Source organism: Sabethes cyaneus, chromosome 2 (assembly GCF_943734655.1).
Source record: "Sabethes cyaneus chromosome 2, idSabCyanKW18_F2, whole genome shotgun sequence".
Classification (NCBI taxonomy): domain Eukaryota; kingdom Metazoa; phylum Arthropoda; class Insecta; order Diptera; family Culicidae; genus Sabethes; species Sabethes cyaneus.
In genome coordinates, this window is record NC_071354.1 from 13,910,373 (window position 1) to 14,020,396 (window position 110,024).

The following is a 110,024-nucleotide window of genomic DNA, read 5'->3' on the forward strand; positions in this document are numbered from 1 at the left end:
TCCCTCTGAGAGGGGGGACTCCCATACAAATCGAACACGAATTTCCTCATAACGCAAGACTGAAGACATAACTAATCAAGCAAATGGAACCACAGTTGGCATGTGGGGTTTTTAGAGGCAGGATGTTTTTCTATGGTAGTTCGAGACCCATTCCTCCTATGAGAGGGGGGGGGGCTCCCATACAAAGAAAACACAAATTTCCTTATAACTCTACAAGTAATCAAGCAAATGGAATCATAGTTAGCATCTGGAGGTTTTTGGAGGCTGGATTTTTATCTATGGTGATTAGAGACTCCTCTTTGGGAGGGGGGCCTCATACAAATAAAACAGAAATTTTATGCATAACTCAAAAACTAATCGAACTCGAGAAATTTCGAACTCTTCCATAAAACTTTAGTCAAAGAGCCAGGAAGTGCGGAGACTAGTTACAATTTGTTCTTGGACAAGAGGTTTCATTCGCACCTCGAGCAAGTACCACTCTTACAACTTGCCCCGGCAAGAGGCTTTCATTGTTAGTAAATGCAGAATGCAGTAGGAAGGATGTGGAGGGGCCTGAGATAAAGCCATGCTAAAGTCACTTAACATCGAATGGCCTGGTTCTACTAAGATTCGAACCCACGACCACTCGCTTGTCAAGGCAGACTAGGTAACCTTGCGGCTACAGGCCCCCCACACACAGTTCTCTACAGAATAAAAGACGCGAAAAAATGATTTTGGAACCACCTTAACTCAGAAACTACCATCCAAAGCGGCTGCGAATTTCCCGCAGCGAGCTAAGAATATTCGCTTGTTGCGTAAATCGAGCGATAAACGCGAAAAAAAGAACTGTAAAAACTATAATTCACACTCATTTTTATGGAAAGTGTTAACCCACTAGCGGATAAGGCCTGTACACGACCTTCGCTTTTAGAGTTGCCAAGGCACATGCAAAATTCGTTTTGCATGGACAGTGTGAAAAATGCGTTCAGAATAGTTTTGTTTTTGATATTTTGGAAACAATATTACAACATAATCAGGTTAATTGTGAAAAAAAATGTTTCACGAGTTTTAACTATTTTTAGTTTTGAAGATATTTAGAGCAAGCTCCAGATAATAATTTTTGCATGAATATCAAAACTTATACCTCTTTTGAGTGTAATTTCGTGAAAAAATAGTTATTGAATGCATCGTTTTAACGATGTTGCTCGTTAGAGGTTGAAGCGCCGTTAACAGCCAACCATGCGTTCCCTTTTTTTGCTGTCTAACCAAATAACGATGGAGAGAGCGACTGCTTGAGGCTGTAAGCCACGAACCTGTTTAACAAGTTTCGTTATTTTTCAACTTATTAACCCTCTCTGTCCCAGAGGTGTTTTGGTGGTTTACAGTTTTTAATCATGTGAAAAAGCTATTAATAAACAATTCGTCGTACACAACTATACAGCTTGTAAAACAGTGTTTTTAGCATTGATTTTTCATAGTGACGGCTTGCAAGGCGGCGAGCTCAAAAATCGGAAAAAGCTGTTTAATTTTCTCTTCTAATGACTGCCATGTTAAACCTTTGTAAGGCATATGAATAGTTCTATGGATTCTAGAAAATTGATGAATCGATTCAACAATTAATTTCGTTTGTACATATGTACTTACGATATGAGCGCTCATACATTTTATCTATTTCATAGTTAGTATTCCGACTTACATTGAACAAGAAAGAGAATATAACTGATTTTCAGCTCAAAAGACAAGAATTTTTTTTACAGCTTATATTCTATTATTTCACTTGATGTCTATTATAGATATCCCTCAACTATTAAGAAGTTAAATATTCTAGTGCAGTGAACCAGCATACCAACAAATTACTGCAAAGCTTCCAATCATCAATCTTGATGGAACCCGCAAATCCCGCTGATAATGTATCTATATCACAAGTCATCAACGGGATAACGATTAATAACGACGTGAAACTGCATCGTCTCTAAAGCTTTAGGACAAGTGCACTGAACGAGCGACAGAACCGCATGACGCCGATTATCCTTTGTGTGTATGTATGCGTCAGCATACAGCAGCTGGTTACAACGTATTCCACTTACAATTTGGACCCACCGTTGCTGCTGCTGCTGCTTTTGAAACTCAGACACAGCGACGGGTTCTGTCGAGACCAACGTCGTCTCGACCGGTGACTTTCGGCACACTCTTCCACGGGTGCTGTCGGTGCCCGTTTGCGGTGCGATGACAGTGCGCATGTTTAAACTGACGTCATGCTACAGGGGTTGAAAATATTGCGGAACGTGTCGTCCTGGAAACAACAACTGACCGACCGCACATACAATCGCGAACGTGCGTTCTGTGTTGACGATCCGTGCGGGTCCTTCCTGTGCCATCGACAGCCAGAAATAATGTTGCTGGGTAAGAGTTGGCTTTTCTCCTAATTCGGCCATTGCAATGGCTGCTGCAGTGGCACATTTCACACAGAATGGATTCCCTGAAGCAATGAGCAAAGAAACGACGTCTCGAGTGACCTGTCAGTGATTGTGAATGCGCTACACAGACAACCGGGCCTTTCTGTTTGTTTCCGTTTCAAGTGTTGCTTCGTGTGAGATGTGAGAGACAAAATCCTAATTATTTTCTCAATGGCAATAGTTGTTAGCTATATTTCAGTGTATTTGCTGTTCGACCTAGTCATTCATTCTTCGCTTTCACAAAGCTATCGTACTATTTTCAACGTTTTGATTCGAGGATACATTTACTGATGGTGGTTTTTTTTTCTTCTCATTCGCAGATTTTCCCACAGCGGAAAGATAGATGCGTCATTTTCAACATGGCGCCGTGTATATTACTGTGATCTGTGGAACGAGATTCATGAGCCTCATGTAAGTATACGGTGTTTGTTGGTGTAGTTTTGCATGACTGTCGGGAACATTATACACACGAGAATCAAAATTGTTTAAAATTGCTAACATGATAGGTACATTTTTGATTGATTTCGCATACAAACTTAACCACAAATGAAGCGAATATTTTATAAAACAATTTTATTCTTAAGTTTTTCTTGGAAATAATAACAAATAGCAATTGGAATAATCACACAAATGACACCGAAAACTGCCCGATTCAAGTAATTGCTGACAGTATGCAACATGTTTTCTAGCATAAAAGAGTAATTAACGTTAATAAATTATACCTACATGATTTTGCTGGAATAACCAACAGGTGATAGTCTAACATTAAACATACGGAGGGACGTAGGTTAAACTCACATCATGCCCACTCATGACGTGATAACACGTACATCGTATGATTAGAATATTCTAACATTAATTGTGTCGCATATTTACAACTGCCCGGCAATTTATGAACGATTTTTTTCTATTCTCTGGCTCTAATTTCAGACCAACGTTGATGTTGCCCACGCGATGAGGGGCTACCGTCGGGGGGCCGAATCTCGTTGAAAGTGCTGTTTTTCTTTCCCATTCCTTTGGGAAATCTCACTATAATCTGAATTTGAATTTTGAATTGATTTTCGTTTTGTTTGAAAAATAAGGTATGATGTTGTCATATAAAGCGATAGACTGACAACTTCCATGTGTGCGAGTGTGTTGTGTTGAGAAGTAAAAAAGTTGAAAACTATAGTGAACATAAATAGTTTGGTTATACGTAAAAATAGAGATAGCGCTAGAATCTAAGAGATTCGCGTGTGACAAAAGCTCATCCCAGCAGCATCCGTTCGATGTCCGATTGCTCGCGCTAGTGTCAGCGGGAAAAAAACGCGGTCGGTCATGAGAAATTTTCAATCAGAACGGATTGTGTTGAGCTTCAGCTGCGACAGTGTTGCCGCCGCGACCGAATTCGCTGCGTCTGTGAACTTTGTTTGTGTCACAGGTAATGGGAGCATAAAATGCATAACTTACACATGAGTGCAATTGACGAACCGATGGAATATATATGCTCTCTCGTTTCAACAGGACGGCCCACCGTCCAAACTAGTTCCTGGGGCCCGAGTAAACAACTGGCCGCACTAGGTGCGTGCCCGCACCGTGCCCCCTTAACGCGTCATTGTTAGCAGGTAATGAACATCATGTACTCGAATGTTGCATGTTTCTTCTCTTTAGTGTTTGTTCATGTAGTTAGCCGAAAACGTCACATTCCAACGAAACAACAAGCAAATCATTGGCGTAATTCGCTAACGTCAGCTGCTTTTTGTGCCACAGTTATTTGAATTCATTATAACATGATTCCAAGAACAGGTGTCACGCAAGAAGCTTATTGTGCTTTTTCAGTCCAGCCATTGAATCGGTGACTTGAACGAATTGAGACTACGAACCTCGATATACTCACTAATTAAGTATTAACTTCCGATGTTACATAACCTACGTTAGTTCTGTCACGAGAATTGAATTTTTTTATATTTCTATGAAGTTTTAATAAAAACTTTGAGGTTAGAATCCAGATGATTATAAATTACAAAACAAAATTCCTATCATACAACCACCATCAGAATCTTCTTTTCGAGGTCGTTTTTCACCCATTTTCACTAATGGTTTTGATGTCAAATGGGATCTCCGGATATTTTTTCCAGTATGTATATCATTTACGCCATTTTCAGAACCGGAATAAGGCTGTAAACATGTGTTTTAGTCATCACGCATCAACGATTAAAATTTAGACGGTTTAAAATTTAGTTTTCACGCAAAATGTTTTCCTTGAAAATGTAAAAAAGTTTGTTTCCAAATCGTGAGACACAGTTGAATCTTTGTGTAAAGCAGTTCGGTGGTTGATAGCCGTATCTTCTTATGTACGCAAAGGAATATTACCTTAACTGTTCCGAATTAACAAAATAGATATTAGATTTATCCTGATACTAGCTGAATGCCTTTATTTATCTATTCATGTATTCTCACTTAAATAACTTAAGCGTCAAATTTCATTCTAAAGCCTAGTTTCATAAATATTAAAGTTATGATTCACTTCGCTGAACAGTTTATAATACCATTGTTAAAACTTATTTTGATAGATAAACCGGGTCCATGGGAACGTTCGATTCCGAAGAATTGAACGGCGTGCATTGACATTAATTTCCAATTAACAAGTCGACATCCGTAAGTCAGCATCCACACTGGTGCTGCATATTCCCATGATAACGGACCAGTAGACCATTTTTAAAGCACAGACATTACTGAATTTCGAACCGTTTCTTCGAATGCAGTGAAGCACTAACGTGTTCATCGAACTTGCTGTCAAGTGTAACACCCAAATCTTTAACAGAGCTGCATCGTCTCTCTACACTTCACTTACACTGCATTTTGATACATTTTTCTCTATACCGTTTGTAAGGAACCAATGCACAGGGGTCCAAAAGGGCGAAAAGCGGAACTTTTTTTCTAGTGTCTTTTGCTTTCATTTGATCATTTATGGTCTTCAGCACTTTTGTTTGTATGAGTATCTCCCTTAATCTAAAGGTCCTAGAGGAAGGAAAGGTCCTAGAGATTTGTGACCTTCTGCAAAAACATGTATTTTGAGTCTTTAAATAATCGCCTAGAACCATATACTCTTGTAAAATGCAACCAACATACGCTAAATATGAAAAACTTATTTTTAAAAAGTTTCCAAGGAAAATGGTCTACAGCGCTGCACTCGATAGAGATAGAAATATCATTTTTTTAGCAAAATGGTTTATCTTTATATTTTCTATAACTTTGCCGAAGAAATCAAGTGTCTATCTACGAACACACAAAAAAATGGACGTGTATCGAGCCTTTCGCGAACGTGAAACACATAAAACGTATACTTGCCGTACTCTCATTTGGGTGGTTGGGGACAAGCGGAACCCATACAAGTTTATAGTACTCGACTTCAGCTTTAAGATGAAGTGCTGATTTCATAAATCCGCTTGCCCCATTTTACCCCATGGGCTCGTGAAGCTATGGAACTTGCGCTAACTCAGCAAGTAAGGGTCCAAGAGATTTGTGGTCTTCTGCAAAAAAGTGTATATTGGGAGCTTCGATAATTGCCTAAAACATTGTATTCTTGTAAAATGCAACTAACAAAAGCTAAGTATGAAAAACCAGTTTTTAAAGAATATGGCCTATGGTGCAGCACTCGATAAAGATAGAAATTTTATTTCCTCAGCAAAGTTGCTTGTTTTTATAATATTTACAACTTTGTCGAAGAAACTATGTCTATATTTCCTAACACAAAAAAGTTATTTTTTTTATTTTCATTATAGTGAGCGATGACTAACCTTTGACAGTTTTAGATTAAGGGGAATATTCATACCAACAAAAGTACTGAAGAGCATATAAATGATAAAATGAAAACAAGAGACACTAGGAAAAAAGTTGCACTTTTTGCCCTTTTGGACTACTGTGCAATGTAATATCACGTGGTAGAGCAATACAATAAAGAGAAGTTGTGATAATACGATAAATTTTGAGAAAATCTTTTCGGAACAGAGGCTATCACAGATATCAAAATACGAAAATTACTGGTCTCAGACTGCTACCTTGAGGTGCCTCACAAACTATAAAGAAAAGCACGATTTAGTTCCATTCAGAAAATAGCCAATTATTTATTCAGATAGGTCAGTGCACTTCAACTTCTTGATTGCCTGATCGGAAGTTGCGAAATCTTGTTAAACACTTTGAAAAAGTCATCTAAATTTTGGAATTTCTTAATGCGGTTTAAAATTCAAATTCCGTGTTACTCAGTGATTACAGCGATGTACGATTTTGTCGAAAATGCTTGGTATTGGTATGAAGAATCAAGATTCTTCTGTAGTTTTCAATGTTATTCATGCTTCAGCACTTATAAATTGGTGTAATTTAAACATCCCCAAGTAACAATTTCAAGTTTTATTACGTTTGTATAGTGGTTGTAAAACCACTAGTAAAACTATGAGCTCCACCAGAACTTTCTGATGACCACTATAGAACTGCATTCTGACCAAGTGGCTCACTCTTCAGAATGTTTTCATAACCGCTATAAGAATCAGGTTATAAGCTCAAGTAGTCGTATCACGCTCTGCTGAAAGCAGCAATAAAACCAGTTAAGCTTTCGCTGCTTGACAGCCATCGCCATAATTAAAAAAAAAGCTTTTCGCTTTTCTGGAAAAAGCTAACTAAGTTCGCTAGCTTTGTCAACTTGAAAATATATCCGTGAGCAGAAAAGTTTAAGATTTACGGACAGATCATTCTGAACGATTTGGTTTATAGCGACCAGAATAAAATATCCCATAGAATATTTAGTAAATTTTCAGCAATTTCGTTGGTTTGCAGCATGTGCGCATTTAATTTCATCATCATTTCATTGCATATTGATATAGCAGGTCGATAAAATCAGCGCGCCACTGAAATTTTGCAATTTTCGAAAGCTGGTTGTTTTAACAAATTGAAAATATTCAGTTAGTCAATCTCAATTTCTAGCAAAATCATTTTAGTTGCTTCCTCTGACAGGAACACCGATTGATAATAACTTTCTTTCTGCAAAACACTTTGCTTTGATGAATTGTTGTTTGCGAGCTAAACCAAAATACTAGAATATGGCAATATGGCTTCGCATAAAAAAATGATTTTGGTGTTGAACTTTGGTATTCTTCATAATAGCAGCAACTGTTTGGTCAGGGTCTTACCGTTTTAATAGCTCTATAAAACTAACAGATTTATTCCGGCTTGACAAGTAACCGCGATAAGATCAATTTTGATTGGTGCGCCATTTTATATTGCTACGCCAGACTTATGGTAACTTTATTAGAAACGTGGTGCATCCACCGAGTTTTAACGTGGTAATATAAGCAACCACAATAAATTTGCTTTATTAACAGTTTTAACCAGTTCGTCGGATAGATCAGAAAGATCTAATAGGGAGAATGAAAGTCTGGCCAATAAAATTTGCACACACCCAAGAGTAGAATGGGCAATTGATTCATTTGCCCCATTCAAATCTCCAGGAGTTGATGAAATTTTGCCAATATTTCTTCAAAAAAGTAAGACTGTATTAGTTCCTGCTTTAACAAAGCTATACAAAGTATGGCTTTTGCTGAAGTATATTCCTACAGTATGGCGACAGGCCAAAGTAGTGTTTATACCAAAAGCAAACAAAAAAGACAAATCTTCACCAAAATCATTTAGACCGATTAGCTTGTCATCCATATTCCTGAAAGTAATGGAAAAACTAATTGATGAATATATTAAAGGTGTCATACTCTGCAAAATCCTCTAAGTAAAAATCAATTCGCTTATCGAAGTGGCATGTCAACAGTTACTGCTCTCCATTCTATCGTAAATAAAATAGAAAAAACTGTTGAAGCCAAAGAAGTCTTACTAGCAGCATTTCTGGATATAGAAGGAGCATTTGATAATGCTAACTATATCTCAATGGAAAATGCAATGAAAAGACATGGTTTTGCAAACTGCTTGGTTGAGTGGATTGTTGAAATGCTGTCGAAACGAGAGATACTTTCCAATCTTGGAGAATCTTCATTAAAAGTTATAACTGTTAAAGGTTGTCCACAAGGGGGAGTTTTATCTCCACTGCTTTGGTCGTTGGTGGTAGATGACCTTTTGAAAAACCTGGAATTGCTAGGCTTTGAAGTGATTGGTTTTGCGGACGACGTCGTCATTATAGTTCGTGGCAAATTTGATACAACAGTCTCAGAACGAATGCAAACTGCATTAAGTGATTGGGCGTGGGCGGTCATCTTACTTGTTATATGAGAAATAAATCGATACATTTGCGAACCGTAATTCAACTGTTTGCTAAAGTTTGTGTTAGTCAATTCATATCACTTCTACTCAGTCATGTCTAAAAACTGAACCATACTGTGAGTTGCATTTGAAAACTCCCACAAAGTTTGTTTGAATCAGTATACTGCTGCCGTGATGAAATGCACTGCATTGCACACAGCGAGGCCGGTGTCGGTGTTGTATTTTAGGCACTACCTAGTTTTTAACACTTCGGTAACACTCAGTATCGCGTACGCTAGTTTCATAAAAGTACCTTGGAAATATGCTAAACGATTAGCGAAAACAAGTCTCTGGTAATTTTTCAAATAGACCTATGTGACAATGAGAGATTCTCTTCGCGTCTCCTCTCTTCCGCTTTTCACGGCTACATAAATGCATAGAAAAGAAAATTTTCAAAACATTTAGCTAACTAGTGACTCCGGCAACCGATTCATGCAAAGTTTACGTGTTAAAATGCAATCGTATCGCCGTAAAAACCGAAAGAGAGGAGACGCAAAGAGAATCTGTCATTGTCACATAGGTCTATTTGAAAAATTACCCGAGAAGTGTCTTTTTCCTAGCGTTAGTTTTTCGTATTCCTTTTTCTATTCCATTTACTCACACGACTAATTGAAATAAAAATGTGGCACCTCCAAGCGTGTTTTTGCAAACTTAGAAACACTCGTTTACAGCGGATGTCGGTGTCGGTTAATACTCGGATGCTTTCTATACTCCGTGTTAGTTACATGCACGGGCACGGGGGGTACAACTTGGGATTATAAGCTTATTATCCGAGAAAATCAGGCGGCACTTGACGCTCTAAGTGCATCCACACGTTGCTTCAAAATTGTTAGGAAATACATCCGATCATTTCGACAGCTTGCATGAATGAACCAGGTAAATCTGTACTGGATTCCAGAACATTACGGCGTAGAAGGAAACGAACAAGTTGACTTTTTAGCAAGAAAAGGTTCATCTACTAATACCAACGAGGTTTGAAAAACGAAAGTAAAGAAAAACTGGCATGCAGCAGGTTGTCTACGATAAAAAAAGAAAAGAAACAGTGGTAAGAAAAACCTGCAGCTGCTTAGCCTAAATAAAAAGAACTGAGTTCTGGCAACCGCGCGAATTATGTTATGTTAGAGGGGATATGTTAGGGATAAACAAACATGCACATAAAATAAGGATGGTGCATACCACCATATATCTAAGGAGTGCTGGTCGCAGTGGTTTCGTCTACTATAAATAAGAAAAAATGCCTGATTATATGCGATATGACAACTCCGTTTATCTATAATATTGAATATTTTGAAATAGCAGTGCTGCATACATTTAAAAAGGCTTCAATTTTAGGTTTACTTTGCTAAAGAAAGCGAAAAAAGGTTAAATCATGAAGAGAGGAGAAAAACCGTAAATATGCGAGGAGAAAATATGAGAGGAGAAAAACCGCGAGAAAATATGCGAGATTTTTATTCAAAATTAGTGCTATGCTCCACCATGTTATAAAATCTCGGTTTTTATCTCTCAAAATTTGAAAGCATTAATTGTCAAACATTTCTTTTCAAATTATTACTAAGAATTGACATTTGTAATGTAGTTGTAGTTTAAATATGACACACAAAATGGGACACTGCTGGTAAAAAGCAAACACACTCTCCATGATATTTTTTTACACTCTCTAGTATTACAGACTCTAAAGTTCGCAGTTTCATTTGTCGGTTTAGTTAACTATTACATGAGCCATTCACTCGCTCCTATACTAAATATTCCGTTTTTATTTTCTACTTCTCTTGCAGGCCTTGGAAATCTGAGGCTCTCATTGTTGGCCAAATAGACAATGACCGAAGACTCCGATTCGATATCTGAGGAAGAACGTAGCTTGTTCCGTCCTTTCACCCGTGAATCATTACAAGCCATTGAAGCACGCATCGCAGATGAAGAAGCCAAACAGCGCGAATTGGAAAAGAAGCGAGCCGAGGGGGAGGTAAGCGACCGTCGTTCCCGCCTGCCGTGCCGAGCTTTTCTCATTGCAATAGAGTAGGCCTGTATGACGTTATCGAATAGAAGAAAAGAGTTCTGCCGCTTGCTGCTTTTCTCTCCTGCTATTTCTTTACCTGCTCTACCCTTTTCTGCCGAGAAATTCCTTCTCCTCAAGCCTTGTTCAACGGCTTTTCGCTTGTGCTGCATAAATGGCTCCCGCTCTGCTTATATTCTTTCCCTGCCCTTTCGCAACCGAGCTTTAAAACTAGAGGAGAGAAAAAAATCATCCTTAGACCTCTCCGATAACAAAAAAACAAAACTTTCCCTTGTCTCATATCTTTCAATCTCGTCGAGCTCATTTTTGCATCGTTCACGTTTAATTACAAAAAAAAGAAACATTCCGAAGTACAAAATCGAAAAGAGCGTATCGAGGTAGCAATCCACGGATACGACCTTTTCAGTTTTATACTTGTCTCATATCTTTCAATCTCGTCGAGCTCATTTTTGCATCGTTCACGTTTAATTACAAAAAAAAAAAAGAAACATTCCGAAGTACAAAATCGAAAAGAGCGTATCGAGGTAGCAATCCACGGATACGACCTTTTCAATTTTATACTGAAACCTGTAAAAAAAATCATACTCATATATTTTGTCTGTACTTTTCCGTTTATACAGTAGCATAAAATCTCATTCGGTTTGATTTTGTCTGCTGTTAAAGACACTTTGAAACACATTTCGCTCCCCCCTTTTCTTTATTAGTTAGTTCAGAGACAAAGTACATTGTCTCGCAGTTCGACTGCCATCTTCTAATGGTAACGGATATCTTCCATCCATTGCCATGCCATCCCCCGTGATGTGTCTTCTTACTGTTCGGTTCTAATCAACGGTCCTTTCTCACTTGACTGTGTAAACGGTGTTAAGTTGATTGTAAAATTTTCACCTTTTCTGTGACCTGTACAAATTGAATTCTGTCCATTGTGCTTTTTGTTGTAAATATTGTGTTCGATTTTTCATTTCGTTATATCGTAAAGAATGTTTATTCAGTTTGTATAAATACGCTGTTTTAGTCAGATGTTGTAAATTAAATTAATAAATACGTTCAAATTGGGACATATTTTCCGTATCTTTCTATCTTTCAATTATCTTGTTTCTATTCTTCCTCTGATTGGCGTTGTGAATTGTTCTAACCGTATTGTACAAAATGTTTTCTACTATTATATTGGGATTATAATATTTGTTTCGGAATGAAGGATGCAAATCCAGATCTATTCAGTTCGATTGTGTGATATTGTTTTGCAAAAAGTTGCTCTCCGTATTATTTTTATTTATTTTTTGAGCGTGAAATGGGCCTAAATCTCGAGAAAGTATTGGTGATTGCTCAGAATCCTTTTTTGTTACGACATACGTTCTTTTCATGCCATCGTAGATTTGAGTTTTCGAGTTTTTTTTTCTAGTTGAATGCTTTATCCTGCTGAATATTATAAACGTTACAGGATGAAGCATCCTTTCCTTAATTCCAACCACTTTTTTGTTACTTCATTCAGTTTTACGTTTCGCTCAACTTCCTCAAGGTCGACTAGTTCGCCATTGCATCGATTAACAAAAACCCATCAGAAGCGAGGTCATTCGCCCATCAAAAAACTGATCAACGAAAAACTTTCCCTTACACCAAAAATAAAAACCATCTGGCCAGTAATAATACGCTATACCACAGCTCTGCCACACCAACACACCTATGAAAATCAACAATTCTATAGCTCTGCCGCTCAAAATGCGCCATTTTAGTGCTCTCTCTATCTTTACACAAACACCAGTATAGTCACATTTATTTTTTTCTCAGACTAAAATCAACCAAGCAATATTTGCAACCGATAGTTATATTAATTAGACGCTAAATCGCCTAGTGAATCATCACCACTTTGTTTCCTAACCAGATCAGGTTTAATGCTCGTGCAACATACGCCAAACCAAAATCGTAAATTAGATGCGCATTGCTCTTAGCTGCATTTGCTCAACTCTCTCATGATTGGTGGAAAACCGAATTGGAGACTATAAAGGTGGAAGTATTTTGCAAACAAACAAAAAATCCAACCACTAAGCAAAAGCTCAACCAAATTCTTAGAATAGGAATATGTTCACTGCAGCCACAACCACCAAATGCCAGCTAACTAGAAATGTTTTTCTTTTCTATTGTTTCTGTTTGTGCGTTTCCACTAGAAAATCATCTAACTAAAATCAGTGCAAACACAAACCTTTAATCGCAGAATAAAAAGTTAATTAGCTGATTCATTACTTCCTAGGCCATAGATAATCATTAGCAATTCAAACTTAATGCGCAATAATCCACTTAAAAGCAAAATACAGTGAACTAACTTCAAAATGCATATTTTCAGAATGGTTTTGGTCGGAAGAAAAAGAAAAAAGAAGTAAGATTTCTATCCAACTTATCAATCAATTGTTTTCCTTTTACAAACAAAAACTTTCCTCCAAACAGTTGCATTTTTTCTGTCTTTTATGTTCTGTTCAGTCGTGTCATATTTTGCCTTTCATATTATTGTACTACTCACGTTGCGTTTGTTCGAAGTCAGCATTTTTACCGAGTTGCATCTTTACCGAGAGCCACAAATCGTAAACCACACACATACCTACAGTCACAGAGGTCTGTTTAGATACCCCCCCAACAAACTCACGTCTCTCAGCGCAACGGAAAAAAGGGCATGATGCAAGGAAAACGCTTCTGACAACGACAACAACAACTAGTGCTTGTATGACAGTTTTTGTTTTCTCTTGTTTTATGAAAGGTTACTAAAGGAAACCTTCATTTTTTTGCTTAGTTTTTCAGCGTTGATGAGTGGTTGCTTGTGAAACCGAACCGCAAAAACCTATTAAAAAGAGAACCACGTTGTTTAATTTTTCCTCGGAGGAGTTTAATCTGAAAACTTGTTTGGACTGTTTGTTTTGCCATTCGAACGTCCATGGAAAAAATGACGAATTTCGATACTGGAATGGAATGGAATTTGATTGTGGAAGTTAAAACCAATACCGAATTTTTAAAACATTTTTTTGAGAAAACTGATTACCTTCTGTCAATTTAAATCTCGTCATAAGAAAACTTAGTTATAATCCACACGAATTCGATGCTTTTGAAAAGCTATATATAATGAGGATTCATGATAAAACATTTCATCGTTATGTGATCTGAACGAAAATGCTCTGTTAAATTAAGATGCTAGAAAATGACAGAAAATTTCTGGATATTACTAAAACAAATGTTACTACTTGCCTTGATGGGGCAAAGTTTAGTAAAGTTTAATAGTTTGATGCATTCTGCGCAAAATGTATAAAAACCAGCCAAAAATGCAGATGGGCCTGACCAATGTATAGCCGATATAGTGAAAAAAGCAAACAACACAAATAGCAATAATATTGTATTCTTCCTAAATAATCTAAATAATAATACTTTAACTTGCACGGGAATATTTCAAAGCTTTCGTACAGAATGGGCCAAAGTCTTCGAAAGGGTAATACCTGGAAACTGTTTTCCATCACCATGCTGTGATTCGAAAGCATTACAATAAAGTGTTGACCTAATTTGAAGGATTCATAATCATGGACGATGAGACACCATGTTAGGGGCGGTTCACGACAGTGTCTGATCCGCAGCGAACGATTGAATTAAAACACGAAATGTCTTGGCACTACAGCTAGGAATGCATGACGTGACTCGGTAGCGTGGCCCGGTAAGGCGACGAGAAAGAAGCGTTCTACGTAACGTATCTACGGCAGTTGTTCGCTATGGGACATCAGGATGGATAGACGTCGTTCATCGCAAGCTTATACATCAACACGAACAATAACGGCCAATGATGTATAAACTTCGCAGCTTCCCGAGGTCGGTTGATCCGAAACCTCTGTTTCTATCTTTATCGAATGCTGAACTATAGGGCATATTCTTTTAAACTTTTTCAAAAAATGGTTTTTCATACTTAGCTTTTGTTAGTTGCATTTTACCAGTATACAGCATTTTAGTCAAACGGGAAATTTTAAGCTTGAGTATGCGATAACTCAGCAAATTAAGGTCCAAGAGATTTGCGGTCGTCTGCAATAACGTGTATTTTGAGAGCTTCAATAATTACCTAGAACATTGTATTCTTGGAAATTGCAACTAACAAAGGCTAAGCATGAAAAACCAATTTTAAAGAAGTTTTGAAGAATATGCCCTATAGTTCAGCACTCGATAAAGATAGAAATTTTATTTCTTCAGTAAAGTTGCTTGTTTTTACAATATTTACAACTTTGTCGAAGAAACTAAGTCTATATTGCCTAACACAAAAAAGTTATTTTTTTAGTTTCGTTAGAGTAAACGATGACTAACTTTTGACAGTTTTAGATTAAGGGGGATAATAAGCCAGTCTTCGTATGTTCGATTCTCGTTCGAGGCTGGCAGAGTCAATAGGATCGTAGCAACTGGCCATGCAGTTGTCCTGTACTTTAACAGCTGGCTGCGAAGCCTGTCGTATAAAAACAGAAGGTCAAGTTTCGATAACGGAATGTAGCACCTAAGCTTTGCTTTTAGATTAAGGGGGATAGTCATACGAACAAAAGTGCTGAAGACCATAAATGATAAAATGAAAACAAGAGACACTAGGAAAAAAATTCCGCATTTCGCCCTTTTGGACTACTGTGCAACGTTGATCACGTTCCTATAGATGACCGGTTCTTCTTAAACATCACGAACATATGTTTCCTACGGGATATTGACTTTGAACATCTCTTAATAGCAGTATATGTGCGCTCAAAACTGTCAAACGTAAACCAGACACATCAAAGTCCTCCTCGGCTGGACATGAGGCCGTTAGATAACCCGCAATCTGCCGGGAACTATGCGCGAATACTGTATTGGACACTGCCTTTTTCCGAGAAGATAGGTGCGTCAACCCTGGAAGACGCGATAGTAGGTGACATTAGGGAGAACTTGACCAAATACCAACGGACAAGGAACCAGTTGACCACGATCCTGAAGAGTAAAATGCGCCAAAAGGAGGACAGAGGTCGTGAAGAATTGGAACAACTATTCCAAGCTAATGACTCGCGCAAGTTTTACGAGAAGGTGTAGGGACTAGGAAGGGAATCTGATCACAAACGAGCGCGAGGTGGTCGATAGGTGGAAGCAGTTTTTTGATGAACACATCAACGGCGAAATTGCAGAAGGAGGCGGAACGAAAATAACTAATGGAAGATAGTAGATAGTAATGGAAGATTGTTATGTCTCAGCATTTTAGTCAAACGAGAAATCGGGTTGCTGAAGATTAACAAAACTGCCGGTGAGGATCGCTTACTACCAGAGCTTTACAAACGCGGCCGAGAAACGCTGGCAATGGAGGAGAATCCATCAGAGGAATGGATGGAAGGAGTTGTTTGTCTCATCTACAAAAAAAAAACGATTGCCGCAACCATCGCGGCATAACGCTGGTAAACACCGCCTGCCAGGTACTCTCCCAGATCATGTTATGCCGGCTGTTACCAAGAGCAAAAAGATTCGTAGAGAATTATCAAGCGGGTTTCATAAGGGCGCGCGCCATTTCGGATCAAATTTTTACCATCCGACAGAACTTGCTGACATGTCGAGAGTACAACGTGCCTACGCGTCACATCGTTATTGATTTCAAAGCAGCATACAATACAATCAATCGTGAAGATTTCTTGACAAAATGACACAGCTTATCAGAGCTACATTAGAACGAGTGATTTGGTTCGTGCGCATCTCGGCGACATTCTTGCGTCCCTTCGGGATGCGAGCATCGAAACGAGAGACACGGTTTTCAGTAAACTTAGCCAACTCCTAAGCTACGCATATGACTTTGATATCCTAACCAGGAACTTTGTGACGGCGAAGAAAATCTGCACCAAGTTGAAAGCGAAGACTAGGAGGATTGGGGTAAATCTAAATGCGTCGAAGACCAAATCCATGTAAGGAAGAAGCTCAAAGGAGACAAACCTGTGCTTCCTACGGACGGTAACCATTGACGGCGAAGAACTAGAAGTGGTAGATGTATTCGTGTATTTGTGACCATGTCGATAGTTCTTTATGAACTTGAAGCCATGACGCTGCTCACGAAGGACAGAAGCGCGTTTGCCGTATTCGAGCGGAAGGCGCTGCGGACAATATTTGACGGAGTACAAACTGATAGTGGAGAGTGGCTGAGGCATGTGAATCACGAGCTATTGGCATGCTTGGTGCAATTCCTATCGTACATTTGTCGAAAGTCGGTGGGCTACGGGGGGCCGGACACATCGCAAGGATGCCAGACAACAGTGCGATAATTGGTTTTATAGTACGTAAATAAAGCCAAGCGGTTTTAGAATTTTCACTTGGGGAATACTCTTGCGCTCAGCGCACAGTGGTCCAAAAGGGCGAAAAGCGGAACTTTTTCCTATAGCTATAGGAATAGGAATAGGAAATTCTTTAAAAATTAAAAATTAAATTCTTTAAAAATGTTGGTTGCATTTTACAGGAATATATGGTTCTAGGCGATTACTGAAGGACTCAAAATACACGTTTCTGCAGAAGATTGCAAATCTCTATGACCTTTCCTTATAAAGTTATCGCTTTTGGCTCATGAAGTTCAGAAAAAATAAAGCTTAAATAAACGATAACTTTGTAAGGAAAGGTCCTAGAGATTTGCAACCTTCTGCAAAAACATGTATTTTGAGTCTTTCAATAATCACCTAGAACCATATACTCTTGTAAAATGCAACCAGCATACGCTAAATATGAAAAACTTATTTTTAAAGAATTACCAAAGAAAATGCTCTTCAGCTCTGCATTCGATAGAGATAGAAATGTAATTTCTTTAGCAAAATTGTTTATCTTTATATTTTCTATAACTTTGCCGAAGACACCATGTGTCTATCTACGAACACCAAAAAAATGGACGTGTATCGAGTCTTTCGCGAACGCGAAACACATAAAATGTATGCTTGCCGTACTCTCATTCGGGTGGTTGGGGACAAGCGGGACCCATACAAGTTTATAGTACTCGACTTAAGCTTTAAGATGAAGTGCTGATTTCATAAATCCGCTTGCCGCATTTTACCCCATGGGCTCGTGAAGCTATGGAAATTTAAAGCTTGAATATGTGATAAATCAGCAAGTAAAGGTCCAAGAGCTTTGCAGTCTTCCGCAAAAACGTGTATTTTGACAGCTTCGATAATTGCCTAGAACATTGTATTCATGTAAAATGCAACTAACAAAAGCTAAGTATGAAAAACCAATTTTTAAAGAAGTTTTGAAGAATATCGCCTGTAGTTCAGCACTCGATTAAGATAGAAATTTTATTTCTTCAGCAAAGTTACATGTTTTTACAATATTTACAACTTTGTCGAAAAAACTATGTCTATATTTCCTAACACAAAAAAGTTATTTTTTTATTTTCATAATAGGAAGCGATGACTAACTTTTAACAGTTTTAGATTAAGGGGAATATTCATACGAACAAAAGTGCTGCAGACCATAAATGATAAAATGAAAAGAAGATACATTAGGGAAAAAGTTCCACTTTTCGCTCTTTTGAACTACTGTGCAGCGGACTCAAAAGGCGTTCGCCTGATGTTGGGTCCACCGCTAGTTGTCGTACGTTGTTAGAACTGTCTAGAAGAAAACGGTTGTACGTAAATACTTATGCCTGCTCGGAGTAGCACGTTAGTGCCTCGAATTAACAAGTCTTTCTCCCTCAATCGCCAAAGTACGTAAATTCTAGGAGCGCTCTGTCTCATTACCCTTTCTTCGTGCTGAATTCTATATTACCCTGATAAGGCCTATTGACGGTACAAAAAGTCACTCTTATAGTTAAATACACTGGTCAGAGGAACGTGTGGGTAAAGTAGATCAAGCATTGTAGGAAGGGTAAACCCAATAAACATAAGCACGCATAAAACATGCATAAGCTCATCGCTCACTCAACTCAGTAATAATAGCAAAAAGATATGCAGTGCAGATTACAGCAAACTTCCGGTTGATATCACAATAGATGTACAGTCTTGGTCACAGTGATGAGTCCATACAGGAAAAAAAGTCAATCTTTGTCATTCAACCTCCGTCTCCCATCGTCGCCTAATGTTTCCGATATCCCGCTATTTTCTGTATCTGCGGAGCACTACATCGACTCCCCGAAACATTCTCCGTAGTCGAAGTAGATTTCTATTGCATTTATTATGCAAACGATGCGGTCTGACCGAACTTTTGTTACTCTCGGTTTTATATCCGTGATTTTACATCTTGTAACAATCACTGCGTGTATTCTGTTATTCACTTGTCAAGCATAAGTGACAAAAGCAATTAAAAAACCAGAACACCCCCAATTTTATAGATGTTTCCGTAAAGAATGGTACCTCTATTTTGTTTTAACATTTTCTCTTCAGTTATCAAAATGGCTTTCAAGCAACAGGTTCGCTAAAATTCAAACTACTAGTATTTTCAGCCAGCAAAATCATTGAAACTGGTCAATTCCACTGTCACCTGCATAATGAAAGTATACGGGGAACGTTTGTCGATAGCCTGAAAGCCTAGATCGCGGTGAATCAAAAGGCAGAAGCTGCAGCGATGACAAAAGTAGTGGCTAGCACTTTCAAACGGAACCTCAACCTTTTCGTCCGAGAGGTCGCAAACGTGCATCGAACTAAAAAACAAGACGAACTGCCGACGTATGAGGTTGTGAGGTAAAACGCCAAAATACAATCTCGGAAGCTGTACACGGCGATGGTGACGAAGTTCGAATACATACGTGAAAATGGACAACGAAACCAACGTTATGGTAGACTTCTAACAGCTTCTTGGGTTGGAGTTTAATGCGGCAACTGGAAGGGATGGAAGATGACAGACATTCTCAAGCATATGAGACTTTCGAACTGCGCTAAGAAATATCTGGTTTTGCAACCGGGACCATCAACCAGAAAATTTACGTAAACGAGACCACTGTCAACGAGAACGCCTACTGTCTGTCCCGAAGCAACGCTGCCGTTCCGTGCTGGTTTGACCAAGGATAAGAACTCTGCTCAGTCTCGAAATATTGGGCCATCGTCAACAAGAACCTGAAGAAGGTCTTAAAACCATTGGAAACGAAAAGCCAAACATTTTAACGCCAACGGCTTTCTGTGGCTAACAAAGTGGCTGCCATCTAACTCTGGAAGACAGGAGTAAAACGGTAGAAGCGGAAATTCAAATTCAATCAACCTAGAACATAGTTCCTGTATTTCATAATAAGTGAACCTTTTTTCTGTATTACAAGAGTCCACTAAAAGGTCTGTCGGGGCAGGGGCATCACTTGAAGCAAAGATCAGTTACAATTTAATGGTAGCCCACAGTTCTTATTAATATGATTTCCGTCGAAGAGGACGGCATCGCCAACAATGTTCGTAGCTCAAAACCTACACGGTTGACTATTAGCACACGATTTTCTTGAATTTCAGTTTTGCAGATTTCCTACTGTGCCGTTCCATCGCCGGTAGGTCACTCTCGTTTCCAGTAAGGAAATCACTGGAGAAAAACAGCGAAACTTTACCATCGACCATCGTTGCCAACGCGCGCCGGTGACGACGTCCTTCACTAAGTGACGGCCGCCCGGTAGCAGCACGATGTGGTTCTAATCCACACATATTGGATGCCATGCATGGCAGGAAATTAAAATCGACATATTTGTGTGCAATCGATGCGCGATACATCCTCCTTGTTGCGAGACCGACCTCGAAACAACCCGTCACCGTTCCGCGGATGGGCGGTTTATAATGTATTTGGTACCTGGAGGCGATATGATGTTGCTTTTTGGTGGTGCACTTTTGAAGATCTGTCAGTCTCTGGATGGGATGACTACGTGTAATATATGATAGCAATCAGCTTCTTATTTCTTAGGATTTAATTTCTCTTAGCATAAGGTACCAACTGTTCAACCAAAGTTTATGTTTCTTCGTGCTCCCCTTGCCTTCCAGCGACTTACGGTGACTGATAAAAATTCAGTAAATATTTAACTACATTAATTAGGCGACGGTTAAACAAAAATTTACTAATCTAGTCAAATCTATGTAATGAACCCACCCAAAGTGGTTTCAATTACGCTGAACGGCACCCTAAAACGGTGCGTCACTCGTCTTTCTATTTTCCTCATATCCGTTCCAAAAATGATTAAAAAACAACTCAACTGAGTGTAGAGGAGAAAAAAATCGGTGGTTCCTGCATCGGAACGGTTTTGCAATGAACAACGCCTCGTGCGAGCAACCACAGAAAACGGGTAGCAAACGTCTGTTTGGCAGGGGTAAAAATATACTAATGACAGCACAAACACAGAACTATTGTTTCGTATTCTGGCAAGGTGAACTGCTCTACATACGGTCCATGTAAAGCACCGGAAGAAGAGAAAAGAACGAAAATTAGGATGAATATGCAACGTACAACGCTTTTCCCATTAGCGTTGTTTTGTTTTGAGGTGAAGTACAGTGGAAATCAGTTCAAGCCCGTCAACTGCACACACACACATACACACACAGCAGTCCGTGCAACTGAAAGTGCGATCCTGAACTTGTGGGTGGGTTCCGTACTCAGCAGCGACGAGAGATCGATTTCCGGCGTTCTGTTCTGTTCTGGGTGGGATGAGGGGCCTTCTCTATGGAAACGTGCATTGAAGTTATGCAATAAATTCGCTTTAGTTTTTTCACTTTGTCCGAAATTATTTCACCTTTTGGAATTGTTTAATATGTTGAAATTCAATTAAATGATAGCGATCGGTTGAAATCATTGACTGAAATCAATTATTAACCGGAAATTTATGAGTTCTCTATTGATAAAAAGGCAGTATGAGAAACTACTTCACAGAGTGATTGGTTAGTTTGATTAGCGCACTTTACTATAGTTTTGGCAGCTTTGGCCAAGGTAGCTTGGTTGATAGCACATTCAAGATATTGACTGGCTCTAGCAATTTATCACTTCGGTAGAGAGTTTGACCCTCTTGAATATTCATCACATCGGCGCGTAGGAGAGGAATCCTCAATTGATTGTCAGCATTTCATCGAAATTGGTTCAGTTGGGATAGCCCCATCATCCCAGCGAGTACATTCAGTTCCCGGTCTTCCCAAAGCATACAAATATCACACCAATACAGAGCTAGACAGTAAACGTAAACCAGTTGCTTCGAGCGAGAATCCATTACTGATTGAATGAATGCTTTCTCAATTTTCTCCGGCTGGATGATATTTGATAGCTTATCGATCGAAACGAAATGAAACCCGAGCACGATTCGGCGTCTAATTGGAGATTTTATGTGTTTAGAAAATAAAAAGCTGTTGAAACGGAATATTTTAAAGGGTAAGGGTTTGTATTAGATTTCAGGTTTAATGCTTGAAATCCGACAATATGTGCTCTAAAGTACACGACAAACTCATGATTTTATGATAAGTACGAACAATAGATAATAGTTTTGATTGTTTAGGAAGAATCAGGGCTGTCCTGCACTCAGTGAACGCATTTTGCTTATCTAATTGTAACACCTTAACCAAGCAAAATTCGAAAATATTATGTATGGAGCATTCATAGAACCAGTTATTATCCATAAGATGCTAAACTAAGTGTTGCTCTATCTCAAGCATTTATGGCGCACTCCTAGTTCACACTGGGTTGTTCGCAGAGAGCGCTCTTGGTGCACCACCTAGTGTGAACTAGGAGTGCGCCGTAAATACATAGGATAGAGCAATACTTAGTTCAGCAATCTTATGGATAATAATGGACTCTACAAATGCCCTATACACAACATTTTAGAATTTTGCTTGGTTGAGGCGTAACAATTAAATAAGCAAAATAGGTGCACTGAGTGCACGACAGCCCTGGGAAGAATCACCACCCGATCAGACAAACATAACAAAATTATAACAAATCATGATATTCTGTTATGACGGTATTTCCAGCATGATTTGCTATAATTTTAGTCTCGTTAGTAGTTGAAATATCAAAAATTCTATCAGAACTTCTTAGCAGCAGTAGCAAAAATGTAACAAAATTTGTTATGTTTTGAACAAAATTATATCAAAATTGGTTATTATAGTTGTAACAGGTTTTGTTATAATTTTGTTAAAATATAACAAAAACTTCTTTGCTTTCATATGCTATATCAACATTATATTTCGGGTAAATTGCCAAAAATAGTACAACTATTTATCTGGAACATTCACAAATAGCACAGAAAAAAACTTACATACATTTTCAAAAATTGTTCCGGCCTCGACCGGGATTGAACTCACGACACATCGCACAGAATGCAACAGTCTTAACCTCTGTGCTCTTGAATGAAGGCGGATTAAATGCTTATATGATTTAGTCGATAGCTCATTTGGGGTTGTCAGTTTTTGCCTCGAGATACCTATAAATAGATAATAAGCGTTCAATCCAAAGTCGATATCAAGAAGACGAAGAAATCGAATCCGTTGTATCAGTGTTGCGCCAGTTTAAGAATGTTGCACGAATTGCCATCGCCAATTGCCATATGTTCGGTGTTAAATCAGACTGGACCAAGTCGCAAATTCAAAAACATGAGTTAATGACAGCTATCGATCAAAAATCAACGTGCCTAGGCTAGGGCATACTGGGGACGTGCCACACCTTCTCTGTGGGATTTAATGTGAGCCAAAAAAATGCGCAGTTTGTAATTTAATCGACAATTGGAATTAATTGGAATCCCTTATGGCAATTTCTCAGGTTTCTTCAAATAGATATACAGGGGTTAGACAAAATGATCGGGACAGGCAAAATTTTGATGAATATCCAACGGCCATAACTTTTACAAAATTGAACATTTTTAGATGAAATCAATTGCATTCTACGAGGAAATTTTCCTGATTTTCATAAAATATTTCAAAATTCGCAATAGTTAGCGGACACCGGAGATATTCCGGGTTGTCTGGGGGTATGTCGAAAACTGATTTTTTTAATCGCCTGTATCTTTTTCTGTCATGGAAATTGATTAATTTTCATATTTTATCCCAAAGCTAGAATCCATTTCCAGTCGATTGGTCGAAAAAGAACGGAAATCTGACGAGAAACAACCGAGATTTGGCCATTTTAGTGAAATCTGTTCTGGAAATGTTGCCAGTAATGTCTTACCTTTATGACCATTTTAAAACATGACCAAAACCATTCCAAATGGATGTCAAACTTCAAAAATTTACGAGGGTTGAAAATCCTGACGTTTGACACCCATATTGACATGATTTCGAATATTCCCTGAAACGACCACTTCCGCCGGGGTATCTAAAACCTGATACAGGGTTGCCATGGCACGCTGCGAACCTGGGAATGCTTCCAGTGTCAATGGCTCATAAAACCCTAATTTTTGATGCTCATATTGACATAGTTTGCGTCATCTCTTGAACTGGCCAGAGCAATATATGTTATTAGTACTGATTTTATGAAAATTGCCGTAATTTGGTTGTTTCTCGTCGGATTTCCGTTCTTTTTACACCAATCGACTGGAAATGGATTCTAGTTTTGGGATAAAATATGAATATGATTAAATTTCCATGACAGAAAAAGATACAAGCGATAAAAAAAATCAGTTTTCGACATACCCCCAGATAACCCGGAATATCTCCGGTGTCCGCTGACTATTGCGGATTTTGAAATATTTTAGAAAGATTTCCCCGTCGAATGCGATTGGTTTCATCTAAAAATGTCCAATTTTGTGGAAGTTATGGCCGATTGAATTTCATCAAAATTTTGCCTGTCCCGGTCATTTTGTCTAACCCCTGTAACTGATTTTTGGTAGGCGATAAGCCTTTGATAAGCCCCAACAATATGCCAAAAATCAGCTTTATTAAACATCTAAGAAATTACGGTCGGCGCACGCGCAGTACCCCCCGTTGAGTAATGGTTTGTATCATACAGGAGCGTACGGTCTGCTGGAAATTCAAACCACACATCAGCACAAAAAAATAGGCCTAAAAAACCGCAGCAACCGCATTTTTTTTCTCGCGACTATTACTCAAATTTAACAGTGTTTTATCAAACCCAAAATGCGCTCAGATATTCAGTAAATGTTATCCAAATAATCAGTATAAAAATCTTGTCTCGAATAAACAAAATTCATGAATAATGTTCAGGCTACCGCTTTATAGGCTAAAAATACCCACACAAACCCTATTTACCAAATCGAAAAATTTATATCTCATGAACAAAACAACATAGAAGGAAAACTTGACAAAAAAGGATAAACGTGAGAAAGAAAAAAACTAGCATGAAAAAAAAGAAAGAAAAAACGAAACAGAATGGGAGAGAAAACGAGCAAAAAAAGTGGAAAGAAGAACACCGAAGAGAAAAAGAGAGAAAACGATTAGATTGGAAAGAAAAAGACGAAGAATGAAAGAGAAAAGAAGAAACTGAGAAAAAATAAAAAACCCATAAAGATAAAAAAGAAAATGAGAAAGAAAATAAATATAGACCGGACAGAAACGGAGAGAAAGGAGACAAAAAATAGAGAGTAGAAAAGAACTTGATAAAAATTAAAACGAGAGACAAAAGAGATCAAACGGAAAAGAAATATAGGAAAAGCAGGACATAATAAAAGCAAAAACGGAACAAACGGAAGCGAAAAACGGGATTGGAAAAAAACGAGAAAGGACGAGCATGGAAATGAGGAAAACCGGCAGAAAAAAGACGAAAAACTAAGAAGAAGAACATCAGCACTCAGGAAAAGGGCGAAAAACGGGACAAAGAAATAGATAATAGCAGGCAGGAAAAAGCAATACGAGGGATAAAAAACAGGAAAATGAATCAAAAAAGGGACTCGAAACAGAAAACAAGAGAAACCAAAAGGAAAAAGACGAAATTGATAAAAAGAAACCGATAGAGAAAACGGGAAAAACAGAACAAAAAGGAGAACGTCCCAAATTAGGCGAATCAACCGAAAAATATATCTAATGTAACTGTATTATTTCTTCAGTGTAGCTAAAAATTTTTGGCATGTGTTGCGAAAATTCATCATACAAACGATAAGAGACAGAGAGACATATCACGAATTATTCAATATGAGACTTACTCGTACTGGGGCATGATATGAATATTCAGTCAATTTTTGGACGTAGACGCAACGTAGACTTGTTCCGTATTTAGGAAGGCTCGGTTGAAAATAACCGACAGATACTACAAAATTGTGCAACAAGCGGGAAAATGAGATAGAAAAAGAAGAAAATAAAAAAAATAAAAAGGTAAAATGGAAGAGAAATGACAAAAAACGGTAAGAACAAGAAATCCAGAGATAAAGCGGAAAGAATGGAGTGAAAACCGAATAAACGTGACATAAAAACCGGAAAACGAGATATTCGACAACTGAAGAGACATCAGAGTGAAAACGAGGTATCAAATAGAGGAAAAACGGAACAGGTGAGGATTAAAAACTTAAAACAAGACGGAAAAAAATGCAAAAGAGAAGAAAAAAAGAGGGAAAACGGAAAATAAAGTAACGAGTGAAAAATATGGGAAAAACAGTACTTGACATAATAAGAAATGAGACAGTAAACGAAGAAACAGGAAACTCGAGATAGAAAAAAAGAAAGCGTAAGAAAAACGGAAGGAAAGTGAACCAAGTAAAACTAATAAATTGGTACAGAAATGGAGAAAATATGTAAAAAAAAAGACAAACAAGGAGGGACGACAAGAGGATCAGAAAAGAAATAACACGAGTGATCGAGCAAGACGAAAAATGTTAATTCATGTAAAGTTTCGTGTTCATATCCGGTTTAAATTAAAACTTCAAGTTTAAATTAGTCCAAATTCAACTCTAATTTAATGTTCAATGTCAAGTGCAATTTCGTGTCATTTGAAGCCTAATTTAATTCCAATTTTAGGCTCAATTTTGAACTGCAATTTCAAGTTCAATTTCAAATTTAATTTAATAAAAACTTGGCTTTTTAAGTTTGTGCCAAAAAATGCGATTTCATGTAAAACTTCTACTCCAAATTACTCTAAATTAAATTCCAATTACTAAATCAATTTTAAATCCCATTCCCAGTTCAATATGAAGTAATGCGTCAAGCCCAAATTAAAATTCAAGATCCTATATCAAGACCGATTTCCAGTTGCATTCCAATTGCATCCAATTGCACTCGAAAGTCCGGAAATTTCAACTTAATCGGCCGGTATTTTTGTGATAAGCAATAAAATAGACTCGATTTTTTTTTCGATTAATCCGTTTTTTTCAGCTCAAACATTCTTCTAAAAGGTCGGGTGGCTTATCTCTTGTTTATGTCTGGGCACGCTAGTGGGAAGAATTCACTATTACTTTCATGCTATTTGTTCTTTTCAGGCTATATTGGCTCTACATGAGTTAAACCTACAATAAATAGTAGAATTTAAATGGGAAACTTCGACATTTATTTTTTAAGTATTAAAAATAACTATTCTCAATGGTTGGATTAGGTTTTGAAGCTCGATAGTTATGTGGAAAACCATGCGGTCAATGGGGAAGAAAATACCGACTTTTCTTTAGTTAGAAACGGTTAGACTACCCTATTCTATCGATTTAGTTGATTTAATTAACGTTACTCGGATAATATACTCATTGTGGATATTTTTATTCATTCTGCCAGTAAATAGTTTTATAATGTAAAAGGCGGATTAAAGCGTACTGATGATATATGGTTTCGAGCACTACAACACTAGATAATTGGGGTTTTCTAGGGATAATTTGACCTAGTAATGCCAGCGGTCGTATGTCTTCTTTCGTTCTTCTATTTCAGTTATTAATCAATCCGAAGATTTTACCCTACATATACTGAACTACGTCTATCGTATGTCTGCGTGTGATCGAGTGAAGAAAGCTTCATTTACATGTTTTGCTTAATTATTGTACTTTTTTTTTTGGTTTGGGAACTCATGCAAGGCATCCCAGCTTTTTCCTCTTTTCAGTTATACACGATGTCTTTCTGTTATGTACATAGATATAAATATATCTGTAAATTTTTATGATTATAAATTATATGATGTTATGTGGATACTCTCTCTCTGTACTTTTCGTAAGAATATTTATGCTTCTTCCCATGGTTTTTGGTTAGTTCTTTGGGTAATATTTCTAATTTTATTTGTTGAAATCCAGACACAACAGTCTTACTGTTTGTGAGTCCGATGTTGTGCTACTTTTTACTCCGTCACTATCTGTCTCTTCATAGGTGTAGGAGATTATTTTCCTTTTCCAGCACACAATCGTCTGGTTCATCTGTTATTACCAATGTATACTAATACAATACTCTTTTCTCTTTCCTTCCCCTTTCTATATCTTTAACTATTTACCCCTTATATTTCTACTTCGTAATATTGTTGTTACCCCTCCGTCCGTTGCTCATATGCGCATCCGAAAATGTGTCTCCGCTAAATGAAATACGAACAATCCTAATGAATCGATCGAAATTATATCAACCTATCAACCAAACCCTGATCTGCCGCAACAGATACGCTACGACGACGAAGACGAAGATGAAGGCCCCCAGCCGGACTCCACACTCGAGCAGGGAGTGCCACTTCCTGTTCGACTGCAAGGCGGCTTCCCTCCGGAATTGGCCTCCACGCCTCTCGAGGATATCGACACCTTTTACTCGAACCAGAGGGTAAGTATGCAAGTATGGGGCAGCAGCGCAGCAAAACTGTTGCTCCCGTGACCTCTTTCGGACTTCGGAGGACAGGACAAACGATTCCTATAGCCGTTGACCAAACAAAATCCTCTGACAATAGACCGACTAGTTTGAGACAATGATTTACAGGAAAAAGCTGAGAATAGTCCTAAAAGATGCTAAGTAAACAAGAATCGTTTGACAAAGTAAGCACAAAATAAAAAATACTTTTCGCTAATCGAAAAGCGTAACCTCTGAAAAACCGAAAAGATAAGAACAAATTGGTTTCTTTTTCGTGCTTTACAGCAAAGAGCAAAATTAATATAATTTTCGAGGCAGCGCAGAAGCTAGGATATTCTGGATATTATCATTCATCATGCCTTACTTTCTAATTCGATTATTGGCCAATTGAGGCCAATTAAAGCGATGTACGGTACTATCAGACTGTACCGTCACTTGAAATCAATCGCACTTGAACGATATACTCTACCGTCACAAAACCAATAAGTGGTATGATTAACCGGAAGTCTGCCCTGAGAATAGCAAATACAATCCGTTATAAATGCTAGCCTAATAGAGTACCTTTTATTCATAGCATTTTTAAACGGTATTCTGCGACGGAGCAGAATGCATGCTTAAAACAACTGCGCCCCCAATCCCACAATTACTCTAACTACGAGCACGATAAACGTCAACGACATAAACGTCGACCGTGCCCCCGTACCTTCCCGCCTCTATCACATTTATCGATTGTTTTGCAGCGTTTTCAATTTTTACCCGGTGAGGTTTTCGCTGTCACGCGGGCCTTCCGCCGACCGACCGCAAGGTTTGCCGTGCATCGTGTATTCGTGGTTCTTGGCAGCCAGTTTGCATTGAATTTTCCGGATATCCATTACTGAATGAGATGGCAGTTTAGATAGAATTAGTTTTTTCTCATTTATGGTATACTATTCAGTACATTGCTTTTGAAATTTTTCTGTATCATACTGGCTGAGTCCCACAAATGAACATTTTCGTTTCTCGCGTTAGGAATTGTAGCAATAATAAAAAGGCCAGTATAAATAAATAAAATCTGCAATTCGTTAAACTTTAAAATAGAAAACAAATGTTGAGACAATAAAACTTCTGATGCTCGTAAAACAAGACTGCAAACAAACAGCGACTTAACCTTTCTAGAACACGACCGACATAGAACCAAATAGCGTAAAGTACATTAACTTGGTTTTAAATTTTCTTTTTCTCTCTCTATCCCGTTCTCTCTTTACAGACATTCGTAGTAGTTAGCAAAGGAAAAGACATTTATCGTTTCTCCGCAACCAATGCATTATATGTACTCGATCCGTTCAATCCGTTACGCCGTGTAGCTATTTATATTTTAGTGCATCCACTGTTTTCACTTTTTATAATAACTACCATCCTTGTTAATTGTATATTGATGATCATGCCTGCTTCGCCAACAGTCGAATCTACCGAGTAAGTATCCTTTTTCCTACTGCGATTGCTAGCTGTCGAACAATATCGAATTGAAAGTACATCCCTTACTTAGCGCATTTTATAGGAAAGCCTCATTTTAACTTGCCATATAATCGACTTAGTGGTCTCTGTTTTCATAGTCTCAATCCCGTTTACACAAAACACACGCACATACTACTATATACATACTATATAATCGATGTCAGTTTGTTTCGTCTATTTAAAACTTTTTAAACAAAAAAAAACCGTTTTGTGCGTAGGCAAAACCAAAGCAGAACCAGATTTATGTTAGCTTAAGAACTTCTGTATGTAAATCTTTAGGAAAAAAAGGCAATTCAGTACGTAAACGATAGTGTTTATTTATAATCTACCGCTAAAATAATTAACAACAATTAACATATACTCAAACATGTTCTCTTGTTAGTGTTGTGAGATTGACTTAGAGACAGAAATTTCTTTGATTATATCTACTTATATTTATATATCTTTATTACGTCTTGCATTCGTTACTGAGCCAATATTATTGTTACTTAGCTAGGGTAAAGGATACAGGACTATCAGTTGAATGCCTTTTCGTTTAGTAGACAATAAATTTCGAAAACTATATAATCTGTAGATAAGTCTCTGAGCGGAAAGTGGCTCGGTTTGTCGCTTCATAGTTAATAGATAGTTCTTTGGTTAACAAAAAATATACATATTTTAACGGTTCTTTAATTGTTTTATAACTAGGGGTTCAATGTCAAATTCAAATAATTTTAGCACAATTTTCTTCGATTTGATGATAAAGCTCTACGCGGTGTGTTGAATAAGTCATAATCTCAACGTGGATGGTAGAAAAAATTACGAAATCGAATACAAAAATCAAGAAAAACAATGAAGTCAAAATAAAATTATAAGAATTTAACAGATTCGTGAAGTGCCTCCGAAACAAGCACGTCGTACATCGCTCGCTTTGATCAGCCGCGTTAATTTGTCCGGTAATCCGTTCTCGTGCATTATTTGCCATAGCTGTTCGCGCTCAACTGTATCGTATGCTGCCCTGAAATCCACGAAAATACACACTCAATTTTTTTTCCCGAACACCGTAACGTTTTCGGATCTTTAGTAACATTTGGCACTATCGAATTTTTTGCCGAACGTTCAGCAGTTCTAATTCCGTCAAAAAATTGGTTCGATGGTAAGCGTCGTGCAAGCCATTTTTGTAGAGTTCTGCCTTTCCGGCGGTTCTGTTGCTCTTCGGCTGACCGATTTCCGGCCGAATCTCTTTGAGATCGTTCGTAGGTACTCCTAGGATTCACTTCCGTTGCGTCTCCTTCTGTCATATCGCCGTTAAGATGGTCAGCGAAGGGCTGCTTCCATCGAAAGCGCCTTCGATGTAAAGAAAAGCACAAAGTGCCGTCTCGCCGTATTGAAGCGACTTTTCAATCACTGTCACTAGGTAATGAAGGACGGTTTTCGTAGATTTACCGTGTTGGCAAGCATGTTGATTGCAATGCAGAGAAGAGTTCTTTAAAAACTCATTACGGATGTGATTATCCGTGATTTTTTCCATCAACTTGAGAACGGTTGATGTCAGACTACTTGGTCTGAAAGCTTTTGGCATGGTTTTATCTTTTTTGCCTGCCGGACAGACAAGATAGAATGATGGATAGAACAAACCGGCGAATAAGACAAACTGACGGACGAGACACACCGATGGCTAAGACAGGCTTATGAACAAGATAGACTGATGGACAAGACAGACAAGATAGACTGATGGATAATACAGGTCGAAAGACATAAGTGTCTGATAGAACAGACCGGCGGACAAGACAGACTGAAGGAGAAGACAAACCGATAGATAAAAGTGATTGATGGACAAGATAGACAGGACAGGTTGATGAACAAAATAGGTCGATGGACAAGACAGACTTACGGAGAAGACAGACTGGTGGACAAGACAAACCGATGGACTGGACAGACCGGCGTAGGAAGATGATAGACCAAGACAAGACAGGCTGATGGAGAAGACAGACTGATAGACAAGGCAGACTTGGGGCGAATCAACCACTGGTTGATTAAAAAAGTTAATAGATAAATCGGTTTTAAAGTCATAGGAAGCAACTAGAACGATTTTGGCAGAAATTTTGGGACTAACTAAATATTGTTTTAACAGTTCACTGTCACACTGATTAGATTAATTAAAAAATAGAAAATGTGAAGAAAACAGTTTCAAATATCCAATAGATAATCCATCTCTCCCACTCCAAAGGTGCGTATGGAATGCAGGCATAGACCAAGAAATGCCAGGGGCCATCAAAGAAAAGAATTATTTTTTGAAAAATATCCAAAATTTCGGTGGCACGTTGATTTTTGCCATATGCCAATTTAATATGCACGATAAAATTAAATGCGCACATGCTGCACAACTATGGAAATTGCTGAAAAGTTATTATTTATACTTTAGGATATTTCATCATGGTCGCTATAAACCAACTCGATCAGGATGATCTGACAGTAAAACTTTAGTTTAAAGCTGGCGCACTCAATTATAGCTTGTTTAGCACAGCAAACTTTATGTTTTATGGCTTTGCGGAACAGAGCGAAAAGCTTCATTAACTTGTGCCTATAAGTAGTAGTATAAGTAGAATTAAACGGCAAAACTCTTTTTTACTCATACATAAATGCTATAATTCCTATTTGCATAAGAGAAGTGAAATTACAATTTCATTTGAAAGAGTACAAAAAAGTTAGTTCTGAATGTAGTAATCATTTGTTTTCAACCTTAATTTTCTATCGAATTTTGTTGACAGAATATTCAAACAAAAAAAATCCAACTCATCCCTTTCTGAACATCACCAGCCGGAACCGCTCTGCTCTCTACAGCACCTGGCAAGTAGTGATTTCCGCTCTCAATCAGACAATTATCTGCCTACTCGAAATTTAACTACGAATAAGCGGAGAAATAATGTTTGTCTCCAATCAAGTGACAGCGGAAGCAGCAGTGCCAGCAAAAATCGATGCGACAGAGCCATTGAGCCTCGTATGTCAAGGATCATTGCTATTGATGCTTAAAAATTTAAGAGATGCAATCAATGAACCGCCCCGCGACCTCCTGAGCGCGCCCTATAGCCAGAAGGATGGGCAATAGGAGTTAGCTCGGGTAGACAAAATTCCCGGAACAAAAGAACGAGTAAGAGAATAGGAAAAACTGTGCTTCCCTTGTCGTTTTTATTCCGGAACCCTCCCAGGTTGCCCACCGCTGCGCAGTATAAAAAGGTCAACCCCATTCTGGTTTCATGTGAGCGTAGGTTGTTTTATCGTACCAACTGAAAAGCGACAGCCAAGCGAAGGGACCACGAGAGCGAGTGAACTAGAACTACAAAGAATAACTAGCCCCACAAAACAGCTGCTAACCTAAATAGATCTCGTGTCGTCAGCCGTCGTCAGTCGCCGCCTGTTTAGACCGTACTCACTAGACTATACAGACATGCTTCCATGGTTCGGAAAATCCAGCACCAGGAGCTTAGAATGGGAAACCGAATAGATGGTTACGATGGGTGTTCCGGGCAGCGCAACGGGAAAATCGATAGCTTATAATGGGCCTACCTGTGCAAGGTAAACCACTTCAGCCAGAACGGCATGTGATCTGCATCGTTGCCTAGAAAAAAGGTAGCCACGGATGTGAACCGAGAAGAGTTGCTTAGTACAATCAATTTGCACCAAACATGAGCCGTACAATAGAGAAAATTCACTGATTACTTGAAACTTTTTCCACTTATCCTTTTCCCCCGACCCACTTTTAGTAGCAAAAAAAAATCTATGGAAAAACAAAGCACATAAAAGTGAATAAATCTCATCGGGATAAAACAAACTATCCAGTAATAACCCCCCGACAAAGTAACCACTATGGAGCCAGTCCGAACTGGAGCTGAAAATGACGCATCACTCGGGGAAAAAAAACATGCTGTTCCACTTTCAAGTGAAAACCACTTTTTTCCCAACTCTGACAAATGCTGAAGTCTAGAACAACTGGCGCCGCTGAGCTCGGTGCCTGCGTCACTCCATTAGTAAATGTCTTTGAACTCGCTTGCCGCTGGATTGCACTAGTTTCGTTCGGGAAAAAATTAATACAAATGCTCCAGACCGATTTCGACCGATGTGTTCTGGAGCTTACTGGTCCGGCGATGAATTGGTTGGGATCGGATAACGCCAGAATTGTCTAATTGCTCCATGTGATACTGGTGAAACCACATGTTGCGTGACTGCCGAACGAAATTGTGAATTCTCGTGGTAGTTTCGAAATATCAAATTATAGCCTGCATGCCTTTCACTGGGCGTGCAATTATAACGATGATGGGTGACGACGGCGATGATGACTTCTGGTAATTAAGAACTGTTTCTAAAATAATCTTGAACTGGTTACCGAAAGGTTAGACGTAGAAACACAAGATTATATTACTGAGATTCCTGGAAATAACAAAAAACACTTAAGATGGAATAATTACCACTTTGTGGTAGACTTCAGCAGACAATTAAGACAATTAAGGGTTTATTTTTTACAGAATTAATTCAAATACGGTGGAAAATAGTGCTTTAAACCTGTTCGAACATTTGATAATAAACTAACCGAATAAAATTTTTTTCTCGAGACCCGCAGTAGTTTAGCAACGAATTTTACAGGATACTTAAATAAAATGGCACATCTGCTATCTTACAGCAACATCAACGCAATGTAGCTCTGCGCTGGTGGTCGGAAGTCTTTAAACTTGACTAATGGGTTGTTCGGCGGGAGAGCAAAAGAAAAAATAGTTAAAAGAAAATGAAACCATTAGCATTGAACCGTTGCGTTGCGTTGGATGTTTCGAATCGGGCGAACTAATTTGTGTGGTGGCATCATCCGTATGGAAAAGCCGCCATTCCGGCAGAAGTACGACCTCTCCCCGAAGGGAATGAAAACGGAGTTTCACGTAGTCGAACGTGCACGTGCAATTACTACAAAGTAGATGTGGAGGGTGTGCCTCAGTTGATGAAATTGTGGAACCAGCTGCAACCGGTTGTAATGTATTTCAGTATCAAGATATTATCTTGTTATTTTGATCGAAACTGCAGTATTTCAATACGGAAAATGGATTCTTCTAGTTGAATCTATTGTTGTTAAGGGCATTTTTCAAAATTATCGTACAGGTTTAGGCCGAAAGATTTCCAAATTCCCTGGTATTTTGTGAGGAGCATAGTTTATGAACTATGAACTCGATCAAATCAATATTAAAATAATTCGGGGTCCTAGTTCGCTGCTGTAAATAATTTTGTCTACTCCAAGGGATATGAATTCCTCCAGTACTTCATATCGTTCCCCAGCTAGCTCTACCTGGCCACCAACACCATTTGGACTCAAACGTTTCCTGTCAGCAACCGTGTATTTTGTTTTGGCGGTATGAATGGGAAATTCCAATCTCGCTGCTACCCCTTTTAAAAGGCCTAAACGTTTCTTCCACTGCTATACGGTGTATTTCGACGCCATCCGCAAAACCAAGAAGCATGTGAGATTTCGTGATGATACACTTAAAACATAACTTCATATTTTTTTAGAAAAAGATGTTCGTAAAGCTATATTCAAAGCTTAAATAAAAATATAATAAAAAAAAATAATATGCCATTTGAACACATTCGTAGGTTTATTTTCTGCCGCAAATGGCAATATTACGAATGGTTCGTATTTGGTACGAGAACACATTCGTAGCACATTTTGCATCAGACCCCACCTGATGCACGGCTGTTGTCTAACTTCGTTATCGACGAGATCGGGCTGCGAAGATTGTAGGAAAGAGAAAATATGCTTGTCCAATTATGCCTGCATAATGTCCAGTTGTCGTGGTTCCGTGGTTCGCGTCGTCGTCGAACTCTCGAAGCATCGTAGAACAAAAATACCTCTGTGATAATTTTTCTCATCAATCTAGGAAAACATTATCTGGAAAAAGTCGTTTACAAAATTTTCTACGGTAGTAAAAGTCGGAAAAAACTGTGTTCTATCTGATGGAAAATTTTGATAATAATATTTTCCCCGTACAAGAGACCTCATTTGGCTCAAACCGATTTTTGAAGCACAATAATTAATACGAAAATAACTTTGTTTATATGCATGAAACATTCGTGACGGATTTTACGATTCTAAACTCTAATTCTAATTCTTAGTAGAAAATAATAAAAAAAATCCTAAAATAAACGATCTTTTTCGTGCTATAACGGGTGACAATTAAAGTTTTGGAATTTTTTCGAGGCCCCTATACTCAACAACAAACGACCTCAGAGAGAAATGAGAGTATGTATGTGTTAGCTCTCTCTCCTCGTTTTGTCAATATTTTTTGTTTTGTTTTGTTTATGCTTGCCCAGTTTTGCTTAAAATGGCGTCGATACAAGAAGCATTTCGGGAGCGCGTTGTACATTTCTACGAACTGCCTCAGAAATCTCGGCAAAAAGTATACGGTACAACATGTAAAAAGCGAATATATCGCGGCTTCGACTGTTTACCATATCCTAAGATGCCCAACAACTATTCACAAGCAAGCCAGTGGTAGACCAGCAAAAATTATGGACGCAGAAGGACATCGTTCTCTTTCTAGTCTTCAACAACAAGCCCTCTAGTTTGGCTATCAATTAAAATGTGCACAAGACGAATGTTGGAAGAAAATTTTGATCCCGTTTCTACAAAAACATCATGCAGATGGACAATACGTTTTTTGCAAGAGCATCATCGCATCTCGCCAAAAAAACACAATCGTTCCTGAATACCCATTCGATCCCATTTGTAACCAAAAATCACGACCCGAAAAATCTGACTTAGTGCGCCCAATCGAAGATTTCTTCGGGATTTGGAGTTCCTTGGTACACAAAAATAACTTGAGAGCCACGAATTGCAAACAGTTGATTGATAGAATCAAGAGATGCATGCGCAAAATTATGTCAATTATGGCCGTACAACGCTCCTGTTCCGACCTCAAACGGAAGCTTCGCCGAAGAGCCGATTACGAACTGTTTTCAAAGGCACACTTATTTTTTTCAGCAATGGACAATATATCTCCAATTTCGGTGAATCAGATCTTCTTCATGCATCTTTGATTTTTTTGACAGCTTGAGAAAAAAATCCAAAATTTAGTTGTCACCCGTTAAAATAAGCTATATTACACGGTGTGACAAAAAAAATTTTTTTTAATATACTTTGCAAGTGACCTAGTGTACGCTGTTAGTCACACCTAGTACATCATAAAAACACATATGACATCATCCTAACACCCCTAAAATTTCAAGTTATTGCAAAAAAACGTTTTTTGGTTAGGTGTACACAAACTATCATGAATAACTCAATAATTTTCCAAGCAATTTTAAGTTTTTAAATACATTTTTGGAAAGCTTAGAGGATAAGCTTTCAGGATATATACACATTCACTATGGTTCTACAAAAGTTAGACGAGATTTTTTCAATTAAATATGAAATTTAACTAAAAAATTAAAAATTTTCTCACTTCAGGGGTCCTTGAAGTGACCTTAAAAATGACCCACGTTCCTAAGCTCAACATCACTTGTTTTATATTCAAGACTTTGGTCAAAATTTCAGCCAAATCGGTCAACATTTGCAAATTTGAGACCATTTTTAAGAGTTGCAGAATTGGTTGCTTCCCATATATCACCCGCCTAAACTTACAACTGACCATCTTGTACACGATGTAAGATTAGGCGGGTGCAATAACTTGAAATTTTGGGGGTGTTAGGAAGATTTCAAATGTGTTTTTATGATGTACTAGGTATGACTAACAACGTACACTAGGTCATTTGAGAAGTATTTTTTCCGTGTAACACCGTGTTATTAGGGTAGTCCCATTCCTTCCCACGTTTGCTCTTCGTATTGCACCTTCCAAGGCAATGCTGAATAGCAGGTTAGAGAGGGCATCCCCTTGCTTCGGTCCATCCAATCCAATCTCGGGGGCTCCGTAGCCGCAAGGTTACCTAGTCTGCTTTGACAAGCGAGTGGTCGTGAGTTCGAATCTTAGTAGAATCAAGCCATTCGATGTTAAGTGACTTTAGCATGGGTTTAGTCTCAGGTCCCTCCATTTACCTTTCCTTCGTGCTGAATTCTATATTTACCCTCTGAGGCCTCTTGACAGTGCAAATGTCCCTCCTATAGTTAAGTGTACTGGTCACAGGTACGAATGAGTCCTCGCCAGGGACGGCTATAATATGGGATAGTACTGACAGCGAGGAATAAGTGGGTAAAGTAGATCAAGCTCTGAAGGAAGGGTACCCCCAGTACCCCAGTACACGCAAGCACGCATACAATTTAAAATAAGCATATCGCTCACTCAATAGCGATTATAGCAAAAAGAAATGCAGTGCAGGTCATACAGCAAACACCCGGGCGATATTACAATAGATCAACTATACTGGTCGCAGTAATGAGTCCACACATGGAAAAAAAAAATCTCACAAAAGCGGCTGAGGTGTCACCCGCTATTCTGACGCGATTTTCACCCACCTAGCGTCGCACGAATCAGCGTCATTAGTTTCGTTGGAAAATCATGTTCTTGCAAAATCTGCCATAGCTCTTTTTGACTGAATCGTACGCCGCTTTAAAGTCCACAAATAGATTATGAGTCAGCAAACGCAAGGTAAACATCCGATCTGATCCGTGGAAGGACCCTCACGAAAACCAGTTTGGAACGAATCTGATGGGTTCTATGTTTGGTTTCCTTCACCGAACGATATCATTTGCTAATGCTTCCAATCAGTTATTTCCATTGGGTGGTCATTAATCTACTTAAAATAGCCAACTCCATGTTTCAGCAGGTCCATGACCTAAAACAATCATTTCAAAACTTTTAGGTCTTGAGGTTTTTTTTATTCCCAATCATCCTTAACATCCGCTTTTTCCGGAACCTCATCAACAGTGTACATCGGTCTGGTACAATGGTGGTACAATCTGGTGCGGTCTGCCATACAATCTGGTTCCGGATTTCAACTGAATACTTTCATCGCTAGTAGCTAGTTATTTATCCATTTTTGCCGGCAGAACAAAGAAATGAAGACAGGTTTCTCCACTGTCGGCGGTCACTTGCCATGGCTTTCACTTACCAACAGGAGAGGTTCGCATCAAGAGCGTGAATATCGTTGGCAAGACTACGCTGCCATGAACCTCCGGGTCTATTTGTTCTCTGTTGTTCTTGTGGATTTCAGTCCAGTCGAACAGACCCCAGTCAATTTCAAGTCTTCTCCTAAAGGCATCTCCAGCTATGCTCCGAAGTGTCTATTTCTATCAGGTGCTGGTATCGAGGAGTTCTGAATTTGAGGGGCCTGAGAATAAACTCCAGCTAATGTCAGTTAACGTGGGTTGGTTTTAGTAAGATCCGAACTCACGACCGTTCGCTTGTCAAAGAAGACTCCGTAACCATGCAGGTACAAAGCTCTCTGTTGGTGTACAGGACATTTGTTTCGTACCTCGTACCTCGTTGTATAGTTTCGTACCTCGAGGCCAACGATTTTGTTTCTAAGTAAATGCAAAATAATATTCTTAATGTACTTCAAGTGTTTAAAAACCAAGGAATTTATGTTAAGCTAAATTATAATTATGCGATTCGCATCATTCTATAAGCAAAAATAAAAATCATCAAACTCAGAAACACCCTTCTGTGGAAGGATACGACCTGCAACATAGGCGGGAAACTTCCAGTCACGTTCGCTGTAGTGCGCCGCCACCATTCGGATAACGATTACAGGCAGGCACCGATCTATATTTTCTCCTTCGTGCGGATGTGTATGTGTCCTTAGTTCGATATTGCGCGAAAAAGTGCCTCTGCTCTTTTAGATGAATGTTGTTCGGCTGTACCGGCAAGGTACGACCAGCCTGACTCGGAGAAGTGTAAATTTTTACGACCACCATCGATGTTTGCGCACAGCTGGAAGCACAGGTTTTTCTTTTGATTTTTAAAAACTATATCGATAAAAAGTTGACGTTGAAGAATTAGATGTTGATAACGGGATAAGGCAAAAAAAGATAAATCACAAAAAGAATTTGCATAAATTTTGTATTGTAAATTATTCAATCCGTGAAGGCGGACCACAGCGAAGCGTACAAACGAAAGCCACTTTCCGTGTTTTTTTTTTCGGCGAAGCCATCAGAAGCGAGAAAAATACGATCAAATCGTTCAACACCAATAGCAGTTTTATAGTCCGATGCGTCATTCGACATCTCCTACGGGAAAAGATCTAATCATGTTAATGTAGGAATATTATTCGAACAAAAAGTACCACGCGTTTCCACCCGAAAGGAAGAAGCATTACGAGGTAAACTACCGGGCACCACCTTTTTTAGCAGCGTGTAGAATGCAACCATTTTGTGCAAATATTTTACCAGGGACAGCGCTCACACAAGTCAGCTTAGCGCATTATCGACTCCATTAGAACAGCTCCTACTTATTAATAGCCACTGTGTGTGAACCACTTAACTCAATCTCAAAAATTCGTTGTTCTCTTTAAACAAACCGAAACCAAAATCTCCACCCCAGGGTGATATTCACCGGCATCTACACGTTCGAATCAGCTGTAAAAGTGATGGCGCGAGGTTTCATATTACAACCGTTTACTTATCTTAGAGATGCATGGAATTGGTTGGACTTCGTAGTAATAGCATTAGCGTGAGTTTTCTTGACCAATCAAACATATAACCAACACTAGTTGACTTTTTGGTAGCTCCTAGTTTTTTCTGTATAGTCGTTTGTTACATCTTTTTAATGAGAGTTTTAGTTTATTATAGTTAGCCACATGGTAGTTGATTTGTTTTCCGTAGTGTTTCCTACACGGTGGGGATGGAATCAGCCGGTTTTCGATTTGCTTGTACAGCCCAACGACTGACCGATTCCAGCCCCACAAAACCTTATTAGTTCATCTATTTTCAGCGCGTCACTATCGTGACGAAACTACTATCATCACATCCATCAATTATTCCTGTGTCTTTCCCAGTGACCCCGTAAAGCCATTATCCAGCTCCTGACCGAAACCATGTCAAGCACATGAAATCGATCCACATGTTCAGAGAGAAATTAGTTGGTTTTTGAAAATAGATTGCCTCTTGGTTGGCCAGTAACAGGGGCATATCGGAAAACGCGCAACACCATGCATTCCTGTTTTGGGCGATTCAAACTCGAAGCCTTCCAAGGTTCTAGAAATGTGTGACTTTTGCTTCAGGTTAGAAATGTTTCGAAGTGAACCGCCCTGTACTGCACTGAATGGTGGAGAAATCCAGTTACACCATGTTCAATTACGCGTGGTTATGTTTCACAGCGTCACAGCTTGGTGGTGTTTTCACAAAAATGTCCTACTTTTCGAACGGAACCCCACCCCTCCCACCAAGGGCTAGGCTAGTGCCAGTGTTTTAGGTTTAGGTTTATTAAAAATAGAATGTTTTCTATTTTCTTTGTTCCTAGCTGAGAAATTGAATGAAATTGAGCGAGAATCGTTTGTCGTGTCGGTTTCGCACTTTTTTGCTTTCAATGCAAGTTATTTTCGGGCTAGCCGAGCACGAACTGTCGTTTATAGGGAAACAGTGATTGCTGCCGCGTGATTATTTAGCCTAACTTGTTTGAATAGAGTTCTGATTTGTTTGAATATTAGAATCCTTTTTTTGGTAATAGCTTGCGTTTTTCGTGGATTTCTTTTTCGTAGCCAAACTACTATGAGACAACTAAAAATGACTACGATCTCATGAACGTGAATGTGGATTGAATCCTAATTTATCAAAAATTGTTTGTCAATTAAGCAGATTTTCAGATACTAGACGTGTGTCGTCTGACAAAAGGCTTCATGCGACAAGTTTCGTGTTGAACGAGTGGATTTTCAGTCGTTAAACCCCAATTCCTAGGTTTGTTTAGCACTTTCAGGCTACTGTTCCATGGCATGTATTAACCGTAGCTTGTAATTGCAGTGCTACACGAAAGTGTAACAATATTCCCACAAAAATTTTCAGCTTTCAGCTATTCTGTTGTCAGAAACTAGTACTCGAGTAACGTCATTGATTGATGAACGAACGCCAAACATTTTTCAAACATAACAACCAACCATTCATTACAGGAATGTCCGCCTGCACATGCATCACAAAATGCCATCCGCTCCGGTTAGATCAACCAGAATGAACCGCTAAACTAGAAGTGACTCGGGCTGAGTACCAAACTACGGAACAATTCGGTCCCGAAAATTCCAAACACGAAAGCTGTGTGTGCAGTAACTTTGCCGAACGCAATTTCCTGCGGCCCATCGCTCCGATGAAGGCAACCAACGTCAGCCAGTAAAAGCACATAGGGAAAAAAAACTTCAAAACAATATTCAATCCCGCAGGGCTGAGGCGGAAACGGGTGCATAAACTTATTTCCCCCGAACATGCGATGCAATATGGCGTGCGGAAAGCACGACTGCACTTCGATGCTCTAAGCTGGCTCGTTTCGGTCGATTCTCGAACGGCGCAGTTTACGGCGCATCAACACCACCAACTCTATGAAGCGTATTTACGTACCTACGGTTCGGTACGATTGCACCTGCTTCCGGTTCGTTCGGGCAGAAGCTACCCGAGCAGCTCATGAGACTAGCCCATTTTTACGGGAACGTTTAGACGCTGACAGCGGCAAGTTAAGCTGATTAATATGCTCAATTTCGGTAACAGTTGTCACGCAATGATTGCTCATTATTTGGGTTGGATACAACGCGTATATTTGCATTGCTATTAATGTTTCCCGTGGGAAACTAGCTAACCTCTTTGAATTTCAATAAAATTATGACTGGAAAATACGCTGTTGACCCACCTATGGGAGTTACATGCAAGCCTTTTTGTATCGGTTAAGCGAACCATGGCATTGCTAACCGTCAACTGAATAAGGGAGGAGTTGACGAAAGGTGGAAAGGTGGGAAAATTTTCCACGCCACAATGACTAGAATGTTCACTTGTGTTTTATAAATATATCATGTCGGGCGAGTAAAGGCAACACAAATGACACAGTGCTGGCAGATTCCTTGCGCGTCTCTCAGCGTCGGATGTCCCATGCGCTTCGGTTGGTGCTACACGACCCAGCCAATGCAATGCAATCCAACGTCAACAACAGGAAAGCAGTGACTGTCTTTCTTCCCTTATCCAAATGCCTTGCAGTATTTCACTTTTATAAACCGACCGTAACAAATGTGTGGAATGAATAATAATTGTGAGCACACAAGCACACATTTTTTTCCCTCCGCTCTGTTGCGATAACAACGACCGGAACCGTGTCTATACTAATATTAGCCTGGAACAGTAGCATTCATGATGGCCTACATAAGAATCACTCGTTGTCACCATCATTGTCCCGGAAATGGAAGGAGGGTATCTGGTGGAAAAACTGTACAAACCCTGTTATCACCCCCTCCTTTCGAAAGCTGTTCAGTCGTTTGACATTCAAATAACGGACGTACAGCGGAAACATGCTTAAAACAAGCTCCCACTCGCATTTCCGCAATCACTTCGTCTAATCTGGCTGCTCCTTTTCCAACGCCGAGCAAATACGCACGACGACTGTTGTCGGTGGCAAACAGCGTAGACAGTCATCATCATCATATCGCGGTCGTTCAATCGACGAAGTTAACCACCCACAATGATCCGCTTTCCGCTTCCTTCCTCCCCCCAACCACGTTCCTTCCAACCATTCATCAACCGTTACTACTACCGCTACTGAAACTGTGTTCACACACAGTCAAATTTTGATTAAAAATACAAAACATTAATCAGACTACCCATGCTAATGAAATTTCTTTTTTTCTGTTCTCCTTCGCGTGAAACAATTGAACTAATTTGATGACACTGAAAAACTGGTACACCATCGTCTCTGCCCCACACCAACAGATATGTAACTATGGGTATAGATTTGGGTAATCTCGCTGCATTGAGAACATTCAGGGTACTACGAGCTCTCAAAACAGTGGCCATCGTTCCAGGTGAGTTTACCATCCTTATTTCAGCTTTTACGATACTGTGATTAATATTAATTTTTAATGTTTGATTTGTTCTCATCGACTCGATAACACAAATAACAATTACTATAACTATTCATAATTTATAATGTTTAAACATGATTACAAAATTGAGAAACATTGTGATCGGCACCAAACTTTGCAGTGAATGACAGAATATTTTTTAGATATCTCTGGAACATTTTGATGAGAAATCTTAAAAAAAATAACATCAGCTCTTCGCGGTTCATGTATTTCAATACACTGAACGAAGAGTTCGAGCTTAAAAGTAACTTTGTTGATTTCGGATACTAGTCCGAAAAAACACTAAAATACGTAGGAATACTACACATTATTTATCGCATCGTCGTTTTGAACATGTCACTTGTAATCAGAATTTCTTTTTACCTATCGACACATGTAAATATACTGAGAAGCTTTGTTCTCCACTTTTCTGTGCTGAAAATTAGAACAACCAATATAACCAACCTTAAATTTTAAATTAAAGAGTAAATAATACTTTTAAAGCTACTTTTAAATCAAAATTCGAAATCCATTTTCTAGGACGAGTAGAAAACACTTTAGGTGATTTGATACTCCATTTTCCACACTTCGGAAGAAAAATTGAAATGAGCAATTTTGAGTTCCGGTAGAACCGACAATGGACATTCCAGAATGTCCAGATCAGCTCAAAATGCATCTTAAAGTCCACCCAAGAAATCGTGTTGAAAAATCCTTTGATTTGATACCCCATTTCATAGTGGTCAAATTTTAAAAAAAACGCGGACATTAGCAATTGGGTAAGAAATGCGTAATTTTTCAAGGGTGGTGCACTATTAGGGTGACCGTGAATTCACCAATTAGGGTGATACCAACTTTTGATTTTTTAAATAATTTCAAAAAAATGTTGTTCAAAAGTTGTAGAACATACTAAAATAAGCAATTTTGCTGAATATAGCAACTATTTATCTCTTACCGGTTGCGAAATATAATGATGTGTTAAAAAGGAGCGCTTAAAAATCAATTATGCTCAATAACTTTGCACACGATTTTTTTACTACTTTTGAGTGTTCTACAAAGTTATTTAGTATGCTAAAATACACATTTTCACTGAAGACTGTTTGTCGCTAGGACGCATATTTAACAAGTTATAAAATAAAAGAAAAAAAAAATGCAATTTTTTTTTTTCTTTTATAATAATTGATTTTTAAGCGCTTCTTTTTAACACATCATTATATTTCGCAACCGGTAAGAGATAGATAGTTAATGTATTCAGCAAAGTTGCTTATTTTAGTATCTTTTGCAACTTTTTGAAGAAACATTTTTTTTTGAAATTATTGAAAAAAAAAACAAAAGTTCGTATCACCCTAATAGGTGAATTCACGGTCACTCTAATAGTGCAGAAAGATGCGCTATATTTTATTCTTAAACTTCTCTGAAGACATCACCCTTGAAAAATTACGCATTTTTTACCCAATTGCTAATGTCCGCGTTTTTTTTTTTTTTTTTTTTTTTTCAAAATTCGACCACTGTGCGTTTGCCATATATCTGATGAAAATTCAAAATGGCCAATTTTCAGTTCCGGTAGAACCGACAACGGATATTCCGGAATATCTAGATCGGATCAAAATATATCCAAAAATCCACCCAAGAACTCGCGTTGAAAAATTTTTTGATTTAATACCCCATTTGCCAAATTTCCAAAGAAACTTCAAAATGACCAATTTCGAGTTCCCGTAGAACTGACAACGGATATTTCGGAATGTCCAGATCGGGTCAAAATACTTTCAAAAGTCCACGCAAGGACTCGCGTTGAAAAATCCTTTGGTTTGATACCCCATTTGCCGTATTACTGAAGAGAATTCAAAACGGCCTATTTTCAGCTCCCGTAGAATCGATACCGGATATTCCGGAGTGTGGGACATGAACTTGCGCTCTACAGGATAGTGTAACGTGTAAGATTCATTCTTATTGACCACAAATGAAATGGATAACTTTTGCGCACTCTGTTAAGCAGATTTTAGAGCTTTATTTCTCATGCTACTTATGACGACAAAAAAAATCCCACTACGATCGGGAATATCTCTGGGAAAATGAAACCATAATTTATCAACTTATTTTTTCGTTAAAGGCCACTCTAATATGGTTCTTTTAAGACTAATTGCAAAAAATTCGAATGAAAGTAAGTAAGTAAGTGGAGATAGAGCCAAAAAAGTGTAACCTGTCACTGACTCTGTCGCGTTCCAACGTAAACCACTTTTTAATAAAAATGGAGGAGCGTTTGGTGAAAAGAAGGTAAACTAGATGAAACTGCGAAACTTCGATATGGAGCCAAAAATATATTACGTATTTCAATTGCTGAGTGGGATCACAACTCACACTTTCTAGGTTTGCGCCCAGGTGTTTTGACAGTTAAACTACTAGCACACGACACCCTCTATTAGATAGTCTCACGTCTAGTTTCAATCATTCCAATCTAAGTCTATCTTAGATTTCTCAGTGGTAAAAGCAGAAAGAGCAATCATACAAAAAATAATTACCGTCGAAGGTGGAGCGTATTTGTGTGCGTACGAATGGTTACAGGACAGATACAGAGACAAGAACAGAGACAGGGACCGGACAGGGACATGGACAGAAACAGGGATAGGGAAAGAGACTAGGACAGACACAGATAGAGACAGAGACAGGGTATATATATAAGAATATGAACAAGAACAGGACAGGGATATGGTGACAGCAACAGGGACAGACACAGAGACAGGACAAGGACATGGACAAGAACAAAAACGGGGACAGGCGCAAGGACCTGGATGGGGGCATGTGCAGGGGCAGCGATAGGGACAGGGACAAGAACACGAACAGGAGCGCGGGCATAGATTGGGGCAAGGACAGGGATAATGACAGGGACAGGATAGGTCCAGGGACAGGATAGGTCCAGGGACATGTGCGCGGACAGCGACAGTGACAGGAGCAGGAAAAGGGACAGATGCAGGAACAGAGACAGAGACAAGGACAGAAACAGGGACAGAAGAGGAACAAGACAGGAACAACAACAGAACAGAGACAGGAACAAGGGCAGAAACAGGGTCAAGACATGGGCATGGACAGGGACAGAGACAGGAGCCGGCAAAGGGAAAGGGGCAAGAACAGCGGTAAGGATAGGGATAAAGAGAAGGATAGGGACAGAGCAAGAACAGGAACAAGAAAACAGATAAAGACATGCCAGGACACGAATGCACGGAAACACGCGCATACAAGCTTACGGGAACAGGCATACACAAACTCGGAAACACGCCTGGGTGCAGGGTACCCATACTAAAGCGCCAGAAGGTGGACAGAGATCGTAAAGAATTAGAACAACTATTCCGAGGTAGTGACATGCGCAAGTTTTACGAAAAGGTGAACCAATCTCGTAACGGCTACTCACCGAAGCCTGACATGTGTAGGAAGGAGAAAGGAAACCCGATCACAAACGAGTGTGAGGTTGTGGACTAACTTGTGCATACACGCACCGCACAACCAGCGGTGATCAAACATTCTGCCCGAGCAAAACTTAGCATTTCCAACTCTCGTCAGAAACGAACAGGAGGCCGCAGGTCGGTGCCAACTTCTTCTGTTTGACGCGGTGCTATAGGTCTGTGCTCGAAACGCACCGTGTAGCACCCAGCCAAAGAACGACAGCCGAATTATTTTGCTTTTGTTTCGCGCAATCTACCTGACAGCAAATAACGAAGAACGAAATCATGTAGGTTCGCTGGTACGGTGGCTACGAGGTGCGACCCGAAACCTCGGTTCGGCGTTTGGGGTTTTCGGCTCCGAGCGGTGCCTATAACAAGTCTGATTGTGGACATGCGTTTCTTCGATGAAAAAGAAATAGGTTTGTCAGTAAGGATCGCCTACCAGTAGAGCTTTATAAACCAGAGCACCACAACTACATTGAATTTAAAGCAGCATGCGATATAGTCTATCGAGACCAGCTAAAGTAAATAGTGCATGAATACTGTTTTCCGCATAAACCGACGCAACAAATCAGAGCTATATTGAATCGAGTGATATGTTCCGTGCGCATCTCGGGAATGCTCTTGAATCTTTTCGATACCCGCCGAACGTTGCGACACAGAGTATGGCTTATCCTGTATGCTTTTCAACATCGCTCTTGAAGGGATCATCCGAAGAGCGGGCGATACGATTTTTTGCAAAGCTAGCCAAATCCTATGTTTTGCAGATAACTTTGATACCATAGCCAGGAAAATTACGTCGGCGGAGGCAATCTGCGCTAGACTGGGTATAGGAAGAAATGAAAGGTAGAAATTTCAAAAAACGAGCGCGCACTTCTCACGGACGGTAATCGTTGACGGCGGTGAACTGAAAGTGGTAAATGAGCTAGTGTATTTGGAATCGCTGGTGACCACGGATAACAACACTGGTAAGCAGATCTAGTGGTACATTCAAGCAGGAAAATGACCTACACAAAACGCTGCGATCAAGAAGCCTACACCGCCGTACGAAACTGATAATGTATAAAACCCTTATTAGGCCGGTAATTCTTTATGGGCTTGAAACTATGACGCTGCTCATGAACAACAACTGCGCCATTGCCGTGTTCGAGAGGAAGGTGGTGCGAACGTTATTTGGCGGAGAGTGACTGAGCCATATAAATCACTGGTAGGAGAGATTCTCATTGTGCATCTGACGAAAATCGGTAGGAAACGGTAAGCCGCTGACGTCGTAAGGATGGCTGATGCCAGTGCGATAAAAACGAAACCCCACCGGTAAAAGGAACAGAAGGGCCCAACGTGCTAGATGGCTCGATCAGATCGAAAACAACTTGCAACTTCTGAGACACCTGGGAAATCGACGACGAGTGGCCCAATACCGAGTTGAGTGGAGACGAGTGGCGCATCCGAGCGGGAAATCGGGCCTACTTTGCCCTTCGTAAAACGCTACGATCAGGAAGCATACGCCGCCACAGGAAGCTAACAATGTACAAACCCCTTATTAGACCGGTAGCGGTAGTTCTTTATGGACTTGAAGCCGTGACGCTGCTCACGGAGGATATACGCGCCCCTGCCGTGTTCGAGCGGAAAGTGCTGCGGATGATATTTGGCGGAGTACAAACTGAAAGCGGAGAGTGGTGGAGGCGTATGAATCACGAACTACAGGCACTGCTTGGGGAGACTCCCATTGTACATCTAGCGAAAGTTAGCAGGCTACGGTGGGCCGGACACGTCGTAAGGATGCCGGACGACAGTGCGAAGAAAATAGTCCTCTTCAACAGCCCCACCAGGAACAGGGGGGCCCAACGTGCACGATGGCTCGACCAGGTCGAAAGCGATTTACGACTTTTGACACGACTAGGAAATTGGCGACGAGTGGCCCAATACCGAGTTGAATGGAGACGACTGCTTGAAACAGCACGAGCCACTCCGGCTCTAAGCTGAAGTAGAAGAAGAAGAAGAAGAAGCACCGCCACGGTAGTCTTCAAACGGGCCTCTATCATAATTTAGAATCCCACCTGGCACTTTTTGTTCACACCGCGGAGCTCACAAAAAGCGAATAGGAAATAAAGACGCAGTAAAAAAGTTATCAGTCTTTAAATGTGGATTATTTTCATGAAGGTGCTAAATTTTGATTGATTTATTAACGAAGTTTTCCGTTTCAAGCAGTCTTTGCAAAGAGACGTTATCAGAATTCACATGTCTGTTTTTTAATTCTTTCTAATTTTTTGGTGCGACATCCAAAGCAAGGGAAGGGGCGTTGATGCTTGCAACCTGATTGGACAAAATCTGAAAATTTACCGTTCACTTGTCGATATTAATTTAAATCGTACAATTTTGAAAGTGACATGTGAAGTGAAAGTGACAAATTCATATTTTTTTTTATAGGATTTTTATATTCCATATCTACATATCTTAATTTTTTCTGTTTAAATAAATCACAATACCATCAATTCACCATTTTTCCTATTTTCTTTCTTCCCACAGGTCTCAAGACCATCGTCGGCGCTGTCATAGAGTCCGTTAAGAATCTCAGAGATGTGATAATTTTAACAATGTTTTCGTTATCGGTGTTTGCTTTAATGGGACTTCAGATCTACATGGGCGTACTGACGCAGAAGTGCATCAAGGAGTTCCCGATGGACGGCTCGTGGGGCAATCTGAGCCACGAGAACTGGGAGCGGCACAATTCGAACGAGTGTATGTTGGTTTTTTACTCTGCTCTTATCGCGCTGAAGCGCATATATTGTTGTCACCTTTCCGCTTTCATTATCGGGGGTGGCATACACCGATAATCCGATTCACCCCTGGAAGGTCATATTGACGGGTTGCTTCTTTATTTCCCTTTATTTATAGCCAACTGGTACTGGTCAGACGCCGGCGACACACCTCTTTGTGGGAATTCGTCAGGTGCTGGGTAAGGATATCAGTAGTTTTGTCCCCTATACTCTATCGGATCCTTCGCTGTAACGCAAAAATTCGTGCGAAAAAAATAACCTCACGAGTTTTAGCTAATCAACTTCTCGGTCTTCGGACCGAATATCATTTTCTCGTTCATACACGCAAACCGCACTACCGCAGGCAATGTGAGGACGGATATATATGTTTACAAGGTTTTGGAGATAATCCAAATTACGGGTATACAAGTTTTGATACTTTCGGATGGGCATTCTTATCTGCCTTTCGTCTAATGACCCAAGACTATTGGGAGAATTTATATCAACTGGTTCGTATCAACTGTTCGAAGTGTGAATGAGCGAATATCTACGTGAGAATCCCCACCCACACCAATAGACTCCATCCTTGAAACTGACACAGTAAAACAACGAGAATTGTTACGGAAACGTTACAAAATTCGATACACTTTTCAAAATTATTTGCTTGAACTACCGTCACAATTTTCAACCAATTGATCCCCCCAACCCTTCCCATAAAAAACCAGAAACTTTTAGCGCCGGAAATACTTACTTGATTTTATCCCTACAATTTCTTCGTGGTGTGCAAAACAGGTGTTACGATCAGCTGGACCGTGGCACATGCTCTTCTTCATTGTGATTATCTTCTTGGGTTCGTTTTACCTTGTAAATTTGATCTTGGCCATTGTCGCCATGTCGTACGACGAACTCCAGAAGAAGGCCGAAGAGGAAGAGGCCGCCGAGGAAGAAGCGCTTCGGGTGAGCGAAACTATTTTTGCTTTCTTTTTAAACTTCAAATAATCGTCTTTTTTCCGTTCTTTCTATTCTTAATCGTCCATTTGATTTGGTGCTTTTGTTTCGAAAAAAAAATCAATGTTCACTGTCACCGTCTATTTTATGTGTTTTTCTTCGCAAACAACATGTCCTTCTACCTTGTTACCACTTTGTTTCGTGAGTCATTGTTTTGTATTGTACTAAAAATAACTTTCAATTCGAACGTAACTCGCGACTATCCAAGGATCATTATCAATCAGTCTAACGTGTAAAGTAACGATACAAGTGGCTGCAAAACGGAGCAAGGCTTTACACGGCTGCCTCCGATACGATAGAACAGCTGACCGAAGTTGATTGATGCGAATAAAAGTGAATGCATTTTTAATGGCAAGCCGCTGACATTTTGAAATGGCGAAAGCTTGGCGCGTACATCTATGTAATGCAATGTGTGGTGAATCAATTGTCTACTATACGAGGTGTATGTTTTCTCGTTGCATGTTCATTTGATAATGGTATCATGCACACTGAGCTGAAACATTTTCAATGTGTGAATCTAAACTTTTTTCCCTTCCGGTAAAGTTCTGTTCGATTTTATGTGATTTGAATCTAGTGGAGCAACATTGTTGCAAATAAAGTAAACTTCAGATATTCTACCAAAGCAAAAGAGCACACAACAAACTTCGTCATACTCAGATTAATTGATAATGATCCTCTTAAAATTGCTTCTCAATGTATATCTGGACAAAAAAAATAATAATAAAATTCTTCCCATACCTTATCATACTTAACATTTTATGTTTACATGTTTAATATTATCTGTTTTGTTAAAATTTATGAAATTCATTGAAAAAATTTGTACCAGTATGAATGTGCAACTGTAAAAAATGGCTCTCAACGTCTTGATGTGTGATGTGGTATATGTATGTGTACATCAAATCAAACAATGTAAGTTACTTAGTTAGAATTCCTCCTGCAAGTGTGATCCTGTCATTCTTTGTAAGGATACGTTCTTTCTATGTGGCTACTGAACAAAAAGCAATAAACAGCGGCGCGACTTTAGTCACAGTCAAGCTGAACAGCCTTGACTGGCTGTTTACAAAAACTATAAATATTAATGCGTGTTGTGAAAAGTCGCTTTCTGTTTTCTTTCATTTGTTGAACGTTGGCTGGACAAATTTACAACCTACAACTGCCACGCACTAATAAATTTCGAAAATCTATTTTTTTGTTCGATACACATTCCTACTAACCTGCCATGCCAACCCCAAATAGGAAGCGGAGGAAGCGGCTGCAGCGAAAGCGGCCAAACTCGAAGCCCAAGCAGCGGCGGCGGCAGCCGCGGCGAACCCGGAGATTGCCAAGAGCCCGTCGGACTTTTCCTGCCACAGCTACGAGCTGTTCGTCGGCCAGGAGAAGGGCAACGACGACAACAACAAGGAGAAGATGTCGATCCGGAGCGAAGGATTGGAGTCGGTGAGCGAAATCACAAGAACAACCGCACCAACAGCTACTGCAGCTGGCACTGCAAAAGCCCGTAAAGTGAGCGCGGTAAGTATGTGGACCGCTTTCTGCACTTCCCACTCCCACTCGTCCGCCTTCCTGAGTGTAGTAAAAACCTCCCTTTTCCTTCTGCGCGTCCCAAGGTTTTCCCAGTGTTGTTTGATATTCGAAAGTTTTCCAATGCTTGTTCTTTGGATGTATGCTCCCAATCCCTCTTTTGTGCTTTCCCCATGAACGGCAACAAGTCGCAACCTTTAGGACGCAAAATGTTCACGATTCAGAAATCGTGATATTTGAACGCGTACAAAAACTGAAGGACACGACTGATCAAGCAGCTTCCCGTTGCCTTATATTGAATTTTGAGAAATCATTATGGCAGTGATAATGAAATATATTTTACCTTGTTATTCGAGACTTTTTTAATACGGTCGAAATCGACCAGCTGGATTTAATACAAACTCATAGAATCATATAACATCCACTGGCATAGATCACTAACGGTTTCTAGTAGACCCCCGGAGTTGATAATCGGATAATCTAACAAGATTGTTTGATGGATTGATTGATTGTTGTTCGTACTATCCTCCCTGCTGTCAATTCCCATATAGAAGTACCATCTAGTAATTGGTTGTCAATTCCTTCAAGCGGAAAGACCGAAAGCAAACAGTATGATCCTCCAGCAAGTATCCTCTACGGATTAATGATAAACTGACCTAGAAAAAAAAGCAATCCTTCGACCGGAAGGATTCCACTCAGTCATACCAGTTGTCATGCAGATACACACGATACACGCTCATCCTCTCATGGTACAATACAACACACCAAACACCGTACGTGGAGTGGCCACGTGGCAAGTAGATCACACATTCTCGAAACAGGCAAACAAACAAACAAAGAAACAAACAAACAAACAGCAAAGAAGCGCAACACCTACACTTTTTGTCGCTCTAGATACAAGTGCTCATGTGCTCACATTAGAAAGAACGAAATAGCGTAGTGGATTTAGAACCATTTCATGTGCAGAGTTTTGATTCGTAAAATTCTCATAATTGGATATACAATATAAAATAAATAGTGTCGATAATAGAAAAATTTCTGAATTGAACCTCCTTTTTTAAATACTTCAGCAGTCGCGTATTAATTTTCATATCTTTTTAATTATCTGAAAACTTCCACTTTAGTCATGCTTTGAACATGGTAATATTACATCAAGTTTGTTACACCACGAAATCGAAGTTTTCTTGGTTTTAAAGGAAACACGAAATGCACCATTTCTGATGCTTATAATGTCGTATATTGTCTTCTAATCTTTGAAACACCTTAATGTTTGGTTGTTGCTCCAACAAAACGTTTATTACGGCTCTGTAAGAGAGTTTTTATTCTGACAGTCCTTTCCTCTCAAGAAACAGGAAAGAAAAAACTAAAACATTTTTTCTATGAACCAAATTTTGTATTTTAAGCAAAAAAAATGTATTCTTCAATAACTTTCGAACAGAAGGAGGAGCTCTTTATTGTTTGTAAATATATAAATTTATAAATGTTTAAAAAAAGTAAGAAATAAAGTTATGATATTATTCTTGCTTGAATGAAGATTTCATTCTAAACCAATGTGGGACACTTTCCGGGACAAGTCATCCGACTCCGGGACTGTTTCGCATAATCTCGAACGTATGGAGGAAGCATAATCGGCACGCAAATGCTAAGATACTGTATTCTTTGGTGTAATTTATAATATACTACAATAATTAAAGTTACCAGGACCAGAAGAACCTACTCAGCGGGCATTTTTACTTTTCAAAGAACAATTTTTTAACGTTCCCAAAGTTTTTATTACTAGACCTAATTCTACATCACTAGTTTCCAAACAAAACAAGCTCAACGCAACGTGGTGAATATGTTACGTCGTTTTTCGGACAACAACATAGTGAGGAAAAGGGTGATAGAATTTAAAACTCAAAAAGTCCACTGATCCAAGAATGGTTTATAGTCATAATGTAAAAAATTACAAACATCTAAATAAAACATCATCTTTCAACTATTTACATTTTTAATACCTATATTAAATGTTTTAAATTTTGACTTCCGGAATTTCAATTTTCACTTTCTTATTTATTTACTTACTTACTTAAGGTAGTGCGATGTCCATAAGGATTTGATCTGCATTACAATATTACGCCAACATACTCCGTGTTCATGGCTGCTTGTCTCCAATTTCTTGGATGTCCCACACTGTCTAGATCTTGCTCCTCTTTAGGACTCACTTCCGATTTTTTTTCGAATGCGCATTTTTAAAAATTTGTGAACTGTTTGACTTAAGATTTAAATTTACCACTTTCAGATTTATAAGCAATTTAGCATAGGCCAAATTTAGGATTCTACGCTTTTCAGACTACTCAATATTTCGACGTTTAAACTTTTTAACTCATCAACCTGTTGACCACCTTTCGCTTGTTACATCTTTCAACGGTCAACTTTTCATCTATTGAAGGACTTTTCTTTATTAGAAAGTTAGCACCACTGCGACCATTTTTTATCTATTGTGGTATTACTGATGGCTTCACCCGTCAGAGGTTTAAGATTATCCGACATCTTATCTTTTCAATTCGCAGACTTTTCGGCTGTTCGATTTATTGACTTTTAGCCTTCAACTTCTTCTCAGGTCAGGATTGTCAGGATTTTAAATTTTCAGTTTTTGGACAGTTGGGCTTCTCGACATTGTTGATTTTTCTTTTTTCAGTTTTTTATTTTTCGATTTTTTAATTTTCAATTTTAAAACTGAAAATCCTAAAACTTTGAGCAACTTGACGTTTTGATCGTTTCTTTTTGATCGTTCTTTACGACGGAACTATGCCATATGGCAGTGGTGGTCACGGAATTGATCCGCTGCCCGAACTGACTTTTGACATTAATAAATTCAACCTATAGTTCCCGTTCACCATCCATCAAACCAGTCCGTGGGCTACAAGCAAAAGCCGCATGCGACCCGCGGGCCGCGGTTTGGCGATCACTGCCATATGGCATAAGGTCATTTGGCATAACGCGTTTTTGGCACAGTTTATAATTTAGTAGCCAGATTTTGTTGTTTAGTTTTTATTAACAAGAGACAGTAGCAGACAATGCGGCTAATCCATGGGAGGACTAAGGAAAAGCTTCCGACGGCGGGTCACCGGTAATAACTCGCGACATCTAGAAAAGCAACCATATGGCCACAAAATTATGTTTGAGAAGTTATGCCTAACGAGCGATAGACTAAATGTCCCCTTATGATTATGCTAAATGGCGTTATGCAAGATAGCAATTACCAAATTACCTCATGCCAAAATGGGCCGTTCTCGAATTTTTCTGACTTTGGGTTAGAATTTCTGAGTTTCGAGTCTTGACTTTTGAGTTATAGAATTTAGTCTTTTATCGTTCCTTCGAAGGTTATTCTCGAGTAAATATCCCGTTCCTCGAGCCAGTATCGTTTCAAGTTATAGTCAGAAGGCTTGGCAAATCTTCAGAACGTTCCTTTGACCAGTGACTGATTAGTGTACTAATCTATCAAGAGGCTAAGTAATGTAGAATTCAACATGAAGGCAAGGTAATTATACTAGGATTCGGATACTAGGATTAATTATACTAGGAACTTCCAACCACTCGCTCGTCAAACATAATATGATACCTCGTAGCTACAATGCTCTTCTTAGAGTTGGGATTCAACTTGGACTTGGAGTAGAATTTACGCATAGAATTTGGCTTGGACTTGGGTTTGGACCTAAACATGAATTTGAATCTAGACTTGCTTTGCACTAGGATTTGGATTTAGACTTGGATTTCGACTCAAAACTAGATTTTGACTTGGGCGTATGTTTGGAGTTAAACTTGGACTTGAACTTGTTGTAGACCTAGGCTTAGTCATTGTTTTGCATTTGGATTTAAACTTGGACTCGATTTGGAATAGGAATTTGGACTTAGGAGTTATGACTTGGACCAGGACTTGATTTACATTTAGATTTGAATTTAGACTTGGACTTGAGCTTGAATTCTGACTAAGCTCGGATTTGATTTGGACTTGAACTTGAACTTGAATATCTATCTAGACTTGTATTGGATTAGATCTCAACGTCAACTTGGCTGAAATCGGAATTGAACTTGAATTTGTTTTGGACCTAGGCTTAGATTTGATTTGGGCTTGATTATGGACTTGATTTTGATCTAAACTTCACGCTAAATTTGAACTAAGGCTTTGACTTGCTTTGGACCTGGGCTTAGTCTTAATTTGGATTTGGACTTGCTTTGGACTAGAACTTGTAAATGCATTTTGAATTCAATTTGGACTTGGACTTGTTCTGGTATTGGATTCGGACTTGTTTTGAACCTGGCTTGATTTTGGAATTGGACTTATGATTGGATAGGGACTTGGACATGGATTTGGATCTGGATTTGGGTTTGAACTAGACCTCAACGTATAGACCAGACGTCAACTTGACTGGATCTGGAATTGGATTTGAACTTTAAATTTAATTTAGATTTGCACTTGGACTTGATTTGCATTACGACTTGCTTTGGACTTAATTTGCATTTGGACCTCGGTTTAGTCTGGACCTCAACTTCGAGCCAGACTTGAGTTTATATTTGGTTTTTGGCTGGACTTGATTCAGACTAGTATTTGATATGCATTTGGATTTAGATTTAGACTTGTACTTGGACGTGACCTTGAATTTGAACAAAATGCAAGACTTGGAATGAAACTTGGAACTCGACTTGGACTGGAACTTGATTTGGATTTAAATTTGGTTTGTATTGGGACTTCAATTTAATTTGGAATTGAATTTGGACTATATATATGAAGTTGGACTTGGACTTAATTTGGACCTAGACTTGGGCTTGTGTTTGAACTTGGACTTAGTTTTGACTTACATTTAGATTAATTTACATTCAGATTTGAACTTGGGCATGAGTTTGGATTTGGAATGAGCTTGGACTTGATTGTGACCCGAAATTGGATATAGAACTGAACTTGAACTTGATTTGGACCTAGGCTTGGACTTGATTTGGACCTAAACTTGGTCTTGTATTTGGACTTGGACATGATTCGGAAACAAACTTGGACTTGAATTTAATATGAATCTCGATTTAGGCCTGTGTTTGGGTTTATATGTGATCTTTGGCTTGCACTTGTACTTGATTTGTATTCGAAATCGGAGTTAGACTTGGATTTGGACTTGTCTTGGACCTAGACTTAAACTTGATTTGGACGTGATCATGGACTCGATTTGATTCTAAATTTTGCGTTGTATTTGGACTTGACTTTGGACTTGATTTATGTGGAATCAAATTTGGATTTATTTGGATCCAAATTAGGAACTACAATTGGACTTGAATTTGATTTGAATGTGTACTTGACATGCATTTGTATTCAGACTGGGATATCATTTGCATTTGGACTTGCGTTTAGACCTTATTTAGACGTCGACTTGGACCTGAACTTCGGCTTAAATTTGGACTTTGGCTTGGACTTGATTTCAAGCTGGACTTGATTTGAAGCTGGGCGTGAACTTGATTTGCATTTGGATTTCGACTCGAACTTTTGTGCGGCCTAGAATTTAATTTGGACTTGCATTTATTTTAAGTTTAATTTGGACTTGTATATGGTTTGGGTCTGAACTAGAGCTTGGATTTAAGAATGTATTTTGTAAACCCAAAATACATCGAACCTAGGATTTGGCTTGGGCATGGGTTTACTTTACCTGATTTTACTTTTGACATGACTGTTTACATGACTTTTGACTTGATCTTTATCTCTATTTATTGACTTGACATATAGTTTGATTTTTGATTTGACTTTTGATGTAAATTTTGATTTGATATTTGCTAGTAATTTGCTTTTAATTTGACATTTGGATGCTTGACTTTTGTCTTATCTTTCAACTCTACTTTTAATATAATTTTCGTTTTAATTGCTGAATTCGAATTACCTTTTACTTTGAAATCCGAGTTAGCTTCTAACCTGACTTTTGACTTGACTTTTGACATAACCTTGAAATTTTGACCTTCGTCAATGACTTGAATTGTGATTTGAGTTTTGAGGTGGATACTGGCCTTCAACATTGTTTTTTACACTTGATTTTTAATGTTAGATTTTTGTTTTTATAGTTTTTTGGATTTTAATTTTGAAACCTTAACCATTTTTTCGATTTAACTCAAGTTTTTCGACTCTTTATACTTTTAATTTCGGGAAATGCGAGTCAGAAGACGTTTCCGATCTTCAAAATCAACCTAAACCATAGATTGATTTGTCATTTTTTCCCTATTTTCAACCAACATCTTTTAATCCGTCACACTAAACACACACACGCACACTATACACTCATTAAAATCGTTCCATTGAACTCAGTCACAGAACAGCTGTACTTCTTTCCTCTCTTTCTCTAATTAATTAGAACATTTTTTTCTCAGCAATTCTGCTCGCATCACTGTTCGAACAAAATGATTTCTACAAAAATTCAATTTCCAAACCCAGGAAATCCAACGTCGTACCAAACCGAAGCTACCCGCGGACATTTTTACGGGTCGCATTCTCCACTAGCTCTAGTCGAGGTTTAAACTAGTGAAAATCCCGATCCTTACTACTCTGTGCGATGCTAGGAAAACGATGATCCGCTCTAGACAGTACATACAAAGCATGAATCGCTTTCGCTTGACAGCTTTTTACAGTCAGTTTTAAATGTTCTTGTAATTTACACGGTTTTAAATACACTCGTTAATACTGAACAATTGTTGTTTGTACCAATTACGCTCCGTGATCGAGAAATCATTTTGTCATTCACTATGAATTCACTATTCGTCTCTCTTACGTTTATGGGCTCGTTGACCGTTTACGGTATTTTGTCATCTCATTTTATAGTTTTATAGTTTAGGATTCGCAACCAATTTCGTTTCGCATCTTCATTTATCTAACTCACTGTCATTATTGGTCAGAAACCAACTAGACATTGGAAATACTTTTATCTTACTTTGCCAATATTTTTGTCCAAATAAAATGCAAAAGAAGACTTCGTCGAGTCACACTTCCACCGAAAAGTAGAATTTCTCAACAGTATTGCAGACTTTTTAAATTGAAAACTTTTCATGTAGATTTCATAAAAGTACCTACAATTGGCCTTCCGTTAGTCTGTGGCATATTTATAGCTGTGCAATATTCAAATACTGCAATCCGTTTATAAAATGTGATCAATTCAACAAGCTTAGCATAATAATTTGAATAATGTCGATTTCATGCATAGAAAAAAGCAAAACACAAGAGGTCAGGTCTAAATTAATGTATTATCCTTCGCCTTATAATCTCCTGTTTAACTACTTCTAACGAGCGTTAGAACAACACAAGACATTTTTCATGCTATTTATTCTCTTTGGATCGTATACCTAAAATACAGCATCTGCGATTAGAAGGCAGTCTTAAAACTTATACTGAATTACATGCATTTCATAATAACAGCGCTAATTTAGAAACAATAGTTGCAGCAATCGTTGGGGTTCAATATAGACGTGTCCAACATAGTACAATTTTTTTAAAATTTAAGAAAAAGAATTTAAATAATTAACCCTATTCTAATGTGATTTCAATAAATTTCAGAAAATCCAATTAGCCGGCAATTTCTATGCAAAAGTTCTATGTAGATAAATCTTGCTTAAAGCACTGTGTTTTAAAGCCAAATTGCCAAGTGAAATTCCCGCTTGCGAAATGCGTTTGCTCACCACCGCTTTTCCCCTATTCGTACTCGTATGTGTGCTTGTGGCGGCAAAAACGTTTGCCAAACAATGCTAAATTATTCATCCTCATTCGCTTCTTACTGACATGAAAAATTCATCAAGTTATTTTCTCTTTCTTTATCTTCCTGGTTTTCGACACGAAATTATCGTCTCATCCTGACTACGAATCACACAATATCTGGCGGCACCAAACCCCGAAATCAATCCAAATTCAAAAAAAAAAACGTACGAAAATTCTCGCATTCAAAACACCAATTCGAAACAATCATCACCCCCGTACTTTTCCTGCCCGTATCATCGTCATGGATTCATAATTGAATGATTTTCACGATCAATAATAATTAACAAAACAACTCGCCTTGTTTCCAAAATATTAAAATAAAAATACACAAACTATACCGCCATTCTCCAACCGCTCGCCAGGGGGGTGCACCGTTTCAGAAGGTAGGTAACCCTAACATACATACAGCAAACTCATTGTCACCTACATTTTAACATTTATATACACTAAATATACCTGAATATATTTTTTTAATAACCAAAACTTTACTAACTGTAGCCCAACTTACTTGGAGGTGATCCGCCAACCGAACGATTCGGAAATCCTTTTTATTCGTTAAAAAAATTGCGATCATTTCGATTGTCGCATGAAAACAGAGAAATATCAATATTTCAACCATCCTAGTCTAACTTTCATGCTCCGCTTTTATTATTGTGATTTCAACAATTGTGTTTTTTCGTAAACAGTTGTTAGCATCAAGTGGAAAAATTTGAAGTAATAATTGCTATTTAACAATTCTTAGCAGCAAACTTTACACCGATTATCAAGGTTTCTGTTATCAAGTCGCACACAATGATTTGCGGATGATGTCCTATGTTTCATTAAATCACAGGTCTCTGTTCATAGGTTAAGCGCTTTTACATGGAACTATATGCCTTTTTATTAAAGCATACGATACTAATAAAATTAAAGATTTGTCAAAATTATCCTACAGTTTGGGACGAAGTGTAGTTTGTGAAATTTTATTCCCGGGCTTGGTTTATGAAGTTGTAAATTGAAACGATTTTTGAAAAGCCCACCTCAAGGTCACTATTTTTTTCAATTTATTTTATTACGTTATTTTCAATTTATTTTTTTCAAAAAATTTTAACTCTTAAACCAATCAAGATAGAGCAAAAATCTTATATAAAAATGCAAAAAAATATTTCTTAGTGATTCAGAAAATATACCTACAAAAAATTTGCTCAGAAAATAGCAAAACATTACTGAATATTCATAAAAAGCAACTTTTTTTTATAACTTGAAGAAGCAAATCGATGCCGAAATACGTATCTGTCAAAATAATAAATAAACGGTAAATTTAAAAGAAAAGGTGCAATGTTCCTCAATTTACGAATTCTACACAACGCTCGTCAAGTGAACATTAGACAAAATTACATTAAAATGATACAAATACAATACAAAAATTACAACAAAATAAAATAGAACTGTCCTAAAAATACTCAACAATAACACAAATGTAACATAAAAAACTTGAAATGATACAAAAATGATAAATAAACGATAACAAAAATAGCAGTAAAAAGATACAATAACAGATAAATAATTAAAAAATGATACAAAAATTATTTTAGGAGTCATAAAATGATATAAGAAACAAATGAAAAATATCGAATAATAAAGCAAAATATGACTGCAAAAGGAATAAAATTAACAAAAAAGATTGACATACGAATGAATAAAAAAATGACACTACTAAAAACGTTACCGGCATGATACAAAATAACGAAACAATAATTCAAAAATGACACCAAAATTATAGTAAAAGGACTTGAAATTAATACAAGAATTATATAAAATGCTACAAAAAACAAAAAAATCTTCCAAATAATGCGAAAGTGGCACCAAAATGATACAAAACAAACAGAAAAATCGGTCAAAAATGATATATTGAAATTTAGATTATCTTTGGCTATGGGTTTCGCTCAAAATATTTTTTTCGGTTATAGTCGATATTTTAAAAGTTATCTTAACTTCAGAACAAAAAGTACTCCTTCTGGTGAAGGGATACCCTTCGAAACGTCGACTATAAACAAAAATAAATATTTTTGAGCACTACAAGCTAGTCTTGAACTGTAAATACAAAACTGTGTACTGTATATTAAAAACATGACTGAACCTCGATTCGATTGCTTGATACATTTGCTTGACTTACTACTCAAACCGACAGCTCGACTTAACTGCACGATTGAACTGCTCGACTGAACTGTTCGATTCGACTGCTCGACTGGACTGCTTGACTGGACAGCATAATTTATCTGATCGACTCAACCGTTCGATTCGACGCTCGACTCAACTGCTCGATTCAACTGCTTGATTCCTCTGCTTGACTGGACTACACGACTCAACTGCTCGGCTCGACTGCTCGAATGAACTGCTTGACTCAACTACTCGATTGGACTATTCGAATCGGCTGCTCGACACAACTGCTCAACCCGATTGCTCGATTCAACTACTCGATTTGATTGCTCGATTCAACTGACAGCTTGATTCAACAGCTCGACTTAACTGCTTGACTTAGCCACTCAACCCTGCTCGACCCTGCTCTACTGCTTGACTTAACTGTTTGATTCGACAGCTCGACTTACCTGCTCGACTGGACTACTCGACTTAACTGCTCGACTCAACTGTTCGACTCAACTGTTCGACTTAACTGCTCGACTGAACCGCTTGACCCGACTGCTCGACTCAACTGCTCGACCAGACTACTCGATCCAACTGCGCGACTAGACTACTCGATTCAACTGCTCGACTGGACTACTCGGCTTAACTGTTCGATTAAACTGCTCGACTTGCCTGCTCAGTTCAACTGCCCAACTCGACTGCTCGACTCAACTACTCGGCTGGACTGCTTGACTGAACAGCTTGATTTAACTGCTCAACTAGACTGCTTGATTTGACTGCTAGACTCAACTGCTTGACTTCTGTTTGATTCGACAGCTCGACTTAACTGCTCGACTCGACTCAGCTGCTCAACTGGATTACTCGACTCAACTGCTCGAATAAACCGTTCGACTGGACTACTCGACTCAATTGCATGACTCAACCGCTCGACTCAACCGCTCGACTCGACTGTTCGAATGAACTGCTCGACTCAACTGTTCGACTTAACCGCTTGTCCCGACAGCTTGACTTAACCATTCGATTCGACTGCTCGACTAGGCTACTCGATTCAACTGCTCGAATGGACTACTCGACTTAACTGCTCGATTAAACTGCTCGACTCGACTGCTCGCATCAAAGTTCAGTGTATCAGTGCACTTAATTCCGATCATCAATTATAAGGGGTGATTCTAATTCCGATCACAGGTGTATCTGATTCCGATCGCGTCATGATGAGCTGTTAAAGTATAAAACTATTGTCAACTCGTACCAAATGGATCTGAAATGTATTGCATTTATGTAGTTTGACGACAATCCCCCTACCAGTAATCTTCTGCTTGCGTTAATGATCATTATTGTCATTAGCTTAATATTCATAAAATTTGTGTACTCAAAAGATCAACAAGCGAATTATGAAACTTTCCTCTTCTTTTATCTTTGTTCAACTGTTACAATTACAACAAAATTGGGCCACATTGGACGCTTTCATAAAGCTTTGATCATAAATAATAGTAAAAATAAAACCAGGAAGGTTGTGTTTCAGACAAGACCGCGTAGTTGACGTAGAACTACGTGAGGCTGATTTTCGCGAAGAAACCTCGAATATTGAAGAAAACTTTTTACACCTTATTGGTATATGTGTAGCGTAAAATAGCGTAAAGTGAGAAAAAAAACAAACAATATAATAATAATCTTGCTGTACCGTATTTATGGTAGGTGAGCTATTTTGTGATATCAAAAACGAAAATTTGTACCAGCGCTAAAATCGGAGTATTTCAGTATCCAGCTTTCCACGAGCGATAATGGCGGTAATTGAGCACAAGTGGGCACAATCTTTTGACATTCATTGGAGGAGCGTCGAGTTCGCCGTGACGAAGTTACTATGGAAACATCCATGATTGTTTGTTGTTCGAGTGTAAAATGTAAACATTGTTTCATTTTCCAGATCAGCTGAAATGGAACATAAATGAACGGATTCAAACTTTTGTAGTGATTTGCGGCCATAATTTCCTGAAAGCACCGGCTCGGGATACTTTTTACAATCGTCCGAATTAAACATCCGAGTGAACTGAGAGACATTAACTTCATATTAGTCGACCCGTTTTTGTCAAGTTTGCTCTCGAACAGCGTCTCGTCTTGATAAGAAACTTTCCGTTGCGTATTTGGCCATTCTCCCTGAAATTCGCGAAAACTGCAAAGCCACAATCCATAAAACTTGTTGTCCGTTCAATTATGTTCCTCTTTAGCTGATCTGCAAAATAAACAATGTTTACATTTTTACAGTCGAACAACAAACAATCATGAATGTATCCATAGTAACTCCGTCAGGGCAAACTCGACGCTCCTCCAAGAAATGTCAAAAGATTGTGCCCACTTGTGCTCAATTACCGCCATTATTGCTCGTGGAAAGCTGGATAGAAATTTGCCTCACGCATCCAGCTATTAACAAAGTTCTAGGAGAAAACTTTAGTCCTCAAAATAATATGTTATTGTTATATTAAAAGAACACGCATTAATAAGATAGTTCATAATTGCGCTGTCGCTGTCGCTTGTTTACAACGTTAGAGAAGCAAAACATCTGAGCCTCTCAGTTGGCCTCGAGGTACGGCACTGGTCTAATAACCCGATCCCGACCCGAGTCATGCGATGAATATATCAAATTTATAACAAGATGAGTTCTAGATAATAAGTGTTTTATAACAAAGTCTCCTTTGCGTTTGGTTATAAACTTGGTCTCGTTAGCAGTTAAAATAACTAAAATTGTAACAAAATTTGCTCAAGGCATATAACAAATATATCAAATTACGATATAATTTGATCTAGTTTATATCCATATGATATAAATAATTGCTGCATCGTTTATGATCAAAATCCGTTTTAAATTGGAAGAGCTATTAGCGTTCAAAATCTTTCATTCTTTCGTGACGGTGGCTTGACTCCAAATTTTGGTTGACACCCTGCTGTAAGACGCAGTTCTACGTCAAAAAATTTCGATAATCCTACCATGTTATCATGTTGCAATTAATCCTAAACTCCAAATTTTTGCTACTGCCTGTCGAATTTAATTTATTTTGAAGTGCATGGTGCCCCAAAGGCAGTCATTTTTCAACAACTGACACATAAACACATAGCACAATAACTAAGCGTGCTCATTTACTACAGATTTTGGCTCAATTTTCTAAAAATTGACCATTTAGGTTGAGTGATCGGAATAAGGAGCTGATCGCAATTATGTGCGGTCACGGTATATGGTCGGTGTTAAATCAGACCGGACCAAGTCACAAAATTTTAAAAAATGAGTTAATAATAGCAAACGATCAAGAATTTTCTAAGCAACATTTTACTCTAATCAGACTGCATATAGTAAATGTTGCAAACAGCCAGAAGTTTTTATTCAGTTAACAAAATTCCAATACGACCATAAAAACTATTTGTTTCTGTTTCCGGCTATGACTCTTTTATGTACAACATCTTAGAGCTATATTATGCAATATAAGAACTCAAAGAACAAATACAAAGATGAAACATCTTCGCAAACACTGGCCAATGGAATGTCCCGCAGTTTTCGAAATTCGGAACAAACATTTATATTTTCCAGATCGTAAGATTCGGGCTCAACTAGTAAAATGATAAACAAATAACGCAATATGATGCAAAACAAAAAAAAACATAATATTTAAGGATGCAAACAGGATACGAGAATTACACAAAAAAGATATAAAAATAGTCCCAAAATGGCACAAGAATAGCACAAAAATAATCAAAAAATACCAAAAATCTCATAAAAGAGATACAAAATATAATATCATTCATAATGACGACACAATAATAGACCAAATTATAGAAGTAATTTGAAAATAATACGAAATTAACGCAAAAGTGATAAAGCTATAAAAACACAGAACAGAATGACGCATCAATGATACAAGAATACCACATAAATAACGAAAAACTTGATATCACAAAAAAACTTGAAGATCACAAAAAATGCCACAAATGTCAAAAAGAAACAAAAATAATACCAAACCGACACCCAAATCTCATAAAAAATAATAAAACAAAAAACGCTAGAAAGTGGACCAATACAAAAATAATAGGAAAATTGCATCAAAATGTAAGACTTGTGTTTTAATCCTTTTTCCCTTATCTTATTTAGTGTTGGCCGTGTTGATGTTAACTTTTTAGCAATTTGAAATTGATCTTGACGTGACATTGTTTCGTTTTAGATTGAGGTTAGGATTTTTTCAACAACGGTATAATTTTATCTCTGTTCGGCTTAATTCCGATTTAAATAATTTTCTTTTCAGTCTTTCCTAAAATTTGATTTAGACTATTTGAGAATTATAATATGGGTGGATTCTGTGAAGTTAGTTGTATAAATATTGGCCAGGAGAAACTACAGTACATTCGAGCAAAAAAGGGTCAAGTGTATGCAAAATTAAGAAGTTATAGTTAATGTGAAATATCTAGTTATTTGGTTAATATGTGAACCAAAACTAATAATTCTGTATTTTGTTCAGTATTGTTAAAATAACTGAAACATTGTACATGTTTCTTCTTACATATCTCTATTCATGTTAGATTATGGTTTTCCACGTTAAGAAAGCTTCTATTATATGTACCATTCCGTAATCAAATATGGCGCAATTCTTGGGATTGGCGTGATTTATTTCACAGTTGGGATCGAATAAAAAATACCAAAACCATATTTTGTCATATTGTGTTACAGCAAACAGTGTGAGTTATATAGTTAAACACATTTTAGAGCACATTTTACTTCACTAAGAGCAAGATATAGAGCAAAGTGAGCATCTACTTAGAGTTCATCCAAGTCACACTAAACACCCGTTTACTACACCCTTGAATCCACCACTTGCGTACACCGTAACACATATCAGTCACGGATATTTATCTCTAACCGTTTCATGGCATAGAGAAAACCACCAACAAATAGATTAAACCCCATCCGCTTCTATTGTAATTAACTGACATAAATATATAAATATTTATTCTCTACTTCCGTGAAAAGAACGCGGTTAGCAGCAGTCGAAGCGAAAACACACTAACCAACTGAAACCTATACTTACTTTCTAGGCTTCACTTTCATTACCTGGTTCACCATTTAATCTTCGTAGAGGATCTAGAGGATCACATCAGGTACAGACTTAGACGAATCAGCACTAAACGATTTATACGTTCTTTTTCTTCTTCCTTTCCTCTATCTCTCACTCTCTGTCTCGTGTGTTTTCCTTTTTTCCTGGCGCCGCCGCAAATCACCCGCAACCACCGATGAATCGAATTGACGCCCGCTGCCGACCCGCACCGCAGTTTACGATACGTAACGGTAGAGGACGTTTCGTGGGCGTACCTGGTAGCGATAGAAAACCACTGGTACTCTCAACATATCTCGATGCACAGGAACACCTGCCATATGCCGATGACTCGAACGCGGTCACACCGATGTCGGAGGAAAATGGTGCAATCATCGTTCCAGTATACTATGCTAATTTAGGTACACTATAAAAAAGTAAAATCTACTCCAATCGACAATGAATCCGATTTTCCAAATTCGTTCTCTCTTGTTCTAATATTCGTTTTACTCTGAAAGTCGTCAAAAGAGAAAGATACGATTGCTCTTTCCGAAAAAAACAAACCCCATTCCGTTTCCCACACCATTCCGACTATAAGCCATGGCTGCTCGATAATTTTTGCTAAGAGACTTTTCGCTCTTCTTCACTCTATCTACTCTATATACAATTCTGTTATAACTCCGCCATCCATTCATTACCGAATCTCGTTAAATTTACTATCCGTTCTTTCCCTTTTGCTCCCTTTTTCTAAAAACTTTCTACAGCATCGTTAAAATTTTTCTCTCTTTCTCTAATTTAACATCATTGCTCTAACAAATACTCGAAAAATACAGAAAAATACATTTTATATTTTTATAGTGTCCATACTTATACTAAGTTTTGATCGCTTTAAAACCACACTGTTACACATCACATAGGTACTATTGTTTGTTCGCCATTCACTAGAATTTTATCTGTTTTGTTCACCAAGTAATTTCACCAATCGTGTACACATTGACAAATTTTCACACTTGATTTACTCTGTATTTTTAGTTTCGTTTGGATTGCTTTTTCATCTAAATCAACCCAAAGAAAAAAAAATCAAAATCTTTATTTTGTTAAAATTTGCACACTAGAACTGCTTGTAAGTTTGATTAAAACTAACCAGCTTGTGTTTGCTCCGTGGAGCACCTGCCAGTCTTTTCTTTTTCACATAAGAAAGATCTAACCGAATTTCTATCTTACCGGAACTGACGGAAATGCTACAACCGAAAAAAAATAAACCAATCGAAAACAGGTTCGCGACATTCATCCTACACATCGCATCAATCTCGCATCTCGTACACATCGCACGGCGACCTGCTCGGGGGTATGACGAAGGAAAGCCGACTGCGGAACCGGTCGGCCCGGAACACCAATCACTCGATCGTGCCGCCGCCCAACATGGCACCGAACATGTCCTACGCGGACACCAACCACAAGGGGCAGAGAGACTTTGTAAGTATGACTGGGAACTTTGATATTCAATAATATTATCTACTAGCTGAGTGCCCGATCTTACTACTTTGTCTCTTCAGACCTGTTTTTATTTGTGGATATTTGTTAGCGTAACGGAAAGTTCCATAATGCAAAAAACAAAACCCATTTTCTCACCTTTGAACGTACCTCCCTTGTCAGGCTTACGTCTTTTGTCTTCCAACCACTTGTACATTCGTACTGTATTATTAGATTCATCGACTTTGGCACACTCGAATTATAAGATTTTTGAATCCTTGAATTCTAATATCCTTCGATTCTTAAATTCCTTGATAATACGTTTCATGGATGCTTACTCGGATGGATAGATATGATTCATGGATTCTTAAAAGAAAGTAATAAAACAAAGGTGTTGATAGTATCTCAGGGGAATCAAGGCATGGAGGGAAAAGAACGGAAAACTAGGTAACGAAGGGTCATTGAAGCAACGCTTATTAAGTTTGTATAACGTGCCTGTTTCCCCAAGCGAAAGGATCCGCGGATGCCATTATAGCTTCGTTTGATTCGCGGATCCCCCAGCCTGGGTAAAGAGGAACGTTATAAAAATTAATAAGCGTTGCTTCCAGGACCCTCCCTCACCTAATTTTCCGTTCTTTCCCCTTCACACCTTGTCTCCCCTGAGATGCTTTCAACACCCATTATTTTATTAGTTTCTTCTGTCGTTTCCTCCGTCGATTACTACCGGTAGTTAAAAAACTACCGTTATAAAATATAAAATAATTAAATAATATTATGCTATGACATGACACACATTTTGATTTATTGTCGTGACCACTATGTATAACTAATACAACCAATTGAGTCATTTAAAAATGATTACTGATTCTCCACCCTCTAACTTGCAGGATATGTCACAAGACTGTACAGACGACGCAGGCAAAATAAAACACAACGACAATCCTTTCATCGAGCCCTCTCAAACACAAACCGTAGTAGATATGAAAGGTGAGTGTTGTCACTGTTAACAATAGGTGAACCACTAATCAATGTTCCTTTTCTCCTATCTACTATTTCAGACGTAATGGTGTTGAACGATATCATCGAGCAAGCTGCTGGTCGGCATAGTAGAGCTAGTGATCATGGAGGTAATTTCGGTACCACGCTGCGCTTCGTGCACATACATACATACATACCCACACATGTACACACATTTTGACAACATACACACAAAACTGTTACTGTATTCTCACATACCTACACACACTCATCGCCTGTCGTGCCATGATCATCATCCAAAATAGCCATAATCGCGACAGTCCGACATCCATTCGAGGTTCATTCTTTTTTCATCTGTGTCTGCTACTCCGTGTTGATCGTGAATCTTCCTAACGTGAAATTGTTTTTATGTCCTGCGACTGTCTTTTTTGGTTGTAATTTTTTAGCACACTTTATTTCTATTTTGGCGGCTTCTTCCGAGAAGATGTTTTGTAAATTTTTAAAAGTTTTTGTCGTTTTTTTGATTTTTGATTACTTAATTTTTTTTTAAATCTGCTGGAACCATTTTAAGACCATCCAAATGTACATGTTTGTGTAAATTCACAGATCAGATTTTTTCCTGCATTCTAACCAGTAAATTTCTGTGTTTTAAAAGCAGAACAATTCAAATATTGTATATCACTAGGTGACAGTTTTAGCACGTAATTTTTCACCGAAAAATTTGGAATTACAGTTGATTCGCTAAATGAAAACATTAATTGATGGATAGCATTAATTATTATAAAGCTATCCCTGGTATCACTATTTTAATGCTAAAACCAAACCAACTTGTGTAAGTTGTTGAACCTATAAATGTATATTGCTTTAAAATCCTACACCTTACTCATGTACACTGAAAAAAAAACTTTTTGCTAGTAGTGTGAATGATGTGGCAGATTACTGTTCGTAAACGGAACATTAGTATTATGAATAGACACGAAATTGGTTAGTTGAGAGAGTTTACAATTGTTCTAAATTTCAACAGCAGGATTTCAAAACTAGCGGATACAGATTTTGCAGTCTTATCAACGTTTCGACTCTATATCTTTGGTCTTCTTCAGGGATTCTTCAGAAACAGTAGAAACGTTGGAAACATTACAAAATCTGCTCTATTTTTAATAGACTGACCGTCAATAAAGACGAGAAGACATAGTGAAAGACCCATCAATTTGGTACTCTAATAAAACATTTTCGGCAGACATTAAAAAATCTGGTTTAGAAAAATGACTTGTACTGCAGCTGCACATTATTCACACTATTTTTCCATCACATCTGTTCTGTTCCTACTACTTATTTGGGCAACTTATTCACTGTTTCCTTTCATCAAGGCCAGTGGAACTCGTAATCAATGTCATTCGTAACTAGCACTTCTCGTTCTCCTTGTCTATCTGTATGTCTACTCATCACTCGATACACTATTATTCCCAGTAAATTTCCGCTGTTCGATCGCTCTCTGTTTCTTCAACAAAAAAAAATCTTGTTTTAGAATAGAAACTAGTTGTTAAGATTTTTCTATTATGAAACTAACCGGATATCTTCAATCAGCTCCAGTGTAAGCCCCTCGTATGCGATGTGATTTGGTGCTAGCGTGTCTTTACGTAAATAAAATTGACTCCACTTCTTTATGTGTTTAATTCCTAATGTTTCCCGGTAGGAAGTAAGGTTTGTTTGCCCCAAATAATAACCAATTCGAAACATAATCGAAACAAAAACCTAATTGCTTTTCCCGAAGATAAACCTCAGTTCAATGCTCGAAAAGCAAAATGGTTCTGAACAACAAAAATTCGATTGCGTATTGAAAAATTCTGTCCTTCAAAACGAGCATAGAATAGTTAGACGTTTTGTTTGCATTCATAACCTCAATAGCCATAGAGAGACGTTCCATACCAAAACGTAGCACATTGAGCATGAATCCTTCAATAGTTGCGTTCCTATTAGCACAACCGTTTAGTATCTGTTGAAGTTTTCTAAATGTAATTCTGCACAATTCAACGGCAACAGTTGTAGTTGTAGACTAGTTAGCTTCTCAAGCTAAGTTATGCACAAAGAGGACCATGTTTTCGAATGTCAGCAAAATAGGAAAATTGTTGTCTATTTAATCTTCATTATCAATATCAAAATTTGATTAGTTTTAAAAGATTCTAATTTAGTTATTTATAGTCTTGAGTTAGTTCTAAACGAAGGTCGCAAATTTCATCTCCTACACCAGACTGTCGTAGACCATTGGCTTTCCAGGTAATCTAAGGGCTATTTTGAAAAAACTTTTATAGAAACACTCGGAAACAAACTAGTACAATTCTCCTAAAGAGCACATTCTTAAAGGCCATAACGTTGGACAATTTTACTAGCTTATTTTGAACAGTAAGAGTTTAAAAAAGTCGTAAAATAACTGAATAACTTCTATACATGTTATTATTCAGCCAAAATAGTAAAATGGAAAGCTATATGGACTCAACTGAACACATTTGCACTTGTGACAGTCACCCGCTGCAAACCTATTGTATTGGTTAAACAAACAAAAAAAACTCGCCCATAAAATATTCTCTCCATCTCGCGTCATATCCTTTTATTTGAACAACTAGTACAATCATTCAATTCTCAGAAACATAAACAAAGTCACACAAACAAATTAGCTTTGAGCCGCAACACTGCCTACTAGATTACCCGTTGCATCTACACTGCCTACTCGATCAAACAGTAGTAGGAATGGCTTTAGCTGGCAGCAAACAGTGTTCACAAGCAATACTTCACACACACTTTGCCATTGGTAGTAGACCAACTACCAATTTCTAGTATTAACAAAACCATAGGTAGCTTCCAACGTGCCGTTCGGAAGCTGAAAACTAGCTGCTTATAGAAAACTAGAGATTGTTTGCTAGAAACAACAACTGCGTGGATATTAGCGTAGCGTAGCAACCAAGTGGAAGATTTTTTTCAGTCAATTAAAATATAGAAATGGCGTAAATTCACAATAGTACAAGTGCCAAGATTCACTCAGCCAATCTTGCTTGAAAATAATAAGATTTTGCGCTAAAACTTGTGCAGTGCACCGAACATTGTTTGTCAAAGATTTCAAATCCGGCCAAAACAGCACGGAAAAACGTGTTGCCTCAGGAAAGGCAGCTAACGGTTTTGCAGAAACTCGTTCACGTAAATTTTCTAGTTGATAATTAAATAATAAACCTTCCAAATTGGTTTTTATTTTGCAAACTTCGACAGTTTCATATGCTCTGCCGCCTTTCTCCTTGCGGTTTTCATGCAAAGCTCCCGCCCAGAAGAAGCTGCCTACCTTAACGTAGGTAGACTAAGCCTACACTTCTTGGTGGTACAATCTAACGGATCAAGCATCATATCGATGGAAAAAATCTCCCACTACGGTTGCCAGTTTTGTTTGCTGCCTTTTCGCTAGATTTACAAGCCACCGCTCAGTGTTTGTCTGTTTCTGATTGCCACAGCTTAGATCAGACCCAAATTGTAGGACAGAAGAAAGATAGATTCCCAACGAGAAACACAATACAAACTTCACATAAAAGTATTGAAATAGCAAATCATATATTCAAAAAAAAAGCAAAACTTATTCGCAACCTGCTCCATCGGACACCGCCGAACGGAGCCGGCCGCTCAGTCAGCCGTCAGCCTCCAGAAGCAAAAGGAAGTCGAGTCGAAAGCCGCCAGCACTAATTCCGGGCCTTATCCGGTTCTTTTCCCTTCTTCTCCGCGGCCGGACTGGTTCTCTTCCCATTTCAGTCTCTGTTTACTACTTCCCCACAGAGGACGACGACGAGGACGGTCCGACGTTCAAAGACAAGGCACTCGAGTTCCTAATGAGGATGATAGACATTTTCTGCGTGTGGGACTGCTGCTGGGTGTGGTTAAAGTTTCAGGAAGGCGTGGCGTTCATCGTGTTCGATCCGTTCGTCGAGTTGTTCATCACGCTCTGCATCGTGGTCAATACGCTGTTCATGGCGCTCGACCATCACGATATGGATCCGAAAATGGAGGCTTCACTGAAAAGTGGTAATTATGTACGTATCCCTTTTGGGGCGAATCTACTCCAGTTAGTACCAAATCTAATGTTCCTTTTTATTTTTAGTTTTTCACGGCGACATTCGCGATCGAAGCGACGATGAAGCTGATAGCGATGAGTCCCAAGTACTACTTTCAAGAAGGCTGGAATATTTTCGATTTCATCATCGTGGCGCTGTCCCTCCTCGAACTGGGACTGGAAGGTGTTCAGGGATTGTCAGTATTACGTTCATTTCGTTTGGTAAGTAGTGTAACCGAAGACAGGACGCAAAACATTGAAAACAGTGTAGCAATTCAAAAAGTTCAGGACGGCTTTTGGATGTTGTGATTTTTTAAATTGAAGAAACAAATCAGTATTGTAAATGTTTAAAAATAGCTGACAGCACTGATTGTTTCGCGGTTCAAGTGGGGATTTACTCGCAGTTAGAGCAAATATAGGACATTCTACTAATCCATCCCCTGCCATCGATTTCCACAGCTAAGAGTGTTTAAGCTGGCCAAATCGTGGCCTACGCTGAACTTACTGATCTCTATCATGGGCCGGACGGTGGGCGCTCTCGGTAATCTGACGTTCGTCCTGTGTATCATCATCTTCATCTTTGCCGTCATGGGAATGCAATTGTTCGGCAAAAACTACACAGGTAGCGTCGCCCTTTGCGTTGGCATATTCAGGTCTTGCGCCGCCCTCTTTTTAAGAGCCTACTTTTTATGTAATTCTTGCTCAAAAAGCTTTACAATTTTTCATATTTACAAAATAGCTTCTCCAATTATATTGCATTGGCTTCGATACCATAGCGGATATATCTTTAGCTAAAGCCTATACTCACTTTAACGTATATTTTAACAGCAAGCGAATGGGTAGCGAACTCACTAAATTAATCTTACCAACCCTATATGAGACACAATTACTAATCGCATTCTAGGTCCTGAATTTAGAATCAATACTGACTGCGCGTATGCATTTTGTATCGTAGATGGAAAATTGCATACCTTAGACTGAATTCTAGCCTTAGCCGAAACTGAACTGTTGTACAAAAAAAAACTAATCTTCTAAATTAAAACACGGATCCTTTCTCGTAGTGTAACCCACTTGGAACGAATTAGATTTTACCAGATATGCTTCTTTTTTCTTCTCTCTTTTTCTCTTCCGTACACTTCTAATAAAAACGAACCAAAATTTAACTCATTACATCACGATTAACACCCAAATGTCACAAACACCCACAAACACGCGCGTTTTTTCCATTCGTAAAAAAACTGATCCACCCTGATCGCTCCGATCAGCTTCGAGTGTTCAAACTAGCGAAATCGTGGCCAACGTTGAACTTACTCATTTCCATCATGGGTCGAACGATGGGTGCGTTAGGTAATCTGACGTTTGTGCTCTGCATTATCATCTTCATCTTTGCCGTGATGGGAATGCAGCTGTTCGGCAAGAACTATGTCGGTAAGTACCCCCGTGGGCAGGATTGTAAGTCGACACTAGATAACAGCAATCAGTTAGAGAGTTACCGTTAGGAGTTGCTGTTTTTTAGGAAATAAAACACAGAAGAACATGTCATGCAGTCAAGGCAGCAAAAAAAATGATAGAGCTACCATTTTCATACAGACAAACGATACCCACAGTACAATTCTTTCATCTCTAATGTATATAAATAACTTGTCAGTAGATGCTTAAACGTAGATGTCATGATGCTGAACTATAGTTTACTATCTATGTGACAGTAGGTCACCTAAATTGGAATCGAAAAAATCTCGTATTGGAAAAACAATGATTCGATTAGATACTTCCCATCAATCAATGTTATGACTCATAGATAACTAGTAACTCGCTTGCGGGAATATTTCTGCTACATCTACATAAAATAGTATTAATATTCCAAGAAATGAATGAGCGAATGAGCGAAAAAAAGGTAGAGTATGTAAATATTTGCTATGCAAAGAAGCTGCTGCTGCTTAAGATGTCGCGAACATGCTTGCGAATTGAATTGCATCAACTCGTCGAAGGGAATTTGGGAATTGTACAGCAAATAATTGGTTAATATCAATTCCAATTGAATAAAAATTCAGAATAAGTTGAAACAGCTGTTTCAAAATTTAGGAAAAATTAAACCGGAAAAAGTAACAAATGACCCCGAATAAAATTTAAAATGGTTCAAAAATTCATCGTGAATTAAGTGATCCGTAACGATCATTGTTTAATGAAGTATATGGTTCGGTACGACCATACATTATTTAAACGGTTTGGTACGACCATTCACAAGTTGTCGAACAGATGGCTTTATTCAACTTGATTTTAAACCACTAGCAGATTCTGAACCTGCGTTAAATTCTGGACCACATTTTTGTTTAAATTTTGTTGGAATAAATTTGGACTAGATTCTGATGTAGGACCACATTTTTTATCAGATTTTGGGCCACCGTTTGTCGATCAGTTTTTAAACCACCAACCAGATTTAGGATCAAGTTTTGATCAAGAAGTGATTCCGTACCTGGACCTACGCATTTTTTAGAAACTTTTGTTTCAAATTTTGAGAGACAGATTTAGACTAGATTCTGGATCATTTCGAACCACATTTTTGATCAGATTTGAGATCAGATCAGATCAGATTTGGGCCCAGATTCTAGGCCTGGTCTGGACCACATTCTGGACCAAATTTTGTACCACATTTTTACATTAAATAAGATTTAAGCTCTTATTTTTGACCAAATTTTTAATCAAATTCTAGACCTGAACAAGATCTTTGAGCTGTATCAGATTCTAGATCAGATTTTGGACCACATTTTTATCAGATTTGGTCCAGATTTTGGATACTATTTTAGACCACATGTTTGATCAAATTTTGGACGAGATTGTAGACCTGGACCAGATTGTAAACTTTACTCCGATTCTGGACCGTATTTTTTACCAGATTTTCGACTACCAACCAGATTTTGGATCAGGATTTGAACCAGATTTTGTAACACATCAGATTTGGACTAGATTCTGGCCCAGATTCAGGACTATATTTTTAATTAGATTTTATCAAGAAATGATAGAAATGAAATACTCCTTAACTAAGCTCAAAACGACTGAAAAAGAAAGGAATCCCAAATTGAAAATAAAATAGCTAACAAACGCATTTAAGACTCAGAAATTATTCCGTCATTCTAAACTAATCGAAAAACGGTTCTAAAGTCCAGAAATGACAAAACGGAAAAGTGAAAATCATCGAAATGCCAAAAATAGTCAAAATAAAATTTTTCCCGAATTGATCTTGAAATGACGAAAAACGGTTCTAAAGGTTCAAACGTCCTCCTTGGCTTGCCAGAAATTATTAAAATTAAAATAATCTACAATTATGCTTAAAACAGTCGCTTTTCAATACCAAAAATGGTCAACATAAAAGATAATCCCAAATTAATCTTGAAATGGCCCAAAAATACTTCTACATATTAAAAGTGGCCAAAATAAAAAAATATTCCGAAAGTGTGTTCAATCACTTTTGAATACTAAAGCTTGAAAACACTTTTTAAGACGAAAAAAACGAACATTAAGCATTGAAAAAATTAAGCTTAACATATCTGAGAAAGCGATTGTTAAGACTAGAAATTGTTAAAATAAAAATTTAAAAATGCTATTCTATCGCACCAACGTACTAATCAGTTCATGTGCATCAGGATTCAGGATCCTAAAGCCTAACCAATTACCAAATTCGACATCGACAAATGTAGGTACAATTCCCAAATTCCTTACTTAAAAACAATAATTTGGCATATGACTGCCAAATGTTTATCAACGTTCTTTTCAAATGAAATACCGCCGCTTAATTTACAATATCGCAGCAAGCAGAGCAAACAAACAAGCTTCTACCCTAAACAAATATTGTATTAAGCCAAAGCCAAAGAATTTACTTAACAGCGCGCTTACCATAGTATGATAACCACCAAGCTTCCAAACAAATAGCATAATCACCTAATTTTAAGATAACTTGCTTTTAAAAAAAACTTTAACGCGAAAAAACATCGACTTAAGAAAAATCTTCTCTCATCAATCCGTCTGCCGCGCACCAACGCAGACAATATGGATCGCTTTCCGGACAAGGACCTGCCACGATGGAACTTCACCGATTTCATGCATTCGTTCATGATCGTCTTTCGGGTACTGTGCGGAGAGTGGATCGAATCCATGTGGGATTGCATGCTGGTGGGCGATGTGTCCTGCATTCCGTTCTTCTTGGCCACCGTAGTGATAGGAAATTTAGTAGTAAGTACACGATTTTTCCATTTTTGTCTCTGCTCTCGGAGCTTTGCCCGGACGCAATTCACTCTAACACGGTGACTCCTCTTCCATCGCAGGTTCTTAATCTTTTCTTAGCCTTGCTTTTGTCCAATTTCGGTTCATCCAGTCTGTCGGCACCGACGGCCGACAACGAAACGAACAAGATCGCCGAGGCGTTCAACCGGATATCGCGGTTCTCCAACTGGATCAAGCTGAACATCGCCAACGCACTAAAGTTCGTGAAAAACAAGTTAACAAGCCAGATTGCGTCCGTGCAGCCTGCAGGTGAGCAGCACAATCATCTCAGTTGGATATGGAACGAAGGTTATTATCCACTTGTGTTTTCTACTAACTAATCATAACTACCATACTGTTAAACTCGAACCAAACCGTATTGTGCTTCCCGTTTCGTGCTCCCCCTAAAATTCCGCTCCCGAACATTCCGCACTACGTATCCCACAAACATTTGTGTACATAAACTTTGTGTACTTTGTGACCATCGGATCCTAGTAAATCGACATCCCGGGGTTAGGTCAAAAATATGCTCGCCATCGTCGTCTGACGTTGACGGGTTTATTATTTGCACACTGTTTTCACTTTATTTTCAAGTAACGAAGGGCGTTTTACTCAAGAATTTATAAAACCACATAGAAATAAGTTTTTGAGTAAAACCTCTTGACTTACTTTTAGGTAAAGTTCATTCAGCGTGAGTGCCCAAACCCAACGTAGCTACCTGTCAGTCAGTGTTTGATCCTTGGTTTGCTGTACAGTTATACCTTTTGATTTCCTTTTTGTATACCTACAACCGTGTATAACAAGAAATAGCTTAAATCCATTGAATCCCTTACGAACCAACACTTGTTAGTTGTTACTACATTAGTTAGCTAAACCAAATATTGTTTTGCATTTAAGTACAGAACAACCCACATCCACCTCCATTTTCCCCCCAATCAATCTTTCCCACCATCAACGCAACAAATCTTTTTTTGCGAAATGCTTCTTTCAAAGTGTCCAAACCGCTCTGACGGATCGTATTCATCCCGTGAAATCACACTCATGTCAACTTCCTTGCCGCGTTCCAAAACGAAAAAAAAACGTCTCAGGTTTCTAAGCAACATCCCCGCCCCCCAAAAGGAAGCAAACACAGACCAACAGTAGAAGAAATGAAGCAAAAAAAAACATGTGGATTCTACCCTTCAACCAAGTTCAAATAAACTTCAGTCATGATTGCCTTAGTTCGATTATATACTCTTTCCAGTGTTGTTTTGCATTCTTTTCGTTTCGTTTTTGAGTTATATTTTTCCTATCACTGTTCTTTCTCGCTTACGAAACTTTTCCCTTGCCTAAATTGTGTTAGAGAAATGTAGCCCTTTAACAAACACACGTACAAAAGATTCCTTTTTCCCACGTAGTGAGTGTGCTCTAATTGGTGTTATGTACCGATGTTTTCCTTTTGTTTTCGTTCCTTGTTTTTTTTTGTTTTGTTCTTAGCAGATTTTATTTGCTTTTCTTTCTAAGGGGGAAACTTGGTCACAGTTTTTCCCAGTGTTGAAACTAAACTAGTTTCTAATTTCTTCTCAACATTTGCAACGTTTTCGTTTTTTTTTTGTTTTTTTTTTGTATTTTGTTTTTGTTTCTGCTATCAAATCAATATTCCTGTCGTTTCCGATTTCCTCCGTACTTTCTAATTATAGATTGTAAAATGGTATATAGTTTAGAAATTCAGAAATCAATAATTTTGACGAACATTCACAGTAAATTACTGTTTACGTTAAATAAATAAATAAATAAATGCATCAGAGTCTACTGCGCTATCAAAAGGCCATTTTTTACTTTTTATATGAGGTAAATATAAACAATCTATTTTGCTGCGGGTAAAATTTCCAGCAGCCGTAACTCGAGCTTTCCATGAGCGAGAATGACGGACAGTGCCAGATTGCTGTCAGTCGACTTGACATTTCATGATAGATCGAATTAAAAGGAGTGTGAACCAGATTTTCGTAAAAATTGAAGCGCTGCTCAGCAAGCGCGTGTCCCATCGATGCAAATAGATCATATTTGGAAGGAGCCTAGTTTGCTGAGAAAGCAGCATTTAAAATAACTTCGCTACCAAATGATCTGATTGTTTCTTTGACCGAATTTGCAGTGTGTGATGGAGAATTATCATGCGATAAAATCAATTTGTGTTGTTTTTATGTGGTATTCTGGTCGCTTTCCCCTAAAATTCAATTTAAATTTAAATTCACTAAATTTGACTAGTTCATAGTAAATTCTTCTGATCCTACTGAACACAAAACATTGAAATATTGTCTTTCGACCATCGCGATTTGGCCGTGAAACTAATGTTGATGGTTCCCCTGGATTTACTGGAGAGGATCTAGGTATAGGATTTTCGAAATAATCCATTTTTATCGCCAGTAAACGAAACAGAAAGAACGCGGTCTGCCGTCAACCATGTTTTGGGATACGGATTCTTCGAGTTCTACCCAAAGTATCTGCAACATGTTTTCCAAACGCTTCAGCAGTGTGTTTGACGATGTAATACCTAGCCAACAACAAATTGAAGACGCGCTTAAAGATGTCTCCACTGGCATGATACCAATGAGAAGTTGTGTATTTGATGATGCAGATGTCATTGCTGACTTTAGAAAAATAAGCCTACAACCACGCCTGAACCAAACGGAATTCCTTCAATTGTTTTGATAAACTGCGCCGAAGTTCTCTGCACGCCTTTAAGAGTAATTTTCAATCTGTCTCTTACACAAGCAGTTTTCCACGAATTCTGGAAGAAATTGGTAATGTTCCCGGTACTGAAAAAGGGTAATAAATGTAATATTTCTAACTACCGTGGAGTGACCCCTTTATGTGCTGCATTTAAACTTCTTGAAATACTGGTAAACAAACAACTTTTTATTGCTGCGACATTTCTCCAGACCAACATGGATATTTTCTTGGTAGATCTACCGTTAACAATCTAGTTCAGTTCTCATCATTGTGCCTCTCCTCCATGGATTAAGGACCATGGATTAAAGCAGCATTTCGTAATGTCGACCGTATGGGTGTGTACCTTGTATGCTGGTTTGAGTCGTATCTCGTACCTGGCTAATCGCCGACTGTATATCAAATTGGGATCAACGGAATCCGACGAATTTCATAATTCCTCCGGTGTCCTACAAGGCAGCAATTTAGGACCACTGTTGTTTATCATATTCCTTATTGACGTCAGCCGTTTGTTACCGAAACGTTGCAAACTTTTATATGCTTAGGATCTCAAAATCTTCTGGACTATCAGTGCTCCCACTGACTGTCAGTTGTTGCAAAAAGCCATCGACAAGTTTTACGACTGGTGCCAACACAATCTCATGATTATCATCGTGGCGAAATGCTCTGTAATCACGTTGACAAGGATAAAGAACCCAATCCAATGGAGACATATAATAGGAAACTAAGAAATGGAGAGATCAAATGTTTTACGTGACCTTAGGGTTTAGATAGACTCAGAAATAAGCTTCCGGGAGCATTATAGTCATATCATCGTTAAATCTCGACACACCTATGGTTCATTTTCCGTATCTCATTTGAATTCCGCGACCCATACTGTCTGTGCGATACTTCAGCTTAGTTCGATCTGTGAACCAAATGAACGTTCACTTGGCTACCAACGGGGTAGCAGCATTGTAGCACCGTCGATACAAAAGATACAGCCTAACTTCATTCAGCAAAAGTATAGATAATAACTGGCTCTACAAATATCCCATACATAACTTTTACAAATTGTGCTTGGCTGAGACAGTACTGTGAAATGAATGTAATTTGAATCAAAATGATCGTGCCATCCCTGCTCACTACCCACCTCTCATTACTTAATTCTTATTGCACACACTTCACATTACTCGCTTCTCATTGGTCTCTTCTCACTACCCGTATCTTACGTCTAACGACGAGCTAGTACCGAATGGACGAAAAACAAATGGCCGAATAACAAATAGCTGAAATCCAAATGGCCGAATTTCAACAACTATCACAGAAGGCCGAAATAATGTTTGGCCGTATCACATAAGGTCGAACCCCTATTTGACCGAATCACGAAAGGCCGGACCCCTATTTGGCCAAATCACGGAAGGCCGAGCCACTACTTGGCTGATTCTCGAAAAGTTCAACATGCAAAGACAAATTTTCTCGGAATGCCTAAATAACTATCCAATGAAAAAATGAATTGGAAAGCAGTTAACACATAACTTTAATCGAATAAAAAACAAAATAAACAACACAATTTTTTGCTACGAAAGCGCTGGCTACTGCAGCTCCTCCCCTCGGCAGAAACTACTTCTATTTAGGTGTTCATATGTTCATAGGTGTGCATATTCATAGGTTTACTGACTAGTAGGGATTAAGCTTTAGTCGAGTCCGAACGAGCGGCAGCGAGTAAGGACAGCATATACCCAACATTTGTGCAGGTTGAAGGTCGGCTATTGGTGATTCTGCCATTGGATCTATTATGCCATTTGTTATTTCGGCCTTTTGTGTTTCGGCCATTCGTGATGTGGCCATTAGATTATCCCCAATGACTCACTTGTTACTGTTTAATTCTTACTGCCAAAACCGCACTTGTGTGGTCTAATTTTCTCATACTCGCGTTCTCGTTTCAACGAACACACTTGCAAGAGTATTCTCTTTTTAACTCTCATATGTATTTTTCCATGTACTACGACAAATTTTTGCGAATATAAATCAGCTATCAATCACGGTCATCGTTTCCGCTGATTCAGTGCTCATTCCCCACACATTGAGGCTAGTTACCTCCGGGTTTGGCAGGTTCGGGATAATGTTGTAGAATCGCATAAATCGGATTGCAAAACTTACACTTGCATGAGATAGGGCTTTGCGGAAAGGAATAATCACAACTCGAGTATGAAAATTACTATAGCGGTATTGTTACTGTACTGTAGAAATAATCATCTGTAGTTCAAGGTCCAAGTAAAAATTAGAGTTGAATATCACTCTTAATACGGTTTTCATGGCCAACTTTGGTCACCAAAACCGTAATGAGCTAGGGTACGCCAAATTAAAGAATAATGCGGACCTAGGAAAAAAGTTGGGTTCGAATTCCCCAGCAAACCAGATATCGTATATTCATGTCGAGATTTAATCTTATATGAATGGATATCACATCGGACTCGTATAAATGTACATATGTTGTAAGCACATTGTGTAAATTTCATCGTATGTAATGCACACGATGATTGATATACGAATTAATAGTAAAAATCGTAAATAGGTCGAAAGTTAATCGGGTTATGCTAAGCGAATATCGCGTATGACGATTTCTTAGATTTAGTTATCAACAATGGCTATCATGAAGATGTAATCATATTTAATTACAGTTTTCATCGGATTATGTTTTGCAAAATGTCTTATATGACATCGTTTTAGATTTATATACAAGCAGTGATAATCATGAGATTCTAGGTGCATTAAAATATCATTTGCATCAAAACACGTTCAAATCTGTTATTATTTCTTTACAATAAAAACAACAAAATAGAGAGATTTCAAGGATACGTTCTTAATGCAGATTTGTCAACCAAAAAAATTAACGGCTTCTTCGCTTTTATTTTAACTTTAAATAACTATTTATTTCTTTTGATTATACTTATTTTGATTGTGGCGGAATATTCAAAAAACTATTACCTGGTTTGAAAAACTTTTACAATTACCTTGTTAACTATTTTAAAAATGTTAATAATTCAAATAAGCCCGCCTAAATATTAAGCAGCAAGCATATAATGTTTAAGACATATTGACAAGACAATAAAAGCTCTGTTTGAAGAAGCACTCTTTGAGGAGTTTGATTGTTTTTTGGCGTATTAAAACCACGTAACGTAACGTTTTAAAAATTAAAAATGTTAAAAATAGAAACACTTAACTTTTTAGATATTTCTCTGATAGGAAAGTGAACGAACGGAAATCTTAAAATTTACCAAGGAGAGTATTTCTCAGAACTGGGCAAGTCTAGATTATGATACATTCCGCTAATCTAAATGCCTTAATATCAGTGCATCTTATGGCTTTTCAGAAGAAATACAAATGTTAAGTAGAATTGGAAAAAGACATTCAGCATTAAACTGGTACAGTAAAAAATAATGGCTTATTGTTGTAAGCAATTTTGAGCTGTCCTATAGCATCTAAATGTTCAGCATTCTATTTTAATAACTTTTAATTTCTTTTTAAGAGCTTCTGAAATAACAGACTATATTTTTGTACTTGAGCTTTAATAATATTATCTCCATGTAATCAAATATGAATATGCATATAACGTATTCTAATGTATATTTAGAACAATCTGTACCACGGAATGCTAACAAAGGTACTGCATATCATTCCATGAAGTCAACATTATCATTAAAATTAACGATCGAATGCAAACTTATTTACGACACAGAAATTCAGTCACAATTGACACAAACTCGTATGTCGGATGAGAATAAATCAAATCCGTACTTACATGTTCAATGCATCAGATAAGATCTCATTGCTTACATGTACGATGATTTCGGTTTAAGATGTGCAAAAATATCATTGAGGTACCGATGTACCAGTAGCTTAAAGGTAATGAACAAATACTGCGGTGCGGGTGATTCTTGGTTCTAAACCAGGTGAGTACAACTTGTTTTAAATGATATAGACAAAAAAGTTAGGTATTGTGACAGGTCGGTAATATCTGGAAGCTTATGAAAAAAACCTTTTACTTTTTTGTCTCATTAACTTTCAGGGCGAATATTTGGCTATAAATAGCCTGCTCTGTATGCAATTTTTGACACTTGCCATTTACCACATGGTGGAAAGGCGAAGGGTAAAGTAGAAATATTATCGTAACTCTGTCGAAATGCAATCCAGTCAATCGGCTCAGTCGTATAAACTGTTTTGTTTTGTCGTCATTTCAATTATTCTGAAGAACGAAATCATGTATATCGCCTCCACTTTTGCATGTATATGCCGTTTCTGCGCATGATATATGATTTGATAGACCTTATATGCTGACGTTTATCTCATTTAGAATTAAGTTATACAGACCAAAATGTTTGCTGGGTCGGTCCTGATCCAACCCGCGGATCTCCTAGCTTGGTAAAAAGTAACGACCTAGGAAACTAGGAAATGCTGCTTTAATCATCATCCCTTTATCTAATTCTGCACTCTTTTCAAATTTTCCAACACAAACAACCACAAATGAATCAATAGGAAGACAAATCTCGGACCACCAGTGGTTATCAACTTATAAAAACTCGACCCATGGAATAAATTTCATCTTCCATTCCCCTGACCTTTATGCACCGTCGCAATGTTAAGATAGTTCTACAAAGTAAATTAAGCGCAGCAAGATGTGGGCATACGCGGTAGTCGACAAAAGCTCTAGAGCATAGAGTCGCACCCGCTTCCCAACCCTCGAAACTAAACAGCTAGTGCACAGTATTTATAACAAGAATCCGTTGCCAAACCTAAAAAATCTACCGCTATCATCGCCACGCTGTGCCCTGCCTGCGCAGACATATGTTCGCAACTGCGTAATACGGTCGAATGACCAGTCATGTCAACGCTAAGAAGTCGAAGTCCTTCTGAATTAATGAAATTTACTAAAATTTTTAATATTTTGCTCCTACCTTTCTTCAGCGGTTCACTTTGCGTCTTCTCACCTTGAATATACTTGCTTATCGAGATGACTTTATACATTCTAGAACACTTCGATCATCGTTGAGTAAACTCACTTCTTTGGGTTGATTATTTTTCAGAATTTAGTAGATGGCTGACGTTCACCTTCTGTCTGTGAAAATAAAAGAAAATTAGGTTTAGCAGCAAGTAAAAACAAATTTGGATATTTCATTAAAAATACTTAACCCCTATCTACAAACTCTGAACAGTACAAAAACTATAATTTGGCAAAGCTGTTCTACTTCTGTATTAGCTTTTTTTAAATTTAATATAAAAAAATTCCGAAAAGGTCAAATAACAACAATAGGTAAAGCTAAATCAGGTATTAGAAGACCAAATTTAAAATGGCAAAACAAAAAATGGTTGGTATTCGAATTAGTTTCGATCATAATTCAGAACGCCATTTTCAAAGCTGATGCCAATAGAATAATCCAATGCTGATGCCAATAGAATAATCAAAATGTCGATTATTATACTTACTACATACAAAAATTTCATTATAAATATTCTGGCTGGTGTATGGCTCTCTACAAAAAAAACTACAACTAAAATTACAAAAAATATGGCGACAGTAGACTTTGATAAGCGTACAGACTCAGTAAGTAATTTGTAAAATAAATCAAAACCATAAATCAATCATGAATAAAGCGAACCTGGCCTTCTGAATTGTTCGTCAAAATTATTTTTTTCTTTTAGGACGTAAAGTCATCCGTGCAAGTGTGCAAGTAAAACAGCAAATAGCTAGTAATCATCTAGAAACCTAATTGTAAGCTACTTACTGATTGACGGATTATTTTACGACCATTATATTATTGCAATCTGTAGAATGTCATCAGAGATCAAACATATTTCCATGATTTTTCACTCAAAGGAAATCATTGTGATGTGTTCGATCGAATATAATCAAAATAAAATCCTGCTCTACAAAAACTGTTCCTATAGAATACCGGACCTCCCCCTATTTCCGTTATTGGGCAAAAAAACAATATCTCCTTCGTTGTAGAGTTGTGTATAACATAAGTGTGTGTGTTTTATATGTGACACGTAACGAGTCGATAAAAAAAATCTGTATCGCATATTAGAGAATTCAATGTTTTTGAATTATTATTGGTTGGCTTCGGTGTGTACATTTTTGTAATGAAAACTGTCTTCCTTTGGTACCTGCTACTAACCTACGTGGTAATCGATGTGTTGTCGTATTTTGTGCTGATGATATTTTCTTCCAAGTACCAGTAATTATAGAAAGACAACACACTAACTACACGCCAGACTGGTGCCTTGTTGCCAGCGATGTAATACACAATTCGAACAAGTTGATACTGAATTCGTTACCCTGTTCTTTTTTGGCTATCGTCTTTTTCTTCCAACCGTACGTCCTCCTTCACATATTAACCACGACGCAATCGGAACAAATCCCGCTTGGGTTCAAAATTTGCAATCAAAATTTCACAAATCAAAATGTTATTCCGTGATCTGGGGGACCGCACGGGAAAACACGATAGGCAAAGGGGTATGTCCATGTATATCTGCAGAGCATGGTGAAAATGAGCTGGAATTAACTCCAGATGACATACTGGCCGACGGGCTGCTGAAAAAAGGCATCAAGGAGCACAATCAGCTGGAGGTGGCCATCGGCGACGGGATGGAGTTCACGATACACGGAGACCTCAAGAACAAGGGCAAGAAAAACAAGCAGCTGATGAACAACTCCAAGGTAATTGCGTACCACGTCATCAAAACTCTTACTGTCATTCTTCACATTCCTACCATCTTTCTTTCATAACTAGAACAATTATGAACACTCTCTATTCACCTGTCATTCACTTACACTAATCGATACTCTGCTAAAATATATATCTTCACAGTACCCGAACGTAAAACAAGTGTTTTAATTCTTGAAAAATTTGTCTATTATCGTTATATCTTGATAATTAGGTGATAGGCAATTCTATTAGTAATCATCAAGATAATAAATTAGAGCACGAACTGAATCATAGAGGCATGTCCTTGCAGGACGATGATACTGCCAGTATAAAGTCCTATGGCAGTCACAAAAATCGCCCCTTCAAGGACGAAAGCCACAAAGGTAGCGCCGAAACCATGGAGGGCGAAGAGAAACGTGACGCCAGCAAGGAAGATCTAGGAATTGATGAAGGTTAGTGGTTTGCTGGCTCCACCCTTTTTCGGTGTAACCCAATTTACTGAAATGGTGTCGCTTGTTGCAGAACTAGACGACGAGTGTGAAGGCGAGGAAGGTCCTCTGGACGGTGAGCTGATCATCCATGCCGACGAGGATGAGGTGATCGAGGACGCCCCGGCAGACTGTTGTCCGGACAATTTCTACAAAAAATTTCCCGCTCTGGCCGGCGACGACGATGCACCGTTCTGGCAGGGCTGGGGCAATCTGCGACTGAAAACGTTTCAGCTCATCGAGAACAAGTACTTTGAAACGGCCGTCATTACGATGATTCTGCTCAGCAGTTTGGCTCTGGTAAGTTGGTCGGGTTGAGTTCGAAGCAATCGCAGAGCGTTACGCAAAGTTTTACACCCTGTTTTAGGCCCTGGAGGATGTGCACCTACCGCAACGACCGATCCTGCAAGATGTACTGTACTACATGGACAGGATATTTACGGTGATATTTTTTTTAGAGATGTTAATCAAGTGGTTAGCCTTAGGTTTCCGAGTGTACTTTACGAACGCTTGGTGTTGGCTCGATTTTATTATTGTCATGGTAAGTAATGTTGTAATTTGATTGAACTTTGATTGCTACTCGAGCTAACAAACATTCTAACACTTACCCATCGTCAATGTATCGATACAAAAGCCCAAAATACTTTCGAAATTATTCTTCACTTAGAAATAACATCTGCATCTAACAATTCAGATCTCGCAATTTAAACGTAAACAAACAGAACATACATCTCCAATTTCTGTATCAACTCATTTAATCGTTCATTTCAAAGTCAAATTCACACTAACTTAATATACTACCCCCCAAAAAAGAATCACACTAACTAGCTAATACTAGCCTAGAGCAAGTTTTGAAACTTCTGAAAATTTCTCTAAATAAAAAAAGCCCACTAAAGTGAATTGCAGCACATTCGATCGGTATCGTTGTTTTTGATTCGTTTTTTTTTTTGTTTCGAAGTTGCATTCCTGCAACACCTTTGGGTGCAGTTTGAGTTAGCAAGGTTTGTGGTGAAGGATTTGAAACTATAATAATGGAAGGGTTCTTTCAATAGAAAATGAAAGTCACGCGAAGTGAAATGCATATTGCATTGCATGCTTTGCATGCATAACAAAGAAATAATCAGATTTGTAGTCTCAAGGCAACCGGCTACCGTGAAACGCAACTATTAGCTTAGCTATACCATAAATTCGTTGATTATTTCGGCGAGGCACAAAGGCAAACGATGCCGATCTTGAGGAACAAAAACACCCAGAATTTGCTCACTACAGAGTCATCTTTTAGCAAAACTTTGACATCAAAGGAAAACGATACAAGGTCCCCTTAATATGAAATGTGGCCCTTCTGTCAGTTGGTTCAACTAGAGTGCCTATAAGCAGAATGACGATTTGTCGTCCTAAATATATGCAAAGTTTATTTTCTCTCTTTTTTCTATAAATACGTTTTGTATGCCGTCTGCTCGATTGGAATGGCACTGACAGATAATCGTAATTCCAATTTTGGCAGAGATTTTAATATTGCTCTGTTTTTCAACGGTGTAGCAACATGCGACCGAGCATTGTCATGATGAAAAATTGCAGCTTAAATATCCGTTTTCAATTTTTCCATCAATGCCGACTTTAAGCAGATAAATAATTTAACTGTTTTTAGTAGCATACAATGAAATGGCTCTTTCTGATCCCATGACTTACAGAGAATTCTTGGATCCGCGTGGGGATATCTGCAAACCTTGCAATCTCTGCTACCAATTATTTTTTTATTTTTTATTAGTATTAAAAGTGTGTTATTATTATTTGTTACCATTTTTTTATGTATAAAAACAGTAACAAAACAAAATTAAACCTTTCGTTATCCAAAATCCCGCACCCGTCTAGCTGTCGCTAATAAACCTGTTCGCAATCTGGGTCGGTGCGGCGGACATTCCAGCATTCCGCTCGATGCGTACCCTGCGAGCGCTGCGCCCACTGCGTGCCGTTTCTCGCTGGGAGGGTATGAGAGTAAGTAACCGAACACAGAGAGGACCACAAAAAACCGTCATCGTTGTCCTCCTTCATCGTCCTCGTCGCGTGTGTCGTGTGTGGCCTCTAATGATGTAGTCTTTCGACGTTGTCGTACTTTGTACCCACACACACACACATACACAGACTAACTTTTGTAGAGCGTTGACTTGTCCACAATAGTTGCGTTGTTTCCAACAATGAAGTCCCTTTTTCTAATAACAGACTTTTAGAATATTCTATATCGTTAGTATGTATTTAGCATTGAACCTACAGTTTCTACTTGGGTGTGTGTGTGAGTGTGCGTACGAACGCTACTGTAAGTGTGTGGCCCACCATGATACTGTTTACAAGTTGTTCCTGTTGCTGAACTATTTTCCTGATAATTTCCAATTGTTGTGTTTTTTTTTGTTTGAAAATCTATTAGTTTGTACAAATCTTTGCATTGTGTAACTGGTTGTAATGCCAACAATTGAATCCCTTTGCCTGTCCGCCTACCTCAGGACAAAGTGCCATTACTTTTACATGCCGAACATGAACTATAGAACTATGTTGTAACAGCCGTCGTGGTTTTTAATTGTATATAGTAATCATATATATCTGCTTTTCTCTGTCAGCTGTTGTCCAACATAGCTCTATAGCGTTCCAAATACGTGAGAAGTTTCAAAAATTTTATTGTATATACTAAAATGGTGCTTTGTCAAAATTAAGCTCGATCAGTTGCCTTTCAACTTTGAACATGATCTGACAATTTTCTAATCACTTTTAAAATATGGAAAGTCATATTTAAAATTAGGTTTGAATTTTTGTGTAGTTCTTTAACCATTTCCAGTAATTTGACGTCATCAGTCGTCAAACAATAAACAAAAATGTTTTAGTCAACTGTTATAAATTACGAAAGTTTATTACAGGAAAGTCAATTGACGCTAGAAAACAAATCGGAAAATTTTGGGGTGGTATTTCATTCATTCATCCACTGAGCAGACCGTTCAGATCGAATCAGACCACGCCTATCAACTCACTCTTCGCCCTTAACAGACCCAAAACCCGAACACAACCACACGCAAACTGACACCTACCTCTCTCATGCCCATATCCAAACGAAACTCGTACCATCTTTGCTCGACCTAAGCAACAAAAAATCAGAAAAAAAACAACCACGGTATTTTCGTCCTTTCTCTACATCTCATCTATCTCTCACTCTCTGTTCTGCGCCGTTGCTGCCAATCTAGGTGTCCTTAATCAACTTCGTTGCTTCACTCTGTGGGGCAGGTGGTATTCAAGCATTCAAGACAATGCGAACACTCAGAGCACTGAGACCTCTACGTGCCATGTCCCGAATGCAGGGAATGAGGGTACGTAGCCTTGCCTCTTAATCCTATTTCAACTTGCCTTTTCAATCCAATCAGATTTTATAACAATTCGTATCCGGCTTCTTCAGTTCAATCTGTTCAGTTTCTGAATTCATTTTTTTGCAGTAGTTTTCGACCAGTAGAGATCAAAACCTCCCTTTAAACCCATGTAGTAGCGCTCATCAAGTAAACCAAATTTGAATTTAAAATATATAAAAATCAAACATTATCATTGAATGATTAGATTATTCTACCAAAAACAGGCTTTATTTGATCATCCCTTTTTGATGCAATTCTAGTTCCTTCACAATCCACACTATTCTCTATTTCTTCTGATTACTAATTTCTAATTTTTCATCTTAGTAGATTAGACTGCTAATTTTACTCAACATTAACCTATGAAAAGCGATTAACAGCTTACCTTAGACTAGATACGATCGCTTTAGTTGATCGAAAAATTATAGGAGAGTAAGAGCATGCATCCTTAATCTCACCAGTAACTCTAAATACCTTCAAGCTTTAGGCTCAAGCGAACCGAACGTCACTGTCCCGGACTTGAAGCGTGACACTGACTGGTATGATGCGAAATTGGCGATGCTTACCTACATCTGTCTCTATTCTAGCAGACCCCACCATCCTTTCTCCCTGTCAGCCCCTTTCTGCACCCCCTTTCAATAAGCACAACGCAAACGAAACGATCACACGCTTAGGCTTAGGCAAATTAGAAACTAGGAAGTTGAAAAAAAACTAGTGTAATAGCCTTAAAAATGTGACCATTTGTTCAATTTTTAACCAGACAACGATCTTCTTCGTTTTATAAATGTGAACTTTGAATACCAATGAAGTGTGGAAAGTTCGAGGTCGTCTTGAAAACTTTTACTGAAAGGCTGAACTTCTTCCCATAATCTAATGATCCATTCAGACATTAAAGAACTATTATTCAAAGTAATAGTATTTTCTAAAAATATGAGACATTGCTGGACCGAATTGAAAGATGTCCATATTTTTTACGTGACTTGGGTCTTCAAAATAAATTTCAATGTTCCACTGAAGGAGGTAAGTACCAACATTTAATGTCAGTGGACACGTTTTTTTTTATTGAGGAACTGTCAGTTTTTACGTGGATGATTATGAAATGTATCTGAATCCACTTTGGAGAAAGTTTTACGCTTTTACACATGTTCTGGCTTTTCGGTCCGGAATCTCCCGACAATTCTCGGTGGTGATATCACACTAACAAACCGCTTTCATGTACATACTAGGTTTAATGCGCTTTAGCTTTTTGTCGAATTTTGGAAGCATTTTCATACGCCTAACAGTTGATTTTTCTTTCGAACCCATACCGCTTCTTCATCCTGTAGAAAATTGCATCCCATATGCGACTACTGCCGTTCAGTTTCAGTCATCTTTCATCTAATCACTCTTAGCCTTCGTTGTAGTGTTGCATCACGTTTGAGAATAACAATTAGCCAATCATCAATCGATCCCCGTGTGTGTATTTCGATCGTCCGTACAACATCCTCTGCTCACATTCTAACCGCGAACCTTCACTTTCACAATCCGATCTCACCTCAGGTCGTCGTCAATGCATTGGTACAGGCTATACCGTCCATCTTCAACGTGTTATTGGTTTGTTTGATATTCTGGTTGATTTTCGCCATTATGGGTGTGCAGCTGTTTGCTGGCAAGTACTATAAGGTAAGGGTTCCTGTCTAGACCTCCCCCTCTGCCCGGCTGGTGCGAGAAGGGAAGATCCGTACGGACCAATCCATCGTAGTACTAGTCACCCCTCAGTCCTAGAGTTCCCAGGCGCTTCCCCTCTCCTACAAATCGCGACTCTGCGGATTTGACTCCCGCGAGCCGGTTGTGGGTTATGGGGAGCGTCCCTATGTGTGTCGTCCTAGTCTGCGTGTCAAAATTTTATTCATCCATTCTAATCACCTCTCAATCAGTGCGTCGACATGAACAAAACAACGCTGTCGCACGAGATCATCCCGGATAAAGCCGCATGCATAGCGGAGAACTATACGTGGGAGAATTCACCGATGAACTTTGATCACGTGGGGAAGGCGTATCTGTGTCTGTTTCAGGTTGCTACGTTCAAGGGCTGGATTCAGATCATGAACGATGCGATTGACTCGCGGGAGGTCAGTGCAACATGCAAGGAGTTAGTTTCTTGCCCACAAAACTAACGGTTCGGCATTTCATCTTTTAGGTCGGAAAGCAACCAATTCGCGAGACCAATATCTACATGTACCTATACTTCGTGTTCTTCATCATCTTCGGATCATTCTTCACCCTGAACCTGTTCATCGGTGTCATCATCGACAACTTCAACGAGCAGAAAAAGAAGGCTGGTGGCTCACTGGAGATGTTCATGACAGAGGACCAGAAAAAGTACTACAATGCGATGAAAAAGATGGGCTCTAAGAAGCCACTGAAAGCTATTCCACGGCCTAGGGTATGTAAAACGTCAATAAATTCGCGATTCAGATCCCAAAAATAACATTCTTCCCCCATTTTATAGTGGAGACCACAAGCAATAGTATTCGAGATAGTCACCAATAAAAAGTTCGACATGATCATCATGTTGTTCATCGGGTTCAACATGCTAACGATGACGCTCGATCACTACAAGCAAACGGATACGTTCAGTGCGGTGCTGGACTACCTCAACATGATCTTCATCTGCATCTTCAGCAGTGAGTGTCTGATGAAGATATTCGCCCTGCGCTACCATTACTTCATTGAACCGTGGAACCTGTTCGATTTCGTTGTCGTCATTCTGTCCATCTTAGGTAAGTATACGTGGTCTAGCGGAAAAAGCTGAAGAAAGTTCGGTAAGAATTAGTACGATCGAACAATGACGATAATTTCCGACATGATTTTCTACCACATTAATTTGTTCAACGGTAAAACCTCTACCGAACCGCAGCTGCTTGCATCACTTTCACAAGAGGCAGAGCCCATTTTGCACGGAAAATCCGTGCTTACACTCCGGATAGTCGGAGACGACTGACTGAAAGACTGCTCGTTCGAAGCTGACTACTCCTTCTTCCAAAACTAACAGATTCGAGGACGCTGCAACATATAGTCTTCATAATACGATCACTAATATTAGTTTTCGAACAAATCCTGTATGATTCTCAAACATTTATAGTCTTAGTAATTTTGTTATACCAACTTGCATTGAATGATCACTAGCAACGTGTGATGACCACTATTTTATCTGGGGCAAATGAAAAGCCCGCGAGAAGTACGTGTATTGCATGCTTTATACTTACTTACTTGTTGATCTATACCCGCTAGTCCAGCAGAACAAAGGGATCAAATCAGAGATCTCCACTGTCGACGGTTATCCGCCATGAATTTCGCTTGTCGACAGGACAGGTTCTCGTCTCCGGGTCTGCTTCATTGTCTTTGGAGATTCCAAGAGAACACTGAAATGAGAGAATGGATAAATCACTCATTTTGAACCAGGTGGGACTCAAGGCTTCGAATCAGTTACCTGAAATCTTGTCAAGTATCTATAATCGAATTGAATGAAAACGGGCAACAACAAAAATACCGTCAAGCGGCGACAAACCTTATCGTAGCATCACGCAATCGATCCGTGCTGCATCATGAAAGCAACCGACAAATTGCCTAAATGTTGAAGTCGAAATTTTTAGTTGGAAATACTTCGAGTAACATCGAAAATTCGGGACTTAGTATATAGAGTGAACTAATTTGAGGACCAGATGACGGCAGGCACAAATCTACCACACGATTGTGAGGAACGTGCTGCTCGACCCACAATCAGTGCTCGAAAAAATTGACATCCCTGCATGAAGGCGAATATAAAATGCATTCAACGCAGACAGTTTTACCCCTGGTAGTATTCTCTTATCTGTTAGCTCATGGACATGACTACTGAGCTGCTGACAGTGTTTATCTTTCTCAGTTTTCTACCCTTCAAGAATGAATTGTAAAGCGGAATGATTGCTCGTCGAACCTGGCAGTGATTTTTCGTGCTATTGACTGATATTTTAGGTCTCAAAGTTTAATTTTTTAAACTTCCTACTTTTTAAAATCAACCAAAACCTGGTTGAAGGAAATTACTTAAAACTTCGGAGTAATGTTTACGTTTATTATAGTTTCGTTCGCCATTGTCGGCAGTTTAAAATGTATGAATGGTTCCCATTTGATTTCATTCACTATTGTCTAAAATGAATGAATGTAGAGAACAACACGAACACGAACGCAAGTGATTTGCTCGAATCGTTGATTTCAGGTTGGCAATGCTAAGTTCATTTCAAATGTACTAGAAACAGCCGAGAGTGAGTAGTATATTGCACCAATTCAGGTGTTTTGCATAAATTGAATATGACATTTCTAGGCACTGGTTACAGTACTCTTGGTACCGCCATTGAGCATTGTATGGCTACCAAGATATTGAAAATTTTTCACCTGCTCAACCTGTTTCCCCCCTACTGTGAAGTTGGCGGGATCGCCAATGTTTACTACCAATGTTTACTACCATAGACTTAGTCGTTACTATATTGACTGTGAAGCATTCTGTCTGAGAACGCTTGAAGAGGTTATCTAGCTAATCCTGCAAGACAAGATTGTCAGTTAGGTTCAGGTTATTTAGCTGCTCCATCGTTAGAGGATTCCAGGACAACCCTTGATTTGGTTTACAACAGCTCCAATTAGGATCTCATCCATTACGATGAGAAAAAGTAGCGGTGATAATATACAGCTCAGTTTCACATTAACAGTGACCCCACTTTTAGGTCTACCCAAACGCCGTTGTACATCACTTTGTACGAGAACGCCTCGTACTGAGCTTCCACGTGATGGACTAGCTCCTCTACGCCTGAAGGGCCAAACAAAATGCTGCGTCAACGCATCTGTCAACGTCAATTTGACCGTTAGCCCATAGGAAAACTGTTAGAATAACGGGTTGACGCAGTTTTCTGTTTGACCCATTAGTGAGCTACAAATGTTCTCGTGTTGAGTCAATCAAACGCTTTCAGTCAACGAACACCAGCTGAAGAGAGTCCTGGAAATCGTTGAATATGATGCGGTGCATGTTTCGCATGATCGGCCATTACGGAAACCAGTCTGGCGCCGCCGGACAGTAGCGTTAATCTTCTCCTGGATCCGGTATCCTAACCGCACGAATTACATATTCCATCTGCTATTCTGACGCTTGATGGGGTAAAGTCATCAAGGCTGTATCAGCCTAATATAGCCTAAATGTTAGAGTTGAGAAATTTAATTTAAGCATAAACTGGCATCACTTATTTCCATTGATTGAATCATACACTGCCTTAAAGTTTACAAACAGGCGATGTGCCTGCAAGTTGAACTCTTGAAAATTATTAAGGATAAGTCCCAAAAAAATATTTCGTCACATGTGGAGCGTATGATCTTAATCAATAGAACTGGAGACGGGAGATAATTTTATTTGTAAACGTGACAAGAGTTATATGGCTCGATAATTATTGCAATCGAAGCAGTAGCCCTTCTGGTAAATTAATACTTCACAATTCTTCGACTATTTTTTGAACTCGTCCAAGATTGGAGGATCCACAACCTGTCCGTCATCCTTAATGTCACTTGTCATTGGCCGTGTCGTGCCTAAAAAACGAGAGCACGTTGCCACAACTAACGTTTCTTTCGGCAACTCCTTCAGCTTGCAATCGCTGAATGGGAAACCGTATTTTCCTCGAAAGCCTTGGCTTACATACTTTGAGGAGCGGGCCGCGGTTCTTGCATATCACGAGATAGTAAACGGTGTCGACGTGTGGTCCCCAGAAAGACCGCAGCTCGTCCATTTTGTTCGCCACAGAACGCCTGTTTACGCCTGGGTTTTCACTCCAATAATTTTTAATGTCTTCACGTTCCGCTTAACGATGGACCAATATTTCTCGATCGGACCGGACACTGACCAGCTGAGAGGGTTTATGTCATTGGCCGTCCGGCGGCATGCCACTCCATGCACTTTTATCTTTAATGGTAGGATACCAAATTTAACCAAAATAGCACGGAACAATTGTGTTGCATCGGGAAAGATAGCAGTTGTTTTTCCTGATCTATAGTTCCGATTGCAATGAAAATGATCTATTCAAGCCTATATCTGTGGCTTCAAATCAGGTATTTCTTAGCGCATTTTGACAGTTTCATATGACTGTAAACGTCTGTCACCTTCCCCTTTGCCTCTTCTGGTTGCCTTTCCGCAAGAAGGTGTTTGACGTTTCTTGTGATGTAGGTATCATGACCCATCCCAGGCAATCGAACTTTATCGTTTTTAAACTCGGATATAGTCAAAGCAAAGCCTAGGTGCTACATTCCGTTATCCAAACTTGACCTTCTGTTTTTATACGACAGACTTCGCAGCCAGCTGTTAGAGTGCAGGACAATTGCAGGGCCAGTTGCTACGATCTTATTAACTCTAACAGCCTCTCCCAGTTCGAGATTCGAACATACGACGACTGGCTTATTAGACCAGCGTCATACCTCGAAGCCAACTGGGAGGCGATCGGATATAGACACTCTCATCTATTCTCCGACATCTTGGACGGAGAAGATAGGATTGCGCTTGAAAGCGCTGGCCACACTTTTTGTCGTCGCTGCGGCCTCTGGCATTCGATTTCTCCGATCTGGCTTCTTATTAGCTGGCTTTCTGATTTTTGACAAACTCTACCCGAACACTTCTATTCGGCATGGCGACAGTTGATGTAGCCACAATTTTAAGTATTTCGCTAACTTCACGTGCGAGTAGTTTTGCTATGCATGAGCAAAACTTTAAATCGACTACATTTTGATTGTAACATTCTTTACCTTTTTCCAACAATCTGTTGAATTTATGAAAAGTAGAGCTTAGAAATCAAATTAATATAAACTTACCCTAGTGACAATTTGGTTTTATTACACTCTTATGATGGCATTTAAAACCAAAAATGGTCATGAAAACCACCATAAGAGTACAATAAAACTCACATTGCTGCTTGAGTAATCAATTCATACTTTTACTGCTTGAGAATTACACTGTTTCTGTCAAAATTAGAAAAATACCTGAGATTTATTTGACGATTCTAAGAAAAACTTATAATCCAGCGTGCTTGGATTTCTATTCTTTTACTTCTCGAAAACAAGTGACAGAACAGCGACATTGTTCAACTCATCATCGTTTCGAATTCTCATCTCATTCTTTTTCTTTCGGCTTTCACCAGGTCTCGTACTGAGCGATCTCATCGAGAAGTACTTCGTGTCGCCCACGTTGCTCCGTGTCGTTCGTGTGGCCAAGGTCGGCCGTGTGCTGCGTCTCGTCAAGGGTGCCAAGGGTATCCGAACGTTGCTGTTCGCTCTGGCCATGTCCCTGCCGGCGCTGTTCAATATCTGTCTGCTGCTGTTTTTGGTGATGTTCATCTTTGCCATCTTCGGGATGTCCTTCTTCATGCACGTTAAGGACAAGAGCGGCCTGGACGATGTGTACAACTTCAAGACGTTCGGACAGAGCATGATTCTGCTGTTTCAGGTGAGTGGGAATGTACTTTGCGCTTGAAAGATGCGATAATATTGTGGATCTATTGTGCAGATGTCCACTTCGGCTGGATGGGATGGCGTGCTGGACGGAATCATCAACGAAGATGAGTGCCTACCGCCGGACAACGACAAGGGCTACCCGGGAAATTGTGGCTCGTCTACGATCGGAATCACGTACCTACTAGCGTACCTCGTTATTAGTTTTTTGATCGTCATCAACATGTACATCGCTGTTATCCTCGAAAATTACTCGCAAGCTACGGAGGACGTACAAGAAGGATTGACAGATGACGATTACGATATGTACTATGAAATTTGGCAGCAGTTCGATCCGGACGGTACGCAGTACGTGCGGTACGATCAATTGTCGGATTTCTTGGATGTGCTCGAGCCACCGTTACAGATTCACAAACCGAATCGTTACAAAATCATCTCGATGGATATCCCGATTTGTCGAGGCGATATGATGTTTTGCGTGGACATCCTGGATGCGCTAACAAAGGATTTCTTCGCCCGAAAAGGCAATCCCATCGAGGAATCAGCCGAACTGGGTGAGGTGCAGCAGCGTCCGGATGAAGTAGGTTATGAACCTGTATCATCCACCCTCTGGCGACAGCGGGAAGAATATTGCGCCAGAGTAATTCAGCACGCATGGCGGAAGCACAAAGAACGCCAAGGAGGTGGTGCCGGGGACGACACCGACGCCGACGTTTGTGATAATGACGGCGGCGACGGTGGTGGTGGTGATGGAGGTAGCGTTGGTGGTGGTATTGGTAGCGGGCGACTTGGTAGTGGTAGTATAGGTGGTGGTGTTAGTAGTCCCGGTGGTGGTGGAGGAACAACGCCCGGCTCTAGCGGTGGAGGCGGTAGTGGTTCTCAGGCTAACATAGGAATAGTGGAGCACAATCTATCACCGAAAGAATCGCCCGATGGCAATAATGATCCTCAAGGTCGTCAAACGGCCGTCCTAGTAGAAAGTGATGGATTTGTAACTAAAAACGGTCATCGAGTCGTGATACACTCACGATCGCCAAGTATAACTTCACGATCGGCGGATGTCTGAGCCAGGCCTCGCCCCCCTCTCTCTGATTCAGATTCAGAAGCACGACAGAAATAATATTTAAGAGAACTAGAGTACTAAAAAGCAAAACCAACAAAAAAAGAATATTCAATAAAGAAAGGGAAAGCCGACTGCCATATAATAAATTTAATTATTTAAAGAAAAAACTTTAATCGCATAGGAGAACAAAACAAAACCGTGAACGAAACGACTCACATGTAAAAGCGATCAAATCCTGAAGCGCATAAAAAGACTACCATTGCAATTTCATGGGAACTAAAATCATGGAAATGGCTGAAGGTTAGAAAAAATGATCACTGCGGTATCTAGCGACGCGGACAAACTCAACTGGGATAGAGCAAAAAACCAATCCAGCAGAACAGGAAAAACGAGAAAAACAATACAAAATGACCGAATATCAAAGGAAGAAAAGCACAGTCTAAAAACGTCCCTTTAGTTGCCGGAATCGTTTGCCTTTTAGTTACCCGTCTTCTCGTAGGACACATTATTTTGTTATCCTGATCAGAAGTACCGAACTGACACGCTGAAGTTCAGGCACGAATATCACGGGCGCGGTGCTTGGTACCTTACCAAACGTGCCGCCAACAAACGTGCTAGAAACTATATCAACCGAAACAAATAAAGAAAAGTGGTAGTGGAAGTGAAAAAAGAATAAACAGATAAAAAGAAAAACATAACAAAGAACAGTGCGAAATCTCGCGAAATAAAGTGAAAACTAAAGAACAAACTGAAGTGTAAAAACAACTGTAGAAATCAATCCCAACAATGAGAACATAAACCAGTGTGATATGTAACATAGTGAATCATATTGAATGCAAAAATCAATATCCGTAAACTTTTCTAAAAACAATTGAACAGACTACAGAAAACATCATAACAGTGCATGTGAGGAAGTAACGGTAACACAAATAGAAGACTCTTCAGTTCCAGCGCAAATCTGGTGAAGTTAAGATGTAAAGATCAGTCACAATCTACAACTACAAACGATGAACAATGCCGAACAACCAACTATTCAACAACGGAGGAAAAATCTACGCATAATTTACTATTTTTATTTCTGGCCACACAAAACTCGTTTAAGTGTTTCGCACGGTACCATATTTTGTCGTTCCGTTAATTTAAATTTTAACATCCACCATTAGGGGATACTACGAGGGCCAACGAGAAAAGCAAGACGACAACGGAAACAAAGAAAATACCAAAATATCAAAGAGAAAAATTAAGAAAGAGGTAAGAACAATCAAATCATTATTGATCCGACAACAAAAATACAAAACGAACGAACGGTTGAGTAGATGAGCGAATACCAGCAGAAAAACAAAACTGGTGTCAGCGACAAACCGAACAAAAATGAGTATTCGTCTCTGCGTCTGCTGCGACACACGAACACATGTGAATAAAGTGAGATTAAATAAAGAAGTAAATATATTATATTGGCTAAAGCAAGAGCATGTAAGTCATATGCATTTTTATTTATTGTTTTTCTACAAAGCAAACAAAAATGTAAAAATACAAAAAAATCAAACCTTTAAAACGGCATTGCTGCAATAACGTTAAGGCTTTTTATATTATTAATAAGAGAAAAAAAACAAAAAAATCGCACAGGTTTTGTTCAACTATTGTAAAAAAATACAAACAGAAAAATTTATAAAACCAACAAACAAGCGACAAAACAACCAGCTAAAAGAATAAAATCTTTAATATGTTTCTGCGTGCAATAAAAGAAAGTACTGTAATTATTATATAATACATACTAATTTGTAAATCAAACGCGAGGGGTTGGGGCGAGCCTTTATATTCAATAAACAACACTAGTCAAGCTTTTCAAATATTATCATTAATGAATAATATAATGAATTTAAAAAAAAATAACTACTCGTAAGTATGTTAAGTAAACAATTTTTTGAACATTAACCCACGAAATGATGTTCTGCAAATCAAAAGAAAGAAGCAAGCATAAAACGCCGGAGATAGCAAACCAAACGCGAACTATTTTTTTAACAAATACACTTCCTCCTACACACATTTATCACACCGAACTCATCACAGGCATACAATTAACTTCAAAACTCTCTCACTTACACAAACACGAAACGAAAGATTAACATACTTCTTTAATAATTGTTATTTGTCTTGCCTTCAAATTGAATAAGCAGATATAACGGAACATTTTCCAACTTTATTTCTTTCGGGCGCGTTTTGGGCAGAGCCAAGTGAGCGCATGCTAAAAAGAAACGAAAGAAAAACACTGGAAAATGCTAAAAAGCTTTTCCAAAATCAGCCTAAACACGCTAGGGTCGCCGTTCGGGGAAAGAAAAATGTTATTTCCAACACTTGTCCGCTTTAATTGCCTTCTGTGTTTCATCAGCGCGCACTCCTCAATTGCACATGCTACATACATACATACAGTTAAGCTCATTGTACACCTACATCCATGTGCAACCGAACGGCGATCATTTGCGCTACATCTAACAAAGTTGAGCTCGGCGTGCGCTCGGCTGTCACTCTGCCGCCTGCTTTGTGCGTGAGACAGAGCCAGAAGCTTCTTTGATGAAAAGGTAAAGAGAAAATAACAAAAAAAAATGCGAAAACAAAAAGCAACCAAAAAGAAACACTTTTACATTTTTAGCTATATACATCCTGTAAAATAAAAAAGCAAAATAGAGAGTGAACAAGCAAGCGAATAAATTGCAAACATATAACTAGGAAAAGAAGAGCCATTGGAGAGATTAAACAAAAAAAAAACGCACGAAAAGTGGACGAAGCAGTAATGAGAATATTTTTTTTATGAAAAAAAGTTTATCTACGAAGCCGAGCTGAAAGTGTAACAAAAAACTATTTTTAATTGGTATATTTTTTATCGATTATTAAACTACCATATGAGTGACAAAAGGCAGCAAAGAACAAATTGCAAAGATTATTAAAGGAAACAAATTCAGAAGCAAACGCAAACGCAGTGTAAATTATTTGCACCATTTAGTTACTCGGGAATACAAGAGAAGCGAATAAAATGATAGTAGCATTTGTGAATACATCTCAGATGAAGGTAGCAAATCGCATTTTAGGTTATTTGGCCATCAGGAACACTGTAGACGAGTAAGTTTAATTCATTCTTGTACAATGCTTAAGGAACAAGGAACGGTAGAAAAAAAAACGCGATGCGGAAATTAAAACAAAACAAAAAATATATAAAAAAAACAAACCAAACCAAAGATTTAACTATAAAGAGCGACTAGTTAGATTAACAAACAAAAAAACCAACAAAGTCAGATAAAGCAAGTGATGTGTTGAACCAGAGCGAGAGCGAGCTGAGAGTAGCACATTTTTATGCATCGTCGATATGAAATTGTTTCTTGCCATACGATACGATACGAATACAACCGACATGGGACTGTGTAGACAACCAGTACGACCACCAGTAGCGTAGTCACCCTACTAGCATGGAATCTAGGTAGCAAAAGAGAGAAAGAGAGAGAGCGTAGGAAAGTTTTTGTTTTCTCATTCATGCTTGCGTTAGGGAAACCAAAGAACCTCGCTTGAAGCCATGCCGCGTCCCGTAAGTACTTCTCAATCGCGCCATACGCAACGCCACCAATAACGTCTTTACAAACCGCCACGCAACGGACGCCACTCATTTATCCGTCTATTTTGCAAATACACAAACGCTCACACAAACACATACACTCGATTGCCAGTACTCACACACACACATATGCATGTGCTTGTTAAATATGAATATAAAGCATAAAGAAAAGCAAAGAAGAATAAAAATATACATTTATACTAAAAAAATATTAAAATAACTAATGGAGAAATGCTTATAAAGTGAAAAGAAAATTAAAATTGTTGGGAGCGCCGATCCCCTATGTCCACAAAGAAACAACAATTTCAGTGCCTTTTTTCAAGAGTGTATGAAAGGAAACAGTTTAACAGAAGAAGAAACAAACAAACAAGCAAAACCATAGGAAGCAGTAAATTTGATTTGCGATTGTACAAATAGAAGCAAACACTTAGCAAAACGATGCAACTAGAGAAAAAGCTAAACCGAGAAACGAAACTAAACACGCGCCGCATGCAATTCAAAAGCAAGGAACTTTAGAAATGCAATAGGTTTTGTGAAAGTCAAGCTTGATTTATCACACTCATTTCATTGTTTGCGTAGTACTGAGCTATAAACTTGGTCTATTGCAGAATTAAATGAGAGACGAAATGCTCCGTCGACATAAAGGAGATTAGCCCTTTCCAGAGAGCTTCACTATAATTACATATGAAGCGCAGGTGCTCTTGAAAAAGAATAATTAATAAAGCAGATATTGCATTTGTAGTATGATTTTAGCTTAGCTTTGTAGGGTACAAGAATCGAAACCAAAAAAATACTAATCACCAAAAGTATTTCTCGCGAGTCCTTGGTTGTTTGCTTCCTGCCAAACAATATCTAGAAAAAAATGCTAAGAGAGAAAGAAGTTAAAGAAACTAGATCTAATACATCATGCTTAGAGCAGGACAGTACAGAAGTATAAAGAATGTTGGCATTATAAATATGAATAAATAACAGAAAAACAATTGACTAAAAAGCAGAAAAGCGGAAACTTCAAGCGAGGTTCAAGCGAACAAAGCAGCATACAGATATTGTGCGGAAAATAGGCGAACTCGGCATAGGAAAAAAGATACCAGTGAGACCGGTCGATGCCAGCAGAGCTGGTCAGGTGGTGCCATCAAGAGCGATGGTTTCGTCTTGGGAGCTGAACTCATAACAGGATTTATATTCAATAATAATTCTGTAAGGTCAAATATGGAAAGGATGTCGTCCTTTTGAGAGATTCCTGTATCACTCCGTTATCAAAACGTTTATTTTTTGACATTTTCCGACTCTTGAAGTTTTTCAAAAAGTGATTTTGCGTCAATAAGGTAAATTTAACTATGAAGGTCACAAATTTTTTTAACATAAGCATAATGAACACATCCAAGCCTTTGTTGCTGGTGGTTTTGATATTATTTGAAGATGATTATTCATTCAGTCCTTTTTCTACAGATTGGTTTTGTATATTGCTTTATACTCAGATGCATCAATAAAAAATGTATCCTATATTTCCCCCGTTTTATGGCATATTCATAACGGTTTTTGTGATCAAAAATGATCATCAAAACCATCACAAGAGTGCAATAAAACCTACATTGATTCTTGGGATTTCTTCCAAACATCGGATCATTATTTAATTCAGTGTGGCCAAATGTTCGCGGCCCTTCCAGATAATTAATGCAACCCGTCGACTTATTTGAGAAATAGTAAACTTATGAAGGCTTTTTGATGACTCAGGGGTCACCCGGTTTAGTCGTTTCCGGACGAAATGTTGTGATGTTGCCGTGTTATTTCACATATACTTATACTCAGTAATGACCGAAGTCATTGCGGCCCGCGGCATTCGTGGAACGATCTAATTTGGCCCGCACCATGCCTACATCTGGACACTAACTCGATTCTGCTATGAAAATATACAAATTTCATTTCTCGGCTTGAATATTTGACACCAAATGAAGAAACCTTAGTTCTTAGGTCCTATTTTTCAACGCCTGGAAAAATTTATTTATAAGGACTTACTTTCTTACTAGTGCATGTCCGTCGGTCCGGCAGAACAAAAAGATGAAATCAAAGACCTGCACTGCCGACGGTTACCCTCTATGGCTTTTACCTGTCACCAGAACAGGTTCTCGTTAACATCCCGATGTCGTTGGCTGAGTTACGTCTCCATTCTGGGTCTGCCTCTTCTTCGTTGTCCTTGCAGATTCCAGTCGACTTGTTCTCTGCAGATCTCATTCGTTCATTTACGATGTGTCCGATCCACTTTCAACTACGTTCTCGAACTCCGGTTGCTATCGGCCGTTAATGACATCGACGATGGAGTTACTCGTGGGATATCCAGTTTTCAGGCCTCAAGACTCCAATGATAAATAACAGGCAGCGATAAATAAATACTTGAATTTTGTGCGCTATTTCCGCTGACACACGCCATGTTTTGCAAGCGTACAGCAATACGGATCACCCGTTTAAATTAATAATTCGGGTTTTGGTGATCTGTGTTTGAGCGCCAAATGCCTCGTGGCCTCTCTGATCCGTGTGGCTAGATCAGAGGCTTGGTGCCACCATCCATCGGGAGTTGAAATTGTATTATTTTTTCGTTCGCAAATGTAAAATCAATTACCTTTATAACCATACCTATTTGGAAACAAAAATTGCCACAAGCTTCTAACTCAGCAGTAGCACTTGTTTAGAACACACTTGACTCCGAATCGCAGCTTTCGAGAGTTTTTCCAATTCAGTGCGGAAAACGAACAAACAATTGTTGACAAATACCAATATTTCAAGTAATTGTTTATTTACAAAACACGTAGTGACAAAATCTGAGGTCCAATCGCGTCCATGGCCTACTTTTTCAAATGAAGCATACCTACTTTGAAACAATGAAGCAGATGAAAATACCAAATTGATGACCACTGAAGGAAGTGTAATGTTAACTTTCTTGCTGGTTTCATTGCTGCTAGCTTTTAAAGTTTTTATTACTTAACAGAATGTATATACATAAACAAAGCTTTTTGTTAGTATCAGCAAACTGTAGACGACAGTTCTGATCTCAGACTTCTTCATCTCAGACCCATACGCTTTCTGCTATCAACTCCCAAGGGAACCATCGCGCTGTACCACAATGACCCTTTAATCTGGCAAATCTCACTGCTCGTCCACAACTGAAACCGTATTTCCAACCAGTGTAAAACCGATACCAAAAAATGCAGCCAGCAGATATTGCACACAAGCATATACCAACAGAAACACCCAGAACCAATCTCCGATCTATAGAGTGCTCACCATCCTTAGTTTTGTAAGGAGGGGCCAACAAACTCTCCAACAGCAAGAGTTCCACAGAACAGAAGAAGAAACAAAGAAACAAGTATCAGTAGCAAAAACCGTCGCACCACGAAACATACAATGTTATAGAAAACCAAAAATCGACTACCAACAAACAACAAAACAAGCATTGTGTACAGTTTAGCGCCTAAGCTTACCGAAACCCAAACTTATCTACAGAGTAAGTCCGTAGTTCCGAAGCAGGATCCAAGACAGTCTAGCAGATCGCATAAACAAAAACACCGTCACACATTCACACAAAATCACCAACAGACTAGGTAAAAGAATCTATCGCAGTCCATATCTTAGATAAAAAGAAATGTTTTATTTTCCATCATTAGTTGAACAAATTAAAGAGAGCAAAACTGACCGAAAACTCGACTTTCATATATATAGCGACTTCCCCAGCTATATTATGAAGCAAAAGCAACAGAACTGTAGGTCTGTTGAAAAAAAAACGATATTTATAGATTATTTATCCCTCGCTGAGGTAGTGTAAGATTATTATTCATATACTTCAGTACGTACCGACATAATCTCAGTTCTATCTTAAAAAAAACAATAGTTCCCGGCATTGTTGCTGAAGCATAGACCAACACTCATCGCCACACACAAACATAAATCAAGTCAACACACATAGATATGCAAGAAATCTCTCAGTCGGGTACCGAAGCCGCTTAGAGGCGCAAGCAAAATGCTAGAGTGCGTGTGTGTGTACGTAAGAAGAACAAAAAAAAAACGCTAAATGTGTTAGATCGCAAGACATGAAGACAATGAAACAATTTGCCTATCAAACGTTGCATAAATATCAAATTGTTGTAAAACATTTTCTTAAATCGTTCCAAGTTTTGTTAGCATAATTCTCATTTGTTAAGTTTTCTCTTTGTCATCAATAAAGTAATATTTGAAAACAATATAGCACAAGATTCAATAAAAACAAATCAAACCCAAAAAAGGTTGTGAAAAAGTTTTCTTTTTCTCCGAATTCTCCCATAGAACTTTAGTTGCGAAGGTCCTTGATACATCAGAATTGGAAATCTTAAAACCCTATATTAACTAACCGTAAATTCAACATACTTATGGCAGCCGGGGTGCTCGCAATAATCGCTTAAACAACAGGGATCTGGAACCTTTTGTTATTTCAAAAACAATATTTCGAGACTTTTAAAGTTAGTTTTAAGTTTTTACTTAAACATCCATTAGCAAACAGCGCGATTAAACGCAATCGCTAAACTGCCGGGTGGATCATTACAGTTTAGTCATCCAAAGTCAACCCCTTTTTCACAAACAAACGCTTATCGTACCTTTTTGTTTTCCACAATTACACCCTTCTGGAATTCGGATCGGTATCATCACATATCTGCATCTTTTAATCCCAAGAGCAAACTTAGAGATAACAGTAGCAACCTCACCAGCAGAGAAACTGAGCTGTTTCCACCTAGACATCATGACGTCATGAAGCGAAAGCACTATATAAACTAAACGAAGCACTTCAGAGAATTCAAATCAGTTCGAATCTTCACCAAATTCACACAGTATTTTAGAACACTAGTAGTTTTATCAAAAAAAGTAAATAAACTTTAAAATGAGTAAATTCGCCGCAGTCGCTGCAATCCTACTAGTGCTTGGACTTTCGGAAGCATCCCTATTCGGGCCTCTCGGTCCATTCGGACCCCCTGCTCCGCTGGCTCTTCAGCCAGAATTCGTCCGAAATTGGTCACCATTTGGACCACCAGCAGCTCAAACGGCTTTCTTCCAATCCGGTTTCGCGCCATTTGCATCTCCCTACTCACCGTTCTTGGGCAGCTTCCCATTTCGATCCGCCGTAGCAGGTCCGGCATTCCGTACGAAGCCATCGACCGTTCTGGAACGCTTGACTGCCGTCACCCTACCGGCCGATCTGCAGCAACGTCTGGACGAATTGTTGGTCGCCTTCGAAGCCGGTAATAGAGCATGCGATGATGCTCATCCTGCCGCTACTGTAGGAGGTCCATTGTCCGGATTGCATCGACGATGTGCTGCCCTCCAGAAGCGAGAAACCGAACAGGCAGCTTTCGCTCTGGAACAGGAAGCGAATAGCAGAACTGCTGCCGCTGCTGCTGTTGAGAATAGTGCCGGTACTGCCCAGGTGGTTGGAGCTTAGATGTTAATTTTCTTGAAATTTTATAAATTATTTTGAATTTTTATACAGAGTACAATTCAATTGGTTTTAATGAATTAACAATATTTTTTTTGTTGTAATATTTCACCACAAAATCAAAAATAAGTTTCTCATATATTTTCTCAGTATAAGTGATCGTCAACGAACAAGTGATCGACTTGATTCTACTACAACAAAAGTTAGGTTCCTTTAATAGAAACACGATTTTCGATTACTAGACCTGGACACTAACATTTTCCACACTTCTTCATTGATTTGTTGAATTCTACTAAGATACTAAAAAATTATAATCATAAAATCGTATTCATCAAATATTTTTTTCTTACGATTTGCGTAGCTTTGTCGTATGTGCTGCTAAACGATCCGATGGTACGATAATTGGAACAAAGTGTCATTTTTACAATCAGAAACAAATCTACCAAATGAATGCCAGGTTTTGTGCTGGTGCACTTATAGGTCTATCATTGTACTCTTTTCCAGTCCATTTCCGAAATCCATTTCCAAAATCTAAGTGCAAAATTTTCGCACTGGGTGACTACTGGTTTCAAATATTCCAATCATCTCCATTAGGAGGAGTACCTAACAGGTAGTAGCGCAACCGCACTAGCTAATTTTTGGATACCGAAATTCCCGATAAAAACTCGATATTTTTGCAATGTTTCTGCCATGCTGGTTTTTAAACCATTCAATAATGTGTCCACCGGTAAAGAACTAAATTTGAAAGAAATTCGCCAAGGTCGGAAACCTGTTACAGCTTGCTATTACTACTTTAGAGATTCTTTGATCCCATCCCAAAAAATCTCGAATAGATTTGATTGGTCATGTGAAATATATTTTTTTTACTGTTTAACGGGCT

General features: G+C 38.6%; 1 protein-coding gene across 1 annotated transcript; it reads left to right on the forward strand.

Moving 5' to 3' along the window:
* The first annotated feature begins 10,530 nt into the window (after positions 1-10,530).
* LOC128737959 (sodium channel protein para) lies at positions 10,531-100,088 on the forward strand. The gene is made up of 33 exons (XM_053832748.1): positions 10,531-10,677; positions 13,067-13,099; positions 28,152-28,307; positions 29,578-29,783; positions 40,319-40,447; positions 43,672-43,763; positions 49,763-49,975; positions 50,132-50,192; positions 50,357-50,501; positions 50,785-50,949; positions 52,237-52,512; positions 60,640-60,660; positions 67,475-67,537; positions 67,709-67,892; positions 68,747-68,946; positions 69,831-69,930; positions 70,002-70,070; positions 73,732-73,985; positions 74,054-74,227; positions 74,465-74,627; positions 78,045-78,232; positions 78,325-78,532; positions 87,487-87,668; positions 87,890-88,109; positions 88,180-88,445; positions 88,513-88,686; positions 91,373-91,495; positions 93,068-93,190; positions 93,445-93,639; positions 93,708-93,953; positions 94,020-94,290; positions 98,713-99,017; positions 99,078-100,088. Exons 1-33 carry the CDS (start codon positions 10,531-10,533, stop codon positions 100,086-100,088), a joined length of 6,363 nt encoding a protein of 2,120 aa, XP_053688723.1.
* Positions 100,089-110,024: the final 9,936 nt, after the last annotated feature.

What these genes read in the sequence shown, in the direction of transcription:
- LOC128737959 (XM_053832748.1), top strand. Translation starts at nt 10,531, where the DNA reads ATGACCGAAGACTCCGATTCGATATCTGAGGAAGAACGTAGCTTGTTC. An exon ending in AAGCCCGTAAAGTGAGCGCG is followed by an intron (nt 52,513 to 60,639) that starts GTAAGTATGTGG and finishes ACCGCTCGCCAG; the next exon opens with GGGGGTGCACCGTTTCAGAA. An exon ending in AGTATACTATGCTAATTTAG is followed by an intron (nt 67,893 to 68,746) that starts GTACACTATAAA and finishes AATCGAAAACAG; the next exon opens with GTTCGCGACATTCATCCTAC.